The sequence below is a fragment of the Andrographis paniculata genome, unplaced genomic scaffold, assembly GCF_009805555.1.
Source record: "Andrographis paniculata isolate CXL003 unplaced genomic scaffold, ASM980555v1 Contig59END, whole genome shotgun sequence".
In the NCBI taxonomy this organism is placed as follows: domain Eukaryota; kingdom Viridiplantae; phylum Streptophyta; class Magnoliopsida; order Lamiales; family Acanthaceae; genus Andrographis; species Andrographis paniculata.
Window position 1 is genome coordinate 5,849,245 of NW_026137594.1, and position 144,179 is coordinate 5,993,423.

Below are 144,179 nucleotides of genomic sequence, written 5' to 3' on the forward strand. Positions count from 1 at the left end.
CAATCTTCTTATATGTAGGAAGGATAGTCTTCCAGACCAGGTCTCCTTCTTTGAATGTTCTGTAAAAAACTTTCTTTCCATAAATCTTAGCCCTAATTTCACCCTGCTTCACAATTTGATCAATTGCATTGAGTCGATTGATATCTAAATCTTACAACTGTTATAACATAATTTGTTGATATTCCTCAGTAAAATCATCCGTGGTAAAGTTTGTACGTCCAGATGAAACTTGAACTTCGGCTGGCAACAAAGCATCTTGTCCAAAGGTGAGTTGATATGGTGAAAACCCTGTGGCAGAATTTTTGTTATTCCTATGCGCCCATAAGGCTCGAGATAACAACAAATGTCATTTCCTTGGGTTTCCTTCAATCGTTTTCTTGATAATCCCAATAATGATCTTGTTAGCGGCTTCTGCCTGCCCATTAGCTTGGGGATAATAAGACGAAGAATGATTCAGATGAATACCAAACTCTGCCAAGAAGCTTAAAAACTTCTCCCTAGTAAAGACCGGACCTTGGTCGGTTGTTACTGAATGAGGAATACCATACCTATATATGATTTGATTCAACACAAAATCTATCACCTCCTTTTGATCCACATTTTTCAAAGCGATCGCCTCCACCCATTTGGTGAAATAATCTGTTGCAACAAGAATAAAACAATGATTTTTGGACGAGGGGGGATGAATTTTACCAATGATATCCATAGCCCAAGATTTAAAGGGCCATGGTTTTACCATAGTTTGTAACTCTGTGACTGGCAAGTGATTCAACTGCCCATGCCTCTGGCATTCTTGACAACCTTTGGCGAATTGTATACAATCCTAAAAAATCTTTGGCCAAAAGAAACCCAACCGATGAATAGCCCATCTCATATTCAAACCTGCCCGATGAGCTCCACAGATCCCACTGTGTACTTCTGTCATCATCTCCAAAGCCTGTTTGGACCCCAAAAATTTCAGTAGTAATCCCTCGAATGTCCTTTTATATAGTACCCCTTCTACCAATTGGAATCGCAAAGCTTTCAGTCGAATTCAAATCGGTACATTTGCTCCTGGATCTTGTAGATACATGACAAGTTCTGTCCTCCAGTCGGTTCCCGTCTTTGTCTCAGGGCTGACCTGCACATATATCTTTTGAGATTCCCTTGCAAGCTTTTTGAGCTAATTCATCCGCAAATTGATATTCCTTTCTAGGGATGAACTTAATTATCACTTCGGAGGTCTTTGATAGCAACCGACCTACCACATCCTTGTATCTGCGTAAATGGGGATAATTGCAAACATATTGTTTGTTTACTTGGTTAATTACCAACTGAGAATCCCCTTTTATGATAACCGACTAAACTTTCCTGGGTATTAAAGCATCCAATCCCAAGATTAAAGCCTCATATTCTGCTGAATTGTGGGTCATGGCTTCTAATTGCAACTGCAATTTGACCCTTTGACCGTCCGGTCCTTCCAACAGAACTCCTGCACCCGACCTGTCTCCTGAAGTAGAACCATTAAAAAATATTAACCAATTTCGGGTACTTATATAAGATATACACCCAGTCGGTTCCTGTTCACGACCCGAGAAGTCTGCCAAAAAATCTGCTATTGCTTGGCCTTTCACCGCCCTTAGAGGGGAATGATACAAATCGAAATGCGCTAATTTAATGGCCCACTTCATAAGTCTGCCCTGTATCGTCGGTCTCTGGCACTGGCTTTAACTTAGAGCACACACAGGGCTTTCCTGAAATGATTTCGGCTGCCATTTCTTCTGTTTGATTATAATCAAAGTCGTATGCTTCTGTTTCCATGCTTGCCATATGTTGAACTTTATTACGCCTGAAATTCTGATCCTTTTCTCTAAAAAGAGACTCTAAACGTCCAGCCTTGGAAGCAAGACTTGCCAGATCTTCCACATCATGAGCATTTAGCGCCTCTCTTAGGCGGCCATGCATATTTCTGACCACTAAATTGGTCATTTCTTTTTCATTGATTATAGTAGGACAACGGCCTTTCATCAAGCACACCCTTTCAATAAACTGTGAGGCTGACTCTTCTGGATATTGCTTCAATTCCAATAAATCGGTAAGAGAAACGGTTGGTAAAGGATTGAAGAATCTAGCATGGAACGCCATTTCCAATCCTTTCCAAGTTTGTATTTGCCCAGGTGGCAGGCTTACCAACCATGAGAAAGTTGTTCTGGTGAGAGATAACTCAAATAATTGCAGTTTATAAAAAGGATTATTTCCAACTTCCCCCAACTGTGCTGTAAAGCGACCCACATGCTCTATGGTGGAGGATCCATCTTCCCCTGAAAAATCATGAAAATCAGGTGGTCGATAATTCCTTGGCAGTGGATAGTCGTTAATGATCCTTTCGGAGAAAGGCCTTTAATAAGCAGGGCGGTTGGCCATCTGAGGATTCAGGCCGAAATGCACTCTCAAAACGTGCGCAATCTCTTCAGGATCTACACGAGGGTGTTGTTGATCAGGGATGAAGATGGGATCTTGTACATGTGCTCCTTGCCTCTCTTCCCTGACAACGTTTGGTTACAGATTGTCAACTCTTGGTCCCAAAGGAACATTATTAAGGAAAGTTAAAGGAGTCTTTCCCCTATCTGTTCGGTTGAACGTCGTAGCGTTTGGAAATGTACTGTCAACATATGATGGTCCTGCGCAATTGACTTGCATTCTTGATGGTGATATTCCTGGCGGAGTCTGAGTGGGTTGGAGGGTAACCCTTGACAAAGCTTGATCTAACATGTTCTACATGAGATTTTGCTACTCGCGCAACATGATGTTCTGTTGCTCGCGCAACATATTTTGCATCGCCGAAGTTTGCTGATTGTTCAATTGTTGAACATAAGACAACCAATCGGTAGGTGGTTGGGGAATCTCCCATGGATTTGGCATGACGGGTGGTGAAACATTTTCTCCCACCGGTACTGATGATGATTGAGGTTGTGAGCCTGCCATATTGATCTTTCTGATGATTCGGCCAGACCTCAGTCATACGAAATTCTCTGTTGATGTAGGATTAGCAATCTTGCCTTTCTCCCACTGGTCGCCAAATTGTTGATGTGTTTTTTCAACAATAAAAAGTAAAATCCGAAAATAGAAAATTATCTTCGAATTTGATATATTTAGCGTCTGAGATTAGGAATCTCTAAACACTATACGGTATAGAAAATAAACTGGAAAGTAAAATACTGGAAATTAAATGATGATCCCTGAATCACTGACTTTGTCGTCGTTTGAAGATTATTGAAGATCCTCTGTCAGTTGCAAATCTCAATCCATAAATACTCTTCAAAAACGGTACTGGAAACTGCCACCCGAACGGTTACAACGCCTCTTTTTCAACCGTCTGCTAACTCTTCTTCTGCTGACACGTGCCCTCAGCCGACCACACTATTACTCTCACTCGCTCTCAACAGTCTCCGACCTCCACAACAACCGACTTGCCTATCCAACCTTCCGACTCTTTGGACCGACCGCAAACCTTCCGCTATGTTGGTCCGACCATAAACGTTCCGACTTATTGGTCCAGCCGCAAACCTTCCGCCATGTTGGTCCGACCACAAACATTCCGACTTATTGGTCCAGCTGCAAACCTCCCGACTCGCAGACCACCCGACTTGTTGGCCCGACCACAGACCTTCAGACTTACACATCGTCCGACCTACTGACCAACCGACCTTCAGACCATCCAACTTGTAAACCGTCCGACTCGCAGACTTTCCGCCTCATGGACCACCCGACCTGCAGACCTCCCGACCTGTAAACTGTCTGACCTGCAGAATTTTCGACCCGTGGACTTTCCGATCTGCGGACCTTCCGACCTGCGGACTTTTCGACCCGCAGACCTTCCGACCTGTGGACCTTCCGACCTGTGGACCTTCCAACCTATGGACCTTCCGACTTGCGGACCTTCCGACCCGCTATTTCTTTAGAAATACGTTTATTTCACCCGATTTTTTTGAAACACCCCTCGATCAGTCCAACAAACCCAATTATAGGCCCATTTTTTCTTCTAACTTGGGCTTTTTAACCTAATTATAAATTTCATACGTAACAATATTCTTTAGCATTTCACCATCATCCATAGCATGTTTGATACGTAGAATCATGCGAACAACTGTCATACTTAGTTGTATATATACAAAGGCAACAAAAGTAAATATAGTACTAAAATATACTTTTAAAAAAAACGAAAACAAAAAAAATAAAAAAAATAAAAAAAAATAGAAAGTAACAATTTACCTTGTATCAAGAAGAATAATTTCACGCATGAGATAACTATTCTCCGATAAGTACCAATCATTCACGTAAACAATCAGTCCGAATACATCTGCACAACAATGTAAAAAAATAAATTATAAATTATAAATATAAGATTAGCATATTATTATCACTATATATATACGCTTATAGTTCAATATACCAATGAGTTGGTCTTCTCTATTCACATGACAATCTAATCCATTTAGAGGGACAATATTGTGGAATTCGCGCAGAAAATCTTCGTCGGAATCACGTGAATCTTCGATGATCACATTATAACACAATATTAGTTGGTAACTATGAGGTACTAATCTGTATATTTTATTTACTACTATCACTTGTGCGTTATGAATACTATAAATAGTCTCTTCTGTAAGACATGGACTGAAAGAAAATCATATCTAAATAAAACATATAACTTAGATTAAATACCTTCGTCTTCGAGATTAATCACATGCATATCATTTGATTTACCATCATTGACGTCACAGAATTTCACTGAATTACCTATAAATATACATAATATATGTAACTAATTTAAACAATATATATTCTTATTATATCAATAAAAATAAATAAATAAATAAACAATGTTAATATCGAATATAGTATGTACCATTTTGCCTATGATTTTATCGTTGCCAATTTAAACCACGGGTCATTCTTTGTGCCATTTTGGTTGGTGGTAGATCAAGGTAGAATGGAGTTTCATTCGTAATATTATAAGCAGTACAAATTGAACGAAATTCCAATTTGATGTATTGAATAACTGCCTTCAGCTCGGAATTTCTTCCCTTATTGTACTCCTTCATTCGCATATGCCTCCGGCATCTTAATCGAGCAAGTTTTTTTAAAACTTGATCGTTATCCATCTATTAAAAATAAAAATAAAAAGTTCGTAAAGATGAATATAAATATATTCATAAAATATATTTTGATTAAAAACGAAATAAATTGATATTAGTAATTTTTTAAGTTATATTATATATAGAAAAAAATTAATTTATTTAAAATAATCAAAGTAATATTAAATTAATAAAATGAAGAGAGTAATAATTTATAATATTTATCCACTCACATTCTCGTACATTTTAGCATCTGATTTAATTAATAAAATTTCATTTTAATAAATGTTAATGACTAACCATAAATTCAGTTCAATTTATACGGTTATTATTTATTTTAAAATCAAATACAGAATAAGACTGAATATTTATTTTTAATACTACAGATAGGTTAAGAAATGTCTTATATAAATACTATATGGTGGAATAAATTTTCGTAAAAAACAATCACAAAAATAAATTTTGTCATAATTTTCATATAAATAAAATAAATATATATGTTTATTTATTTATTTATTTTTTAAAAAAATATATGTAGCATAAAAATCCTCTAAAATAAAAAAATATATAAATATATTAGACAAAAGTAATAAAAATTAGACTATTTGATTATATTATATTATATTATATTATTGTACAATCGAAGTTAAAATTAATTATAAAAATTCAGCTAATTTTATAAAAATCTATTTTGACTATAAACAAAAATAAATTGATATTAGTAATTTTGTAAATTATATTATATAAAAAATTAATTTATTTAAATAATACCATGAAAAAAGTGATAGTAATTTAACCAATAAACTAATAATCAAACAAAGAGGTTTATGAAATATATTCTGTTATATGTCTTTTATAGTTAAATTCTATAATTACATTTAAATATATTATTCACAAATATTCTATCACAACTTTTAACAAAGATTATTTGCATAAGTAGATGAAAATATATATATATGTCCCTTCTTTGTAAGCAATAGTATTCATTAAAAATATTTTGCTAATTTTGTGAAATATATTTTATTTTTGGACAAAATAAATTAATATTAGTAAATTATACATTGAAAAAAGTAGTAATTGTTAAGCACAAAAAATAATAATAATAAATAATGGCAGTGGGATTCTGGACGGGTCTGGATATAAGTTAAATGACCCTGAAGTCGGGTGCAATCGGACAGATGCAAGGATCGGGAAGGAAGAAAGGTCGGGCGGAGTCTGAAAAAGGTGTACCCAAGTCGGGTAAACCGTAGATCGGGTGAAAGACGAAGTCGGGCAGACGCGAAGGTTTGTCAAGAGAAAGGTCGGGCAAGGAAGAGGTACGGACAGATACGGAGGTCTGTCCAGAGGACAGTCTGTCCTAAAGAGATAAGGCAAATAGAGCCGGTCGGTTGGTCCATGGTCGGGACCACATTTGGTTGGTCCATGGTCGGACCAATTAAAGTCGGTCAAAGACGGAGGGCGGCTGATGCGGAGGTCGGCCCAAATGATGTCGGGCGAAGAAGCAGGTCGGGCGAATGGCATTTCTGGGACGGTTTAAGGCGTGAGAGGTTTGGGGAGGTTGAAGGAAGTTGTAACACGTGTCAATTGAGGAGAATTTGATGGTCGGTTGACAGCGGTTGCTGTAACCGACCAAACGGCGGTTCAAACCGTTTTCTTCAAAGGCTATTTAAGGATTCAGATTTATTCTGAAAAGGCATCTTCAATCAACTTCAACAAAACAAAGTCAGATTTGGGGATCACCACTTTAAATTTCAGTCTTTTATTTTCCAGTTTATTTTCTGTACCATACAGTGTTTAGAGATTCCTAATCTCAGGCACTAATTAATCAAGTTTAAGGATATTTTCTATATCTTTGAATTTTACTTTATTTTTGTTGAAAAATTACATCAACAAATTGGCGACCACAGTGGGAGCAAGACAAAATTGCTCATTCCAATTCCGGCGATAATTTCAAACGTCTAAGATCCGGCCGTATCATCGGAAGGGTCCATATGGCAGGTTCACAACCTCAATCATCTTCGGCACCGGTGGGAGAATCCGTTCCACCACCTATTGTGCCAAATGCCGGGGAAATCCCACAACCACCAACTGATTGGTGGTCTTATGTTCAACAAATGAACAACCAGCACACTTTGGTTATGCAGAACATGTTGCGTGAGCAACAAACGAACATGTTGCGTGAACAACAAAATCTAATGCAAAACATGTTGGATCAGGCATTCTCCAGATTCACCCTGTATCCAAACATGCTTCCAGCCGTGTCACCTTCTCGTTTTCAGGCGACTTTCTCAGGATCAACGTTTGCAGAACCATCATATGTTGATAGTACATTTCCAAGCGTCACAACTTTCAACCGAACAGATATGGGGAAGATTCCTCTAACTTTCCCAGATAATGTTCCTTTGGGACCGAGGGTTGATAATACCCAGCCGAACGAGAGATTAGGAGGACAGACTCATAATCCCATTCCAACCGAACCAGCCTTCTCTAGAGAAGAAAGGTTGGAGGGACAGACTCATAATCCCATCCCAGCCGAACCAGCCTTCTCCAGAGAAGAAAGATTGGGAGGTCAGACTCACGATCACATTCCAGTGTTCGACCATATTCCACCCAGAGTAGATCCGGAGGATATTGCTCAAGTTCTGCGGGTGCATTTCGGAATGAATCCGCAAACGGTGAACAGGCCGGTTTATCAGAGGCCATTTCCAGAAAGGATCATTAACGATCATCCTCTCCCGAGAAATTATAGGCCACCAGACTTCTATTCTTTTTCGGGAGAAGACGGAGCCTCTACCATTGAGCATGTGGGTCGCTTCACGGCTCAATTGGGAGAAGTAGGCAACAATCCGTTTCACAAGTTACAATTGTTTGGGTTGTCGCTCACAAGAACAGCTTTTTCTTGGTATGCCAGTCTGCCGCCTGGACAGTTGCAAACTTGGGAAGATTTAGAGGCAGATTTTCATGCAAGGTTCTTTAATCCTCTGCCGACAGTCTCACTGATAGACCTTCTGGAGATCACGCAGATGCCGGAAGAGACCGGCTACCAATTCATAGAGAGGATGCGATTGATGAAGGGACGATGTCCTACGATGATCAATGAAAGCGAAATGACCAATTTGGTGGTCAGGAACATGCATACCAGACTTCGCGAGGCCCTGACAGCCCACGACTTTCAAGATCTGGCCAGTTTAGCATCCACGGCAAGAAGGTTAGAATCCTTTTTTACAGAAAATAATCATGACTTCCGTCAGGGGGGAGATGCTGAAGAGATGGTAGTGCAAGATCGATCAATGTGCAGACCACCACCAGTCCGCAATAAATGGAGGTCGGGTCCAACGTAGCCTCAGAAGATGGAGGTCGGATCTGAGGCTGATGTAGCCTCAGATGCTGACCTGCAAACTCCTAAAACATCACTGAAAGTGATGTTTAGGAGTCTTGAGGAGGAGGCTTATTGTTAAGCACAAAAAATAATAATAATAAATAATGGCAGTGGGATTCTGGATGGGTCTGGATATAAGTTAAATGACCCAGAAGTCGGGTGCAATCGGACAGATGCAAGGATCGGGAAGGAAGAAAGGTCGGGCGGAGTCTGAAAAAGGTGTACCCAAGTCGGGTAAACCGTAGATCGGGTGAAAGACGAAGTCGGGCAGACGCGAAGGTTTGTCAAGAGAAAGGTCGGGCAAGGAAGAGGTACGGACAGATACGGAGGTCTGTCCAGAGGACAGTCTGTCCTAAAGAGATAAGGCAAATAGAGCCGGTCGGTTGGTCCATGGTCGGGACCACATTTGGTTGGTCCATGGTCGGACCAATTAAAGTCGGTCAAAGACGGAGGGCGGCTGATGCGGAGGTCGGCCCAAATGATGTCGGGCGAAGAAGCAGGTCGGGCGAATGGCATTTCTGGGACGGTTTAAGGCGTGAGAGGTTTGGGGAGGTTGAAGGAAGTTGTAACACGTGTCAATTGAGGAGAATTTGATGGTCGGTTGACAGCGGTTGCTGTAACCGACCAAACGGCGGTTCAAACCGTTTTCTTCAAAGGCTATTTAAGGATTCAGATTTATTCTGAAAAGGCATCTTCAATCAACTTCAACAAAACAAAGTCAGATTTGGGGATCACCACTTTAAATTTCAGTCTTTTATTTTCCAGTTTATTTTCTGTACCATACAGTGTTTAGAGATTCCTAATCTCAGGCACTAATTAATCAAGTTTAAGGATATTTTCTATATCTTTGAATTTTACTTTATTTTTGTTGAAAAATTACATCAACAGTAATAATTTAACAAATAAACTAATAATTAATTTTTTAAACAAATTCTCCTTATAGAATTATATAGATTTTTTTATATTTGTCTTTTGTAATTAAATTCTATACTTATATTTAAATATATTAATCGCAAACATTTTATCACCACTTTCAAAAGCACAAATATTGCCAACATCAGAAGAAGAGGATGATGTCAATAAAAAATGTAAAACTATAAATATATTTCACGAAAAGAAAGAAAACTATTTTCAATCATCGTGTACTTATGATTAACGTCGATGGCACTGATTTATCCACTGATCAAGAGAATATGTAAATATAAATAATTGTAAAGACGTAAAAATATTAAAATAAAAAATAATAACAAAAAACCTTCGGTACAAAAATAATGTTCGGAACAGTACTCGTCAAATCTCAAATATCTCAAAAACCTTCATATGAACAAAATTAAGGACTATGATTATTGTCCAAATAGTCTAATAATCGAGTACTAATATAATCATAAATGTAAACCTTGAAGGTGAAATTATGTTCAAGCCTCTTCGTGAGAGTCAAGTGCTACATGAGAAAATAAACATATTAAATATAAAGATGTCAAAATACAAAATAAAGTAAACCAACTAAGAAAATATTTGAAATTATTAACAAGAGGGGATAATTTTAGATAAGAGAAGAAGAGAAGTGTCTAATGTTATGTAAAAGTATATACATGTTAAGATGTAGTGTCGTTCAAGTATAAAAGAAAAGTACGTGAGAATTAGAGTTTTTTTTTTTTTTTTTTTAAGTAAGAAAATGCAGAAGAAGAGAATAAGAGAAGATGAAGACAAAAGTACGGAAACATAAATGAAAGTGAAAAATTAAAATAAAATGTTTAAATAATATTGAATGCAAAGAAATACTTCATATGAATAAAATTAAGGACTATGATTATTTATCCAAATAGTCTAATAATCAAACACTAATATAATCATAAATGTAAACCTTTGGAAGATAAAATTATATTCAAGCCTCTTCGTGAGAGTCAAATCCTACCTGAGAAAATAAAAATATTAACTATAAAGATGTAGCATTATTCAAATATGAAATAAAAGTATGTGAGAATTAGAGTTTTTTTAAGTACAAAGAAGAGAATTGCAGAAGTATAGAAGATGAAGGCAGAGTAACGGAAACAAAATATGCAGGTGAAAAGTTAAAATAAGATGTTAAAATAATATTGAATGCAAAGAAAAACTCTGCAACTCCTTGTATTTAAAAAATTATAAAAAATAATTATTATAACTTTTCAATAAATAATTATTATTAAAAAAAAACCAATGCATCTTCAACATGAGACTTGTATTTTAAAAATAAAAATAAAATGTTCAATTTTTCAAAAAAAGTAATGATTATAGAAAAACTTATATCTTCTTTAACAATTTATCATTATTTTTATTTATATTTATAATGTATTGTTTAATTAATACATAATTTAATTTACTTGGTCTTTTGTATCTATATTAAAATATTTATAACAAAATAGATAATATAATTATTAGAATCAAATTATTATAAAAATGAATTAGAGATTAGAATAAAAAATAATTATTATAATTTTTTAATAAGTAAATTATTATAAAAAAAAAATTCTGTATTTTTAATATGAAACTTGTATTTTAAAAATAAAAATAAAGTGTTCAAACTTTTCAGAAAAAGTAATGATTATAGAAAAGTTTATATCTTCTTTAACAACTCTTCATTATTTTTATTTATATTTATAATGTATTATTTAATTAATACATAATTTAATTTACTACTCTTTTGTATCTATATTAAAATATTTATAACAAAATAGATAATATAATTATTAGAATCAAATTATGTAACGTAAACAAATTTAATATTATAAAAATATTTAAGTTAATATTATAATTTACATATTAATTTTTTTTTAATAGCTATATACAGAAAATTGAAACTCAATCTAACAGTTATTTACAGAAAATTGATACTCAATCTATTTTAATTAAATTCTTATTATAATTTTATATTTCGAAAAAAGAATATCTTTCTTCCGTACATCCACAATGGGACACCATTCATCCGCAGTTCTGCACAACAGGGTTGGACATCACAGTTTCAGATTAGAAAGGACAATGGCACATTTTAGCATAGCCACGTAAAGGCTCAAAGGAACGAAGAAAAAATTAAAGAAAAACAAACGATGAGAAGAGCAAAAAAAAATTGTATAAACTCAATTTTCTTACTTGTGTGGAAGTAGAGCAAGATTAAAAAAGAAAAAAAATAAAAAGAGTAATAAAATATAGATTTTAAAAACAGAGACTCTAGAAGAGCCAAAAAAAAAATTTTGTATAAACTTAATTTTTTTATATGTGTGAAAGTAGATTAAGATTAAAAAAAACAAAGAAAATAACAAAAATAAATCTTACCGTAACTCAGCAGAGCTTCAAAATTATGAGTGGTGGAGTGGCGCGCAGCAAGATATGGGTCGATGGCGGTGGAGCGATGGGGATCTACAAATATATGTTAAAGTGAATAAAAAAAGTTTTAAAAAACAGAACAAGAGAATAAAAAGTAAATAATTTTTACCAGTATTTTGAATGGGGAGGTGTGGGATGAGCGGTGGAGTACAATGTAGCTGGGGCGGATGGCAAAATCCGGAGACAAAGGACGAAGAAGATGGAGAGTTTTTGGGAGGGACAACCGTTGGTGAAAACAAATTAGGGTTTTTCAATTTTAAAATGAATTAGATTAAAAGTAGTTTTTTTATTTATAGTTAATATTAAAATGTTTTGTGTATATATCAGTTGCAATTCAGATAAATATTTAATTAAAAAAATTAAAACTCTTATAAATTAAACAAAATAGTCAATCAAATACTTTAATCAATCAAATTTTTTAAAAATAAAATAAAATTCAAAAACCCTAGAAATTTTTACTTTACACTTGTGGTGGAGATTACTGTAAATTAAAATATATATATAAGATTAGATTTTTAAAAATTTTTATAAAATAGATAATCTACAATAAAATATTTAAATAAAAATATTTAAATTAACTAAAATCTGAACTTATTAGAATTATATACTATTTCATTATTATTATTACATTTATTGTACAATCATTACTTTTATTTTCTCTTAATCTTGTAAATTTTTATTTTTATAATCTTTGATCAAATATATATACTAGTTAAATAATTATGTTATATATATGCAAAAAAAATCATATAAATAAAAGTAGGGAGGAGAGACAAATTATATTAATTTTTATTCTCTCTCCAATTTAAGAGAATTTGGAGGGGGTAAAATTTTATTAAAAATATAATTTATTTAAATTATACATTTATATTTTATTATATCCTTCAATTTTTTTAAATATTTATTTATTTTATTTTTTATTTTATTTTATGGAATATTAGTATATATATATTGAACATATATTTAAATTTTATAATTTAATATTTTAAAATATTTTTAATTAAATATTTAAATCAGTTTGATTATAATATATTTTTAAAAATTTTATATAAACTATAATCATAATTTAAAATAAAATATTTAAATAAATATATTTAAATTAATTAAATCTTAAATTATTATAATTATGTACCATTTCATTATTATTATTACATTTTTTGTACCATTAGTATTTTATTTTCTCCTAATCTCGTAAATTTTATCTTCAAAATATTTATCAAATATATATACTAGTTAAAATACTCTAATTATATATGCAAAAAAATTCAAATAAAATTATACAGTTTATTTCTCTTTTTATATTATAATCTATAAATTTATATATAGTTGATATGTATATATATAATATTTTTTTGCAATATTTTATAGAAGAATACTCATAATATTTCAATATTATTAGATTTATATATTTAATATAATATTATTTTTCAATACATTATAAGCTATACAATTTAAATGAAATTTTAATTCAATAATTTTTATGATTGTGATCTATCTATTAAAAATCAAATTGAATTTAATATAAACGCATACATTAATATAAAAAAATAAAAATTATAATATTATAAAAATATAAAATGAAAAATGGTAAGATTTTTTTCTAGTATAGTATTTGACATCTTTTACTACTTTAGAATAATTATTAAACCTTATTTGGAATTATCCCGTAACTAAACAAATTTGGCAGTTTCCTAATAATAAAGATGTTAAATACAAGATCAAGAAATAATAGTTCTAAAATAATAAAGATGTTAAATACAAGATCAAGAAATAGTTTCCTAATAAAAAATCCAGTAATAAAAAAAAAATAAAATATAGAAATAATGTGAATGATTAATACAAAATTCATATCCTAATTTAAATTCAGAATGTATTTTAAATTGAAAACCAAAATAAATTTGAATTGAATTCATATCTATCAGTCGGAGAAAGGAAGATTCTTGATGCCCATATAATCATCTCTATCATATTAATAGTTTCGCAGTCGAAAAAACTTTTCAAACAATGTACCAAAATTTTTAATAATAATAATAAAAATAAAAGAAAAGATATTGGAATAATAAATTAAGTCTTACGGAACCCCTTTATTAACTTAAATTTAAATATAATTTAAACTAAAAATAAGTCCCAACAATCCATATTAAGGTGAATCGAAATACATTTGAAAAAAATTATATTTATCAGCGAAAAAAATAAACTCTTGTGGTAGTTGTTATCTTATGTTACTAGCTTAAAACTAAAGTCATACACCTCTGCAATTTAAGGAACATACAAAAAAATTTGTGATTTTTTCACAACTTTAAAACATTACGTCCTTTTGTAAATTTTTCATTCAATTTATAATTCTTCATTAATATAACTTCCCATCGTATGTACTTGAATAACCCTGAACTTATTAGTAAAAAATTCATTATGTCTTGAATGCTCGATTCTTATGTTTTGCAATATTTAGAATGAGTTTATTGATTTTTGTTCCGAATGTGGAATGGAGAACAAAATAACAAGTTTAGTACTTCCATGAAAATATGTTCTAACACATTTTGGATTATGTAATTCTATCTTTCTAGTATTTACTTTAAAGTGTTGAGGTGCATCAAACATCATTATAAGAAGTAAGAAATGCACGAGTATATTGTAAAAGCCAAGTTCAGATAAACCTTTTCTTAATTGTTATTTTCAATTAGGCATCCAAGGCATACAAATTTTATTTTCCAATACTTTGATGCATGCAATTCATACCATTACTTATATTTTCTCAATGATTAGGTCTTGCAGTATTGAATTGTCCCATTCAAATGGCTTTAATATGTTCTTGTGGAAAAAGTGTTATGAAAATATCAAGAAGCAAAAATAATTCTAGTATCATGTACAAGATTATTACTGATAATATTTTGAAAATATTTTGTATTGTTTTAATTTTTGTACGAAAGACATCACAATATTTGATTAGTTAGTTTCGCTTGGTACGATCCAATAATCTATAGTTATGATTTGCTAATTGACAAATGACAGACACATTCTGAGACAAGCGGTAAGAGTCTCGCTTGTGCCCAAGACTAGCATAAAGAAATTATCACTGCTCAGGCGAGACTTTGTATAAATCTACTATGTGCAAACACTGGATAGTTGCAACCGCGTGTCAAATACCTGTTTATTGCAAAAAAATAGTAAAAAAGTTTTAGAATTTTTGCATGTACCGACACAAAATTATCTCGAAAATATATATATAAAGGAGAGAATGCAATTATTGAAATGGAGATTTTATTCCAATTGTTCGATATAAAAAAAATAATAAGTGCAAAGGCTATTTTTCCATATATAAATAATAATACTAATACTAATTTATAGTAGTAATGTATTTATTTGAGCGCCACTTTTTTATTTTTTTATAAGAATAATTAAAAAGTCCTATTTATGTGTACACTAATCTCTCGTTTCTGTAATGATGAACCATTTTGTTAGAATTGATATTATTTAATTATTTTTTATATGAGTAGATTTGTTGATATTTTAAATATTTTTAGCATTATTTCTCAATAAAATATATACAATATATATGATAGACAATAAAATTTTATATAATACAAATAAATAAGAAATATATTTTTATTTATTTACCATTAGCATTAGCTTTATAAAAAAATAAAATTTTAAAATAAAAAGATTTTGAGTGGATTTACGAGGTTAAAATTTAATTAAATTAATTTATATTTGTTAAATATATTTAAGGTAGACAAATTTCCTAAAAATAAAAATATTATAATTTTTTTTTAAAGAAAAATAAATGTTTGAACAAAATATATATATTTTTTTATTATCTTAATAAGAATCTAATAAAAATATAAATAAAAATATTTAAAAAATTACACTCCCTTCATGATGTTATATTATGATTCTTTAATAATATATTAATAAAATTAATTGATATATAATACAAATAATTTTTAAAATTAAGATAATTAGTTAATTTAATATAAATTAAAAAGAATTATAAATTTAAAATAAAATTAAAATATAAAATATTTTTTTAAAAATAAAAAATTATATATGAGAAAATAGAAAGTCTGATATCAAATATTTAGGCATTGTTTACGTAACACATTTTACTCATTTGATATTATTTATTTTAAAAAAATATATCATATCAAATATATTTTTTTTTTCCACAAAATATCTTAATTTTTTTTTTTTTCAAATTTTCAAAATTTCAAAAACCACCTAATATCTCCTATCTAAACAAAGCCTTCAAATCAAACAAAAATAGTGATGGAATAATGTGGACGGTAATATTTTGGAGCGAAGGAAAGAACGCAAAAATCCCTAGAATTGGAGTGGAGGACACTCACTCGGACTAGTGTGCGACTGCGACTTCTACTGTTCCCTCGGCCGGTGGTGGTGGTGGTGGTGGTGGTGCATACTAGGAAAGAGGGGTGGCGGTGAAGCGTGGTGGTGGATACCAGGCAGGGCAGGGCAGGGCAGGTAGGGACCTGGTAGAGGGATTGATAACCCCACCGCATACGTATGCATTGACGTGTGTATGCGTATGAGTATCTGTATCTGTATCTGCGCCACTCTCCTCCCTCCCTCTGTTTATCTCCTCCCCCTCCTCCTCCTCCTCCTCCTCCTCTCGGATAATATTTATATACAACCAACTCCCCCCCTTTCCATCTCTTATAGTAAGTAGTTGCTGATTGTAATAATTATTGCTTTAATTCTCACTGCTATTTGTTTGCTGGCATCTGTCCGCCTCCGCCCCGCCCCTTCTCGATTTATTTCTTTATATCTTCTTCAATCTCCTCACCCCCTCCTCGCTGCTACTTTCTTTTTGCAGATTATTGATTTACGCCGGCTCTGCGTTATGCTTTCAGGTACTTTTACCGATATATTTTGCAAGTTTTAGGCCTTTCCTCTTCTATCTCATTTTTCAATTTTTATATCTCCGTCGACTGTACTGTAATTTTTTGGGTGCTTATGTTGAGCGATTCCTACACCGCCGTCTGTCATGCTTCCTACCGTTTCTTTTGCTATTAACTTCAGTTGAATTGCTCTTCCTTCCTGCAAACTGCAAACTGCAGTCAATTGTTGCATGCAGTCAAAACATTGCCTCTTACAAATTCTTGAGACGGTTGTTCATTACTTGATTGGAGGAATACTAGTTATGTCCATCTGCTTTATGTGAATTATTGATTATCAGTGACCTAATTGCCAAGCGCTATTGTGTGGACAATCCTTTTGGGTGTGTTCGGTTGAGAGATTTGGACAAAATCTCACTATTCATCCAAAATTTTCCCCCCAAAAACATCAAATCAAACACCTATTTTTTATTTTTTATATTATACTAAAAATCAATTTTACATTTAAAACATCACATCATCACCTATTTATGTCACATCATACAACTATTCAAATTCAAAATTTTTACTATTCAAATCTCAACTCAAAATCCAAACCCCCAAACAAACACCAAGGACTCCCTTTTGAGTCTACCCAATTTTACCCACTTGATGCATTTTCTAACTCAAGTTTACACTCTAGTTGATACATAAGATCTCGGAAATGGTCATTGATGCACAAGTTCCTTCCTTGTACCAATTGCACCTCAGTGTTTTATATGTATTGAAGAGCCACAAGCTTTATATATTTTGCACAGATGTAATTTGTTTTCATTATCTTAGACATTTATTTGCAACTTGAACTATAGCAATTTTTTCTCCACTTCACTTTCATTTGATCTTGTATGTCCCAGAAGCAATCTCTCTGGCCGAGTAGCATATATCCTATTAGGGACTCCTGAGACATATTTGGGCTGGAAAATGGCAGCCAATCAGCGAAAGAAGCGTATTAATGCTTCCAGTTTTATTGCCTGCACTTCTCGTGAGCAGTATAAGTTAAATAGGAAAAAGTTTCAGTCTCAGCAGCATAAACTGAACATGAGACCTAATATCACTCTTGAATGGGACAAGAGTAAGAAATTAATTGTGTCCAAAAGGGATCAGATTGGTATTGCACAAAGGCACATCATTCCATTCACTGAGCCCTATTCTCATGGCCACAGCACATTGGCTGATGTCATTTCTGTACCTCAGGAGATATTTGATATAGAAAATCTCAAAGAAGTTCTCTCGTATGAGGTAACAGTTATTTGGTTATTCTGATATCGGTTGCTTTCTTAGACCATTTTCTTTATGAGATGCATCCTTTCTGACTGGCATTTTGACAGGTGTGGCAGGGATACTTGTCTGACAAGGAAAGAAACTTTCTTTGCCAGTTTGTACCTAAAGAACCTGATCCTGACAGAACTGTTAGAGATTTGCTTGCGGGAGATAACTTCCACTTTGGAAATCCATTTTTGAAATGGCAAGTGCTGCTATGCTTTCTTTTCTTTTGATATCACTGGATAGTTGAATGCTGCTTTGAAGAGATATCTGTCTGTTTATCAGTGTTCCATGATTTGAATGGCAGATGTTTTTATGTCTTTTGTTATTTCTGCCCATAACCCTGGAACCCTCCTCCCTTAAATTACATTTGTTAATTATTTTCTTAGTGGCTGCTATTTGTTTGACCCTCTTGTAATTGTTTAGGTGCACCGTATAGGTTTGTTAATGAGCTTTGACCTACTTTCCGGTGATCTGTGTATGCCAGCAGTTTTGCATCCAATCTAAGTCCTAGGCAACAGAGCCTGTTCTGTTTTAATAACTGTTCTTTCACTTATCGATATAGCTTTTCACGTTTTAGTTTTTCTTCGCACTTGTTTTCTTTTTTTTCCTCTTCATATTTCTTTACCTGGGGGGAATGGGGACTGCATTTTTTCCTTCATATTTCTTTACTCAAGGAGAATGGGGAATGAATTTTTCTGGAGTGGTCAATTCTATGTTGGTGATTATTATAGGTGTGTTTTTTACTGTGATTACGTTTCTTCAGGTTGTTTATTTAGCGAGCTTTTGAATTTGGTTTCATTCTAATTTGGGGAGGTATCAGATGCTAGGGAGCCAGAATGTATTTATGACAATGATTAGCACCGCATTGTGACTTTTCATGACAGTGATTGTGCTCTCCATCTTTTAATTTGTCAGATGGCTAAGAGTTTGGTGTCTTGTTTTACTAGTTTTCTTAGCGCTCTATTGTCACTTCTGCTTAGATGTTATGCATATTATTTATCTTTTGCTACACTTTTTTACTCTGTTAGTTATTCTCTTCCGATGGCGGCCTTCTGATTTCTTTTCTCCTTAACTACAGCGAGATTAGTGAAGGTATTGCAGTAGGAAATACTTCATATCATTGACCTTTACGCATTTTTCAGGATAGCCATTATCACGATCCTTTCACACGTCTTCCTTTATATTTATTTGCTTTGTTAAGATATTTTAGATATTCAATTTTAGATTTAGTAGATTTGTATCTAGATTTGAGTATATCGAGTCTGTTTTGTATTGCCTATATATGGACCCCTTATTTTGACGATTAATAAGACAATCTCATTATTCTCCCCCGAAATTTCTAACATGCTTTAATGACTTTGATGACTTCACATTGTTGAAATATATGTAAGATTTAGTTCACTCATCATAGATTGGAAAATTATGAAAAAAAAAATAAATATGCTTTTGCAGTAGAAATCTTCATCAGAATGGTTCACTGGATAAAACTTTGCTCATTGTTATATTTTTCCCAACACTAACCTTATTTTTCATTTTCTTATTTAGTTCTACTGGTACCTCTTTAATTATTTTATTTTAAAATTGGTTTCCCTACATTTTTGTTAGAAAGTGTTTTGTTTTCACTCAGCTGAGGAAATGAACTATTGTAACTGTAAGCATGCATTGACTTGATTTGGTTTCTATCTATGGACAGGGGTAAATCACTATGTAGCGGGAAGCTTCATCCTGATAATGTTCTTCTTGAGGGGCAGAAACTCAAAGCTGCCAAGAAGGCATACTACTTACATCTGCAAAAATATCATAATGAGTATGCATAGCACAGTTAACTTGTCTGTCTGTTCTATGATGAATACCTTTTTATCTGTTCTTGAAGTTGTTCTTACACAAACTTGTTTTGTGATTTTTTGCAAGTATAATCGAGATTTTGCAAATGTGGAAGACCAGCTGGCTTAGTTGTAACGATCCTGGAGTGGGAATTGAGCAGCATATGTGGAGGTTTTTTTCTGTATAAGCCCTTTTTTTGCTTTGGCGTGACATTTTGTTTATGGTGTCAGCACCATAATCTACAAACTTCTAAGTTTGGTTCTTTTTCTTTTAATTTATTTTTATTTATACACAGGGCTGAAGGCTTATGTGCTTCTTTTCTTCCCTTGTAATTTCTTGGGGAAATGTAAAATTTGGATGTGTAGAGAAATAGAGGGAAAATATTATTTCATTCCACAAATACATATATACAAAACTATTTAGAAATCTATCCTAACAAACTTAATCTAATTAAATCATGGATATGGATATGGATATGTATATGGATATGGATATAGATATAGATATAGATATAGATATAGATATAGATACGAAACTAACAAATCTAACACTTCTCTCAAGCTAGAGCGTACAAGTCATACGATCCAAGCTTCTTGCAGATAGACTTGGCTCTAGGACCTCTAAGAGCTTTTGTAAATATGTTTGCAAGTTGATCATCTGAGGACACATATTTAGTATCTATAGACCCAGGTAGCATTTTCTCTTTGATGAAGTGACAATCTATTAGGATATGCTTTGTTCGTTCATGAAATACCGGATTTGATGCAATGTGTAGTGCTGCCTAAGTATCACACCATAATTTCATCTTTGTCACATCACAAAACTTGAGTTCACAAAGTAATTGGTTAATCCAAAGAAGCTCACATGTAGCTAAGGCCATAGCGTGACATTCAACTCAGCACTAGAATGCGTAACCACATCTTGTTTCTTACTTTTCTAAGATATTAGATTACCTCCAACAAATACACAATAAGCAGAGGTAGAATGTCTATCGACTGGAAACCTTGTCCAATCAACATCTGAATATCCAACAACTTCGGAGTGATTATGATTTGTATAAAGTAAACCTTTTCCGGGAGACCCTTTAATATACCACAAAATACACATAAATGTCTTCTAGTCACATGGAGACTGCATAAATTGACTCACTACACTTCCGGCAAATGATATATCTGGTTGGGTGATAGTGAGGTAATTAAGCTTTCCAACCAGCCTATTTATATCGCAACATCAACATCAGTCAATGGCTCCCTTTGTCCAGGAAGCAACTTTGTATGTGATCCATAGAGGAATCCACAACTTTACATTCATTTATACCTGTTTCTTCCTCCAACATATCAAGAGCATACTTTCTTTGAGATAGGATAACACCATTCTTTGATTGAGCAATCTCAATTCCTAAGAAGTACCATAGTGGTCCCCAAGTCTTTGGTCTGAAAATATTTTTGTACATGTTCCTTAAACTTTGTAATACTATTTATATCATTTTCAGTGATGACGATGTCATCAACATAGACAATTAAGTAAACACATCGTTCTTCTAAAGAGCGCTTAAAAATACGGTATGATTAGATGAACATTGCGTCATACCAAATTCTTGGATAACAAGACTGAAGTGTCCAAACCATGCCCGTGGAGACTGTTTCAAGCTATAGAGGCGACATACAAGACCGGATTCTCTCTGAGCAACAAAACTAAGTGGTTCCTCCATATAAACCTCTTCTTGCGAAAAGACATTCTTAATATCAAGTTGATGGAGCCACCCACGCATTGCTGCCATAGAAAGAAAACTACGAACAAAAGACACTTTGGCAACTGGAGAAAAGGTTCCGTTATAGTTCTCTCCCTATACTTAAGTAAAGCCCTTTGCAACAAGTCAAGCTTTGAGTCGATTAATGTGACCATCAGGGCTAACCTTGACTGCATAAATCCATTGGCAAGCTACGGGTGTTTTTTCCAGTGGCAACGGAACCAACTCACAAGATTGTTATCATGCAAAGCAGATATTTCTTTCACCATGGCCTGACACCACCCTGAATGACCCAAAGCCTCACGCCAAGAGCGAAGAACAAAGATAGAGTCTAAAGCAGTCATAACACTACACATGGAAGGAGATAAACGGTGATAACTAAAAAAATTATAGACAGGGTTAAGATTGCGAGTGGACCGAGTATCTCGACGTAGATGACAGGTGACGGTGGAGTCGCAACCGAGGAAGATGACGGAACCGGAGATGAGTCATCAATGGGCGCATGTGATAGAGAAGTAGGTATGTTTTGACATTGCCATGTATGTCGACTATAGACCTGAAGTGGAGGCTTAGGAATGAGGGCCATTGGAATAGGAGTCACAAGTAGTGATGACAGAGTTGATGACTATGTGAAGTATGGTGATGACTCAAAGAATGTGACATCTGCACTAAAGTAATATCAACTAGTGAAAGGAGAATAACATCGATATTCTTTTTTTAATCTGAAAGTACCTAAGAAAAACACATTTGACACATTAGGCTGAAGACATGAGAATCTTATGACTTAGTGCAGTAGATGGAAATGATTAATAAGAAAGCATGCTGTAAGGATAGCATCAGACCAAAACTGAAACTGGATATTATAATGTAAAAGAAGGGTACAAGCTATTTCTACTTAATGACGATTGTTGCGCTCAGCCACCCCGTTTTGTTGTAGGGTGGAAGGGCAAGGCGACTGATGAATAATTCCTGAGAAGACCAAATGAGTGGGAAAAATACTCTATACTATTATCACTTCTTAAGACCTTAATAAGGTGTGGTATTGTGTATGAATTTTAGCACAAAAGTTTCTGAATATAATAAGTAATTTAGACATGTTTTTCAATAGATAAACCCAAGTACACCGACTGAAGTCATTAATAAAAGTAACAAAATATTGAAAACCTAGACTTGACTTAAAACGACAAGGACCTCAAATATTTGAGTGAACTAATGCAAAAGGTTCAGATGTACTATTATTGACGCGCTTTGGAAAAGTAATGCGATACTGTTTTCCAAGTCCACATGACTCACATGGTAATGAAGATATTGATGAGAACTAATCGTTGATGGAACATATCAAGAGACTCAACAAAGGCAGTTGCAAAAGTAGAAGATAGACAAGGAGACTTATTCGGGTAATATAGCCCATGAGACTTATGTCCGGTACCAATCGTCCGCCCGTGCAGCGGGCCTGAAGAACAAAGGAACTACTAGTCAATAAAATAGAACAATCTAAATATTTATTAAGTCGACTAACAAATATGAGGTTAAATGGACTTTTTGGTACGTAAAAAACGGACTCAATAGATAAATTAGGTGATAGACAAACCCTACCAATAGCTTGAGGATATGCTTTATCACCATTAGCCAGAGTGACATGTGTTAGTGAGTTTGACGGATGAAAAATATAAAACAAATAGGGATTACCAGATATATATGATCGGGAATCTAGAACCCAGGAGCCTCGTGTAGATTGAGAAATACCGATGAATGAGGTCTGTGCATTAGAAGAGGTGTCAGAACTAGTGAAGGAACACATCATAATCGGCACGACTTATAGTAATGGAGCTAAGGGATGAACATTCATTCAGCAATTGTATTTGTCGTAGGAGAAGAGAGTCCATGAAAATTATAGCAACATCCTTTAGTATGGCCATTCTTATGACAGTAGGTGTACCTCAAATGTAGACGTCTAGTACCAGTTGACTTAAAGAGTCTGCCATAAGAAGTAAGACACGAGGAAAAAAACAAAAGGGTCCAACAAAAAAATTTGGCGTTGGCAGCGGCGGTGACATGCTTAGGCCAGAAAATATAGAGCCTTATCTAAACCCTAATTGGCTACGTTACCATGTAGAGAAATAGAGAAAAAATATTATTTCATTTATAATAAAAGAGAAGGAAGAATACATATATATATATAGAGAGAGAGAAAGAGCTATTTAAAAATCTATCTAGAGAAATAGAGAAAAAATATTATATCATTCATAATAAAAGAGAAGGGAATAATACATATATATAGAGCTATTGATAGAGCACATAAACAAGCAATAGAAAACAATCGAACGGAACAACCAGCTATTAGGCTCCTTATTTCTTCAAATCAATAATAATGTCTTCAAACCCTAGCTGCCTCTTTAAATACTCCTACTAACTTATTAAAAATAAACTAGGTCCAACTAATAATAAAAGTCCAAGCCCAAGCCCAAATTCAATTATAATGTCTTAATTAGAAAGATAAGTAAATAAGTCTAAACCCACGAATAGCAGGTCTAAGCCTGTCCCTGTCGTCGATAGATGCCGAGGCTCCTCTTCTTCTTGCATCTCGATTCCTTGCCCATCTTGATGCTGCTCTCTAACAATTCCTTCCTTCTTCGTATTCACCTTGTCCTCAAGGTCAAAGTCTGGAAACTAATGCCGGAAATGAGCCACGCTCAACCAAGTCGCTTCATCGTCTGGTTGCCCCATCCATTTAATTAGAACTTCATCTTCACCGCGTTGGCCTACTCGCACATTTCGCCAAGCTAAAATAGAGTCGGGTTCGAAGGTTGGACTTACTGGAAACTCCAAGCTGTTTTGTAATTCTGACGCCACAGGATGCTCCCTTACCACACGTCGCAATTGAGATACATGGAATACTGGGTGAATCCGGTTAGATGGTGGTAAGGTAAGCTTGTATGTTGTCTGGTCCACCCTACCTTCTACTGCAAAAGGGCCGTAGAAGCGGGCAGCTAACTTGTGATATGGTCGTTGTGCTACGGATGTCTGTCGATGTGGCCGTACCTTCAGAAAAACATGATCGCCTATTGCGTACTCCACGGCCCTGCGTTGCTTGTTCGCATACTTGGTCATCCGCTGTTGGGCATGCTCTAGGTTTTTCTTAAGATGGTTGATCATCACATCTCGACTGCTTAACACCTCTGCCACCGTTGCCATTTGACACTCCTCCAGCAAGAATTGTCGAATGGTGCGCGGCTCTCTTCCATAGACTGCCTCAAATGGGGACATCCGGGCTGCTGTTTGGTAAGCGGTGTTGTACCAAAATTCTGCCCACGGCAGCCATCGCACCCATTGTTTTGGTTGTTCACAAGTGAAACAACGTAAATATGTCTCCACCACCCGGTTCAATACCTCTGTCTGGCCGTCTATTTCAATTGGGTTCCGGAGCGTGTAAATAGTTCATTCCAGAAGGCACTAACAAATAAAGGATCACGATCACTGACAATGGATCGTGGAATGCCATGCAGTCGTACAATCTCACGGAGAAATGCCTCTGCAATCATACGGCAGTCACCGGTGGTTTCAAGGCAACGAAATGTCCATACTTTGATAGTCTATCAACAACCACCATGATTGATGTGTATCCTCGTGACTTCGGAAAGCAAGTGATAAAATCCTTGGAAACATCCTCCCAAATTTGATTAGGTATCGGTAAGGGTTGTAGTAAACCCGCCGGAGACATACTCCTGTACACGCCGAAACATGCCTCTAAAATGTACATTCATAGCCAAACGTCTATATGTCTGCAATGCCCCTGTATGCCCATCTAAGGAAGTATCATGAAACTCATGTAAATGGCGAGGGATCCAGTGCGAATCTGCAGGTAGCACCAAACGCCCTTTAAAGAATAATCGACCACCTTGCACCTCATAACCCGGACGACTTTTTGGTTGTAATACTGCTTGCATAATGCCTTGGATATGGTCATCACGGCTCTGTTCTTCCAAGACATCTGTCAGTCCCACCCATTCCGGCCCATTTAATGCTGTCAGAGTTCCATCTTCATTTCTACGGGATAGAGCATCTGCGGCGGCATTAGAAATTCCTGTTTTATATTCGATTTCAAAGTTGTAACCCAATAGCTTCGCTACCCAAATTTGTTGTGAAGGCGTCACAATCCTTTGAGAAAGTAGATGCTTGAGGCTACGGTGGTGGTCAGTTTGAACCATAAATTTCCGCCCCACCAAGTAAGGATGCCAATGTTGCATTGCTAACACGAGACCCATCAATTCACGCTCATATGCAGATCTCGTTAGAGTTCGGTCGGCTAGCGATTTGCTGAAATAGGCAAGAGAGCGTCGATTATGCATCAAAACAACACCAATTCCTATGCCAAAAGCATCGTATTCGATCACAAAAGGACGATCAAACTGAGGCATGGCTAGTACGGGAGCTTCGGTCAAGGCCCGTTTAAGGTTAGTAAAAGCAATCTCGGCCTCTGGTGTCCATGCGAATAATGGAAAAGTTGTTTTCTTTAATAATGTAGTCAACGGTCAAGCTAGAATGCCATATCCTCGTACAAATCGTCGGTAATATCCAGTTACTCCCAAAAATCCCCGCACCTCACGGATCAAGCGGGGTCGGGGCCAGTCCACCACTGCACTCATCTTTATTGGATCCATGGCAACACCTTTTGTTGAAATAATATGGCCCAAGTACTCACCTTTACACTTCCGAATGAACATTTGGTCTTTTAGAATCTGCAAAACTTGCGTCAAACGCTCTCGATGTTCCTCCCACGTCTTGCAATATGTCGTCAAAGAAAACAATATGAATCTCCTCAAGAATGGCCTGAATAGGTCGTTCATTGTCGATTGAAATATAGCTGGTGCATTAGTCAATCCAAACGGCATCACTAGAAACTCATAGTGCCCGTTGTGGTCCGGAATGCAGTCTTGTGGATGTCACAAGCCTTCACCCTAATCTGATGGTACTCTGACCGCAAATCAATTTTCGAGAAAATGACCGCTCCTGCCAACTTGTCCAACATCTCCTGAACTACTGGTATAGGATATTTATCTGGAATCGTTACTTTATTTAGTTCTTTGTAATCAACACAAAAACGCCAACTTCCGTTTTTTTTTCTTAACTAGTAAAACCGGGAAGGAAAAGGGGTTTGAGTTTGGTCGAATAATTCCCGCCATTAGCATATCGCTCACCAATTTCTCAATCTCATCTTTCTGAATATGGCTATATCGGTATGGTCGAACCGATACCGGCTTTGATCCGGGGTTCAGCTCTATGCGATGGCCAGTTAGCCGTCTCGGTGGCAAACCTTGTGGCTCCTCAAATATCTCTGTAAATTGTTGTAGGATATCCTCGAGCTGTCCCGTTTTTGATTCTATGGCTCTCATAGGCTCATTTTCCAACACAAGCGACCAAAATTAAGTCCCATGAATTCGACTTAACATCTTCAAGCTTATTGGGCTGCGACAGAGAGCCGGGTCACCCTTCAACAACACTCGTTTCCCTTTCCGCTCAAATGACATCGTTAGGGCTTCCCAATTGGTTCGAACTTCGCCCAGCGTGGCCAATCAGGCTATGCCCAAAATAATATCGACCCCTCCAAGTGAAAATACAAAACTGTCGGTGGTTACCTCGCACTCGAATAAGGAGACCGTAATATCCCGGCACACTCCTGCAGACTCTTGCCTCCGCTATCCCCTAATTGAACTCCAAATTTTCCTGTACGGTCGGGTTGTAGTCGCAAGTCAGATACTAAGGAAGATGATATAAAGTTATGGCTAGCACCATTATCAATCAATACTGTCACTGTCCTTCCTTGCATAACCCCGAGTAGGCGCATAGTCCGCGGACTTGATAAACCCGCCATAGAGAAAACCGGTAAAGTACTCTCTTCTCTAAGTGCATCTGTTTGTTCTTCTGACCACTCTTCCTGTCCAGTGGGTTCGTAGTACTCATATTGTTGAAGGTCCAAGTCCTTTTCTCCCTCCTCAGCAATCATGAATCGCAGTTGTTTAAGGGGACATTCATGTCCCGGTGAATATGGTTTCTTGCAGCGAAAGCACAACCCTTTTGCCCTCGGATTAGCCAAATCTTGGGGTGATAGGCGAGTAAATCAGGCACGGCTCATCGATTGGCTGGTCGTCATTGGCTGTGCTGGTAGGGTTCGATCGGGAGGCTTGGAAATACTACCGGTGGATGCGGTGAGGCTCCCCCCTCTAAATGTCCTCGTTTTCGAGGGATTAGGTCGAGATATGAGGTTCGCGCGCGATGCCTGACTGTTGAAACTTCGGAATGCGCGGCCACTAGCCTGCACCTCGATATTATCTTCAATATCCCTAGCCAATTCCATGGCTGTATCGAGGTCCCCGGGTCTAAAAAGACGAAGTGAACTTCGGATAAAATCCTTTAAGCTCTTCATAAAGTATCCGAGGTAGTGTGCATCTGTCAAACCCGGAACTTGGCTAGCCAGTTGAACAAATAATGTTACATAATTGTCCACAGATCTTCTTGTTTAATATCTGCCAATCATTCGAAGGGACTCCCTTTAAAGCGTGTATCAAATCTCGCTACCAGCACTTGCGAAAATTCTTTCCATATCAGTCCCGGTTTGCGCGAGCGTAACCAGGTTGACCAGTATAATGCAGCATTTTCCATAGCCACCACTGCTGCAGGCACCTTCATCTCCGGACTTGTGTTATGAATTTCAAACTATTGATTCGCGCGGGCTAACCATCCTATCGGATCCGAACCATTAAAAGAATGGAAGTTGCATAGGGCCCGACTGCAATCGGGAGTCAACCGCCGGCTGTAGTGGCACCGCGGCCGTGGGCAGCCGTGTTGGTTGCAGAGGTGAGGGGGCGGCGATGTGCCTCCCTCCGTCGTCGCGCTATTCTCCCCATAGTGGCCTATCGCCGATTGCTGCGATCCAGAGGGTGTCAAAATCATTTTCGAGAATTCAGTGAGAGTCGCCATGATCTCACACAGTTGGATGTTAGTCGTCTTTCATATTCTCCTTCATCTCGGCTTGATCAACCTCAAGTTTGTCCAGTCGCTCTGCTGTAGATCGTGTTGTTGCCATGACAACGAGATCGGGATTCGGCAGGTCGGACCAATTGATAGAGCACATAAACAAGCAATAGAAAACAATCAAACGGAACAACCGTCTGCCCAAAAGCCACCAGGCTCCTTATTTCTTCAAATCAATAATAATGTATTCAAACCTTAGCTGCCTTTTTAAATACTCCTACTAACTTATTAAAAATAAACTAGGTCCAGCTAATAATAAAAGTCTAAGCCCAAATCCAATTATAATGTCTTAATCAGAAAGATAAGTAAATAAGTCTAAACCTGCGAATAGCAGGTCTAAGCCCGTCCTTGTCGTCGATACACCAATAATGGCCGAGGCTCCTCTTCCTCTTGCATCTCGATTCCTTGCCCATCTTGATGTTGCTCTCTAACAGCTATTTAAAAATCTTTCCAAACAAACTAAATCCAATTAAATCGTAGATATGAATATGAATATGAATATGGATATGGATATGGATATGGATATAGATATGAATAGAGATACGAATCTAACAGGATGAATGTCTCAATTGAGTAATTAAGCAGTGTCCAATAGGATGATCTCCGACGTTTTGAGATCCCTTGCAACTTATTTGTTTTATAACTTCCCATTCTTGCATTTTGTAAAACTAGCAGTTCATGATTGGTTTTTAGTGGCTTATTTGAGAGATATACCATCATAGCCCTACCATGTGTGTTTGTTGTATATGTTGCGGCTGTATCCAAATGCATATGCTTATGATAGAACCCGTATCAACAAAACCAAGCCATGTTTCTGAATGTCATATTCATCACCTCTGAGCTCTAGCCATGTGAATAATACTGCTCAGAACATTGCATTAGTGGTGTTTTATTTGCTGACATAATTATTAAATTCTCTATAAATGTTTGTTTACTTTGATGATCCGTATCTTGTCCAAGTCTAGGTGCATTGTGCTGTAATTTGCTTTCCTTGTTGTTGACTCGAGAAAATTATTCAAAATTGCTAATGCAGTACTTCTAGGAAGCACGCAGGACAAAGCATGCTCCCATCTGAAACTGGATCCTATGGTACTGAAGAGCACCTTGGTGCAACATCTGAGTCCTGTTCTTATATAGATTCTGAGGTGGTTTGTAGCAGTGACAGTCAGAAGCATGAAAATTCTCAAAGAAGGTGCTTTGTTCTAATTTTCTGTGATCTCTATCAATGTACCTTAGAAAGACTTCTATATATGTGATCATCTATGTATTTCTTGCTGGCTTAGGCTGTTGGGACAGTTCATTTCAGTTTGTTGAATTAAATGCTGAAGCTCTTAAAACTATGCCATGTTTTAATATGCAGAAAGTACTCATTCAGCAACAGAACTGATCGCTCCAATGAACTGAAGGGAACTTCCGTACTGAAAAAGGGGATAAAGATACGTAAGCGTAATATTCATAATGCTGATGGGACGGAATATATGTCCTATATTAAGGTGGTTTACACTGGGATTACTTTTATTTCACTTGTTGATCACTTAATTTTTAGGAAAGCTAGTTTATCTATCTTTTTTCGTTCACTTTAAGGACCTCGCCTATAATAAAGCCATCTGTTCCAGAGTAGCTCTCTATTTGTGTACTTGGAGTGTTTTCTTTTTTTTTTTTTCTGCAAAGTGGCCATTTTGTCAGCTTTTCATTTCGGAGGCTATTTTTGTTTTACTATTACAGCTAATGTTTACTGCATTAAGTTCTGCAGGTCAGCAAGGAACAGCATGAACTTGTTAAAAGCTGCATGAAGCATGCTGGTAATAATATTCAGCCAAAATCTCTAGACAGTGTTTTAGGTTGCATTGATAATCTGAACATACAACCGTTTGAACGATACGAGGAAGAAGTTAGAAATAAATTGCACAATCATTGGTTAGTTATTTCAATATTTTGGATTTGCAGTGAAACGGTGAAGCTTTGTTATGTCATGGACTTTTAATTATGTTGCAGGTTGAAATTGGCAAGAAAAGAGATTCCGAAAGGTTTTTCTAACTGGGAGAAAAGACAACTTCAGAGACAAGGAGTAATACGTTCCCTGCATGAAGAACTGACACAAAAGCCGGGGCACCAGTTGGTTTGATGTCATCCTTTCTTGTTCCATGTTGATTAAACTCATTACACTTTTATCCAGGGATTGAGGAAATGCATTTTTTTTTTTTTTTTCCAAAAAAAATATGTTGTTCTCTGTAGGTTTCTCTGGATGGGGGCAAACATGATTTTCATAATAACAAGCGGATGCGTTTCTCAGATGATATGGGTCAAGAAATTCTGTCTTCAAACACATTTGAGGTTTATCATCTGCCCCGGCTTCTTGATACATGAATATATCTGGTTTGAATTATTACATTGGAAGAGACCAATTTGTCATGGATTTCTCCGTTTCTGTTTTGGTGCTCAGTGTGTAGAGAAAGAGCTGACAGATGACTTACTTCAGGAACAGACTGGTAGTGAAGGGGAAGTTCATAAGATATTCACAGGAATGAAGGTTTGTATGATTGCTCCATTCTGTTCAGGCTTCTGGTATTGACTAATTTCATTGCCTCAATACTCTTTGAAATTGACTTTCCTGGTGTTCTCTGAATGATGATTAGGATGAAAAGGAAATCAAAACTGGCAATATATATGAGCAACAAATTCATCCCCAAACAAGAAACATGGAGGATGAGGATGACAATGTGCCCAGCCATGTGCTCTTTCAGGATCCCAATGGAAAGCCGAGTACTTCTCTTAATAACGACCCCAGGAGTACAATAGTAACACCACCTAATCCCAGTTTACGGAAGCATCAGCACCAGCACCAGCATCAACAGCCAATTAGCTCTTTTAATTGCAATCCTCACAGCAATTCCATGAAGATTGAATCCAATTGTGATAATACTTCTGCCAAAACAAATGGGGATCCTCCAATGTTATCACAGTACTCGGGGATTCTGAACAATGTGGATATTCCTGTTAACCAGGGGGTTCTACTGCCATCTGTGTGTGACGTTTGGCCAGTTCTGGATGTCCGTGGTTCCTATAATGAAGCCACTGCAGCTAATGCAGGTTATATGCCTTCCCAAGAGTTGGCAATTGGGCACCCACAGTTTCTGCAGGAGCGGTTTCTTGATCTTGAAAATAATAGTCGGGGTAAAGATGCTGGGAATGAGATGCTCCATCGACTCCCTGAGGACATCCCTTTCTTTAGTTCTTACTCTACTCAAGATCGAAATGAACTGCTGCAATCTTTTTTCAAGGGTCAGAGCAATAATATGTCATACCATCATCAACAAAAACAGGCTGGCTTAGATTTCCAGCCTGGTACTGATCTAATACTGGAGGAAGGTCCCTTTACTGAATTTAGGGATCAGCATCATCCATCCATACCACTGGATCCAAGGCAGAAGAGACCAACTGATGTGTATATAAATCAGAACATTCAGGAGACTGTGTATTCTGGAGGGCATTTTGCTGTTCCTCGGCAGGAGGAACTACCTGTTAATATTCATGATTGGGGAAGCGCCAGTGGCACTAAAGCAAGTATGGTGGCTCCATCCCAATCTCATGTGAGCAGCGGTGAGTTGAATTCAAACTGGTGTACAGGGGAGAATGGATGGTCCTCCTTTGAGATCGCTGTAGGAGTGGGCCATAACTTTGTCAGTGGAAGTAGCTCAGATCAGACTCTATTTAGTGTCATATCCGAATGCAATGAGCTACGGCCACAGGCCAGCAGTGAGTTGGTGGGGCCAGCTGAACTATTGGTGCAGGACGGAAACCACGGTGGGATTCCCTTGAGCAGAAATTTCTTACAACAGTCACCTAACCGACTTAACTACTTTGGCAGCCAAGATGCCATCAGTGCTGGTGTTAAGATGAATAATAACCTTGGATGGATTGGAATGCCACAGCAGAATTCTGGAATGCAGGGCTCTATTGGCAAGCCCTTTTTAAGATGGTGGAATAATCATCGCCAAGGGTAAAAGCAGACTACGGAAGTTGAGGAGGTAGGAGTCCATCCAGCTGCATAACTTGTGGTACACTATTTCCATACCTTGGCTTCTGAGTTTGTTGAGCCGGCAAGGGCGGACTGACCTGACCTACCTTGCAGGAGGGGAGAAGCTTGGAGCGGGTGGTGAGGGAGGGTGAAGAAGAGTTCAGTTGTTGCGCATATAAGTTAGAACTTAGAAGAAGAAGAAGAAGAGGGGTTGTGGATGGATGGAAGGCGTGCAGAGCTGTCTGTCCCTTTTAAATACACACACCTGGCTGGCAGGCTGGCTGGATTTATCCATCTATCTTGTAACCTTTTTTTTTTTTTTTTGTTGCTTTCCGAACGCAATGATGGTAACTTTTGTATTTTGTCTGCTTCCAATGGCTAGTGAGCGCTGTGCTGTGTTGTGCTGTGGGCGGTACATAATAGGGTGGAGGGAGAGAGGAGTGCAGTGGTGGGGTGTAATTGTGTAGCATTATTATTTATGATACATGATGAATAGCAATAGCAGTAGCAGCAGCAGGGAGGATGAAGAAGATTGGAATGGGTTCTGTAGAAGAGAGGTTTAAGTTCGTGTTGGTTGGAGGAACGAGGCACTGACAGCAGCGGGCATGCATTTTGTTAATAACAAGGCAAAATAGCAAAATTTTTCCCCGTGATTTTATGAATTTGCTGCTAAAATTCTAAAAAATTTACTTGTGCTTTTCAAAATATTGCACATTCTTCCCTCTTTTTAAATTTGACTAACAAGACAGTTATATCCTTATTTATATATTTTTTAATTTATTTCTCTTTCTTTTTCTCTTCTTTCTTCATTCTTCTTCTCTTCTTCATCTTCCTTTATTCCCCAAATTCTTCTTCACACATTTTTTTTCTCTATTTTTTTTTTTCATTCTTTCACTATCTTCTTTTTTTTTTCTTTTCCCTCAATTTTTTTTCCTTCTTCTTCATCTCCAATTCTTCTTCGAAAAATGAGGGGTTGGACACCAATTTTTTTTCCTTCTTCTTCATCTCCAATTCTTCTTCGAAAAATGAGGGGTTGGACACCAATTTTTTTTTCTCCAATTTTTTTTTTTTTTCCAATTTTCTTTTTTCTTTATTTTTTTCTCCAATTCTTTTAATTTTCTTTCTTCTTTATTTGTGTTTAGCGGATTTTAAATAAAAAAAATAAATTGAGACGAAATTCTAAAAATATGGATAAAAATAAGAAAGAAGAAGAGTAAGGAAGAAGAAGAACGAGGGAGAAGAAGAATAAGGAAGAAGTCATTAGGTATTTTAGTAATTTTATATAGAAATGTCACTTTATGGATCAAAAGTCGCATTTCAGGTGTGTGATATACAATTGCCGTTAAATCGTAACGGAAAACCACAAGTAAATTTTTTAGAGTTTTAGAACACGGGGGGTTTTAGCAATTTCGAAAAACCACATGAAATTTTTCGCTATTTTGCCTAATAACAAAAATGAAACACATTCTCCAGCAGTAATAGTAATAAATAGTAGATTAGGAGGAGATGATAAATAAGCAATGGGGAACCACCGGGTAGGAGTTACTTATCCATATCCACTAGACTATTATTATTATTATTATTATTATTATTAGATTTGGTTTGTTATGGATGGACATTGGGTCAAGGGAGGGAGGGATCATTCGAATCCCCCAAAGTAGTAGATGCCTTGCTTGCACTGCGAGAGAGAGAGAGAGAGAGAGAGAGAGAGAGAGAGTTGCCTAATTGATGAATGTGAATGGAGATAGATAGATCATAGATGCATGCCTGGAGGAGACGGACGGTTACTACTTTCTTATTCAATTCCAGCTGTTTCATTTTTCATCTATTAATATAATAGGAGAGGAGAGGACAGAGAAGAGGGATCAGTTATGAAATTGAGGGAGGACAGATGGATAGATAACAGCAAACGGATTATCATCTTATCTTATTACTCTCTCTTTATTACATTTTCATATAACTCCTAATATAGCAAGCAGGGCATCATCATCATCGTCGTCATCAATTATTATTGTTTGTATCTGTATCTGTCTACTGTCGTCACCTTATCATCAAATTCAGCAGCAGTGCGGGAAGAAGAAGAAGAATAATAATAATAATAATAATAATAAAAAGGTAATATTCGTAGTAATATTTGGTAATAGGTGTATAGTAATAGATATTCATCATCCCGCTCTCTGTGTGCGTATTTATTATTTATCTATAGTCTGTCTGAATTAATCAATGAATCGTTGGTTGGATCCGCAGGAGGAGCAGGCAGCTTAGCTTCTGTTTCTTCCTGATTGGATTGGATCGGATCTCGTATGATCGAGGGGTTACCGTCCTTGTACTTGTGTTGTGTGCTTGCCGCCCCCGCCCCCTCCTTATTTGTTGTTATTATCAGTACTGTACACTACCTCCCTCCTAATAAACGATACGACACGACAGATGCCCGCACAGGGAAAGGGAAAAAGAAAGGCGGAGGAGGACGGGGAGGAGGTGACGCCGATGGAGCAGAACACGAAGATGACGTCGGCGCCGAGGACAAACAAAGATGTCATCAGGATGGAGCGAGAATCTGTTATCCCAATCCTCAAGCCCAGGCTGATCGTGCACTTGGCTAACCTCATTGGTACTCTCTCTCTCTTTCTCTCTCTCCCCTTTAGCCCAAAGGATTCCTTCGGTCCTGCTCGCTCCCCAGCCTTGATTTTTCGCTCCACTTTCAACTAAGCTAATATCACACAATACAACAATCGCTTCCTTTCCTCAATTACGTCCAACTTGCCATCTCATCGTCCCCTTGACATTCTGCAGAGCATAGTTCTGATCGTGCTGACTTTTTGAAACTCTGCAAGCGAGTGGAGTACACAATTCGAGCTTGGTACATGCTGCACTTTGAGGACCTCATGGTAACCTCTTTCCCCTTTTTCAAATATATCTTATCATTTTATCTAAACTCCTCTCTAGTCTGGCTCTTATATACACCAATCTCTCCTCAAGCATAATATAATATATCGGATATGAATGTGGTTGCTTGCAGCAACTGTACTCGCTTTTTGATCCTGTCCATGGTACCCAAAAGTTGGAGCAGCAGAACTTGTCTTCAGATGAAGTTGATGTTCTTGAGCAAAACTTCTTGAAATACTTGTTTCAGGTAGTAATTTAACCCTATTTTGCTTTTCAGGAAAAAGCATATTCAACCATTACCCTATGTCCAGTTACTCCATTTCCGTTGAAACTTAGCGTATTCTTGTGTATCACCTCTTATTTATGTCACTACAGACACCCTCTAGGACACCAATTTGATTAGATTTACGTACTTCCAGCAGTTTGATTACTTTGAGCTTGTTGGACATTTAGGCTCTTGATCTACTGCATCTTGTGGTGGATGGCAGTTGTGTCGGCTCTCCTTTATTATTATTATTATTATTATCATTGATGAATTATACCCCTTATTGTGCAGGTTATGGAAAAAAGCAATTTTAAGATAGTAACTGATGAAGAGATCGATGTTGCTCATTCAGGACAGTATCTCCTCAATCTCCCCATTACAGTTGATAACTCAAAGGTACAGATTATCAATTTTTATGATAAGTACAGAGGCATACTTCTTGGCTTCTTTAATCATTCTTCTTTTTTGGTACATTTATTTTTGCTCAATGTAGCTTGATAAAAAACTTTTGAAGAGTTACTTTGATTCACATCCTCAAGAGAACCTCCCGGATTTTGCTGATAAGGTATCTTTATCACCTCTTTCTCCTGTTTCTGACTACTCACAAATGTGGAAATTCTATAAGACATGGTTTTTGGATAAGATTTTCAGATCACTTGCTTTCAAATACATCACTAAATCTGGAAATTGGCATGAAATCTCACAAAAATATAAGAGTATCATATATAGTGAATAATAGGTATGCGTGGCCTGCTAAATTAAACCCATTTATCCTAACACTGCAGTCATAAATAGCCATAATTCTTTCTTTCTTTTTTATTTTATTATTTTATTATTTATTTTTATTTTTATTTTTTATTTTTTATGATGACACATATAGCCATAATTCTTGCTGGAAATTATACTGGGTTACTTTAATAGAATTAAAGTTTTTTTTTTTTTTGATCGGGAAAGCATACATTATTTGAAAAGCAAAGGAGAATATTTAAATGAACTTACATATTTCAATGGAGGATGCACATATGAGCAGATTTTAAAGCATCCTTGTATGAACTGAAGTAACTTTATTAGCATTAAAGTAACCAAAGAAGTGTTACTTTAAAATTGTTTATGGAGTTTGAAATTGTGTTGACTGATAGTTTCTGTGCAATCTTTATTAACATACTCTAAGGTGATCTGTATAATATTGTTGAGACAAGGCAGACAAGAATGATCCAACTATTTGCATTTGTATATGGTTGACATGTTCAAATGCAGCATTGAAATTTCATCTTTAATTTCATGCATTATCATTTTCATTTTTATCCTCCCGGCGTAAAAAATGTCTTTCGTGCACACGAGATGTGTTTCTTATACTAAATAAAATGTGTGTACATTATTTGAAAAGCAAAGGAGACAATTAAAATGAACTTACATATTTCAATGGAGAATGAACATATGAGCAGATTTTAAAGCATCTTTGTGTGAACTAAATAGGTTATTTAGAAGGTTCATTTTGAATAAAATACCACATAATGTGATACAGGATTGTTTGGTTGATTCTGTAAAACTGTATAACCCCTATAAAAATACCACATGCTTTGAAAATTTGCATAATCATAAAGAATAAGTACTTACCTTGTTTCATTAGAATGATATGTATGGTTGTTTTTGCGGTATTTTAAAACATGATATTGAGCTGACTTTTACTCATATTTCTCCTTATTATTTTAGTATGTAATCTTTCGGCGCGGAATTGGCATTGATAAGACCACAGATTATTTTTTCATGGAGAAAGTCGATATGATCATTGCACGTTTCTGGGCATGGATTCTGAGAAAGACAAGGTGAGCGGCATGCGGTAAAACTTTGAGCTTGACAGAATGGATTGTTTATATCTTAATGATGGTCATTATCAGTCAACTGTTATTCTCTTGATTGCTGCTTCCTCGTCCACCCTGTGTAACTTTCCTCTGTTTTATGCAGAAATGTTACTTAGGCTTCAAATTCTAAGCCAGTAGTATGGTTTGAATTGCAGGTTGCAAAAGGTTTTCTCGAGGAGATCAGAACGGTCCAAGAAGGATCCCAAGAAAGATGACAGAATTAGCTCTGAAGAACATGGTGATGCATTATATGTTGAACGTATTCGTCTCGAGAACATGGAGCTCAGGTTTTATAGTGTTCTTCTGTTATTGTGGCACCAACCATCAATTACATTATTTTTATTTAGTGTTTACTCTGGCTTTCCCATTCCATCACATCAAGAAGTTTACTTTTCGTTGGAAACTTGAGTGGATCATGCACCAAGCAATCTACATCAGAACTAAATAAATCCTAGTGCATTCTGTCGGAATATTTTCAAATTGGTCAAAAACCAGGATCAAGGTTGCGACTTTATACCAGGATCAAGGTTGCGACTTTATTAAGTGTGTCACTTTGTCAAACATAATATCTATATTTCTTGTGGGTCTTTTTGTTTTCAGCTGTTATAATCTTGGTATTGATCTGTTTCATCTTATTAATGCCTTTAAACTTTCTCTGCTCCAGTGCCCGTAATCTGTCAAGTCGGATTACAATTCAAGAACCAACTTTTGATAGGATCATTGTTGTCTACAGGTAATTTGCCAACTTAATATCGTATAGTGTTGAGATTTCTGTTTCAATTTGTCTGGTTTTTTCCTTTAGTTTGGGTCTATATTTCCTTGTCTGTTGTCTTCCAGTCTCTTTTTGCTTGTGTGACTTGATGTAGTTTAAAAATTTACTGATGTACTTGTAATTCATGCTGATCTCATGCACCTGTATGTTCGAGAATATTAAATACACATTGCTTGGGAAATTTTCAACCATTCGTGGTGTGTGCAATTTGTTGGCTAGTTGTTCAGGTCCTGCTTTGTTAGTAATTAGTCACCAAACTTTATTTCTTCTTTTGCTAAATTTACTAAAGATTAATTGGAAATGTATACATGCAGGCGAGCAAGTCCTCAAAGGAAAGAGGAAAGAGGCATATATGTGAAACATTTCAGAAACATTCCTATGGCTGATATGGAAATTGTACTTGTAGGGTTCTTTCATCCCCAAAGAAGCCATTTCAATTTTCTTTTGATGCAGCTTCTGCAAAGTTTGTTTTCTTGTATTTATTAACCACATCTGGACTTTCCTTGTTCTTCTGACAGCCAGAAAAGAAAAATCCAAGTTTAACACCAATGGACTGGGTTAAATTTCTTATATCTGCAATAGTTGGACTGGTTCGTCAGCTTGTTTGCACTTGTAATATTTTGGTAAATTTTATTGGTAAATCTAATTTTAACACATCTATGTTCTGTTGGCTCTATCAGGTTGCTGTTATTGGATCAGTTGAAATGCCAAAAGCTGATCTCTGGGTCATGTTTGCAATACTGTCAACTGTGATTGGTTATTGTGCTAAGATTTACTTCACGTTAAGTATTTCTTCCTATGACATTTTATTATGATGCATCTAATTGTGGAACTTTTATGAGAAGCTCAATTTATGTGGAATTGCACTGTTCATAACAATACTTCTGGATAAACACTCTACATCAGATTTGATGTTACTGCATGCATGCAATAATGGATTTGACACTTTTGCTGTCACTGAAGTTTGTTAAGCTGCCAGGTTTCAACAAAATATGGCTACATACCAGAACCTAATCACACAATCAATGTACGACAAACAATTGGATAGTGGAAGGGGAACCCTTCTTCACTTGTGCGATGATGTAATTCAGCAAGAAGTAAGAAATTTTAGTAGTTTTTCTTTATATATGTTTTGGATTGTATTGGGAATAGGTAAAACTTGAATGGAAAATAGGTGTTGAATGTGATGCTTTAAATAGAAAATATATTTTTGATGTTATATTTTTAAAAAAAAGATAAGCCTTTTATCTGGGGTTTTTTATAGATGGAATTTTGTTATGATTAGTGCAAAAACAAAGTTGAAAACATAAATAAACAGAAGTACCCTTGTTCAAAATGCATCTTAGTTTCATAGGGGTTTGATGCAACTGTATATAATGCTATTAATCTTTGGTGAACAGTTTTTTTGTTTTTTTACTATTATTATTATTTGTAATGCTTTGAAATTGTTGTTTTGCTTTCTCTGAATTCAGTAGAGGTAGTTCAGATTCTAAAATAATTTAGTTGCCCTCTGAGCATGTATGGATATGCACTCCTAAAACCATGGATATTCTGAGTGTCTGTATGCGTGTAGTATAAATTAAAATTGCTAATAGATGTACCGGCAATTACTAATCATGCAAATATGCAGGTAAAGGAGGTAATCATTTCATTTTTTATATTGATGGAACAAGGGAAAGCTACTTTGGAGGTATGTAAAGCTGGTACATTACATGCTACCTTTTGCATTACTATTGAGCTTGACATGTTCATTGTGTATTTTCAATCTCAACATTCTGATGATGTGAAACAGGATCTTGACCAACAATGTGAAGAACTAATACTTGATGAGTTTGGTGAACGCTGCAATTTCGATGTTGATGATGCAGTACACAAATTGGAGAAATTAGGAATAGTTTGTCGGGTGAGTTTGGCTCAGCTTGTTTTGATTCATATTAGTAGTCCTCAGATATCTTTTTTGTGCTTATAAAACCTATTTATCATCAGATTTGATGTGTTTTGAAGGGAATCTTAAATATGATTTGAGATTATGGAATAAGTTCTACTTTCCACTTCATAGCACTTCCAAAGTGATTGTATTTGAGTAATTATTTCAGTATGACATTTTGAGCTTGTGTTGAAGTTTCTTGAATAATGACTTACCCTAGTCTGGTCACATATAGTAAGAATGGCCTACTTTTGACTTAAAAAAGAAAAAAGAAAGAAAAAAAAAAGAAAGAATATTGCTGAAATACCTAGTTTTTGATATTTAGGAATTTATTTTCAGGCTTCAGAACTGATTTGTTTGTAATCCTGATATTAGGATACAATTGGAAGGTATTATTGTGTTGGCCTAAAGCGTGCTAATGAGATCATTGGCACAACTACTGAAGAACTTGTCCTTAAAGCTAAACAAGGATCTGCTCCTGCTTGATTTGTCGTCAACATTTTGCAACTTTTGTCGTTTGCAGAAGAGGTGGGATTTGCTTTGTTTATCATAGGTAGGCTAGGTTCCTTCTCATGGTGTTGTGATGATGCATTGTCTTGTGCTTTCTGCTTGTTTAACAATTTAAAATCTGCTTTTGTTTGTTCTTTTTGTATCGAAGGAGTGGTTTAGTTGTAAGTGAATGGTTGACATTGTGATAGATATCTCAGTGTGGCTTGGTTGATAAATGAGGATGGGTTGGTTGACTTGGTAGAAAATCTGCATGTATAAATAAGGTTAGTCCATGTTAGGTTTGTTGCCATATTTCTATGATTTAACATAACAACTAACGCTTTTCTTTTTTCTTTTAATTTTCTTTTATTTTCAAAGGTAATGTACAACTTGTTGATGTTGCGGTTTGAGGTGGTATTGATGTCATTGGTGCGGTGTGCATAGCATAGTTGAATAGGTACCATACCAACTACTGGGCATTCTTTTATTTATTTATTTATTTATTTTTATAACGTGGAAAATCTGCAACTTCTATTTGAAAGAGTGCATTATGAGTAAATCTCCGCCGAACTTAATATCCGACAAATTAGTTCGGCAAGACAAGTTATACTATGCGAACTTGAAAGACGTGTCGGGAGTTTGAACTCATAATGTGCTGGGCATTTTTTCTGTCATTTGTCTTTTCCCTTGATGATTCCCTTTTTCAACTGCTTTGATTCCTTTGCTTGGTTATACATACATAAGCCACGGAGGACGTATTAGTTTTCTTTCCATCTTCTTTTCATACATACATAGCTGCACTGGCAAATGGCAATTCAAGCAAAGCAGGTTGCAACAATATCCCTATCCACACACATAGAAAAGTTTCATATATGTCATCAAAAAAAAAGAAGAAAAGTTTCATATATTCAATCTTATTTTATTATAATGTATTTTAAATGGAAATTATGCAATTTACCCTGTACCACATCCCTAAACTCTTTAAAAGGAATCAAATTCCATCTCTTTACAATGTGTCCAATCCAAACTTCATACTTCAATATATATATATGATGGATGGTTGAAAGAATGATACAATAACAAAAAGGGACTAGTAAGGTTTTATAGGCACATTAATTGACAAGTTTTTAAGGATATGAAAAAATAAAAAATAAAATAATCCAACTGTAGTTTATACAATTGTCAAACAGTTGGAGGGGGATAAGTGTTTTTAGTATGGTGGTAAAAACAATATAAGGCAAGGCACACAGAGACTGAGTGTGTCATTTAGAAGCCATAAAAAGCTTGCTTCCCAGGGTCACAACTGGAGTTCCTTCTCCCATGATTGTTGTGAGGCTCATTTCTTTCTCAAGAATCCGATCCAGTTCAGTTACCACATAGGTCATGGCGGGGCGCCTCTCACTGGACGGGTTGACGCAGTGCACTATCAGCTCTATCAACTCATCCATTCCTTCCCTTGTATAACTATTGCCCAATCTCTTATCGATTATAGAAGATATGCTGCCAGAATCCTCAAGGTTTTGCACCTGCAAAGAAGAACAAACAACATCGTAACAATATTAATTGAATAATGTCTTCTATTACTACCAACCATATTCTTTTCTTTAGCAAAGGAAAGGGCTTTGAGGTTCATTTGATTTACCCATTCTATTGGATTCTGATGATCTGAAGACAGCAAGGCTCTTGCTTCCTGCCCACTAGCTAACTCCAAGAGAAATATCCCAAAACTGTAAACATCACTTTTGTCTGAAAATCGTCTGAATTCACTGACCCTACACAAGCACAGCACAGCACAAACAAACATGATTAATAACACCTAGCAGCCAAGATGTAATTAATGTAAGCAAACTAACAACTGGCATGCGTATTATTATTATTATTATTACTCTGGAGCAAGGAAAGTCTCATCTCCTGCCACTTGAGAAGATGAACCTGCAAAATCAAATCTTCCAAGAAAATTGCGCAACCCAGCATCTGCAACTTTAGCTATGAAATTCTCATCTACAAGAACATTTGCTGTTTTGAAATCCTTGTGTATCAACCTAGGAGTGAGGGAGTGGAGATGAGCTAAACCTGCACATAAGAAGATAAAAAAAGCATGGTAGAGAAGATACCATAAAAGCAATTAATTACCATGCAATATGTGAAAGATCAAACTAGCAGAGACCAATATCAGGTCCAGCGGGAATTTACACAAGTATCAAGCTGTCATCTTCTGTATAATGTTAGTATTGGCAACATATAAGAAGATAAACTAATACCAGGAAAGCCAAAAATGCTCACTGATGTTTCAGAGGATCACCTTTAGCTGCCCCAAGAGCTATTGAAAGCCTGTGCTTGAATTCAAGCTTTTCCTGTGAAACCTGACCTGCACCTGAGATTAGGAAATGAAATAGGATACATATTGCTCACAAAGGACGAGGAGGAAGAAATAATGGAGGAAAACTCATTACCATACAAGTGAAAAGAAACACTTCCATTAGGAATGTACTCATAGACAAGAATCTGTACATCATTTTCCTGGCAACAACCTAAAAGTGTGACCAGATTTCGGTGTTGAATAGATGAAAGATACCGGACCTGATAAGAAAACCAGCCAAACTCAGTCTTTCATCAAGCCATTACTTATTTATTTGTTGCAGCCAATGCACGCAGCAATTTTTCTAGAAAGGGGGCATGGGGGCTCGATTAATGAGTCAGTGATGGAAACACATAGGAACTTGATGTTACAAACTGTAAAACAAGAACAAAGAGAAAATGAGAAGAAAGGAAGGAAGGAAGGAGAATAATTATGTCTTCTTAAAACAAGCACAGAAATGAGTGAATAGATGTGTTAAAAGCACAAACAATACAATACAATACAATACAATACAATACATGATGATGGAGAATTGAATTGAGATTCGGTAGGTGAGTACCTCATCAAGAAAGTCCTGAGAGGGGTTGCCAGGTCGTTTTTTAATTGCTACCAGCATCCCATCATGAAGCAATCCTTTGTACACCTCCCCAAATTTTCCTTGCCCTATCAAACTCTTGTCGCTGAAATTTTTTGTGGCTAATGACAGTTCATTCATCTCAAATCTCCTGGCATCCCGGACAGTAAATTCAATCCTCCCAACTGCACCACAACATTCAATTCAATGCTCTCACCGTCAGTCAGTCATATGCACTATGCAGCGGGACTGGACTGGACTGGCACTGCCACAGCGCATGAACAGTTAGTTACCTTGAACAGATGGATCAGAGGAACCTGTCTCCGATGTTCGAGAAACGTTCCTACCGTGAAAAGAGCGACGACACCAGATCACTAATATAATCATCCCCACCAATGCCACGGCTCCTCCTGCAGCACCTCCTAAAATTGCTGCAAGAGTCGTCGCCATTTGTTTGTGGACTGGGATCCACCGCACCTCACCTCAGCTACAGGTTTGTTTTGTTTTGTTTGTGGATGTGAAAAGGGCTGAATATCACGCGACGACGCATGGACCATGGAACAGAAACTTCATTCAGATTATGCACAAATCTAGTTTAAAAAAAAAAAAAAAAGGAGAAAAAGAGAGAGGATCAGGATGCGGGGGTGAGGATAATGAGGACTGGAACGAACCGACCAAAAGATCAATAAGAACAGAACAGAACATATAAAGGGAAGATCGCATCCGAACCCACCCAGTGTTTGGGAGAAGAAGAGATCCAGTGGGTCTGGCACCAAAACATTTTCAGATCGGGGCATCCCCATTCCAGCATTGATGGATGGGATCTAATAGGTAGTTGTACTTCTTCTGCAATTGGAAGGAGAGAGGCGGCCGGGGAGCCACTTGTCTTCAACAGCTCATCGTTGGACTTGGACCGACCGCACAGCACAGCACAGCACAGCAAGCAAGCAATCATGAAGTGAAGCTCATAGCTAGAGCCTACAAACAAACAGAAAAGTTGATTCTCAATGGTCTTTGTATTTGTATTGATGATTTTGGCGGTGAATGAAGAAGAAGAGTAGAGGGAGGTCACATACATACATACATACATACACACACAGGGCTTGCTGGCTGGCTGAGAATTACTTATTGAGTATATCTATATCAGAGCTTGGACTGGCAGTGGCAGTGGCAGGCAGAGGCGATATGCAGCATCCTTATTTGGTTCATCAGTCGTTTATTTATGTCATCTGGCCATGTGTGAGGGTCTTCCGTCTGTAAACTAACTAATCATCAGATCAGTGACAGGAGAGGAGAGGAGGAGGAGGAGACGTGGCCTTGCCTTGTTGGTGGCAAAGATAACGCGCCGGCAAAAGGATCTATAACTCCCCACCAAATCCCTTCCTTGCCTTGCCTTGTGTACAGAAGAAGGAGAAGAAATAAAGAAAGAAGGAAAGAAAGAAAAGAATTATCAATCAAGGAAATGTGGTAATACAAGTGAAGCGAAAGAGATGTGATGTGATGTGCTGTGCTGTGCTGCGGAGGGGAAGGGGAAGGGGAAGGGGGGCTCCTCTGTTATGTTTGGATTCCAGAAAAGAATAGTATAATACAATACTCTACTACTACAAACTACAAAGGAAAGGAAAGGAAGGAGATTTGATGAGAGGCTGCTAGAGAGAGACACAGACAGACTCGTGAGAGGAGGAGAGATTCGTCCCAACTGGCTGGCATCGGCATCGGCATCAACTACTACAATCAATATTTATTATACATGGATGAGAGAAAAAAGGGATGCCTCCTCAGGGCCTACACTACCTGTTGAATATGTATACAACAAACAACTCAATTAATTAATTGATTAATTACAATTAATTATTCTTACATGACACGACATGACATGACATGACATGACATGACATCTCAAAATTATACAGTAATGGTAATAACAATCATGAGATGAGATGAGTATGGTATGGATGGAAAATGCCCCGGTCTCTTGTTGCTTTTAGAGAACAAAAACCATAACATACACATATTGTTATTATTATTATTATTATTATTATCGAGTAGGAGGTGGGTGAAGTGGGTTGGGTCGTGGTTCATTCATTACAACTTCAGCTCTGCATAACATTTTCCCTTCCCCGCCAATCCTCCTCTGATTGTGTTCTGCTCTGCATTATGCAAACCAACATCAACAACGAACCTGCAATCAGTCCAGCCACAACTCGGCCTTCGCCCTTGCCCCGACCTGCCACCAGTGTATGACATTTCTCCTAATAATCATTATGTTTTACAAATCAATTATCAGTGTCGTACTGCTAGGCTAGGCTGGGCTGGTTGTTGATATATACATATATGTTATATTATATTATGTACACTACTGCTCCGTTCAATACAACGTCAAATGTGTATGTATGACAACAGCGGCAGACAATAAGAATAAATAACAAATCTCTTTATTAGTAACGGATACAAACATGTATGTAGTTGCATCATCATCATCATCATCATCATCATCATCATCATCGTCCACTTGTAAAAGGGGTTTGTCATTCGAAGCTAAGCATTAAGTAGTTAGTACTCATGCAGGCGGATAAATCAGCTACAAAATTCCAATCCTCCAACAAACACACACCTTCATCAACTTAATTGAATAAATGTATAAATCCCTCCCTCCCTCCCTTTTGATTTGAATCCTCCTCTATTGACAAAATTGAGATTACCTTCCACTTGCTTGGGAGGGAACGTTGGGTGGGGTGGGGTGGGGTCGGGGGGGTGCTAGTGGTAATAAACAACTTTCATTCAACAGCAGTGTGTTGTCATATTTATTTATTATGCTACTAGACTGACTATGCACAGAGCGAGCTTGCCAAGATGCCTGCCTGCTTGCTAATTGCTGCATTAGATTAGTGTTTTGTTTTAAATAGGAAAATATACCAAATCAAGTTAACTGTGAGATATTCCTATGGTTATCAGCAAATTCCCTAAGTAAGCGCTTGAGGAAGCGTCCTCCTTTCCCTTGCATATAACCACGCCCATGCCCATGATCCTCGCCTTCTCCACATTGCTGCCTGCTCCTAAGATAATCTGATGCTGCATCAACCAGAGCCTTCACCCATATGGGCACTAGAGATTCAACTTCACCATCTTTTAGATATTCCGCAGGCAGCATCCACAACTGAAACACCTCCGAAAATGTCATTTTTATATATACGTACAGCACTATTGGAAATTCAAATAGGAATATTTCAGACAGCTGCAACTTCATTTGATTAAAATTTATTCTAAAAACATCAACACCTCTCACCTGCTGTTACTTGAGCACAACCTCCTATCAAGTTCATATTTTTATTTAAGCAATTCAAGGCAGAATGAGATAAATCTCCATGTTTAATCCAATCAACAATTGAAATTCAGCAATGCCCAGAAGTTCAAGAGAACCATCAGAATATTCTAAACATCATGCATAAGCTTTCAATAGCATTGATTTATAAGATTGGCCATAGCTTCCGTCTATCTGTTCTGTTCTTTCAAATATAAGAACAAGATTGATTTCTTCCCTCCACATATGGTTTCACCACAACATAGGTGCCACCTTAGGCTTAGCCACATTGAAATAAGCAAAGTAAATTCAGTTTGGCTGAATTCCGGAAAAGGAATAGAAGGGGAAAAAAAAAAAAAAAAACTCACAGAAATGGCTAAATAAGACCCCAACACAACTATACTAGCCCATTACTTAAATCTATAATGGCCATAGCACTTGAGAGGGTATATTTGTTTTAAAAAAATAAAAAGGGTTAAATTACTACACGGGAATTTAGAAAGCTGACATGATTTACAGGTTGGAACTTTATAATTCAGTGCATAAACCTCAATGGGGCTGATATTTTGAATTTTTTTGATCAATAAAGTAAAAAAAATGAGACTTTCCTTCGAAACTTTTTATCCGAGAAAGTACAAGAAGACTTTGATTGATGTTTTAGAATTGTGAGACAGCAGTTTAATGATAGACTTTAATGCCTGTAGAGTAATTGAGATGAAGATTGTAGACTCTTCAAAAGTATTTTCACTAAAAGATGTTCGACTGAAAACTAAATAATTTCTAAATTTCTAACGTGAAAACTGCTTGATAAACTGCTGCGCCTTTTCAAGTTGTCCAAATTTAATTTTTACTGGTTTTCGACAACTCAAGTTTCCCAAAGAGAAAGTAGCATGACAAATCAAAGATTTAGATTTCGAAGTTTGCCAACCCCAACACAGATAAACGGATAGAACACTGACTCAAAGATAGTCTGAAAGCAGCATTGCAGGTTGACAACACTTCCTTGTTTATAATCAGCTGTAATACATAAGTAATGGAGCAAGGGGGAAAGGGAGAGAGAGACTTACAGCAGAGTAAAGCCATCTCTGTAAAATTTCCCAGGAGATGAAAACTTTCCAATTTGTTCTTTCACTTAAACTGCATATTGCGGCCAACTGTTGGAGGATAGTAGCAGACTTTTGAACCTGCAATAAAGTAACAACAATTACACATAGAAACTAAGTAAAAATTTTATTCATGCCAAATATTCAATAGATCAATTATGTTGATCCTAGCAATGCACTGTTACAATGTAAGCCCTTGTTTTAATTTACAGATTATGGAAAAATGAGGCAAAACCTCTCATTCATCATTCCAGAAAGGCCCCACCACTCCCACTTCCACTCCCAACCTTACTCCCACTCCCATTCCCACTCCTGAGGGAGAAAATTCACAAGCTTTGATCCTTCACAAAAATTCCTTTATCACGTCAGGACCTCATATTTCTGATTTGGTGATGCCTCAAGAAACTTGTCTATTCACTCAGATCTTTTGATATGCTTGTAGAAATCCTTCAGCTTACACTCAAGAAGTTTTATTTCGTACACTATATCGACTTTCAATGTTGAACATGCCAAATGCTTCTATTTTGTGTATGTTAAAAGGACATCTCACCTAAAAGTATAAGTTGATAAAGAAATGCATCATTATCTACTAAAGTCTTCCAATACGCCCCCTCACATGCATGCGGGATTCACCTCACACAACCCTTGCCATGGACGATTTTTTTCCCCCACAAAGGGTGGCAGTGGGACTCAAACACAGAAGCTTTTGCTCTAATACTATATTGAATTACCATCTTATCTAGTTAATCTTTAGGCAACTAGGATTGACTATTCCAGAGTATATAGGCAAGCTTTTGTTCATAAAGGCTGAACTTAATTATGTTTTGCCTCTGGAGGGGAATGACAACTGCTGAAGAGCTTGCTCAGCACTAGACATTCTTTATGGTCTTTCCTCTTGTTGGCCTTGGTCCTGATCTGAGCCCGGTTCGTGATCAACTTCTTTTTAGCTTGACAGTTATAACCCTTAATGATGCTTATTCTCATCTCTTACGTGTGTCATTTGTTGCTCATCCTATTATTACTTATGGTGACAAGTCTGGCTACAGTGTCTTCACTTGTGCGTGGTGATTTTGGTTCTCGTGAGAGTTCTCGTCTCTTACAAGGGTCATTTATTGCTCATTGCAAAAGATGGGGCCATACATGTGACAAATGTTTCACGCTATATGGCCGGCCACCTTAGGCTATTATTGCGCAAGCTGAAACTCCTCTTTTGTTAGCCAATTCTGTCACTTTAACTGGTTCAGACTATGAGTACAATCTTACCAAGCTTCGAAGCAATTGTCGCCTTCATCAATTGCCTCTATCGCTGCTCACACTGGTATATCTCTTGGACCATGGGTCTTTGATTCTTGATAATCCAAAACTATTTTTTGAATTTTACAAATCTATTTCATTACACAATGTTACTTTGGAAGATGGTTTTCAAAGTTTTTGTTACGGTTGTCACTGATGTTCAACCATTATCATGTGTACCCTTAACTCTACTCTATTTGTTCCTCATCGTCCATTTAATCTTGCTTTTGTGAGTTAACTAACTAGGATCGCAACACAGAGAGGAAAATTGGCAAAGAACTTGAGGTACTCGTTCTTTTCGTAATCCACATCCTATTTACATTTTTTAAAATTTTCATCATTTGTCTCCCACTTACTATACCTATTTGTCACACTTATCCATCTCTCTTCTTAAATTTTTTCGTGAGGCACTTTCTCATCCAGGTTGGCGACATGCAATAGTGCAAGGTCGGCAACATGCAATAGTGGATGAAATGACTGCTTTATATGCTAACAGTACTTGAGACTTAGTACTTTTGCCTTTGGGCAAGTTCTTTGTGGTCTACCGATGGGCCTATGTTGTTGAGGTTGATCTAGATGGTCAAGTTGCTCGCCTTAAGGCCCTTTTAGTGGCTAGAGGCTTCACACAAGTCTTTGGTGAGGATTATATTGAAATGTTCTCGTATGTTGGCAAGATGTCTTCGATGTCTCTTTTTTGCTTAGGTTGTTATACACTCTTGGCCTCTTCATCAGCTCGATATTTAGAATGCATTTCTTCATGGAAAACTTTAAGACAAAAATTTTATGAAGCAACCTCCTGGATTTGTTACTAAAGGGGGGTCTAGCCTCATTTACAAACTATGTAATTCGCTATACAATTTGAGAAAATCTCCGCGTGCTTGGTTTGGTCGATTCAACAATGTTTTACATGACTTTGGCATAATCGAAGTGCATTAGGCCATTCCGTCTTTTATAAATACACATCAAATTGGCAAGTGTTTATACCTTCTTGTGTATGTTGATGATACCGAAAATAATCAAGAAGCGGTCACCCAGTTAAACTTATACATATTTCATCATTTTCAAACTAAAGATATGGGACCATTGAAGTATGTCCTTGGTATTGAAATTGCTAAATCACATGATGGTATTGTCCTATCATAATGGAAGTACGCATTGGATATTTTTGAAGAAATTGGTTTATTTGACTGCAAGCCAATAGATCTCCAACGGATCCATATTGGAAGCTTCTTCTAGGTCATGGGAGCCATTAATTGACGCGGGAAGATATCGAAGAATGGTTGGTAAGCTTAACTATTTCACATTTACTCGACTTAATATCTCATTTGTTGTGAGTGTTGTAAGTCACTTTCTTCAGTCTCCATGCAATACTCACTGAGATGCTGCAATTCAAATTTCGAAGTACATAAAAAGGTCTATTGATAGATAATTATTATACACTAGTCAAGGTCACACATAAATAATTGGCTTCTCAAATCTTGTTTAGGCATGATGCCCATTTAGTAGGCATTCTACTTCAAGGTAGTGATATTGTGGGAGATAATCTTGTTTCATGGAAAAGTAAGAAACATAATGTTGTTGCTCGATCAAATGCAGAGGTAGAATACCGAGCTATAGCATTAGTAACATGTGAACTTATTTAGATAAAACAGCTTCATCATGAACTCATGATAACGGAGGTTTTAGAGATGAAAGTCTTTTGTGACAATCAAACTTCATTTGCATATTGCATCTAATCCTGTATTTCATGAGGACAAAACATATAGAAATTGATTGAATTCATTTTGGTTCAAGAAGGATGTTTATCCGGATGCATTGCTACCCATCATGTTGTTTGAATAACCAACTTGCAGATATTTTTACTAAATCTCTTAGAGGCCCTTGAATTAAATTTCTATGCGACAAACTTGGATCATACGATTTGTATTTGTTGGAAAATTTGCTGTTTCCTTGTACAACTAGATATTCCATGATTCTTGGAATAAAATAGAGCATGATCCTATAATTCATGAAATAAGATTTAAGATAGTTTCTTTTTATGTTTACTAGGAACTTTTGTATATCAATCTTCCTATCCTTGTATGTAAAATGACACCATTTTTGAGAACTAAGATAAAGGATAGATTCAGAGTAGCTCTTTCTTGGGAACTGTTCTTGATTCTCCTAAGCTTTCTCTCCTCCGTTCGGCCAACCTTAATTGTTGGGTTTTCTGGACTATTTCTCAAAGTTCATTAGTCTTAATCACCGGAGGTTACACAATCTGGGGAGGAAATCCGAGTCCAACATGACAGTGAACTTCAAGGCATTCAGTCTGCTTATAAACTAAATGGAAAAAAACTACCTCAAATGGTCTCAACTCGTCCAAGCGATATTGAAAGGAAAATGGAAAAATTAGTCATTTTATTGGACAGGACCAAAGACGGAAGATCCCAAATTTAAATCATGGGATGATGAAGACTCTATCATAATGGCTCGGTTATGGAATTCTATGATCACATAAATCAGCGATACTTTGGTTAAAGATTATTCTTGAAGACCTAAAAATTAAGTAGAAGGGCCTATGAGACTCTACAGCAACAAGTCTGCAAACAACATAGCGTACAATCCGGTGGAACATGACCGGACAAAACATATTGAGATTGACAAACATTCTATCAAAGAGAACCTGGACAATGGATTGATTTGCATGCCTTATGTGTCAACAACCGGTCAACGAGCAAATATTTTAACAAAATGATTGAATAGCTCAATGTTTCAAACTATTGTATCCAAGCTGGAAATGGAAAATACCTATTCAGCAGCTTGAGGGGGAGGGTGGAGATATATGTGAATCAATTTATTATAGGAAACAAATATCTTGTTTCCTTTGTACAGCTAGATATTCATGATTCATGGGATAAGATAGAGGATGATCCCATGATTAGTGGAATAAGATATAGGATAATTTCCTTTTATGTTTACTAGGAAATTTAGTATATGTCTTCCTATCCTTGCATGTAAAATGACACAGAATTTTATAGAATTATTTTCTTCTTCATTTGATTTTTCTGTTCAATATCTGAGAGGGAGTGTTAGATATGTTAGATATATTGGGTTTGTTTGTCCAACCATTTTTTTCTCAATATGATTCCTAATGTATATATTCTATCATATTACAAAAAGTCAACATTCAACATAAAATATTAACTTTTTGTATTACCAACATGGTTCTCTGTACCTCGCATCGAAGAAATATCTTAAACAAAAACACAACAAACAAACCCATTGTATATATAGGTCATTTTTGTATTTAGAATGGTATAGGGACCTTAATATTTTAGGCATTTTTTGTATGTATATATAAGTTTTTCTCTTGTAATTACAGATTAAGGGGAAATAATACCAAACTCACTTGTCTACATAAGTTGGATATTTTGATGCCAACTAGGCAGGATCACTATCTAGTAAATAGTTCGCATCTAGATATTGTATTTTTGTTGGTGGCAATCTTGTATCATTGAAACGTATAATATCATATATCTATTAATTCAAAACAACACTAATTTACATATAATGTAAGTACATAAATCTAGTCTGCTTTGGGCTAGGCCCATAATTAGACCCAACTAAATATATTTACATAATACATATATTTAACAAATCTAACAGCCCCCTTCAAATTGGAGCATAAATGTTGAAGATGCCCAGCTTGTCAGAAAGGTATTGGAGTCGAGGGCTAGGCAAAGCCTTGGTCAGTAGATCGCCAAGTTGGTCTCCTGTTTTGACATGACTTGTAATTACCACTCTTTGTTGAATATTCTCTAAATGAAACGACAGTCAATTTCAATATGTTTAGTCCGCTCATGGAACACAGGATTTGATGCTATGTGAAGGGTTGCTTGATTATCATACCATAATCGTGTTGAAGTCCATATTTGGATTCCCAACTCTATCAAGAACTAACCAATCCAAATAATCTCACAGAATGCGGCATGGCTTAATACTCTGATGCAACACTAAATATGGATACCATAGTCTTTTGTTGCTTTTCCAAGAAACTAGGTTGCCGGCCACAATTAAACAAATACACAATATCCAGATGTTACCTACGATCAACTTTGGAGTCTGAGTAACCACACTAACGGGATAGGCTATGCTGGTTGGGTTACTGTTAGAATCATATCCGTATCTATATCTATATCCATATCTTAGTTAGAATAAATTTTCTTATTTGTTATATATACATGTACTCTTCCCTTTTCTTTTTTTGGAATAATATAACTTTATTTTTCCTCTATTTCTCTATATGGTATCAGATCCAACTAGGGTTTAGGTAAAACTAGAGATTAGTTTCCAATCGCCGCCGCTTCCTCTCAAACCCTAAATATACTAAAACCCTAGTTTTTTCTTCTACTTCAATCTGAGTTATTTTTAAACACGCGCCTCACCGGTGCATTTCTCTCCTCAAAACACCTCGGGTAGTGTTGCTTTCCTCCGCAGCCGCGTATTAGACACACGCGCCGCCGCTGCCGCCACGCGCTGCCAACCAAAACCCTAGTTTTTTCTTCTACTTCAATCTGAGTTATTTTTAGACACGCGCCTCACCGGTGCATTCCTCTCCTCAAAACACCTCGGGTAGTGTTGCTTTCCTCCGCAGCCGCGGGTGAGACACACGCGCCGCCGCCGTCGCCGCCGCCACGCGCCGCCAACTGTCGACAGGAGTTTCTCTCGGAGAGCTTTTTTGGTGCTGTTTCTATGGCTGATCCATTTAAAATTCAAAATTTTCAACCTCTTACTACCGATAAATTACGAGATGCATCTAATTATAAGTTATAGGCGGCATCTATACGACTTTGGTTTAAATGACAAGGGCAATCTGACCACCTTGCAAAGAGAGAGTTAGAAATTAAAGAACTTGATGCCCAATTATGTGCCTGACTCTGGAGTTCCTTGGATTCAACCATACTTCCCACGTATCAGTCATTTGAGACATGCTATGAAGTTTGGAATAAGGCTACTTCCATTTAGCAATAATATTCAGCGCTACTATGATGTAGTCTCCAGTCTCCTTTTACTTAAAGATCACACGCTTGATCTCCCACTTATGCGAGTAAACTGAAGCTATTTGACAAAAGTTTCGTTACCTAATTTCTACCGGATTTGCAAATCCAGAGGCTGCTTGGGATAAATTCTTTGCCGTATTAGCGCTTGTTTACCTTAGCCTGAACTTGATAATGTTCGAGACCAGACACTATGAGGTGCCACCGTACCCATGTTGGATGATTGTTTTGTTCAACTAGTACGACTCTCATCTAGCAACAACACTCTTGTGGCTACTCCATCTACTAATACTCATGATAGTTCCTCAGCTTTGGTGTCTCAAAATCCTAGCTCTGGTAATCGTGATAAAAATCGTAGTGGGCGAAGAAGTCAAGATCGTAGTGGACGTTGTCCAAAATATAGTTATTGTCACAAGATGGGCCATGCACAAGAACGTTGCTTCAAATTACATGGACAACCCCCTCGCTCAACAAATGTTGTTATTACTGATTTGCCTGAAAATTCATCTGACAATATTACCTTACGTGGAGTAGATTATGCTGCATTCCTTCATTATCAAGCATCTTGACAGTCATCCTCCATCAGTACTACTAACTCACCTGATACCCATGCAACTGATCATGAATCTGGTAATCCCTCCTTATTTTCTACCTTTCATCCATCAAATTGACTAACTCATGTTACTCTTGCTAATGGTTTGATAAAGCTTACCCTCAAGCTATTGATAGAGCCTGCCCGTCACCTAATTTCCTCTTCATTCTGTTTTTTATGTCACTCAAAGTCCATTTAATCTCATATCCATTAGTTGTTTCACTAGAGATCTAGATTGTTAAATCTTACTAACTAGTGATTCTCTTGTTATTCAGGATCGCAGCACGGGGCGGACGATTGGTACTGGACGTGAGTCTCATGAGCTATATTACCTAAATGAGTTCCCTCGCAATACCTTTACCATTGCTATATCATCTATTGAGTCTCCCGAATTGTTCCATCAACGATTAGGTCATCCTAATCTGTCTAAATTAAAGTGTTTTTTTTTTTTTTTTTCTTATTTTTCGTAATGTTCACTACCATGTGAGTCATGCGAGCTTGGGAAGCAGTCTCGTACTTCCTTTCCCAAGCACGTCGATAATCGAGCATCTAAGCCCTTTGCACTGGTTCACTCTGATATTTAAGGGCCTTGTCATACTACTTCAACATTTGGTTTTCAATATTTTGTAACGTTTATTGATGATTTTTCTCGATGTATTAGGGTTTATTAAATAAAAAATCGATATGAATAACTCTATATTCAAAAAGCTTTGTGCTGAAATTTGTACACAATTTCATACATCTATCAAGGTATTACTCATCAGACATCGCGTCCTTCCACTCCCCAACAAAATGGAGTGGCTGAGTACAAAAAACGTCATCTAATAGAGACAGCTCGCACTCTCCTCATACATTATAGTGTCCCATTTCATTTTTGGGCTGATTCTATTCTTACAACATGTTTCCTCATCAATCGTCTTTCATTTGCTATTTTAGAACATAAGATTCCCATAACATGTCTTCAGCCTAATGTGTCCCTGTACCCTTTACCTCTCCGTGTATTTGGTTGTAGGTACTTTGTTCATGATCTTTCCCCTGGATTGGACAAATTACGTCCTCGATCCATCAAATATGTTTTCCTTAGGTACTCTCGAGTTCAAAAAGGATATAGATATTATTCTCCTCTCACTTGTCGATATTACCTTAGTGCAAATGTTACGTCTTTGAGTCATCACCATACTTTACAGTGTCATCATCTCCATCCTCAATACCCGTGAGTCTCCTCTTCTAGTTGTCTCCATTCCTAAGCCTCAATTTCAAGTCTATAGTCCTCATACATAGCAGCGTCAGAACATACCTATTCAACCATCAGATGCGCCTATTGATGACTCATTTCCGGTTCCATCACCTTCTCCGGTTGCGACTCCTTAGTCACCTGTCGTCCCACATTGAGGTACACGTAGAGCTGTTAACGAGCCAAGCCAAGTCAATTTTTAAGTGTTCGTTAACGTTCGCGAACAAGATTTGTGTTCGTTCTTTAAGCTTTCGAGCTCGGCTCGTTAAGAATTTGTTGTTGTTTGAGCCCGTGTTCGTGTTCGGCTCGTTTAAGCTCGATTAAGTTCATTCAAGTTCGTTTGTCTCACTTTTTTTTAATTTATATATAAATTAAAAAAATTAAATTATTTTATTTATATATTTTAAATTAATATTTTATTTATTTATAAATTATAATTTTATATGTATATCTAATATTTATAATAAATATATTATTTAAACGAACGTTTGCGAACAAAACTCGAGCTCGTTCGTTAATCAAACGAGCCTATTTATGTTGTTCGGCTCGGTTCGTTAACGTTTGCGAACGAGCTTTAATCGAGCCACATCGAACCGAACCGAGCCAAGTTCACGAACGACTCGGTTCATTTAACAGCTCTAGGTACACGGTCCACTTGTAATCCGAATCCTATTTATAATTTTCTTAATTATCACCGTTTATCTCCTTTCATGTGCAGTATTGTGACTGCTTTATACTCTATCACAGTTCCTCGCTCTTGCCGCGAGGCTTTGGGTCATTCAGAGTGGTATTAGGCTATAATGGAGGAAATATCTGCTTTGCATGCTAACAATACTTGAAAGTTGGTTCCGTTACCGCCAAGAAAGACACCCGTAGCTTGCCGATGGGTTTGTGCCGTCAAAGTTGGATCTGATGGTCGCATTGATCGACTTAAAGCTCGACTTGTTACAAAGGGCTTTACTCAAGTGTATGGAGGGGATTATACAGAAACCTTCTCTCCCGTTGCCAAAATGTGTTACGTTCGTCTTTTTTCTTTCGATGGCAGCAAAGCGTGGATTGCTATTTCATCAGCTTGACATTGAAAATGCCTTTTTGCATGGTGAGCTTAAAGCAGAGGTATATATGGAGCAGCCTCTTGGTTTTGTTGCTCAGGGGGAACCTGGTTTTGTATGTCGCCTTCGTCGTTCACTCTATGGCTTGAAACAGTCTCCACGGGCATGGTTTGGACGTTTCAGTCTTGCTATTAAATAATTTGGTATGACACAATGTTCGTCTGATCATATCGTATTCTTCAAGCATAATTTAGAAGGGCGATGCGTTTACTGAATTATTTTATATTAATGATATTGTCATCACTGGAGATGATATGGATGGTATTACAAAGTTAAAGGAGCATTTACACAATCATTTCCAGACCAAAGATTTGGGACCACTACGGTACTTCTTAGGAATTGAGATTGCCCAATCAAAGAATGATGTTATCCTATCTCAGAGAAAGTATGTTGTTGACATATTAGAAGAAACAAGTATGAATTAATGTAAGGTTATGGATTCCCCTATCGATCCAAATGCAAAATTGCTTCTAGGACAAGGGGAGCCATTGACTCATATTGATGCCGGACGATATGAAAGGCTGGTTGGTAAACTTAATTATCTCACTATCACCCGACCAAATATATCATTTGCAGTAAGTGTAGTGAGTAAATTCATGCAGTCTCCATGTGACTCTCATTGGAAGACACTTATGCGTATTTTGCGGTATATTAGAGTCTCTCGGAAAAAGGATTACTTTATACTAATCATGATCATTATGAAATCATTGGATATTCGGATGCTGATTGGGCCTTGTCTCCAATCGATAAACGTTCTATCTCTGGTTATTGCGTGTTTATTGGAGGCAATTTGATATTTTGGAAAAGTAAGAAACAAGATGTAGTTGCGCGCTCTAGTGCTGAGGCTGAATATCGTGCTATTGCTTTAGCTACATGTGAGTTTCTCTGGATTAAACAATTACTTTGTGAACTCAAATTCTGTGATGTGACAAAGAAGAAGTTATGGTGTGATAACCAAACAACACTACACATTGCATTAAATCCAATATTTCATGAACGAATGAAGTATATCGAAATAGATTGTCACTTCATCGAAGAGAGTATTATCTGGATAATAGATACTAAATATGTGCCTTCAGATGATCAACTTGCAGACATATTTACGAAAGCTCTGAGAGATCCTAGATCCCAATCTATCTGCAACAAGCTTGGATTGTATGATTTGTACGCTCCAGCTTGAGGTGGAGTGTTAGAATCATATCCATATCTTATCCATATCCATAATTTAGTTAGTTAGGATAGATTTTCTAATTTGCTATATATATATATATATATATATATGTACTTTCCCGTTTTCTTTTTTTGGAATAGTATATTTATTTTCCCTTTATTTCTCTACCGTTACAATGAGATAATTTAATTTGCCTACTAGTCTTTTATCTCTTTCAGGCTCCCCAAAAGGTGTCCCTTCAGTTGTAAATATTTGGTTTGGTGTCATAGGGACACTGGATTATTTAGCTATGATCGCTCCCGTTTCAATCAACAAAGCAAGAACATATTTTCATTGAGAGAAAAATATTGTTCTTTCTAAACACCTCGATCCCTAAAAAATATTGTAGCTTACCAAGATCTTTAGTCTAAAATTGTGAGTGGATGGATTCCAATAAAGTTAAGATCCCACTCGTACCACTACCGGTGATAATGTCATCCACATATACTACAACAAGGGTAATTCCAAAATTCATACGACAACAAAATAGAGAATGATCAAATTTGCTCTTCATCATCCCAAACATCTCAACCGTGTAGATGGAGTAGTCTTATAGAGTGTGAGCCTGAGACCTAGTTGACGAAGTTGGAGGTATGAGACCTAAGTATAAATCAACCAATCATCGTCTGAAATGGAAGTAGGAGCACTAGAATCTAAGGGAAAACTAGTAGATTCAAAGAAGGCTACATCCAAAGAAACAAGATAGTGGTTGAGATTCGGACAATAACACTAATAACCCTTCTGAACACGAGAATACCCAACAAAAAAAACACTTGAGGGAATTGGGATCGAGTTTAAAATATGTGGCGGAACATCCCGAACGTAGCATAAACACCCAAAGACTCTAGAAGGGAGAGGAAATAAAGGCTGTGACAAAAACAAAGTTTGATAAGGTATTTCACCTCCCAGAATGGATGATGACAGACAATTAATCAGGAAACAAGGTGTAGAGACAACATCCACCCAAAATATCTTAGGAACCTTCATTTGGAACAATAAAGCGCGAGCAATCTCAAGGAGATGTCAGTTCTTGCATCAACTATCCCATTTTGAGAAGGTGTATCAGTACACAAAGGCTGGTGAAGTATACCATGCTAATACATAAATTGATTAAATTGTTCAAGGAAGTATTCTTTTGCACTATCACTATGTAGACAACGAACTTGAACATTGAACTGAGTTTGAATTTCAACACAAAAGATAGAAAAGTGAGAGAAGACTTCAGAACGAGATTTCATAAAAATATATATGTCATTCAAGAAAAATCATCCACAAAAGTAACAAAATACCGAAAGCTCGGTTTTGACACTACAGGAGAAGGACCCCAAACATCATAATGAACTAATTCAAAAGGATTACTTGACCTTTTACTAGACCGGGGAACAAACGCTAGCCGATGGGCTTAGCAAACTGACATAACTCGCAATCTAAAGACTTACCATGATAAAATTAAGGGTGTAACTATTTCAACAAGGACGGGGAGGGATGACCAAGTCGGCAGTGAACTTCAAAGAGAGTGTGGGTACCCAGAACATACAACACGAGAATCATACTCAATATATGTAGGATATCAAAGATATAGAGCCCTTCTAACACGTGTTATTCACCAATAATCTTCCTCGTCACAAGGTCCTATAACAATCAATGATCGGGAAAGAATGAGACATAACTGTTTAAGGCTTAAGTTAGTTTGTTAATAGAGATGAAATTGAACGCAAGGCCAGGGATAAGTAACACACAATGCAACCGGAAAGATGGTGTAGGATTAGCGTAACTTGGGCATTAGATCTATCCATAAGGTTAACAGATGAATGGCAAGAAGAAATAGAGGATAAAAGGCTCGGGTTACCTGTCATGTGGTCAGTTGCTCCAGTGTCAATGACCAATTTGGAAGAAGAGAAAATGAGACACTTATCTTCTCTTCATTATCTGATTCAGTTGTTGTGTTGATTGACTGAGATGACTTCACCAAGTTGTCTTGGGACATAGTAAGCCGAACATACTCATTGGCAAGATTAGTAACAATGTGAGACTTGCTGTCAGATGTAATCACAATTGTTGTATGAACATTTTGATTCCGATTCTTCAACTAGAATATCTTAGTATGTTCAGGCCATGACAATAATATCAAATGATCCCCCCACTAGTGGAAGTACCACGAGTATCCGATGCCTCTAACTTGACGAGACAGTGTCATCACACTAGCTAACCAATGCATGTACAAGAGTAGAAAAAAAAGAGTGCACATTATCAAAGCGAGAGTGTAGACCGGCCAAAAACTCATCGCCGCCATTTGTTCTCTTTGTTATTGATGAACATGTAAATCAGGGCTAAACGGCCAACATATTTAACTTCTCATAAGTTCTTTTGAAACTCATGAAATATGCCTGAAGTAACTGATCTTTCTGTTCGGCTCGATAAAAACTCTGATAAACATTGTAGATACGCGAAACATTTCCGTCCTCAGAATATAAAAAGCCTAAGTTATCTAACAACTCTTTAACAGTATCACAGGAGTAATTAAACTCACTATACTTGAATTCTTGATTTGGAGGAATAATATGGAATCATCTCTCAACCAATCATCATAACGAGAGTCTGTAGCTAATGGTGGGTCCCTATCTAGATGACAAGGTTCACGTAACACGCGATTAGGTGTGGGACAGCAGTGGATGGAGGGCAGCTGTAGAGATGGCGTCGACTTCAGCAATTCCAACGAAAAACACTGATGAGATCAACCTCCAAACGTCCGATCCCTAAACCCTAGTATAATCGCTTTGATACCATGTAATATTGTATATTCTTATCAATTCAAAACAAAACTAATTTACATATAAATAAAAGTACATAAATCTAGTCTACATTGGACAACTACTTTAGACTAGGCCCCTAATATACAATTAGACCCAATTAAATATATTTACATATATTTAACAGTATCTAACAAAAAGTAAGCAGCAAAGCATCCTTACATGACCTAATGCTAAAGCTAAAGACCAAGGCTAGGGTTTGGCATATGTGAGATAATTTGGATTGAGCATATACTTTCAATACTCAAGTTTGTCAATATTTATAAAATGAAATTATTTCATGATAATCAAGCTGCAAAGCATATTGCTTATAGTATAGTATTTCATGAGTGAACAACACAACTGAGATTGGTATCTTTCTACTGATCAATTTGCCACTGTCCTCACTAAATTTCTTACAGGTCCTCGTATAAGGTGTTTATGTGAAAAGACTAGAATTTATATGCTCCAATTTGAGAGGGAGTGTTAGATAGTATTATGAATTAGGCAATACATAACTGAGCCCATCGAGCTTAATATATACACACACACATATATATTTATATGTACATACTTTGCCATGTTTGTAATCAATTGAAAATAGTAAATTCACGGTGACCATTATTTAACTATGAATAGCTTAATTTTACTAAAACTTTATAATGTTCAAATTCATCTTTATTATATTTTTTAGCAACATAAAATGTGTTTCTTGTTCAACGCACAAGGTCTGACACCTATTAGGAAACAGCATTCCCTCATTTTCTTCATAAAAAATGGGCCATGGAGCTAGAAGATGACAATCTAGCAAAGAATAGTCACCTTAAGATATTTCAAATTGGTAGACAGCTGCTACACCTTGTTTAGAAAGACTAATGACTTATAGAAAGCACACAGATAAAAGCAAAGTTCCTTACTAACATCTAGTAAAAAGGCCAGACAGCCTTCACTTGCTTAGCTAGATGAATTGTTTCTATACTACCCACAGGATAACTTCAGGCATGTTGCCAAATGGAAGGGGTATCAATACTCCTAAGATAAATAAGATAGCGCTAGAGAAGTTTTTACTCACGATGTATCATGCCTAAAGTGTTAGAAATTGAGTATTTACCCTTGACATTGCCGAGACACCAAGAAGTGCGTACACTAGATTGGAAATAATGCCCTCACCACAATGAGAGATGACCCTTATCACCACATCCTGGACAGATTCAGAGGTAGAAGCCTCAGGTTCCAATAGAAGTGAAAGGCCAATCTCCAAAAAGCCTGAAAAGCTCATGGAAGAATTAGGTATGTGATATGTATTGTTTGATGCATTTAAACAAATGAAAGACTGGTGGATAGGAAGCTACACCAAAACAATCAATCTTCCTTATACAACTAATTTAGCTTTCAAACAGCAAAATACCCGAGTTACAAGTTCTGATACATGATGTAATCATATAGAAAATTTAAATGATACTCCTTCCGTCCCAACTCTAAGTACTCTTTTTACTATTTTCATCCGTAGACAAAAAGGTATTCATTTCCTATTTTAATAAAAGTAATCATACATTAATACTAAAGTACCCTTAACTTTTATCTAACTTACAAACATACTATTACACATACAATTAATTTATACATAAAGTCAGAACGGAAAAAATATCAAAACTTCTTACACAATTCCACTAACCAATAAAATATTATTACTTCTTACCGTACTAAGAGACTATTCACTCATACCATGTAATCTATAATTTCACAAAGAATTCATATATACCTTTAAAAAATAATAATAAAAAATAAATTAAAACTAAAGAAAGAAATAAAAAGAAGCCTTACAGATCATATAGGACATTGCTGATAAAGCTGCACCGCGATGTAATGCTGTACAACATATTCCAGCTTTCTGCAATGATACTTCAAGAAGGGGACCAGAGGCAGCTAATACCTCCTGAAATGCATATCAGTAGGAATTATGGTGGATATTATCAGAACATAAAGTAAATTGAAAAAGAGTTCGGGCAGGTAGCTATGCATTTCTGAGGAAACTTCAATGACCTCTAGTAAAATATTTACTTATTTTAAAGTTTGTAATCAGCAGATACAAAGATGTAAGAAACATGACATAGGCACCTTTGGACAACTGCACACATAAGCATATGTGAAATTTGTGTACGCCTCGACCAAGTCAGGCTCTTGATCACATACATAAGACGAAGTAAGAGCCATTACTGATGTTGAGTGAGTAAATCTTTCGAATGCACTAATGAATAGAGGTCCAAATTTTCCCATGCTACCAAATTCTTCAACAATCACAGAAGCTGGAAAAAATTAATGATAATGAGATTCAAAAAGCATAGAAAAGATGAGGCAACACCCAAAACCACAAAGCAACAGAACCTAGCTGAAAAAGGAAGTTATAAAGAACCTGAGAACACTCTAAAAGGGCACACTACAGAACTAACGTATATTTCTTATTCCAACTGACGGATGCCAAAGTAGCAAGCATCTAACTAATATATTAATAAAATTTGACATTACTGGTTAATTATGCATTATCATGTATAGATAACTCATAAACTGTAATTAGATTTTATTAACCTTCACTATTATTCATATTTAGGCACATGACAAGATTTTCATCACATGTCACCTGCTCTTATGTAGCATTCATGACTTTGGAATGACATGAAATTGCTTGTAATAGATTCCAAAACCTTTGGCAATCGTTCTTGGAAGTTCTGACCTGAAAATAAACTTAACAGATAGTCAGATACTATAGAGTGTACTTCTTACTTTGAAATATTAATATAGACACAAAAATTTATACAACAGGACATTGTAACGTTGATGATAAACAAAAGATTCATTCTATAGAATGAACTGCTGAACCAATACCATTTTCTCCCCACATTTTTCCACATCTGTGCATTATGTTACATCGTGAAACCTAGCATATGAAATTTTATCACGCATGAATAGTCATGAACATAAAAATTTGATAGTTTTTGAGTTTTGCCTGGGTTTTTGAAGTTAGTACCTACCTCATCTCAGGTATAAACAGTTAAGTTATTTAACTTTTAGTATCTTAAAGACAACCTTAATATTTCTCTATGCTCTTTACCCCTCCATAATATTCAGTAAGAGGTATCATTTTATCTTTCACAATTTCACATTCTTATCATCAACATGAGAACTAGAGGTAAGCTATTAACATAACACTATACCTATCTATTTGATATGATAGCATGCAATATAAGTAACTTAATGATAACTATCTGGTCATCTGTCATCAGTCATCATTGTATCGAGCCCACATCACAGATTTCAACTGGTCAACTAGTCCAAAATAAAATATATGAAAACAGTGAAACCTGATGCCTGGACTGCAAGTGTAAGAGTCCTGCAAGCAGCTACAGACAAGCTCGAATTTGCAATGTGACTGGACAGAAGGAGCTGCTCAAGCATTGGCCACAACACTTCAAGCAAAGAAACTATAGATTCCTCTGGTCCCATTACAGTAGAACAATGTGTTGCAAGACAATTAAGTACAGTTCCAATCCTGAAATAAAACAAGTGATTTAGCTACAAGATGTTGATATTTGAGATGTTTTAAAATATATTTAGAAGAAATATATTATATTTATGGTAGTTGTCTTATTTAGGGTGTGTTTGTTTGGGGGTTTGGATTTTGAGTTGGGATTTGAATAGTAAAAATTTTGAATTTGAATAGTCGTATGATGTGATATAAATAGGTGTTGATGTGATATTTTGAATGTAAAATTGATTCTTAGTATAATATAAAAAATGAAAAATAGGTGTTTGATTTGATATTTTTTGGGTGAAAACATGGGATGAATAGTGGAAATCTAATCCAATCCCCCAAACAAATGCACCCTTAAGAGATTCGTAGAATTCTTACCTTATTTAGATGATTTGTATATTACTATAAATATGTACGTATTCTTACGAATGATATAAAGAATTTCAATTTCATATTCTAACAAGATGTAATGCGAGGTCTCGACAATATATGAAAAGCATCAATGGATGAAGGAAAGCAGAAAAAAGAAAGTGAATGTTTGTATCACTGGATCTTTAACTCTTATACATGAAATCACTAAATTCAAATATTAAAGCATGAAACCAGCATGACAAACAAACCAACAGGCAAAGACAAATATATAGCTTGCCTATGCCATGCCATTCATTCTGTTGTAATTAAGTAGATGCCATCTTGTAAATAACGTCAAACTTAAACTGATCTTTTCCATCTTCACTATCAAAGCAAATTTTGGTTATTGCAGTCACAAAATTAAATGTTTTTTAATTAAAAACCAAAAAAAAAAACAAACAGACAAAAAATCATAACATAAACAAATTCTGAAATGCAAAACAGGATACATCTCGTAAGACCATGGTTGTCACGGCGCCCTTTTGCGGCGCGGCGCTAGGGGACCACCATACCACCATGGCGACGTGGCGCCCACCATGGCGACAAAATAGCAAACGCGGCGTACTATGTATAAAATTAAATAGATATATATATTTTTATAAATATCATAAATCCGTAAAAATAATACATTATCAACTTCCTATTAATCTTCAAAGTTTCATATGCCTTCAATCATAAAAAGAAATATAATACCATAAAAAATATAATTTCAATCATCAAACAAAACAAAATACTATCTATGAATCTCTAAACCGCCAATTTTATCATCTCAAATTTCAACAATCAAAGAGCTCAAGTCCACCACTACCACTAAGAATATCTTCCAAATCATCATCATCATCAATGTCATCATCTAACGATACATCTTCATCGTTTAATTCTTGCTCCATCAATGCCAAAGTTGACGCTTTCTTAGGACGTCTAGAGTATAATTGTATTGATGAACCCGATGTATCTCCGATATTTCCCCTTCTAGGAATATTGCGGCGTTCAAGATTGGCCGATGCACCTATAGCTTCATCAACATGACTCCATGTAAAATCCTCTCCCGAATGAACTACATCATTGGTGTCTAGAATCCACTAATTATCCCATTCAAATTCCTCAACACCAAAGAATTTTAGTTTTTTCCTTCATCGCGCTTCTTTTGAAATCTATTCGTAATTTTTCGATTGTATTGAACGAAAACTAAATCGTTCAATCTCTTATACTCCAATCTATTTCGTTTTTCCGTGTGAATCTAAAAAAAATAAATTATAATATATTAGTATATGACTACGATAGCAATAATGCTTAATATATTATTTATATAAATAATTAAATACTTACAAATTCGAATGAGCTCCAATTGTGTTCACACTGGGAGGACGAACAACAAAGACTAATTATACGGAAGGCAAATGATTGAAGCTCGAAATGAAGGCCTCCAATAATGCTTCTGACCCTCTCATTCAGTGTTCTAATAATCCTTTATGCCACTCCGTTCTGCTGAGGAGTGCTTGGGACAGTCTTGATCATCCGGATCCCGTGTTCAGCACAATACTCGGTGAACTCTGTGCTGATGTATTCATCTCCATTATCCAATTTCAAGCACTTCACCTTCAGGTTAGTTTCTAGTTCAACAGCAGTCTTCCATTCTTAAAAGTATTGAAAACTTCATACTTCTTTTTAAGAAAATAGACCCATACCTTTCGTGTTGAATCATCGATGAACGTTACATAATAGTTTGATCCACCAAAGGAAGAGACTAGTGCTGGTCCATAAACATCAGAGTGAACCAATTCCAACTTCTGAGCTTTCAGTGTCTGCTCCGTCTTTACAAAAGAATCTTTCTTTTTCTTGCCAAGCACACAGGACTCACAAAACTCGGAATCCACCTTCTTTAGATCTGGAAGCTTTACTCTTGCGACAAGCATCTTCATTCATTTTATGCTCATGTGGCCAAGTCGTTGGTGCCATAAAACAAACGGACTTTGCTTCCTGGTTATTGCATTTGCTTCATTTTCAGAGACATCGACCATGTATAGAGTACCTCTCTTCTTGCTCCGGGCAATTACGAGATTGCCTTTGACGATTATCCATTGCCCTCCTCCAAACATGACGTTATATCTCTCATCATCCAGCTGCCCAATGGAGACGAGCATTTTCTTAAGATTAGGGATTACCCTAACGTCATTCAACGTCCAGATCGTGTCCGAAGGAGTCTTTAGATCTATGTCACCCATCCCTGTGATGTCAAGAGAGTCGTTATTAGCCAAACGAACTTTACCAAAGTTACTTGTCTGTAGATTCTTCATCTTCTTCGTGCTAAAAGTAGCACGGAATGATGCACTAGAATCCATAATCCACGACTTAGTTGAATTCTCAACACATGAAATGAGTGCATCGTCTGAGCTGTCTGTAGCGGCATTCACCTTCTTTTGCTCTGGCGGTTTTGAGCATTGATTTCTAAAGTGCCCATACTCTTTGCAATTCCAACATTGAATGTCTTTCCTTGGCTTTGACTAACCCCTCCTTCTGGAATTTGATCGTCCTCTTCCATTCTCCTTTTCTTTCCGTGCTCAACAGGGCGTTTTAAATTTCACCATCGTATATCCTCTCCAATGATGCCATCAAAAGTGAGTTTAGAGTTTCCTGCTGAACTACTGACGTCTATGACTATTCCTGACCAACTTTCAGGTAATGAGGATAACAAGAGCAAAGCCTGAACTTCATCATCAAATTTAATATTCACCGACAACAACCGGGATATTATAGTATTGAATTCGTTTATATGCGATGTAACAGACCCACCTTCTTTCATTCTCGTATTCACTAATTGTCTTTTTATAAATACCTTGTTGGAAGCAGATGGCTTCTCGTACATGTTTGTCAACGTCCTCATCAACCTATATACGGTAGTCTTCTTTAGAATGGTAAGTCCAACGTTTTTGGCTAGCGTAGATCTGATAACTGACAAGGCTTTCTTGTTAAGGATTGTCCATTCATCATCGCTCATCTTCTCTGCTTGTCTTCCTGTCAAAGGCAAATCCAGATCCTTCTGGCAAAGCAAATCCTCGACTTGCACCTTTCACCAACCGAAATCTTTTCCGTCGAACTTATCAATCTTGGTCTTTCCGTCCTCAGACATGATTTAATCATGCAAATACGAATTCTGCAATTTGCGGGATGCGTCGGACGGATCTGCAGCGTGCTGTCGGCGATCAGGGCTGTCGAGTAGACTGGGCGACGCTGCTGCGGGATATGACGCACTGACGGGGCTGACAGCTGACGGGTCTGACGGCTGATATGGCTGACGCTGCTCTGACACAGTTCTACCCTGCTCCAATTGCGGTGTGTTTTGCTGTTCTTGAACAAGTGTGACTCTAGTGAACAACCTCGCTTTGATACCACTTGTTATGATTAATTTTTACACGCACACAAATAAGAAAGTAGAACACAAAGAATTACGTGGTTCGGCCGATTAGGGTTATCGACCTACGTCCACGGGGGCAACCAGAAAAAGCTTTTCTTATTACTGTGAGGCAGCTATATCTTTTACAAGTACAAGAGGGGGTATTTATAGACTAGGTTTAAGGTTAATAACAATTGGGCCCAAACTCCTAAAGAAGCCTAAACTTAACAGAATACCAATGAACAAGTACCTGAGGGCTTCTCAAGACGGTTGATTAAAGACCTTAACCTCTCAATTTCCTCCTGATTAAGGCCACACAGCTCTTCACTTTGTGGTACAGTAGCGACATGTACTCGTCCAACATGGTTTAGGGGCCCTTTATTCCTTGATTGGTCTCCCCTTTATTCCACTCTCGGCTTGAGGGCTTTCCATGAAGCTTCCAACATTTCTCTCGAGTATGCCAAGGTTTTTTGCAATAAGTACAAGACAACTCGTCGCGTCTGTAACTTAGGTTGAATACTCATTGTTTCAAGGGCTACTATTTTTTCTGGGTCCAAGGCTGTTTTGGTATCATTAGCCACCATAGCTACGCTATCAACACTTTATGGTTCTAACATCACAAACCTCCTACTTTCTTCTCCTCGAATAAGTGCTACAACTTCATTGAGGTTTGGAAGTTCCTGTTTACCAAGGATCTGGACTCTCACTTGATCAAATTCTGGATTTAGACCACATAGAAAATTATAAAACCCTGTCTTTCTCAAGAAATTCCTTTAGAACTGCTGCATCTGCGGAGCACTTGGTGTTTATTACCCTGTAATGGTCAAGTTCCTGCCACAATGATTTTAATTGATTGGCATACTCAGTTACAATTTTCGTCCCTTGTTTTGCAGCCATCGTTTTCATCTTGACTTTATACATCTGAGCCGCATCTTTAGACTTGGAATAGGTTTCTTGAATAGCATCCCAAACATCCTTGGCACTATTCAAGAACATGCAAGTATCGCTGATTTCAAGGATCATAGAATTCCATAACCAAGCCATTATCATAGAGCCTTCTTCATCCCATGCTTCAAATTTGGGATCTTTAATGAGATGACTAATTTTTCCTTTTCCTTTCAATGTTGCTTGGACGAGTTGAGACCATTTGAGGTAGTTCTTTCCATTTAGTCTATAAGCAAACTGGATGCCTTGAAGTTCGCCGGCATGTTGGACTCGGATTTCCTCCCCGGACTGTGCAGTCTTTGGTTGGTCGGACATATTATAACTTGCAGCCTCCGGTGATTAGGACTAATAAACTTTGAGAAATAGTCCAAAAAACTCAGCAATTAAGGCTGGTCGAATGGAGGAAAGAAACCTTAGCAAAATCAAGAACAGTTCCCAAGAAAGAGCTGCTCTGATACCATCTCAGATTTTGAATAGAACAATCAAATGAAGAAGAAAAATAATTCTCTCAAAAAGTTATGTCACCTTACATACAAGGATAGGAAGACTTATATACAAAAAAATCTAATAAAAATAGAAGGAAAATATCCTAAATCTTATCCCATGAATTATGGGATCATCCTCTACCTTATCCCATGAATCATGGGATCTCCAACTGCATAAAGGAAACAAGATATTTGTTTCCTAAAATAACTGATTCACATATTTTTCCGCATCTATATCTCATTTTGATTGTTACCTCCTTACATATTTGATAATGTAAAACTAGACTACATCTTGTACGGCCAACTTAGTGTGTTACAGCTGCATAACCAAACTTTTCCCTAGTTGCACAGATAGTCATTCTCTCAAACTTACAGTACAATATTTGGGCAATCGCCATAAAAATCAATAACTTATTAATTCAAGAATATACAATCTATACATGTTATCCAATGTAGTAGATAAAAATAAATCAATGGATAATGAATAAATAGCATTAAGGTTTTCTGATATACTGTGACCTGGCAACATTTGTGATATCGCAAGGCAATTGGTAAAATTTCAATTTCTAAATAATATTATAGTAACAAGAGAAAGTTCATTAAAATATACTCCCCTGTCCCAAACTTTTGCCACTACTGTCCCAAAATTTTTGCAACTTTACTTTCTTTATACTAAGGTTTTTTTCCCTCTTTTACCCTTATAAATATAATTTATAAAATCATTCTAAACAAAAATAATGCTAAAATGGTAAAAAACTACCAAAATTAACTACCTAAAAACCGTGTCAAAAGCAGACATTGCAAAAAAGTTATGGGGCAGAGTGAGTACAAACTAATATTGTCTATGCTAACAATGTAAATGATGAATGAATGATAAAAACATGATAATAAAAGGCAATGTCAATACTGGATTTCTTCACCCAACCTATTTTTTTGGTGGCACGATTTTTCCATAAATATCATAAAAAATACAATATATACATATTAACACAATATATGTAATATGTATATATTCTATTAACACAAAAAAATCAACAATTCAATACAAAATATTATTTTTTATATTCTCGACATGATTACCCATACCTAACATAAAAAAAAAACACATTCATCTAAAAACACAAAGTGAACACAATGATTAATATGACTGGCTGACACCGGGAATTGAACCATTAAAGTAAGCATCCAATATCAGCCTTCTATTCAACATCAATTGTTACTTAATTATCAAATGCTCGAATCTTGTCAAGGATCCCATGTCATATGGCAAGACATTCCATTTTTCATCAAACAGTTATACATTGACAATGAAAAATTCTACGCAGTACAAGAATCCAGCCAAAAATATAACAAAGGCCAACATGATTGCATTGTATAGGTCTAGTAAGATATTTTGGGAGTTTACAAGACCATTGGAAGCAATTAGCAAATTAAAACAGTATCAGATTGAAAAAAAAAAACCAACAAAAAGAAAAAAAAAAAAAAAATTCCCCCAGTTTTTCCTTGCACAACTCATAGCCTCTTGTGAAAAAGTAATATCTATTACATTTTATCTTATATTCAATGATATCCGTAACATAACAATATAATGTCAAGTTCTTAAATAAAATGATTAAAGATGTGCAAATATATAATTTAATGAATGTTAATCATTATTGACATTTGACTAGAAAATAATAGTAGTAAATTATTGTAATTGAAAATGAAAACATGATATTGTTCGAAGGATACAGATCATTACAAACTTTTTAAATAAAAAAGAGGTTTATAAAATATCTGATTTGAACTATATACTCTGTAATATTATTTCAAATTAAAAATAATTATCAATACAAATTTAATAATGTCATGATTATAATTAGTTGTTACAATAATATAATATCTTACAAAACACCTCACCATTTCATACACACTTTTAATCCTATTTAACTAAATACTCGAATAATTTATTTTAAAAACAAAACATCATAAGACATGAGGCTCGCAAAACCTCTAAAAGAAACTATTCCAAATAGGATCCTAGTGCTTTGGAAACAAAAGGATCCACTCAATACAGGTATACTGAACAAATCAAAGCACTTGTTGTTTGGTTTTCGTAATTCACTTTCTAGACCTTTGTAACTATAGTTATGTTCACTCTAATAAATCTCCTTATTGCAAAATAAATAAACAAATAAATAACACACACATGGCGCTGGAAAAATGGCTTAAAGTGAATAAACTTTTTATAAGTGAGAGGTAAGCTAAGCTTAATAAATTATTCACGCAACACTCCCATGACTAATATATGTTAAGCTAGGGAACAATAGAAGGAATACAGTTCACCAAGGAACACACAAAGGTACAAACCTATGTAGCCCTCTTCTTGCAGCATCAATTGATTCACTATGTGTAGATGGGCTTTGCCTCAAAGTATGCCTCAGGTCTTCTTCAACCTGAAATGATTTTGGAACTCCTTAGTGAATTAGAATTTGCAGAGCAAAGTTAAGAGAGGTTGTTCAATAATTCTTTGACTAATTTAAGGTGGTTGCTTTCTGGGAGAAGGGATGGGGGAGAGGATCTTAAGACAGCATTGTCAGAAAGAGACACACTTCAGGAAAGAGTGCTGGGACAAACTTATATATATTTGTACATTTTTTCTTTAAAGTTTGAATTATTGCAATGATTGAGAGAATCATTAGATACATGAAGCCAAAGAAGGAAACAGTAGGAAAGAGTGACAAACTAAAGCCAGACAGATATAGGTACTACATACTCCCAAGGAGAAAATATTAATTTTATATACATCTACACATTTGGTTGCATTGTCCAAGGTCAGTTGGGAGAATGGATCCTCAAGAGATAGTCCTGCTGAAGAATCCTCCCAACATTTAGCAACTCCAACAATGCACATCCCGCTAAACAAGGAAGATAGGGACTGTAATTTGACCATGGCTCTTTTATCAATTCAATAATTGCAACACAAATAATAGCCTTACAGAACTAAGAGTCATAATCCAAAGGATTACCATTCAGCACCATGCAATATAAGGGGTCATGAAAATTGAGAAACTTGAAGTACAATTGGAATTTAATATTAAAATTATGGATGCATCCAGTGGTGTCAGAAGCATTTGTAAGTTATCAAGAACTGTAAAGACAGTATTCAGAATCAGCACTGCATCTTTCGGGAATCTACCTTTCCCAGCAATCAAATTGACTTGAAAAGTGTTACTCCATACAGAAATGTGAAACATTCCCAGAAAATCAAATTCTTTCAAGAAAATCCACTGGTTCCAAAAACAATGCAGTGGCACTGGCAAGACATTAGTTCTAAGTTCATGTATCTCTGCCTCATGATGGGAATGCATGAAGAGGATCTTTTAAAACATTTACTCCAACCATTCTAGTGTTACAAAAGTTAACGCGCCTTAAATCACAAGTGCTTAGCAAAATTCATGCAACCAAACTGTTGAAAGTTCCAAGCCTACATTGGAGCTCCAATTTCTTCATACCACTCCTCAACCTCACAAAATTCATAAGGTTCAACACCAAAACCTAAATAAATGAGCAAATATTGGGTACAGTATTGTGCATGTACTAGAATCATATAACATCTCACCAAATACATTGCTACATCTCAGCTCACATAAATAGATCTTCATATACATCTCTTCCCAATAACAGAACATACCTTTTATATAACAACTTCCAAAAGCACCTTTAACCAGGATTTAGCACAAACCCTACAAACATTTTGCCTGCATTGTATGCAATGATAGCAAAACTGCTAGATTGGTTCATTTGATCTTTTTTTTTTTTTTTTTGTTGGGAAAGAAAGAAAGTTATTTAATATAAGAGATAGAATGGTTAAAACCAAAGGAGCAAAGGGGCTAAATAGTCAATATGGGAGCAAAATCATAGGCCAAAAAACTGGTCTAGAATTACAACCAAACTAGAAGAATTTTGTTTCCTATTGCTCAACATCTTGTGGTGGAAGGTAATGTAGGGGAATTTGAAGATGTTAAGGCTATAAGAAAATAGAAGGGGGAACCAAAGACAAGTAGAACGAGCGGTAGAAAAAAAAATCCTTCTCTATCACATTAAATCTTGAAGAATTGATAACTTACAAATGGAATGAGCACCCTAATATATACACCTAGCTAAAGAGGGAACTAATGTATATCTAAATTGTCAAAGAGTAGTTGAGTTGTAAGCTCTGTAAATATGTTAGGAAAATCAATTTGTAACCCCTTAAATTGAGGGAATTAGTCAATCCCTTTAATTGAGTGAATTAGTTAGTTTGTTTCCAATCTTTTCCTTCTCGTTGTAATCTTATATTTGTTTCTATCTTTTCTTTCTCCTTGTAATCTTCTATTTAAGACCGTTTACTATCAATTCAAATAAATGTGGAAATACATAATCTTTTTTCTCTCATCTCTAATTTCCCACATGGTATCAAAGCTCTAGTATTTTCTTTCTAGGTTTCGTAGTCTTCTTCTAGCAATCTTCATTGCTGTATTTATGTTCCAACTTTTATTAATGTGAATTTCTCTTCTTCACCAAGTCATGTCTGAAACCACCATCTCCAACAATTTCAACCCCTCCGAAGAATCCAATTTTGTTCAGATAATTTGAGAATTGCAGCCTGAGGAAAATCCAACAATAAAGGAGTTCAGCAATGAAAAATTGAGAAGTTGAGAAGCTTGTTGGGGTCTCTTGAGAAGCCTATTGGAGCATGTTCAATGGCTCTTTCACGTAAACCTGTTTGCATAAGTGTCTTAGACAAATTATATACCGACTCTTGGATCATGGACTCCGGTGCTATAGACCATATGATCCTCACATCTCAACTCTTCCACACCTATACCTCATGGCCAAGTAAGAGAAAATTTGTCGTGGCCAATGGCTCCTTAGCCACTGTTGCAGGGATTGGAGATTAACATACCACACCTAGCTTTATCCTTAAAAACGTTCTCCATGTACCCAAACTGTCAACAAGTCTTGTGTCCATTCAAAAGTTGACTCGTGACCTCAAATCCTATGCAGTTTTTTGTTCTTCTTATTGTGTTTTTAAGGTCTAGGACTCGGGGAGGACGATTGGACTTGCTAAGGAAATGAACAGTCTTTACCACCTTGAACCATCCAAAAAACTTGTCTTCTTTCCTTAGTTCTTCGAATAAAAATGTCATTTGGCTATATCACCTACGTCTTGGTCATCCCTCTTGAAGGTTTTAAAAATAATGTTTCCTCATTTGTTCCAAAGATCAGATATTTATGAGTTCCATCGCGACATCTGTGAATTGGCAAAACATACCCGTGCATCTTTCCCTATTAGCAATAAAAGAAGTATTCATCCTTATCATTTGATTCATAGTGACATATGGGGCTCTTCCACTATACCTAATGTTTCTAGGGCTCGTTGGTTTGTGTCCTTAATTGATGATTGAACTCGAGTTACATGGCTCTTTATTCTTAAACAAAAATCTGATGTTAGCACTGTTATACCTAATTTTTATTCAATTGTTCAAAATCAATTTTGGGTCAAAATAAAAAGCTTTGAAAATCAATTTGGGGTCAAAATAAAAAGCTTTAGGACTGACAATGCTAGAGATTATTTCAATCAGATTCTATCACCTTACTTTCAATCATAGGGGATTATCCATGATTCATCATGTGTGGACACACCTCAACAAAATGGGTGGATGAAAGAAAAAATGGGCATTTACTCAACACCACCCGAGCCTTACTGTTTCAAGGGACTGTTCCTAAGTCCTATTGGGGAGAAGCCGTTCTTACTACCACATGTATGATAAATAGACTTCCTTCGCATGTGTTAAGAAACAAAAGCCCCGTAGAGGTCCTTCATAGCTTATACCCTCACTTCAGAACTTCAAATGGCCTTATTCCTAGGATATTTAGATGTCCACAAACAACATAGAGGGAAACATTACCCTAGAGCCATCAAATGTGTTTTTCACGGTTACTTTCCACTCAAAAGGAATACAAGTGTTACAACCCCTTGACTAGAAAATTTTACATTTCTACATATGTCACTTCCATAGAAAATAAACCATCTTTTTATGTGGAAGATAGTACTTGTGAGTCCTTCGAACCACTTAGAACCCTTGACCTTCCGCATGTGCTAGCCCGTGTTCTGCATGTGCCAGCCCATGTTTTTGAACCTGAATCCTCAGCGTCCTTAGAGCCAAACTCTCCTCATGTTCCATCTGAACCCGAGTCCTCTAAACCAGTCACATTTGAGTCAACCGACCCTGTCACTGAACCCATACCACCTCCTTCTCAAACCAGCATCACTCAAAATTTCCCAAAATTTCCTCAGGTGTATTCAAGGAGAAAGGGTGCTCCTGACACAAGTCCAAGAATTCAATCCAAATTCTGGGAATGAAACCACGGTAAGATCAGACCCACCTTTACACACACAATTTGTTGAACAATCCACTGATTCAACAAATATTCTGGATCTTCCCATTGCTATTAGAAAATGAACCAAGGAACCAGAGAATGCACTAAACGACCACTTTATCCACAGTCTCACCATGTCTGTCTTAAGCGCCTATCACCGGCCCAAAAAGGATTCATTATGAGTTTGAACACCATTGTCATCCCTAACAATGTGTCTTAAGGCATTATCAAAAATAGAATGGAAGGATGCTATGAAAGAAGAGATGAGTGCATTCGAAAAGAAAAAAAACATGGGAGATCGTTGATAAACCGAGGGAAAAAAGTATTGTTGATTGCAAGTGAATTTTTACATGAAGTACAAGGCTGATGGATCCCTTGAAAGCTTTTAAAGCAAGGTTAGTAGCAAAAGGGTACACTCAAACTTATAGGGTGGACTATCAAGAAACTTTTGCACCAGTTGCAAAAATAAACACGGTAAGAATTTTGTTATCATTGGTTCCTCACTTTAATTGGCAACTGCTACACTATGATGTTAAGAATGCATTCCTCCATAGGGACTTAAATGAGGAAATTTACATGAACATCCCACCGGGATTTGAAGGGGACACGGGTAACAAGGTGTGCAAGCCCAAAAAAGCCTTTTATGGGTTAAAAAAATCTCTTAAAGCATGGTTTGGCAGATTTGCAGAAGTCATGAAGAAATCTGGGTACAAACAAAGCCGTGACCACACTCTTTTTATTAAGAATTCAACTATAGGGGGAATGAGTGATCTTTTAGTCTATGTGGACGACATCATAGTGACTGGAAATGATGAGAAAGCGAAGCATGAATTAAAGCTGAGACTAATGAAAGAATTTGAAATAAAGAAACTAGGGAGATTTAAGTACTTCCTCGGTATTGAGGTGGCACATTCTAGACAAGGGATCTTCATATCTCAAAAGTAAGTGATTGACTTATTTGCAGAAACAGGGAAGATTGGGTGTAAACCAATCTCTAATCCAATAGATCCAAACTATAAATTGAGAGAAGCTAAAGAAAAACCAACTGTAGATAAAAGCATGTACCAAAGGTTGGTTGGCAGACTCATATACCTTGCTCAAACTGGACCAGACATAGCATATTCTGTAAGTATGATCAGTCAATTCATGCATGATCTAAGAGAACCTCACATTCAGGTCGCTTATTACTTGAAAGGCAATCCAGGGAAATGAATCTTGTTCAAAAAGAGTGATATTTTTACTCTTGAAGCCTACACCGATGATGACTATGCCGGCCCCCTAGTTAATAGAAGGTCAACCACAGGGTATTGTACTTTTCTTGGAGGTAACCCAGTGACATGGAGGAGCGAGAAACAGAATGCAGTGGCAAGGTCATCTGCGGAATCAGAATTTAGGGCTATTGCTCAAGGATTATGTGAATTAATTTGGATGAGGATCATTTTGGATGATTAAGAGTTAAATGGGAAGGTACTACGAAGCTTTAATGTGACAACAAGTCAGCTATTAATATAGCTCATAATCCTATACAACATGATAGAACAAAGCATATTGAAAGTGATAGACATTTCATCAAAGAAAAACTGGATAAAGGGTTAGTATATATGTCCTATGGTCCATCAGAGAGACAATTAGCCGATTATCTAACAAAAGGTCTGAACAGTTCGAGTTTTCATGATATTGTATCCAGGCTGGGAATAAAAGACATATATTCCTCAGCTTAAGGAGGAGGGTCAGAGAGTAGCTGAGTTGTAAGCTCTGTAAATATGTTAGGAGAATCAATTTGTAATCCCTTAAATTGAGGGAATTAGTTAATTTGTTTCCTTTTTTTTCTCCTTGTAATCTTCTGTTTAAGACCATGTATTATCAATTCAAATAAATGTGGAAATAAATAATTTTTTTCTCTATCTCTAATTTCCCACACATATGCATATCTATGTACTTGCAGTCTTACAACCACTACTGTTGCTATCTTGCCCAGACCTTGTTGTTGTCACCATTTTTCCGTTAATGCCCCCTCCCCTTTTCCCACCATCACCACTATGCCGCATCGTCAACCACGCAATTGCACAAACTCTTTAATCGATTTCATGACCTCTTGTACAAACTCAAGTTGGTCTTCAATACCACATTGAGTTTAAGGAGACATGTTGTGAGATATATTTACATATTTTGTAATTATAGTGCTAGTCTTATTTAGGAGATTCATAGTATCCTAAACTTGATTTGTGATACCCCAAAGTTAAGTTGAATTTAAGTGGATCGATCAGACTACTCATGTCGACCATATCTACATTCTCTTTCAGGAGCCCACTTGAAAGAACTTACAAGATGAGTAACCTCTGGGAAGTATCCCAAGGTGTGTGCATGTAAGAACAAAGCACCAGTCTACGATCCTAAAGCATATGTCTGGCTTGTGTGACTAACGGCCGGGGTGTTACATGATTAGTATTGGAAAACTATATAATATGTAATTAGGGGTGCATTTCTCTATTAGCTTAATTTTTTAGTCATTTAATATAGTATAGAATTTAGAGCCAAGTTCAAAGGAATTAGTTGGTGGATCGATCTGGGTTGGTTATGGGATGCCTTAGCCCTCGTTGACATAGTGATTGGGAATCAGAACTTGCATTTGATGTTTTGTCGAAAGTCTTCCTGACAATGTGGTGGCCGGATGGACACCACATCCCAACAATTGTGGTCAAGTAGCAGATCTCTTTGATGATAAAGGCGATGCAAAATGTTTGGCGGATCAAATGGAATTAGCAAGTCTCTTTGATGATAAGGGCGATGCAAAATGTTTGACGGATCAAATAGAATATCCGTGGAGGAGAGGATCCAATATTTGGTCCTTGGTTTGAGAAGAGGATTTGTTAGGGAAAAAAACAAAATCTAGTCCCCCATAGGACAAATAAAGTAAAGAATAATTGGTTATAAGTTAAAATCTAGTCCACATAATATGAGGTCTTTTGAAAAAGTCTAAAAGAAAATCCGTGCCGGTTTAGCCCAAAACAGACAATATCATACTAGTGTAAAGTTAATTCGTATCATTTCAGAGTAGGAGTTAGATTAAGCTTTTAGCTGAGATAGTCATTTAATAATTAGAATATTTGTATTTTGCTATAATTATGCATTATCTTTATGAATGAATGAAAAAATTACTCTTATAAAACTAAAAAGAACTAGTGTGAAAACTATTGGTGGATATTCACCCTGAATCTCTCCAATAACAATAAAGGCAATTTCAGCCAAGTACATGCAGAATCTTAGCGATCAGATATAAAAGAGTCTTCCTAAATAAGAACTGTTTCGGTTATAACAGGTGCTAGATCTAGATGGCTCAAATCAGAGAAGAATGAAAAACGTTAACAAAATAAGCTGTTAAAAATTTTCACCTTGAAGCTCACTCAGCAACAATAAAGGCAACATCAGCCAAGGTACATGCAGAATCATAGAGGTCATATATACAAGAAGTATCCAGACATAAAACTAAATGCAGACCTGTGTACCAGGGTTTGTAGGAATACGTTGGAATTTGGCATCTCACTACATTACGTCATTGCTTGTTGAATTTGCATACAAAATATTGTATTTTCGCTCATTTTGAAAAAAAAAAAAAAAAAACTCATAAGTCATTTAAAGATTCATCAAGTTTTAAATTATTTACGATATTCAATAAAGTTGAAGTACAATATCAAAAATCAATTGAGTAATACAATCACGAAGGCTTATCACAGAATTACAAACAAATATCTAGGGGTAAAATATTTGTAAAAACCGATAGTGCATTTAAGGAAAACATCAAGTCATTAAGTGAAAACTCAGGCCCGTGGGGCATTCTCTATGATTGCCTTTATAAAAGGAAAATTTACAAGGCAGGCATACCAGTTCTTGAATGGCTTTATAAGAAGGACAAAGCAATCTGACAAAAAGGTCCTTCATCAACTTTGTTTCAGGTATGCAGCAAAACACCAGAGTGATGGCACCAACTACTTCATCCTCATCTTCTAAGGCCAGTTTCCTCTTTTCCAACCCCTAACAGACATTTCTGTATAGTTACTACACAATAAACATGCATGTGTTCAGGTCAAGGAGAAGATGTTTTGTGGTGGACTTATTACTACCTAAGAGTACATGATTTACACACCCTAGATGTGCATGTCAGTATTATGTGTGCTACAAATATGCCTTCAGTATTTTCAAGAATCAAAATCTATTCACCTTTTTTATTACATTTACAAATTTATACTATCTGCCTTCTTTATCTGTAATAGCTCAAGGACTAAAATATAAATCCGTCCGAAAACAAAATAGTGCAATTGTCAAGTATCTCACAACCGAAATCTTATTTCCTGTCTCCAGACCAGAATCACAATAATACACCTATATGGGTTATTAATCCATTATGTGTATACATATGTATATATATATATAAAGATAAATGATAAACTCCATGAATGCTGACCTCGGCAATCCAAATTAAGATTTCCAAAGTGGAAGGCTCATTCACCATGGCAGCAGCTTCTTCACAGAATTTGCGAAATGCTAGAGCACAAGCACTCGAACAAAATGGTTGAGAAATCCCAGAACCCAAAAATAATCTGCAAATAGTAGGTAAAACACTAACTTCTATTACAAATTAAATAAGAGATGAGGGCTGAATTGATAAAATATAGCATGGTAGAGTGTCAGTAAAAAGGTTTCAGAACCAGATAGATTCCTCCTCTTACAGACTGACATGAATTCGTGCTAGTGCAAATTAATACAATGCTATGCAACATATATTTACATCAACTGTCTTGTGTTGATTGGAGAAGCTGACATCCACTTAGCATATGAGCCAACAACTTCTGAAAGGGATTTATATACCTGGGAAGAATAGCATGAGAGAGTAAAGATTGTCAGATGCCATGATATTGTTGCTATACACGTTTGATGCTCTTTCAAGACAGAAATTTTTCCTTTCTTCCAGGTCAGTAATGACTTAAAAACGGAGAATGATAATTGTCAGCCTCGGGAAGGGATGACCAGCCCCCCGCCCCCCCTCTCACATTAATATATATACATATATATGTATGTATGTGTGTATGTATATACTACATACATATATATGTGTGTATACATATACTGCATGTGTATATACACTGTATGTGAGTGGGGCGTGGGGAGCTGGGAGGGGAGGGGGGCTGATGATCCCCTCCTGTCAGCCTCTTCTGTCTTTTGAACTCACAATACTACTAATATGAATTAAAAAAAAATAAAAAATAAAAAAAATAAAAAAATAAAAAAAAAAAACTTTTAGATGAGCAGAATGCATACAAGGCACATAAATCCCCTTTTGTCGGCAGAGGCCTTGCTGGACAAAATCACCACCAACTGCATAACAATGGAAATATCAAAAGGATGTCCCTCCTTGACAACAACCTCAGCAACCTAAAAGAAGCCCGTATTCAAAAATTTTAATAACAAGTAAACATACCAATTGTAAATAATCACATAAAGGTCAGATTTCAGCTACCACAAAATTGACATGATAATAGCAAAAATATTAAGGGGTAAAAAATCAACATGGCATTTATCTAATATACAAACCGCATTTATGATGAATAACTTTGCTTCAATCTCTCTCCAAGAAATATCCATGCTGGACGGGATCCAACTTCCAATAAAGATCTAATGTGTCAGTTTTACAAAAAAATAATTAATTAATTAATTAATGATAACAACTTAATTAAATTAAAAAATCAACCATGATAAAAATATCAATTCAGACATACATTTTGCTCACAGTTACAACATAACTAGATGGACATAGGCATACCTCCAATACATAAGTATTAGAGCAACTCATAAAAAACTATACGACATATCACCAACTATTGAGCAATTAGACTGTCATAGATGAGTGTTATGGACCCGGCACATAATATTAAAAATCAGCCACCTTAATTCTTTCGATATGGTTCGATGGTTTCCTGTGCCCATATTTAGTAAATAAAGCAATTCATAACTCCATTATCTCAACTCCATGAATCAACAAATGAAATAGCAATAAAACACTGCAAGCTAAAACACTGCCCATATTAGAAAATTAAAATTGAAAAAATAAAAACAAAAACCCAGCAAGCTAATAACTTTTTCTTATTAAATAATGAACATATCCACATCTCTCATCTTAAAATCCATGTCTCACATCCCTCTCTTACACTGCAAGCTTTTATTAGAAAATTAAAAATGATAAAATAAAAATAAAAACAAAAACAAAAACCCAGCAAGCTAATAACTTTTTCTTATTAAATAATGAACATATCCACATCTCTCATCTTAAAATCCATGTCTCACATCCCTCTCTTTCAAGAGAATTTGAAAGGACTAAGAAATCAAGAATTGATTGTTGCAGCTTGGATGGCAATTTATATTCGAGATTATCTACGTTTAGAATGCTGCCCTAACCAATAAAGAATGGTCTCATGATTTCCTATTATGAACTTAGGTTCTGGTTAGAGATTTGGAGAGGTGACAATCTTGTCATTTTCATTTGCTTGATGGACAAACAATTCCTGTTGCGTGATACCTTAAGATGTATAGCAAGCTGCATGATATGCTTCTGCAAATGGGGAGATATTAAAATGTTGGTAATCAGACTCGTTCTTTTCTGTTCTCATTTTTCTTTTTCCTTTAGTTTGCTCATACAGAAGGTAAAATTGAACCCAACATATATATGATATGTTCTCAGAAGAAACCAAACATGTTTCAATACAAGGCCTCAAGGTTATGACCAACCCTGGTAAACAAACCACACAAAAAGTGGGTGAAAACTAGGACACAGAACATATAGCTTTTAGCACTGAAAGATATTATCTGGAAATCATGAAGCTGCTCAACTTGTAAAATCTAAAGTCTCTCAAAAAAGCAAGCTCAACACTAGGGTTGTAAATTAATCAAATAATTTGGTTTGATTCGATATTCAATTCGAAATGTTGATATTCATGTTCAAAATTCTATAATTCGAATTCGAATAAAGATATTTGATTTGATTTGAATATGAATCAAATACAAATATGAAATTTTAATATTCGAGTCGGTAATAATATATATGTATACACGTAAGTGTAAAATAGTATAGTATACATATAAATGTATTTTTCAAAATAAATAAATCAGACTAAATTTATTTATAATATTATTTTTAGAATTTTATATAAATAAATATATAACATATTAACATAATTAAAACTACAACTATTCGATGATATTTAGTAAAAAAAAATTGTCAATTTGAAAAAAAAAAACTAATAATAGATACGTGTACTTTTTTTATCAAGGTATTTAATATTGTTGTTGAATTCTTTAGTTACAAAATTTCAAATCGAATGGGGTACGACAAAAAAACGAATCAAATCTTGGATCGAAGATTTGAATAATACTGTTAAAACTATATACGAATATTATTTTAAAATTTGAAACAAATAGAATAATCTAATATTTCACGAATCGAATCGAATATGCAATATTGGCTTCGATTAGATTCGTTTACCACCCTACTCAACACAGTGGGGCTACATTCAACACATAAAGTATTGAAAATCTCCCCCGCATTGTCTTTTATCATATCCCGAGAACTGCACAATGAGTTGACAAGTCATTTGCCAAGTGCATTGGAAGAGGAGAAATAGATAATCCAAAATTCTTCCTATATCTCATCTGACTAGTTTCTTCACAGTTTTCGGGAAAGTAGAATAGATACATAAAGCATCAGGAAAACAGCCAGATGCAGGGTGGGGACAACTATTGTAATACCCCGTAAAAATACTCGCCGGAAGTTTGCCGAAACTTGCGGACTTCGACGCCGGAGTCGGACAATATTATTTTAGGCCTAATTTATTTTGAGCTTTTGGTGTAAGAAATTAAGGAATTGGCTGTAAATTAGGAATAAAATTGAGTTTGGGGTAAAATAAATAATAAACTAGATTTAGTTTATCAGTATTTCTTAATTTAGGTATCTTTATCCATAATTTGTTAAATATATCATATCTACAGTGTGGATTTGAAGTGTATCCATAGTTTGTTAAGATATAACGTATCCAAGTTAGAGTGCCAAGTATTTTATGTTAATAAAGTATAAAATAAAATAAAAGAAAAAGAAAAAAAACTGAGGCAGCACAGCAGAACGCACGCTGCCAGCCAACCCCCTTCTTCCTTAGAGTCCTTTTTCTCCAAAACTCTTCCTTTTGGTCTATTTTCTTAAGGTAAGTAGGAATAATTTTAGATAGACTGATATGTTCTAATCCCTAGACCCCTCTATTGATATCTTTTTCAATATTCTTGTCAAATGGGTTTGCCCTAAAAGTGTTAGGTTTTGCCAATTTCTTCTAGAAAGTTGATTATAATGCTTATGTGAAGATTATTATTGGATTTTAAATTGAAAATCGTGGAATTTATGTGATGGATTTGAAACCCTAGTTTTGCCCTAACCTAGTTATGGTTTTTGGAAAAAGATTTACGAATATATTTAAATATTATATTTTTGGAGTTAGACCATGCCTATTGTGATTAAAATATTTTTCGAATGTTTATTTGGCGAAATAAAGTGAGATTATAACGAACTTCTTGGGTCTATTATCCTACTTTTGGATGGTTGAATGTTGACAATTGGAATATCTTGAGTTTAAAACACTCTTTTTGAAATTTGCCTAAAAGCATGTTGACTATTTGGTCAAATTGATAATTGAAACTACCCGTCGAGTCCGATCAACTCGTCGATTGTTTGGATGATAAGGCATAGCCTTCCACCTCTGTGTCTTGCAAACACGTGAGGGTATATCGGTATTTTAGGATAACTAGCTAACCTTGAACTAGATCCCGAATGGGCTAGGTCGAGGGATCGAGATGACGGGTTCCCTTTTTGGGTGATTCCGAAGTGCCCATCATTCACGATGAAAAGGTCTTTAGACCGTCATCCGTAATGGAGGGATGGATTGCGTACAATCCCCTCTTGGTATGTTATATTGGAGACTAGAGGGTTGTGGGCCGTATGGCGCCCCTCGCAAACTAATAATAAATTGATTTACGTGTACTTTGGGTTTCGAACCCTTATGTATACATTGTGGAGTTTCCTTTGAGGGTCATGACCCTATGCTTGTTATGTGAAACTATGTGACGTGTCATATGAAGTAATAAGGTTGGAAAACCGGGTCAAGCCGGCCCTGATTAAGACCTAGTGGAGTTTTCTTCGTGATGTGCTCATCACTATTATTTGAGAATAAAAATGAGATATAAGGGAAGCGCTAAAAGACTCGTGTGTGTGAGTTATCCTTATGTGATATGTGTCGTCTTATTCAAGCTATCTTCTTCAAATGATTTTGTGGCATTATATCGTATTAATTTATCTTCGATTAATTGCGTTTACTCAACCGTTGTGTTGACCCTCTTCTTACAACATTTTTGTAGGTGATCATGTTTTTGTTATACCTAAATGATGCATCCACGTCATATGATCCATCGGGGGAACTATAACTACTTTATCTTCTAAAATATTTTTTAAATCCATTATTAATGATTAATAACTAATGCCTTTTGAACTATTTCCAACTTATGTTTTTGACTCGAATATTATTTATTTAAATGATAAACCGGTGTGCTTTAATTCTAAATCTCTAAATAGTTATTTTGTAATGGTTATTTTAGCCTTAGCGCCACAACGTAGGGCTAGTTGGTTAATGAACGAGCCTTACGGTGTGGCTTGGCGGTGACGTTCCGGTTTGAGCCGACCGGGGTGTTACAACTATAGCCAAATAATGTCCTATCTCTCATCTGGTTAGCTTTCTAGCAGCCATTATTTATATATTCTTCTATCAGTTAAAATGCTTCCCCTATTACAATAATAATAATACTAACAACAACAATAATAATAATTGAAATCCAATAAAATTTCAATTGCCCAAGTAAGTTGTGATCATCACCTTTTGGATAAACAATGCCGCTCCTAGAAGCTGGCAAATTTCAACCAGAAGTTCCACTAAGTTCATTCTAAACTGATCAAGGCCAGCAGGCACCTCAAGGTTTCCTGAATTGTCATTATACGTGGAATCATCAACCTGCAGCAGCAACAGGGTTGATATTAAAATGCATAGTGGGAAAATTTACAAAGGAACATATACTTTTTACAACTTTTTCTACTTTTCTTATCAAAAAAGGCAAAAAGTACGCATCAGATTAAAACGCGTGCCCAAACCAAATGAGCATATTTTTACATGAAGGGGGAGTATTATTTAGTTATACCTACTCCAACTTAACATTCTTATTTTAGTTACTCTCATAGTTTGTGCCTATTCACATTTAGTTACTGAACATTTAAATCTGCAGAGCCATCAATGGTCTTATAGCTGTACTACAACATTTTCCTTTCAATAGTAGAATAAATTGAGTAATATAGTAAAAATGATCCCTTATCCATTTATTCCAACATATTGGAATATACATCTTTAAAAACTAATTTTTCTCATCTAGGATAGATATTGAATACTTAAAAACTCAGGCCATTAGTTCTTACTCAACAATTTGCACACTGCCGCATATCATCTCTGAAGTACCACCCCAAATACTCTATTTTGCACCATGTATGAAAAAATCTTTCATTCTTAATGTCTCCTAACAAGCTTCTTGTTTAGAATTTATTCTTCTAATTGCATGCATATACTATACATATAGCTTTGATTTAGGCGGAGCTTTATATACCTATATAGTAATTTTTATCAATAACTAAGGTTGTGTTCTTATATCAAACTTCACCCAATTTCCACTATTCATTAAATTTTTCCCTCAAAACATCAAATCAAACATCTATTTTTTATTTTTTATATTATACTAAAGATCAATTTTACATTCAAAACATCACATCAATACCTATTTATACCACATCATACAACTATTCAAATTCAAAATTTTTACTATTTAAATCTTAAACCAAAATCCAAACCCCCCAAACAAACACACCCGAAGTAGTAAAGAAATGGTAATCCAGAGAAAAGGTATCCAGAGCTTTATATACCTATTCATTTGTGTATGCTCAAAAGACAAGGTAATCCAGAGAAGTTTTATTAAATTTTGGAAGAGGCCAAAAGCATAATCTCATTCCAGGACAAACTACAAATTTAAACAATTCCTGGCAAATACTTGAATCGCATAAACTTCCTCTGTCTGATTGTGGGTTTTCAAACTGGACTTTACTATTCACTAAATTTTTTCCCCAAAAATTATCAAATCAAACTCCGGGAATTCAAAAAGTTTTTGTGCGACAAATTAATAAATATCTTTTTTTGTTATACAAAAAATAAATTTTATATTCAAAACATCACATCAATATCTTTTTAATATTATATTAAACAACTATTTCAATTTTTATTATTCAAAACTCCAAACCCACAAACAAACAACCAAAGTAAATCTATCTCCATTTTTATCTTCGGAAAAGTCAATCTCATAAAGCAGAAGTATTCATTTAAACATATTGCAAAGTTATAATATCAAATTGTTATACTTCACCCAAATTTTTGGAGGAACAGTGTAGAAGCACAAAAGATCCAAATATACAATGATTAATGAGCTAAAGCGAAGGGCTCAAATGCGCAATTCTTAGCGTGCTTTGGAAAGAAAGTACAACATTACTTCCCAATTTCACATGAGTCATATGGTAAAGAAGACTGTGGTTAAACTAGGCAGTAGCAAGGATAGAAGAAAGGCAATGGCGCTCAGTAAGGTGATGTAGTCTATGAGACTCACATTTGGTACCAATTGCTTGCCACATGTTGCGATCCTTCATAAAAATGACTTATGACTTAATAGGATAGAATCATTCAGAGTTTTAGTAAGTTGACTAACATATATAAAATTAGATACACTTTGAAGAACATAAATAAAGACTCGAGAGGTCAACCAAGAGACAGATAGGCATCACCGATGGCTTAAGAATATGATTTAGTGCACCATTATCAAGGGTAGCATGAGTCAACGAGCTTAATGGATTAAAGGTGGAATATAACGAGGGATTACTGTATACATAGTCAGTGGTACCGGAATAAATAACCGACAGGCCAAAAGGAAAAAATGACTATGAAATAGCAATAATGGAAGCATAGGCATCGGATGAGATGGCAGGGCTAGTGAGGGCTGACTACTAGGATAACTGGAACTAAAGAAACATAGCATAATTGGCACAACTTTGAGCGACAGTCAAATAAAGAACAATCAGTCGCATTAGCAGCAACCACATTTGTTGTACAAGGACGTCCATGTAGGCTATAACAATGTTCGAACTTGTGATGGTAACTGCACTCTAGACGGTGTCTAGTGCGGGCACAACACTCACGTTCCCAATGACCCGTAATAAGATTACCAGAACCAAGATTCTGAGAGACTAAAGCGGCGCTATCAGTCGGAGCAACAACATATTGAGTAGCCTCAGTAGTACTGCTACTAGAAGATAAGCGCACGAGAGAAACAAAGAACATCATCAAGTGTAAGAATAGTAGAACCCTTAGGTATCTTATAACAAACATTATCAAGCCTAGGCCTAAGATAAACAAGAGGCAGCACAGCAAAAAACTTGTCCCATACCTTTGGGTCTGTACGTCTAGTAGAAATAAGAGAATGAAGTTCCTACTGAACAAATTCTAAGTTACTTTATAGGCATTAAAATAAAATAAAATAAAATGACGTTTATGGTGGACAAGACTGGAAACAGCATAATAGCACCGAATATAATTGTTATAAATCAAGGCAGTCTTGCTCCAAATTTCTTGTCACATTTCAAATCATTGGTGTATAAAAGTACAGTTAGGTCCAAAAGTCCCCAAACAAAGCACATAATTGAAGTACAGTTAGGTCCAAAAGTCCCCAAACAAAGCACATAATTGAACATCAACTTTAGACTACTCTAAAGGAATCTCTCTTGCAATTTTTAATTCCAATTTAATTGGATGATCAAACTCCCATTGACCTTTGAATCAAAGACATATAAATGTATCACATGACCTATAATTGGATAAACCCTATATTTTATTAGTAATAGCTCGGTAAATAGGTGATTTCGATGAGTCAGCCGTAGACACAATCACTAAGATATTTCAAAAGAAGCACGTGCGACACACATGAATCTGGCGGGAAGTTACGACATCAATCGACATGTCTTAACATTAGAATTGTTCCGGCGTAGTGTCTAAACACGGCAGCGGAAATGGGCTAGAAATTGCCCGAAATGGAAAAATATGGTTATTCAGTGGTACATGGTAGCACATGCGGCAGCGGGATGAAAATCGATGATTCATGGAAGAAGACGCCGATGGACAAGGACCCAAAATCTGGTGTCAGTTGGGCCATAGAGCCGTCCATATGGGTGCTAGAGAAAAATTAGTGTTCCTAAGCAATGGCGGGGATCCTTTGTTGCGGTAGTAGCAGCTCCATTAATGGCAGCGGCAAGGTGAGTTAAACCCTAGAAAAAAGAAGGCTCTAATACTATGTAAATTTACTCTATATCAGGTAAATTGATATTTTCTATTCCCAGTGAGTTAGAATTTCATTCTAAGGAGTAACATAAGTAAATATAGATAGCCTAAATGGACCTAGGTCTAAAACTAATTATTAGTAAATGGGACTAATCTATGTGCTATTGTAGGAACAGAAAAGTTAAATATACGGTACGTATATAAAATCATATCATATCTAAACCAAACAAGGAAACAATATATGTTGTAGAAGTTGAGTAAATCCAATTATAAGACTCCAAGAACTGCAAACAATGTTTTGGTAATACTTCATATATCTTCCAAATAGTCAATTCTTGCACAAGAATTCACAAATTCAGCCAGGAAAATTTCCTACATCAAAATGAGTTAAATAACTTAAGCTAAAAGATAGTAAATCTTTTTCTTCAAAAAAAAAATGGCTTTTAGCAATCTTGCATTTATTCCTTGACTTGTCCCACAATGACACAAAAAGAATAAAGTAACGTAAGTTCAATCCTTGCATGACAAACAACTAAAAGAATTGGAAGGTTTCACAAAAGGCACACTAAAATGTAAAAAGATGATACTACTGAGTACTGACAAATACTTAAAAATCTGCACTGCAGTATCAACAAATTTGGAAATATAAGGATAATAAATCTCTATTGAAAATACACATAGAAATTGCTATAATAGTCACAGCCCCAATCCAATAGTAAAAATGTGACCTGAACTCGTAATATAAGAGCCTCAACCAATGCTGAGAAAATAGGAATAAAATATTTTTCCAAATTCTTCCTATCATCAATACTGTCAGCTTGAAGCCCATGAATGTACCCAGCAATGCTAGACCTTGTATAGATAAATCGAAAAGGAGATTTTGTAAGTAACAGATGAATAGCAACAAACTGACTTTTATACTTCCCTTCATGTAACTGAAAGCAAAAAACATCACATAAGGTACCAAAAATGCAAGGTCGAGTCAGCAATCTTCCAATCTTCACTTGGAAATGCCACACAACTGCCAACATATAAAATATGCACGAAATCAATGAATTTCGACCCAAACTTTTAATTCTTTATAAATAAAATCTTTATTTATTTTAATTTGTGGTAAAGGCATCTTCACAATTGCACTTCTATTACAAAAGTGACAAGCATTCACCTCAAGAGAGCATCTGCCAGTGCTAGAGCTTCAATGTTTGCATCCACAATGAGAAAAGGTGCCTAGAAAACAAGGGAAATATAATTGCACAGTACAATTGTAAACTGAAATAAATTAAACAAATAAATTGTTTCGTGATAAGAAATGCAAAATGATGTTAAGCAATGCACACGAACCATTATACATTTATACTTACTGCTTGGCCAATTTCTGACATCAACCATGCAAGTCCCTCTACCACTGCCTCGTCTCTGCTTTTAAGAGCTGGGAAAAGAAGTGCTTCTTTCAGAAACCCAATTCGGGATAGTAAAACCTGAGGCAGTCCCTACGAAAGAGAAACCAAAATAGGAGTAATTTTATCTGAACAAATTAGATAGGAAGGTTTGAAACTGTGTCAATCCATATTAAAGAAGAGAAAGAAGACGAAGAAGAATTCCCAGCGCATTCCCAGGGACATTGTGTATGGGTATAGACCCAAATGATTCTTAACATGTCTGCTTAATTTATCAGAAAAGATTAAACTGAAAATTGGATATCCATGAGTAATAAAATTGGGATTAGAAATTCACGTATAAGAACCAAACAAGGTCAGCTGAACAGTAGCCTACCTCTTGTCGACCTACAAGCTCAACAAGAACTTCCACAGCCAGATCAAAAGTAGATGCAACCTATCACTTGAAAGTAGTGAAGTCATTAAAAGTTGTCACTCTGGGAAATTGTTAAGCTCTTAAAGAGAAAAGGCAAGACCTGCAAAGAACTAAAAATAAAGTCAAAAAGAGGATGAGCAGACAATGATCCTGGAGGAACCTCCAATAAGCACCCAGCTCGAACCTAAACAAAAATAAAATCTGCAGTAAGAATTATGTGCTCAAAATTAAGACCAAAGATAAAAGTGAAAGTAAAACAAACATTGAAGCATAATACATGCTGGTGTGTTTGTTTGGGGGTTTGGATTTTTTGTTGGAATTTGAATAGTAAAAATTTTGAATTGAAATAGTTTCATAATATGATATAAATGGGTGTTAATTTAAACTTTTAAATGTAACATTGATTTTTAGTATAATATAAAAAATACTAAATAGATATTTGATAAAAGAACACGCCCGCAATTGAATATCAAAGATTTAGGGAAGAAACTAACATATAGTTTTCATAACCACTTAACATCTAACAATGAACTATTGGTGAATCACAAATTACGACAATTAAGGCTGCATATATATTAAGGAATATTTTGAGTCTATTAATAATAATCTTAGTGAGAGGAAAAATATTTTCCTACTTTGGGGACACACTTGCTTGCTAAATCCTCTGGCTTCATTCCCGAGAGAGGCTTCTTTTTGTTTCATTTTTCTTTTCCCTTTTTTTTTTTTTTTTTTTTTGAGGAGGGGGCGGGGGTAGAAATATTTTATTAATGGAAAAGAGATTGGAGAGATCATTAGGCTACAGCCATAGAGAAAGCTTAAACATTTCCCCTAGCACACCCGCTTGCAAAGGAGTATGATACAGGAAGTGACCCCTCCTAGGTTAAATACCTCACATCAGTTCACACTTAAAAACTGAAAGAAAAACGCTTTATCAATCATTTCCATAATCCTTCCTGTGAATCACATTCTAGGTCCTATTTCAAGAATTTACCCAGATTCCAGAGTTATAGCCAATACGTAGCCATGAGTATATATGTTCCTTTTTGATAAAACCAGAAGACTTAATTAACGGTGAAGAGCCTAACTATTCTTCCTAGGTTGCACAACAAATGGCACCAAAAATAGTTGAACTAGTCTTACCCAACTTAGCAAGCAACGCAATATTTTTCTGCTCTTCTCATGGGTTTGTACACTACTTCCAAAGAACTCAAATTGCTGCATTAGAAACTCAAATACCATAGGAGTATGTCCAAGAAGCTGCATTAGCAAATTAGCATTTGGTGTGAATCAACGTAAACTTCCAGGATCAAAACAGCAAAAGTCTTAGCAGTGTTTGTATGAATGAAAACGTAAAACCTCTTGCTCATACTCAAGGCGCTGTGCAGAATCTACACCATGATCACTACTTTGGTCCTCAATAATTTCTGGTAACACCGTCAGCACCTCTAGAACTACTGTATTTCCATTATCTTGGTTACGTAAATTCTGCAAACTGTAGAAGAGCTTCTCGATAGGTCGTCCATGCTCTACAGCATGAAGTACAAGCGTAGAGAGTGCAAGACAGATTTGGGTTAACAGCTGCTTTGTGTGAACAAAGAAGGAACAAAATATTCAGCAACAATTTATAAAAACAGAAATTTGATGGCAGGGTGGCCAACGCAACTAAGAAAAATTAAATGCTCCTAAGAAATGACTCACCTGAGGAGGACCTGTGCTAAATCTTTTGGCGGCTACGAGAAGGGCTTGTAGGAGAGCATCCTTTGCTCCCAGATGAAGGGCATGTCCTTCGTTTTGGATCTGAGATTAGATAGAACAGAAATAATATTCACACAAACAGAATAATGTTATAGGACATAGGAAAAAGTCCGGAGTTTAAAATGACTGTAGCAAATCAGTTAAAAAATACAAAGATATGTGCTATCGACCAAACCCATTCGCAACACGATAGAACGTTCGCAACACGATAGAACGAGATAGTCGTCGTTTGGAATTAAATTAAGTAATAGAAATAACTGAGGGGAAATTAAAGTACTAAAGGGAGTGACACCGTGAATGAGAGTGTCTGTCTACCTTTCGCCTGAGAATCTGGGCGGCAAAAAACTCGACCTCGTAATCGGAATGGAAAAGGGGATGATGGTTGGAGGTGAGAAGGGAAGTGGCGATGTCCCAAGCAGCATCGGTCTGCTGGAACTGGACGAGCCACTGATTGGCAGCGATGCGGTTGCAAGATTGAGAATCGTGATTGAGGACGTGGACGGCCTGGGCAACCTTGATGTGGAGCTCCATAAATGGATTTATGGTTTTTATGTCCGGATTAAGATTGGGATGGGATGACGCCCAGGGAGGAGGGAACACCACGCACGCAGCGACGCCTGTACTTCACACTTTGTTTCTTCAAGGAAGGCCGCCCATTACCGAACCGTAGGTTGCCCAGACAGATTTCATCGGATGGTTGGAAGGCGCCCAGGTGTTGAGATCTGAGGAAGGATTGGGTGATACTGAGGATTGATTGGGTGAGAAGACTAAGAGAGACAGAGACAGAGACCGAGACCGGACAGAGGCAGTGCGATCCTCTGAGGGCAAGAGATACTCTGTATAAAGTTAACTCAGCTTATCGAGTTTTAACCACTTATTTTGTAACAAGTATTCTCACTTATTGTTATATAATAATAATTAAATAATATAATATTGGTAATTTTATATAATATACAATAGGGGTAATTGAATTTAAATACTTCTGAAGTTAAAAACATTTAGTTTCAGTCCCTTCTCATTTTGCACTTACATTGCACTCCATATTTTTTCTTTTCAATTGTACTTAATTCCATAGTGCTCATTTTACCCTTAAATTTTCTATATAATATAAGAAATATTATATTTACTTCTGTTATTTTTATATAAACTTACATTATTCAATTACGTACTCTAAAATTATCCCGCTATACGAAGAATAAGTCAGAGTTATGTACCTATATTTTTTATTTATGTACTCAAATTAGTTATAGACTACTAAATTTAAAAGAAAAAAATAAAATCCTAATATATAATACCATCCGAATCGTTGCTTTCACATTTCTTCCAAACTCTTCCCGTCATACGTTTTCTCTCGCCGTCGAAGTTCCCTCCAAAGAAATCGTCGCTGATCCTCTCCACAGGAATTTATTTTGCCATCAGAAGTCTCTATGGAGGGTATTTACCGTTTTGATACAACAGACTACATCAGTGGAATAATGTGGCAATAAAGTTGGGGCAGAATTGCCAAAGGACTCGTCAATTGTGCATGGTGTTATTGCGCGACTTGACCGAAAAAGAAAAAAAAGACCCGCAATTCATTTTTTCTCCAGGATTAAAACAAAAGAAATGGGGAGCAACAAAGCAAAGAGAAGATAAAAGCAAAAACGATGATCAAACAATCAAGGTTGGTGAAACATTCATACGTTAAAATTTTGTGTGCTTTGATTAACATATTTTGTACGTCTATTATTTTTTCATGTACCTTAGTTTCTAGCTGGTAATTTTTATCGGAACAAATGATATGCCTGGATATACAATGTGTGTGCTTCGATTGGCAATTTATGTAACTGTAGATTGGTGATGGTGAAATTGGCCACAAACAGACCTTTGTTGCCGATTCTTCGAAGTGGGAATTGTATCGAAGGTCTACTAATTACTGTGGAAGTGGATGCATTTCCAAAGAGGAGACAAAAATGATAGGCAACTTTCTTGCAAAATTTTGATATACAGTAGATACTAGCTTGTGCTCTATATGTATAATTTTCAAATATGTTAAACACTCTAACAGGTTGGTGTTTGTAGGGCGACTGTATGGAACCATGGACTAGTATACGTAACGTCTGAATCAGTGATCGATCTGTTATTTGACGATGCTATCCGTGGTGAGATTATGGATGCGTACTTACAATGGCTCCGCAGTCAAGAATTTAGGCACCAACATGGGGTGATAACGCGATATGGTTTCATTTGTCGACTGTGGCCTCATGGTATGCATGTATGCTAAGAGCTATGCTCTAAATGATACCAACCGTTATCCACTGGGTGGCTGGGCAGCCGAATTCGACGATGTTAAGGCCTATAGGGCAAAAATTGTTGCACGCATTTTATCAGGGGGCCCCGGAGGACCTATTTAGTACTTGTTGAATGATTGGGGTGTGAATTGTAATGGTCGGATTGATGAATAGCTTAGATTTGTGGCCAATCAGGGGTACCTAGCGTTGATGTTATATTTTGACGTAGACTTTGCAAGCAAAACAATCCAGTTTAATCTAACACATGTTATTTTAAGAGGTTGCTTATATGTACTTGTATTTTGGTCTGATATACGTTTTTATACATGATATGTGATCCAAACTTCTTAATATATACCAAGGTTTGTAACTCACACACCCATGTTTAGGTGTCGACATACCCCTAGGACCAAACCATATGCCCTCAGTGATGATATTTGTGCCTTCATATCAGTAATTTATATACCTCTGAACTAATAGAATGTACTCGTTCAAAGGAATATGTTCGCTAACTACTTTTAAATGTAAATGACATATGTTGAGAAGTGTTGTACTTATCAAAATTTTCTAAAAGCACCGGTGTACTCACCAAATTATTATGAAAGCGCCGTTAGACCGATGGCATAAAACAATAGATGATCAATACATTTCCTACAGCGTGGGGAATTCCAATATATCTTACGACTAATATTTTCTATCCCTTATACTCTATTTGCTCTTGTCGGGTGTTTTTTCTTACTCTTAGATATGCTTGAACAAACATTCACAATATAAAGAATATATTAGATCATTAGTTATACACTGACTTCATTTAGATCCTTACCATAAGTCACCTTAACTTATGTAATTTCATAAGTGACATTATTCCACCATTGCATATATAGATAGGTTTTTTCGTATATCGTCTCGAAAGTATCCCCTGTTGCATACTCACTGCCCAAAAAGTGGGTATGACGTAATACACTCATAATTGTTTGATCCAATAATAATCATTGGCAAATTATGGCCATGTAACTTGAATACCCATGTTCACATTACTTGCACACGAATATGAATACTTCCATTGGCAAAGATGCATCCAATTAATACTACTATGTATACCCATATATTAATGGATATACTTCCAAAATGACATAAAATACTCGTATAGCCATTGTAAAAGCTCCGTCAAATATATTTAATACCTACTGACAATTCACTGTTAGTAACTATTGTCTTTGGTATATTTTATACAAATATAATAATATTGTAGGTACTTTCAATATGAGTTCACGCACTCCTGAAACGGATTGGTCTGAATTAATTTAAAATGATACATACCCCGATATATTAGTTGTGTACAACGAGAAATATAATGGAATACCATCTAATTTCAAAATCCATCAACAGTGGTCACGTACGTAGATCATCGTTCAATTTACAATCTTTCAAAAACAAAAAAGAGATTTCAACCATAACTAGAAATACCTAAGGTAAAGCCTCCTTGCAACTTCGTCGATTATGTCCTAGGTGATCGCAACGACCACATTTTTTAGATTGTTTCACCTGTTGTGATTCAAACCGTCTTTTCTTTGGCCGGCCAAGTTGGACAACGATTCGGCTATATTCAACGATTCGGTTTTATTGTTATTTATTATCTCCAAACGAGTCTCTTGGAATAGATAATTCACCCAACACTAGTGCTGCAATTGTGCAATGAAGTTTTGGACAAGTGGCATGGCCTCCACAATATACGTTATATGCTGCTCAAAATTCTTCTATAGGGGGCATAACCGACTTTGTTGAAAATGGCCATCCATCATTTGTTGTTGTGCATCGGATATCTCTGCATTACCTATATGAAATGTAATTACCTCGTTGTACATATCATAGTATATAACATATATATTTTACATATACCTGAGTGCAAAAGTTGTCCACTAGATGCCGGAGACAGTATGTGTGGTGGGCTCCGAAAAATACTACAAGATTGAACTTTAGAAATTTCAAGTGTCTATAAAAAAAAGTGCATTATTTTAAATTATCGACCATCAACGTGAAGAACATACTTTAAACTCCCACAAAACCATTCCCAATTTTAATCATTTTCGGAAAACCGCAGCATAGCTACAAGATTTTAACATTACCTAATACAAGCACATAAAATAAATACCAAAGTTCATAGATGATTAGTCATAGTATATACCAACAAAACCAAGGTATTTTCAAACAAATGCATCATATGATATCAAACAACATGAGTATAAAAGTAATAAACGTAGGTATACTATACTGGGAAATGGAACCCGTGCAAATGTCCACGGATACTAGCAAAAAATCGTAACAGCCTTCACAAAACTTGTTTCCTATGTATACCGTCCTAACGAAAGGTTATAATGAAACTCAATTAGCAACTACTACGACTATAATCTCAAACAAGGCAACAATCACCGAAGTAATAGTAAAATACTTACCGAAATCGATCGCGAACCCTAACGACACATTCGTAATCAATCAACAAAATTATTGCAACAAAAGAACATCGCACATTGAGGACTCGAACCTTCCCCTTATCTGTTTCTCTCTTGCGCGAAAGAAACCTAAAATTTGGGATTTGCATTCGAAACCCATCATACATATTCACCATTGATCACAGACTCCTCCGTGCGAACGAAATCGAACAATGTAGACAATCTTTCTTCTTCGCGTGAATGAAATCAAAGGATGGACATAATTTCCTTCATTCATGCGAAAAAAAAACTAAAAAATAGAGCGACAAAATTGAAATTAATAAAATAAATTTTTGGTTGAAATAAGGGCAAAATTGGAAACAAAAAGATGGTGGGGAGTTAATGGTAGGAATTTTAATAAAGGGGGGAGTGCAGAGTCTATCAACATTATCTAGGGACTGAATTTAAATGTGAAAATAGAGGTAGGGAGTTTATTCCAATTGCCCGTATATAATATATGTATATGTATGCATGGTGTAAGTATATATTATTACATATATAAATATATAAGGCACTATGTATAGATATAGATATGTATTAGTCTAATTAATGCCGAGAGAGATTTGTAAATGTGGAGAATTGATTTCATCCAAGTACATATATATAGGTTTTTTCAACCAATCACAAACATACAAACATTCACACCTAGTCTAAGTGTCTTGCTAACAAAATGCTATATATTGTATTTGTGTATAACACTCTCCATTTGGATGTTTTAAACAAAGAATGTGCCTCGTTAAAATGTTACTATGAAAAAACCCTGAGGGAAAAAAATCATAGTGAAGGAAAAAGAGTACAACATTCTTGTATTAATATGTTCCCCGTGTTTTCGACTTTATTTGATGTCTTTCAGCCGACGCATTCTAATTTCTTATATCAATTTGTTGAATGTTTCAGTCGGTAGCGTCTTTGTGAATAAATATGCAAAATTTTCAAATGATCGAATTTGTTGCACATTAATTTCACCACTCTTTTGAAGATCATGAGTGAAAAAGAATTTCGGAGATATGTGTCTTGTTCGATCGTCTTTAATAAATTCTCCTTTTAATTGAGCTATGCAAGTTGCATTATCTTCAAATAATATTGTAGGAGGTCATATATCATCGGTAATCAAGCCACAATTTTTCTGAATATCGTGAGTCATAGACCTCAACCAAACGCATTCACGACTAGCTTCGTGAATTGCTAAAACCTCAGCATGGTTTGAAGAAGTAGTTGTTATCGTCTGTTTAGCAGATCTCCAAAAGATTGTTGTTCCATTGAAAGTAAATAAATAGCCAGTTTGAGATTTTGCTTTATGTGGATCAAACATATAACCAGCATCAGCATAACCAATTAATTCATTACGAAATTCACTCGAATAAAATCAACCGACGTCATGAGTCCCCTGAAGATAACGAAAAATGTGTTTGATACCAGTCCAATGACGCTTTGTGAGGGATGCGCTAAACCTGACTAGTAGATTTATTGAAAAAGATATATCTAACCTGGTACAATTTGCAAGGTACATTAGTGCGCCAATAGCACTGAGATATGGTATCTCGGGGCCAAGTATTTCTTCACTTTCTCCTTTTGGCATAAATGGATCTTTACTGGGATCAAGGGATCTGACCACCATTGGTGTACTCAGAGAGTGAGATTTATTCATATAAAATTATTTTAATACATTTTGGGTATATGTGGATTGATGAATAAATATCTCATTATTAACATGATCCACTTGTAATCCCAGACAATATTTTTTCTTTCCAAAGTCTTTGATCTCAAATTATTTATTTAGATATTCAACTGCAATTTGGATCTCTTCTGGAGTTTCAATTAAATTGAGATCAACATATATTGCAATAATGACAAATTTTGATATATTTTTCTTTATAAAGATGCATGGGCATATTGGATCATTAGTATAATCTTCTTTTATTAAACATTCACTGAGACGGTTATACCACATTCGCCCTGATTGTTTAAGTCCTTACACTTTTTCAATTTGATGGAATATGATTCCCTCGGGTTTAATTCGTATGCTTCAGACATATTGAATTCCTCTGGAACTTTCATATAAATATCAGTGTCCAAGGAGCCATAAAGATATGCAGTAACTACGTCTAAAAGACACATATTGAGTTTTTCTCGCGCTGCTAGACTCACAAGGTATCTAAATATTATTCCATAAAAAACTGGAGAGTATGTTTCATCAAAATTTACTCCAGGTCTTTGTGAGAATCCCTGAGCCACAAGACGAGCTTTATATCTCACAATTTCATTATGTTCATTTATTTTTGTACAAACACCCATTTGTATCCAACTGGTTTTATACCATCTGGTGTTTGCACAATTGGTCCGAAGACCTCCATTTTGTTTTATGAGTCAAGCTCTGATTGAATCGCATTTTTCCATTTTGGCCAGTCATTTCTTTGCCGACAGTCATGAACCAATTTGACTCGGGATCCTCATTTTCTTCCATGGTATCAAGTGTTAAATTGTGTGCGAAGATAGTATCAATAATTGCCTCTTTACGGTTCTAACATTTTCTTGAAATAACGTAGTTGATTGAGTTTTTAATAATCTCATCATGTTCATCGTGCTCTTCTAGAGCAATTATTTCAGGGTTGAATTTCTCATTAGATTGAGGTTTATCAATGTCATTCATGATATTTTCATGATTATCATCATTCCTTACTATTGTCTTTCGAGGATGTTTGTGTAACACCCTGGCCGGCTCAAACCGGAACGTCACCGCCACGCCACACCGGAAGGCTCGTTCATCAATCAACGAGTCCTATGTTGTGGCGCTAAGGCTTAAATAATAAATACCAACAACTAATAGGAACTTAGAATTAAAGCGCACTAGTTTATCAATTAAGTAAATAAAGTTCAATTTAAAAACATAAATTGGAAATAGTTCAAATTGCATTAGTCTTTAAACACAATTAATGAGTTTCAAAACATTTTAGACAGTAAGGTAGTTCTCATTTCCCCCGATGGATCATATAACGTGAATGCATCACTTAGGCATAACGGAAGCATGATCACCTACAAAAAGAATCGTAAGAAGGGGGTCAACACAACGGTTGAGTAAGCGCAATTAATTGAAGATAAATTAATACGATATAATGCCACAAAATCATTTGAAGAAGATAGTCGAATAAAATGTCATGTATCACATAAGGGGAACTCACACACACGAGTCTTTTAGCGCCTCCCTTATACTTCCTTTTCATTCTCAAATAATAGCGATGAGCACATCACGAAGAAAACTCCACTAGGCCTTAATCAGGGCCGGCTCGACCCGGTTTTCCAACCTTATTACTTCGTATGACACGTCACATAATTTCACATAACAAACATAGGGTCATAACCCTCAAAGGAAACTCCACAATGTGTACATAAGGGTTCGAAATCCAAAGTACACGTAAATCAATTTATTATTAGTTGGCGAGGGGCGCCATACGGCCCACAACCCTCTAGTCTCCAATATAACATACCAAGAGGGGATTGTTCGCAATCCAACCCTCCATCACGGATGACGGTCTAAAGACCTTTCCATCGTGAATGACGGGCACCTCGGAATCACCCAAAAAGGGAACCCGCCATCTCGATCCCTCGACCTAGCCCATTCGGGATCTAGTTCAAGGTTAGCTAGTTATCCTAAAATACCGGTATACCCTCACGTGTTTGCAAGGCACAGAGGTGGAAGGCTATGCCTTATCATCCAAACAATCGACGAGTTGATCGGACTCGACGGGTAGTTTCAATTACCAATTTGACCAAATACTCAACATGCTCTTAGGCAAATTTCAAAAAGAGTGTCTTAAACTCAAAATATTCCAATTGTCAACATTTAACCATGCAAAGTAGGATATTAGACCCAACAATTTCATCATAAACACACTTTATTTCGCCAAGTAAACATTCGAAAAATATTTCAATCACAATAGGCATGGTCTAATCCCAAAAATCATAATATTTAAATATAATCGTAAATCTTTTTCCAAAAACCATAACTAGGTTAGGGCAAAACTAGGGTTTCAAACCCATCCCATAAATTTTATGCTTTTCAATTTAAAATCCAATAACAATCTTCACATAAACATTATAATCAAGTTTCTAGAAGAAATTGGCAAAACCTAACACTTTTGGGGCAAACCCATTTGACAAGAATATTGAAAAAGATATCAATAGAAGGGGTTTAGGGATTAGAACATACGAATCTACCTAAGATTAATCTCACTTACCTCAATAGAAAAGACCAAAAAGAAGAATTTTGGAGAAGAAGAACTCCAAGGGAGAGTAGGGGACTGGCGGCGGCGCTGGCGGGCGTGCTGGCTGCTGCTGCTCATTTTTATTTTTATTTTTATTCTTTTATTTAACATAACATACTTAGTCCTTTATTAATATTTTATTCTACTTTTGCCCAAACTCAATTTTTAATTCTAATTTAAACCCAACTCTTCAATTAATTACACTAAAAGACCAAAATAAATTATGCCCAAAATGAAATTTGTTCGACTCCGGCAAACTTCCGGCGATTATTTTACGGGGTATTACAGTTTGTCTTTGGAACCAAGTGGTCTACCGCACTTTAAACGTGTCGCTGATTCATTAGCACTTGCAATTTGTCAATTGGGGACAATTATTTTAGCTGGAGCATTAGTAGCTTGAATATATGATCAAGTGACTTTAATTGAGTCATTGAATGCATCCGGTAACTGATTTGCAATATTTTGCAAATGTATAATGCATTGAAATTTTAATGCAGACTGCTTTTTACGAGGATCACAAAAATTCAATGGGATTTTCCAATTAATATCCCTTTTCGATTCATTTCTGTCTCCCCCTAATGTCGAAAAATATGATTTATCAAAATGAAAATTTGCAAATCTTGCAGCGAATAAATCACCCGTCATAGGTTCAAGATATTTTATAATTGACGGTGATTCATATCCTACATAAATATCCAATCTACGTTGAGGACCTATTTTTGTACGTTTGGGGGGTGGAATAGGAACATAAACAACACACCTAAAAATAAGTAGATGAGATATATTCGGCTCGTGACCAAATACTAATTGCATTGTGAAATAGCTATGATAGCTTGTCGGCCTCATTCTTATAAGTGTTCCTGCATGTAACATTGCATGCCCCCAAGTTGAAACGGGCAACATAGACCTCATCAGTAATAGTCTAAAAATCAATTGCAATATTTTAATAAGTGATTCTGCCAGGCCATTTTGTGTATGAACATGAGCAACTGGGTGCTCTACATTAATTAATATCGATATACAATAATCATCAAATGCATCCGATGTATGTTCACCAACATTATCCAGACATATAGTCTTAATGGGATTATCAGGAAATTGTGCCCGTAATTTAATAATTTGGGCAAGCAATCTCGAAAATGCCATATTGCGAGTAGATAATAAACAGACATGTGACTATCTGGTAGATGCATCAATAAGCATCATAAAATATTTAAATGGCCCACATGGTGGGTCTATTGGTCCACATATATCCCCGTGTATTCTTTCAAAAAATGTAGTGATTCAATACCTACTTTAGCTGACGATGGCTTGGTTATCAATTTTTCCAGAGTGTAGGCAACACAGGTTAACTTATTTGAGTTTAACACTTTTTGACCTTTTAATGAATGGCCATGCGAATTCTCAATTATTCGCCTCATCATTATAATGCCAAGATGCCCAAGACGATCATGTCATATTTGAAAATCGGCAGTCTTTTGATCTACCGTGAGGTATGTTTCAACAACACCTAATCTGGCATAATATAAGCCAGTAGAGAGTGAGGGTAATCTCTCAATGATGCATATCCTTTTATCAATGATATTGGTGATCAATAAAAATTCACCATCGGTATCACTCATAGTTTCAATGTGATAACCATTTTTCCAAATGTCATGAAAACTCAGTAAATTTCTTCGAGTTTTAGTGGCCAACAGTGCATATTGTATCACAATTTTCGTCCCCGCGGGGAGAAATATAATGGCTTCTTCAGAGCCTTCAATTAATTTTGCACTACCACTTATTGTATTGACATTCATTCTTTCCCTTTTCAAATGAGAGAAATATTTTTCGTGTTTTAATATAGTATGTGTCGTTGCAATGTCAATGAAACACATATTTGCATCATTTTGTTTGGCATCCATTTAACCTTCAAATATAAATAACGTAGTATTAATAAAAGTAAATATAAATATTACAAAATATATTATAGAAGGGTAATATGCGATAATTTAAATATTATAAAATATAAAACATAATATAAAATGACATAGTATGTCTGTTGATGACTAAAAATGTGTTGTGTGTTTACACAATTCACAGGGAATTTATATTCGAAAATCAGTGAGTGGAAGTTTATAGAAAACGATGAGATATAGTAATTTTTGTGGTTGTAGACCCTGAGTAGTTATCACAATTATTTATACTCTTTTTACTGGTGAGTTTTCAGGTCGAACACAAGGATTTTAAGTCATGAATTTCAACGGTGAAAATCTTGAAGAAGCGATGAAAACTGCAGGAAGGGATCCGCTTATAGCGGATCCAAAAGATAGGCTAAAGAAAGCAGTAAGTAAAGCAGTAAAAGTGAAGTGAGCGGAAGCGAGTGAAGCGAGGGCGGAAGATGAAGTGCCAGCGGTGACCAGATGAACGGGACATGAGCGGAAGTGGGGACCAGATGAACGGGACATGGATGAATGACGGTTACCGAGTGAACAAAACATGAGCAAACAGCACATTATATGTATATGTATTTATATATATATGGGCGAAAAAGAGTGGAGGAGAGATGTTCTGTCTGAACTGTGCGTTACTAAATGGATAGATTTCCCTGGAGGCAATGAGCGAGCGATGCAAGTGTGTTATCGGAAATATATGTATTTTACGAAAGCGATGAGAAGGAAGTTATGTAATTATATAAACTGAATATAAAGAATTCATAACACTGGAATTTTTTACCTTAAGGGATTTACTACAAGACTTCAATGACACCCAGATTCAAGACATTATAAGAAAGAAACCCTACTGTCACTAGGAATCTCTGCGACCTAATAGACCACCGCCTATGCCCCGTTAATTTTCCAAAAATCTGCCTTATTAGTGGCTTTACCCTTCTGTTACCTCTTTTTAATCAAAATTGAATTCAGAACACCAGTTAAGCATGTCGACAAGGCTCCCGCGTACTTAACTATATTGAACTACCTTGAGACCGCTTTTGACGCATAACAAGGCTCAAATAATCAATTCTTCTCTAGCTCTAAACCAGTGAAATAAAACTCTCTAAATTCAAACTTTATATAAGTGTGTAAAAAAATGTGGAAGAAAATGAGGGTGAAGAATCGAATGATATTTCATTATCTAGTACGAAAGCAGGAAAAGACTAGAGCTACAAGGCTGTAAACGAAAGTAGTAATCTAATCTAAAAAAACTGTAAAGACTTGGCTAAGGGAGGAGGGAAACCCCTACTCCCTTGGCCATTCCTGTGGAGAACTCCCTTACAGAGTTGGAGCTCTCGGAGACAGGAAGACAGCTTGCTTGCGAAAAGTAATTGCTAAGAGTATTTAAAATCGAAGTATCGATCCTTATTCATAAAGATATCTGGCCCTATTTATAGCAGGTGGGACGGGGCGGTTGCAATCGGTTGCTGGGCGGTTCCAACCGCTAGGCACTTAGGCGGTTTCTGGTAGTTATTCTGTTGAAGCAGTTGCTGGCCATAACTCCCAGGGTGCTCGCTTTGATTGCATTGAACTCTAAGGGCTCAGATCTTCGTCCCTTGCCGGAGAGCTGGAGGGCATCAGCGCAGCTAGGCTCGCTTGTGCTGGCTGGAAATAAAATGGTTGTACCACTGCAGTTGGAACACTTAGTTGGAATCTGGTGATAATCTGCAGCGGTGGGTGTCTGGGCTGTCGCTTGCAAGCGGGAGAGGCTGTCGCTTGCGGGTGGTGAAGGCTGTCGCTTGCCTCTCATGCCTTAGTATTTCTCAGGACGTATTCTAGGCGCTTGCGAGCGGAGGTGGCTGTCGCTTGTGGCGTCTGCCTTAGTATTTCTCAGGACGTATTCTGGGCGCTTGCGAGCGGAGGTGGCTGTCGCTTGTGGCGTCTGCCTTAGCTTTTCTGGCACCAGACTACCGCTTAAAAAGGGCAAAAATCGTTAATAATCTCAACAACGAATTCTGGATCATGCTAAGCAATATAGATCAATAATGTATGCCATTAATGAGTCATTGTGATGGTTTTTATACAGAAATTCAAGTAATACACAATTTCGTCAAGCTAAGAATATGCTTATATTTGGAGTCATCATCTGTCACCAGAGATTTGCTAGATCTACGACAAAATCCGTTATATCAAGATGGGTTGTGTCGTAATCCAGAAGATCATCATCAGGGTCGTCATCGTTATCAACGTGATTAGTCTCAACCTTTTCCCCCATTTTCTGCAGTGAGGCTTGATAAAAATGGGCTAGCTGTTTGGTTGTTCTGCAGGTATTGACCCAATGGCCTTCAATGCCACACCGATTACCAATGTCGATTTTCCTTTTTCGTTGTTTAGCCTTTTCGGTTATATCCTCATATTGGGGTTTACTCTGCTTCATGTTAATGTCAAAACTGCGGTGATTGTAAGGGGTATATCGACCGCGTTGACTTTCATGACCGCGACCACATCCACGGCCTCTACCACGTCCTCGGCCTCGTTCAGAAAATGTCACATTCGCTTCAGGGAATGGACTGGAACCAGTGGGCCGGGACTGATGATTTTTCATCAGTAACTTATTATTTTGCTCAGCTAATAAAAGACATGCTATGAGCTGTGAGTATTTTTGAAAAAAATTTTCACAATATTGTTGTTGCAGCACAACATTAGAAACATGAAAGGTAGAGAAAGTCTTCTCCAATTTATCATTCTCAGTAACAATTTCTCCGCAGAGTTTCAACTGAGGTGTAATCTGATTAATAGCAGAGTTGCACTCTATAATAGTTTTAAAATCCTGCAACCGCAGGTTAAGCCAATTATGTCGGGCTTTCGGGAGAGTGATATATTTCAAGTGCCCAAATCTCTCCCTCAATTCATTCCACAAATCAAGTGGATCTTTCAGCGTCAAATATTCGAACTGTAAAGGAATGTCCAGATGGTGACGAATGAAAATAATAGCCTTAGTCCGATCTTGGCTTGTAGTTGCATTTTCACTAGCAATTGTATGAACAAGACACATAGGAACCAAATACATTTCTACATTCAAGGACCAAGTCAGAAAATTATTGTCGGTAAAAGACAGAGGTTTAAAAGAAAATTTTGCATGATTTTCCATAGTTTAGAAAATAGATAATATAAAAACTTAACAAAAATAAAACAGACAAGAGCCATATAACGTGTTATATAATAATAATAATATAATATAATATTGGTAAGTATATATAATATATAATATATGTATATGGATGTATGCTGTAAGTATATATTATCATATATATTTATACATATAAGGCACTATGTATACATATATATTAGATATGATATGTACTAGTGCAATTAATGCAAGAGAGAAGGAGCGGGAGAGATTTGTAAATGTGGAGAATTGATTTCATCCAAGTACATCGTGGTATACATATATCTATAGGTTTTTTCAACCAATCACAAACATCCACACCTAGTCTAAGTCTCTGTCAACAAAATGCTACGTATTGCATTTGTGTACAACACTTATTTAATTTTTTTAAAAAATAAAAAAATAATTAATTTAACTGAAATTACAATATGCACCCCTCTTTTTCATTTCTCTCACCCCTTCTAAATATTTTTATACCAAATTATTTTTGTTTTCAGCGATACCATTCAAGTTCTATTTTTCTCGCGATACCAATGGCAGCTAAACATCTTTGTCGAAGATGCCCGCTCTGTTCCGATAAGATAGAATTTTGTTGTTCATTTTTTTCTCTTATTATATTTTATTAGATTTAACCTAATACACACTTCATTATGATTTCATAATCGACAACATAGTTTCTTTCCGCTTCGGTATGTTTTACTCTTTTTTCTTTTTTTTTTTTTGTATTTTTGTTGTTGTGTGGATGTGTTGGATTTTGATTAAATTTTGTGTTGTAGTGTGTTTCGGTAACATTTGGCATATTATTAAATATTTGAATGGTTTACTTCTGATTCGTATTTTCAAATATTTACAATTAAATTGGACATTTTTTATGGTAAATTATTTGCTTTTATAAATGATTTTTGCTAAATTTTTAATGAGATCGACGAGGTCCATGCTTTAGACATGAATAAGTAATGAAGATGTTTTCTGATTTTTTTAAATAATGTTTGTTTGAATTTTTAAATTACAGGTAATGGAGATTGATGATTTAGGCATGAATAAATCTCTGTCTTCACGTAGATTAGACTTTACGAATATAGAAAATGATGATGAGTCGTATAAGCATATATTTCTCCTGAAGAAATGCCTCAAATTGAATACGAGTTTGACAATGAAGAAGACACTTATCAGTTTTACTTAGCTTATCCTAGAAAAAAAGGTTTTGATTTGAAAAGATACAAAGTGCAAAAAGATCGAGTAGGAAAGATAAAATTAAGAATGTTTTCATGTAGTGGCGAAGGTGCAAGGGGATAAAATAAAAGAAATGTCAATGTAAGAGCTCAATGGGCAAAAACAAGATCAAAGTGCACGGAAATGATGAGAATTCGATTGAAAGATAATAAAAACTACGATGTATTTGAGTTTATTTATGAACATACTCATTAGCTTACTAGTCCTCAAAAGACTCATTTTGATCCATCGCAGAGGAGGATAGATGAGGTCCATGCTGCTCATATTGATATAGTCGAACACGTGGAACTTGCTCCAAAAGTCTTACATGATTGTTTATTTTTTTTTTGGTTGAGCCCAAATAGGCTGCCTACGTACCCCAAGTGGGGGATCAAGGCATATGTAGTTCTCCAAGTACAAGCAATATAGTCAATACAAGTAATCAACCAGCTAAGAGCCTAAGTCTAGCCTAAGTAAGCAATCCCTAAAACTATCAGACTAGAAGACTACCAACGGAACTACAAGTACAAACTACATCAAATGAAATCCATCGCCCAATCATATATGCCTATGGGGGGCAAACACACTCGATGAAAGCGAAAACTCGGTCGACCCTCGACATCTTAGTAAGAGACCTCGGATCCAAGGAGGGATGTCCTCTGGCTCTAAAATCCAAACACCCAAAAAGGAAACAATTGTGTTTACTAGCGCATCTGCCACCAGGTTTCCCTCGCGGTAGATATGGGAGATCCGCCAAGTGATACCACAGAGCTATACTCGCAATAGACTAAGGCACATCTGAAGGGCCCAGTGCCCGGATGGTGATGAAATCAATGCCATACTGCACGTCGAGTTAGTTTCAATCCATAGGGGGAAGAAACCACGCTCCACTGCTAAAACCACACCTCTACATATCGTCTTCAATTCTGTCAAAGTATTTGTTATGTGTTGAATTGGCGACTGATATGCCAACATAATCGCTCTGAAGTTGTCTCATATGACACCGGCGGCTCCCGCCGGTCCCAGGTTTCCAAGCGATGCACCATCCGTATTCAACTTGAACCATCCCGGGGATGAAGCCTCCCACCGCACAAGTGATGGCGGTCGATGGGTCGGCGGAGGGTATCAAAATCCGAGATTCTCCGCAATATGTAGATCACCCTCCCAATATCTCCGGTTAAGAGCACCGGCATTCCATAACACCTGCAAATGAGAATGTACACGCTATATTATCTTGTTGGGTGAGAAAGGAATATCTCGGCGCTTTGTGTCATTTCCGTCGGTCCATAAGAACCCCATAATCAATAAGGGGATAAAGGCCCAGATGCTCCCCGAATGAGTTGACGAAAGCCGCCAAGAGGATAGCATAAGGTGTGGCACCCTCGTGTCCGGAAAAGTAACCCGAAAGAGCGTCGAAAAGTGACTCCAAACTCTCATAGCCGCCGCCAATTCGAATAATAGATGTGCTATCATCTCATCGGCATGACAACACTGACATCTCGATACGATGTAAACTCCATAGTGTCAAAGTATCTCATCCACTAGTATGTTCAGCAAAATAAATGCCACAAGAAAGCCAACATAATAGGAGTAAGAATATGTGACCATAGAGCCTCTGAAAGCCAACTTTCGAATGCCTACGTCTCTACAAAGGTCCCATGCCAAAAATGTAGTGAACAACCCGGATGTCGAGGGCTTCCAAGTCATCCGATCCATAGACTGACGGTCAACAGGGACCTCCAAGATCCGACAAAGAGGCTCGTAATCGATCATAATCCCAAGTAACATCCCTCAGTATATCCCGAACAAGACAAGCTGGCGGCCTCCTATCACAATAGGCCGAAAGGGGCTGCTCCCTGCACTAAGTATCATACCAGAAGAAACAGTCACCCTGACCTAAACTCCAATAAATCCGTGATTGCACCTCATCGCGGACTTCACACAATCTCTTCTAAACCAGACTTTCATAGCTCTGAAATGGGGCATCTCCTGGGAAAGTGGTGCAAACGTACTTGTGCTTCATCGCACGAGCCCACAAGAAAGTACCATCCCTAAGCCTCCACCAAAGCTTATATGAAAACACCTCAACCATATCCAATAATCTCCTAACACCTAATCCCCCTTTCTTCACCGGTCTCATCGCCTCCGCCCAGGAGATCTAATGATGCCGCCGATGGCCCTGATATGAGCCCCAAAAGAACCTCGCCATTAATTGCTCCACAGAATAAAGAACCGCTTGCGGCGGCTGGAGAACCTATAGTAAATACAATAGTATGGAGAAAAGAGTGCTCTATATCAATTGGAGACGACCTCCATGTGAAAGAACGACATAATCCCATCTCCCTAAGTGTCTCCGCAGCTTGCCAATAAGCCCTTCATATAAAATATTCCTCCAATTACCAACATAGAGTGATGCACCAAGGTAAGTAATTGGGAGCTCGGCCTCCCCAAAACCCGTGGCCTCTTGAATCCGATCACGCACCTCCTCCGGGCATCGTCGGCTAAAGACCACTTGATTCTTTTGACAGTTCACCTTTTGCCCGGTAATCCGCGCATAATTATCCAAGAATACCATGAAATAGTCAATCTCTGAGCTCCTAGCATTAGCAAATATCAACACATCGTCCGCATATGCCAAATGTGACAAGTGAAATCCCCTACGGCACCGATAATGAAGATTTGAGTGTCTTCCGAATAAGCGCTCGAGTCCCCGTGAAAGTCAATCTACCACCGTAATAGATAGGGTTGGTGAAAGCAGATCTCCTTTCCGAACCCCATGCGAGGACTTAAAGAATCTGCCAATATCTCCATTAATCAACACCGAATGCCATGCGGATTCCACACATCCCATTACTAGCTCAACAAATCTCTCCGAAAATCCAAATCGGATGAGCACATGCCTAAAAAACCTCCAAGAGACCCGATCGTATGCTTTATCTAAGTCTAATTTCATCAAGACATTATGCGAAGCCCTCCTAATGTTTAAATCATGCACCATCTCCGACGCCGAAAGTATGTTATCGGCAATTGCATGCCTTTTAACGAACCCGCTTTGGTGCGAGGACAAGAGCCTAAGGAAAAAAGGTCCCAATCGAACCGTAAGCAACTTCATAATGATTTTATTGCTTATATTACATAGGCTGATTGGCCTATAATCTGACCACGAAACCGGCCCCTCATTCTTTAGGATCAAGACAATTGTTGTCGCCGAGTTGAATTTTGGGAGAGGAGTCCCCGAGAAGAAATCCAGCACCGTTGAATGGAGATCCGGGCCTACAATATCCCAACAATGTCGATAAAATGCCGCCCAAGAAGCCAAAGTAAATGGAGGTGAGAAACACTTGAGGGGTGCTAGAATATTTGCAAGGGATGCAAAGTAGAAACCCAAATTCCTCATATTCCATTCATGTTTATGAAGATGATATGATTAAAAATATATTTTGGGTAAAATTGCTCATAACTTCCTTGTGGTTTTGAAATTCAACATAAAATCTCATTGTACTTTAAACATTGCATAGCACCCTCTTATACTTTAAAAAATGTTGCATGAAACCTCATCACCATGAAAACTCTATTGTGTGATGAAAAGATGATTTCCTATCTATATGTTTTGCATGATGGGAGGGGTTCATGCAATATTGTTGGGTTGACGGGAGAATGAGAGCAGATTATGTTGATTTTGGAGACGTAGTTTCTTTCAACACTATTTTAGAAAGTTTAGGCAAAACCATCCGTTGGTCTTATTTATCGGTGTTAATCACCACAAACAAATAATAGTTTTTGGTGCAACACTTTTATACGACGAGACTATTCCCACATTTAAGTGGTTGTTTGACATATTCGCTAGCACTAGTATGGAAAAAACATACTACCATTTTGACCGATTAAGATCAAGTAATGGCAAATGCGTTGGCTTCGAGGTGTGCTGAGACCCATCACAGGTTTTCTATAAGGAATAAATAGTTCCATACATTTAAGTTTAAATTTAATAACATTTAGCTGTTTTTTTTGTAAATATTTTATTCATAATTTTTATATTTTTAGGTTTTTTATTTGGCATATTTATCAAAAGACAAAATAACGTAAAACCCTCATGTGGTTTCACGAAGTTGCTGAAAACCTCCTATGGTTCTAAAACTTCAAAAGACCTATTTGTGGTTTATACAACATTGCACACTTGCCCCCTTCCAATGGATGCTATCAGTGGACCATTTTTCCCCTTAGTGTAATTTGTAGTTAGGAACTAAGGAAAACTATAGGACACTCTTCTCGTGATTTCACTCATACCCACATTGGCACATTGTTCTATCGCACAATCCCGATCGCAGTGGCCTATCACCCGATGCCGCCACCGCCACCCGCAGTGAATAGAATTTGTTTGATGCCGATTTGTTTTGATGGGGTAGAGACTATAATGAGAAAATGGACGTGTGGAGCACCGAAGTAATTTTGTACATAATGTTGGCCGGAGTGCCGCCGTTTATCAGAGACAGATCAGCGGAGACCTTTGAGTTGGTGCTACGGATGAATTTGCAGTTTCCAACCAAGTTATTCCAGTTAGTATCACCACAGACCAAGGATCTGTTAAGGAAGATGATTTTTCGAGATTTATCTAGAAGATTTTCCGAAGAGCAAGTCGTGAGTAAGGATTAATCCCCTTTCATATTCCTCAATTCATATTTACATCAGTCAATTCTTAACAATATACGGTTTCTGATGCTTAACCCCCTTTCACATTCTTCAATTTATATTTACAACACTCAATTCTCAAAAATTAATGGTTTATGATGCTTAATCCTCAATTCATATTTACAACACTCAATTCTGAACAATTAAAAGTTTTTTAATGCTTAGTCCCCATTTATAATCTCAATTCATATTTACAGCACTCAATTCTCATAGATTTATGGTTTTTGATCCAAATTCCAAAAATTAATTTTAATCTTGTAATTTCAGAACATTCATGGTTCATAAATCGAGGAGAGACGTCAATGGATGATGTAACCTAAAAACTTATGATTTTTCTACTCATGTGGGTAGAGCTGAGTCACCATAGCCAGCCAATTTGCAAAAATGGAGGAAGAAACATAGGAATTAGAACTGGAAGTCTATAAGTGCAGTTGCTTTACTCTTTATCCCCCTTCCTATGGTTTCTCTGCACATTAGATATATATGGGAGAAGATGAAAAATCACAATTCTCAGTTGATGTTACTAAGTTATGTGTGCCTTCATTATTTTGAATATCTGTTGAGAATATGATCTACCTGTCGCTGTTTGTTTTATTCCTTGAATTGAATATATCCTGAATTCTGAACCTACACAATCGAGTGAGGGTAATATGTTGTGGAAGAACTTAGCCGTATTGGATTTTGGGTGAGGATAAGACATTATGAAATAAAAGAAGGTGAAGAAGAGAAAAGTGCTTATAATAAAATCAGAGGGTCATTTTAGTAATTTCACATACAAATTTATCACTTTCTGGACCAAAATTTGCATTTGAGGCGCGTAATATATACTCTCTGTTAAGTCCTAACGGAGGGGGGGGTTTCCTGCAATATTTTATAAATCACAAGTAGGTTTTTTGGAGATTTAGAACCAGAAGGAGTTTTCAACAACTTTGTGAAACTACGTAGGGATTTTATGCTATTTTGTCTTATCAAAATGCTGCCATACATTTGGGTGAAGCCTTTGTTGAGTATAAAACCTTTGCATATGATTTTGGGAGATGTGTTTATGATTTTGATGAAGAGGATGAGTTTTTGCATGAATTAGATGAAATGCTAGTGAGATATGATATGGTGGAAAATATCCGGTGGTTAAAATTATTCAAAGTGAAAGAAAATTGGGCTTTGGTATACGGTCGTCCATTCTTTTGTGATGATATTACGAAGACACAACACAGTGAAAGTATTAATAGTGTCGTTAAAAGATATGACGGTTTGAAGAATAACTTGCGGGTACTTTTGAAAAGTTTGAAAATCTGATTGAATCTCTACGATATGCAAAATTACAGGCCGATTTCAAAGCAAGTACCAGTGCAACTATACTCCCAATGCCAACTCATCTCCTAAGACATGCCACAAGTGTGTATACCCCATAAGTTCTTAAAATATTCCAGTAGAAATTGGAGAAATCGTATGATTATGTATGAGCTGTTACTAGAATACATGAAATCATTAAAGAATATCAAGTTAGTTATCTCGAGAGTTTAAGCTACCATTTTGTCAAATACGATTCATCAGATGGGACAGTTATATATAGCTGCAAGAAATTTGATTTTTTTGGGATATTATGCTCTAATGGACTGAAAATCCTCACGAAAAATGATATTTTGAAAATCCTGGATCAATATATAATGAAAAGGTGGACAAAAGATATGATGATAGGTGTTTTACATAGTGGAATGCATGGCGAGGACCATGGTAGGGATGACCCAAATAAAGAGTTAAGCTTTCGCTATAAAAATTTGAGTATGTTATTCAACAAACTGGAAAGGCTAGCTTCATAAAGTAAGGAATCTTATGAATTTCCTAAAGATACACTATTGAGGACTACTAAAATAGTGAGTGAACAATTACAAAGCTGAAAAGAGGAGTGTGAGGGATAATCTATGAAGGGGGTTGCTAACATTGGTATGAACAAAGAAGACAATATTTGTTTAAAATTTAGGGAAAATTGCAAAAAATGCCCCGTATGTAGGTCCAATTATAATTTTCAGGCATTTTGTTTTTCACTTTCGCATTTTAGGACAATTTGTGTAATCTGTGCATGATTTTTACCCTTCGGCGTCGGAAAAACGCATGTGAATATCACGTGCGCCTATGTGGCATTGCCGGTGCAAACATAGACTTCGTCAGTGGTGTGTTGTCGCCTGTGTGGACATCGGAGGAGTGACGTGGAATTTTGATTTATTTAAAAAATATAAAAAAAACAAAAAAAATTAATTTGGCCCGATTGGACCAAATTGAAATTTAAACTCTAGATCCACGATAGACAATCCCACTGCCTCATTCTTCCACCCATTGAATCGATTTTCTTTCTCTCAAAAATCAAAATCACTCATCGCAATTTTGTATCGAACCAATAATTTCATCCATCAAACACATCTACCCGCGTCCACCGTTGACCTCCGTCACATGCCGTTTCCGCCATCGTCTTTCAGTGCATTGATGGAAAATTCCCAACAAATTTCAAGTGTATTAAAATTTTGAATTTTTTTAAAAAAATTTTAGAATGATTTTTTTTTTAATGGTGATATTCCGCTCCAGTCATGGAGTTTAGAACAAGTTTTTTTCTCAAATTTTGTACAGTTTTAGTAGTTTAGAATGAGTTTTTATTTCTAAGATTTTGTGTATTTAAACATATGAACAAGCGAAGGTGGGATCTCGTCGTCGGCACCTTTGGACTTAGAGTGCCACTGCACAGTGAAAGTTGTAATGTACACTTCATGGACGGTGGATAATCCTGGAAGAATATTCAATTGTTGTTCGAAAACGAAGGTATCGTGTTTTGTGAACCATTGTAATTTCGATATTACACACACTCATCATTGTTCATTCATCATACATGTAGAGAGAAACACGATCAGGGTGTGGATATTTTCGGTAGGAAGATCCGCCAATGTGCAGTCGAGCGAAAGCTATAATCCTGGGCTTATTGAAGAAATTGAATGATCATGATGCTGAAATTAAGCTACTGAAGCAACAAGTTTCAAAGATGAACGATCAGGATGCTGAAATCATGTCACTAAAACAAGAAATTAGAAAAGTTAAATCAAAATTGACGATTGTTGTATGTTGTCTTCTTGCTGTTGTTTTATACATGTGGTTGAAGTAAAAAAAATAAAGATTGTACCGTGTTACTGTAGGATGTTTGCATTTGCAAGTTGTAGTAGTAAATTTGTTAGCATTACATGGGAAATAACATTGCAAATATTATTCCGAGCAACATTACATATCATGATACACAAAATAAGTTCTAACAGTGGTCCTATGTACAAAACATGGTTACCAGTTTCGATATAGCTTAACTTCAGACAACGTAATCACATTATAAGACATGATGCACAAAAGACAAAAAGACATCTCAAAAATTCATATCAATCCGGCACAATCAATCCACCATCAATGATAGAAGACAAAGCACCCATAATACCATTACCACACACAACTTCTAAAATGCATCAACTTAATTTTTTAATTGCATGAGTTGTGGTTGAGCCCCTTCGTAAACCATGTCGCTTCTCAAAATCCCTGCTTTGTTGGACGAGCTTTGATAGTTTCTGTTGACGGACGTACGCTGGAAGCTCGTAGAAGGAAATGCCTTCGTATTGGTCCAGGTTCGAAGCAATGGGTGCTCATGAAATTTTCAATTGCTCGAACATTAATGGTGGTTTACGAGCTGCATTTTCAACTTGTCCTTTTTGCTTCTTCTCCTGCGGCCGTACCAAAATTATGAACCCATTGAGGTTACATAATAAAATAAAACATGCTTGTGAAAGATATATCACCTATCGCACATCTGTTTGTTGGTTTACATCCGAAGGTAATTGGATCTCTTTACCTTTGTTTCTTGTTTGTCGAAGAAAAAAGAAAGTTTGATATGAAGGAGATAGAAATACAAGAGCGTTATAGTATAATAAATAGATAAAACTCACGCTTCGTCGTGGTGGTAGTGTAGTGAGCTTTACTCGATGAGGTTCTGCATTGCATTTTGGGGAAGGCTGTAGAGGCACAAAACTAAAACGTCAAATAATGTATTAAGATGGAATAAGCCGTCGACAATATAGTTTAGATGTACCATAGGTGTTTCTATCACGGTTGTTGGGAGACAATTTTCAACTGGACGTTGTTCAATCAGGGTTGTTGGGGGATCTGGTTCAACGGAAACTTGTTCTTTACTTCCCGATGTATTAGGTGCCCTAACATTTCTTGTCTAAGTCACCGAAACAGAAAATATGAGTGCTCCTGAAAGCAAATTTTACAAGAATTTTGGAGATATAAAGCTGCATACACTACGCTGTAAAGGTAGCATTGGTTGTCTTTTTCGTTTCGGTTGTGTAATTTGATCAACCCTTCTACACGCAACATTGGCAGTGGATTCTTGTGTTGCTGGGTCGATTTGTTCCTCAGTCACACCCTAGGATAGTTTAATTGTATTGGATAAACATCCACACAGTGTTAATAGAAAACCACACAATGCAGTGTTAGAACCAAACCGTAGTATTTTCCTTACTGGAGCACTTTCGTGGACCGAAGTTTGTCCGCATTGTTCTTCAGTTGCGGGCAAATGTTCTGCACTGGTTGCTCCCTCGTCCATAGTTTCTCCATCTTCCATAGTTGTATCCTACATATTAACACACAGGTCAAAAAAAAGTAACACGTATTATATTATATAAACTTATAAAAATCTATATACAAACCTTATGTTGTGGGTTCAGGGATGGGCAGTGGGTTGCATTATGGCTAGCAACACCACAACAACCACATTTAATGGTGGTTTGCCTTCTTTTCAACCTCGACGTTCCCTCTTTTATCTTAGGATTTTTCCAAGGCTCATCAGAATCACATTTTTGTTGTTTCTTTGGCCTCCCAATGCGTCTCCTAATAGTGGGTGGCTTCGGAGGAGGGTAATTTGTGGGTTCCCAAAACACCTCACTACTTACGGCTTTGATTGAATAGGCACACACTCGCTTATATGTTTCCACATGATACACACTGCTCACATAGTCTATGGTATCCCCCTTGATTTCTAATTGCCGAGATAGCATGATTACATGGGATCCCACTCAATTGCGACCTCCTACACGAACACGTCCTGTCGGCCAAGTCCACACTGTGTTGTCTTCCATCAGCGCAAGATATCTGATAATGCTTGTCATCTGACTTGATCGGAATACAATTTGCCACATTTGCTCTATTCCTTCGAACAACCTTCATTGCCTTCGGGCAAATCACCAAGTCCCCACATTTTCTGCCAGCGTGATCTCTATTAGCTTGCAATCGCTTCATAAGGTACACTTGAATCTCTTCAAAAATAGATAAAATATGCTTGTCTCGGGCCTCGGATATGACACTATTAAAACTCTCACACAAGTTATTAACAAGCAGGTCACACTTAGAAAATAGCTTAAAGTGTGACCTGCTCCATTCCTCAGCAGACTTTGCTCGAAGCCATTCCCACGCCTTTTCGTCCAACTCATTTACCTCATCCATCTTCTGTTTAAATTCACCAACAATGGGGGCCCTTACTGCCTTCCATAAGGCATTCTTCAAGGCTGTCCCTTTGAAGCAAGTGGTCAAAAAGTTATTATGTAAGTGCCATACATAACATCGGTGTTCTTTCCCAGGGAATACATCCAACAATGCTTGCACAAGTTCTTTATGTTTATCGGACATAAAACAACCTTCCCATTCAGACGTTATTTCCAAATCCCTCTTCAATAATGCTAGGAACCAAGTCCATATATCCTGAGTCTCATTGCCGCTGATGCAAAGGCTATCGGAAAAATTCAATTGTTTGGATTCAAACCAACAACAGACAACAAGACTCTCCCATAAACAGTCCAAGATGACATCCATCAATGTCAATAAAAGGCCTACAGCCTTCCTTGAAACCCCTTTTCAGCGCATCGAGGCAAATATACATTTTGTCAAATGTGGAGTTATCCCCATCCACCTCGGTCCCTAACACAGCAGTTGTCCCAGGATTAGATTGCAGTAGTGCGTGGGTATAATCCCAAATTCTAGCATACTGATGTGTGGCATCCCCTTCCAACTCTTTCAAAGCTCTTTATTTGGCCCTATAGGCGATATCCTTTGACACATTTACTCGTAATTCGTTGATAACATCCACTCTGAATCCTTTCATTGTTCTTTTCGGGTCGGATTTGAACTTATTTGCATACTTATCGCTCAACCACTTCGTTTTCATATTGGACAGGTTGAACTTCTCCTCACAAGTATGCTCTCCTTGGTACACTGAGATCTCAAATCCAATTCCATCATCCATCACACGTGCATGAATTTTCCAGCTACAACTGATGTCACCACAAATAGCATACACTCTTTTCGGGTCAACTTTTGTGAACTTTATTTGCCTCCAATTGACAACAGCGTAGGAGTTCACATCTTTCAACTCATTCATGCTTTAAAAGGCCATACCAATTTCAAACTTTGGTGAAAACAGATCAACTTCTTGGAATGTGGGAAAAGGTTTATCCTTTAAGCCACCGTCGTCTGATTCTACCAATTCTGCAAGTTCATTATCAGTCTCCAACATATCATCTTCTGTCTCATGCTCGGCATCCCCCTCAAATGCACTATCTCTCCTTTCATCCATATGCTTTTCTCCGCTCCTTCCAAATCACCGATAATCTCCTCGGATACATCATTCACATTATCATCAAATAAAAAAGCATCCTCCTCATCAGTATCTGAACCCATGAAAAATTCACTGCCAGATTCAGAAGCCTCACCTACTTGTATGCCCTCACCCTCTCCTACCTTATCAACTTCAATTCCTTCTGTCACCTTACCAGATAATTCCTCAAAAATCCCATCCATAAATTCATCGAACAGATCATCATTGCACTAATCCAGTTCTGATTCAGTATAATACTCTACATCAGACTCGAACTCACCATCTGCATCTATCACTTCTCCTATATCCACAAACACATCTAATTCACCAACTTTTCCACCTATGTCTTCCGATCCTATTTTCCTAAGGGATTGATCATCTACTACCAATCTAAAGCCCTCATCTCTATATATGTAGAAATCCAACTTACCGGTGCTCGATACCACACAAGTAAAAGCATATCTAAGTAGGCTTAAGAAAATTTACCTCGATTGGTTCAAAAGATGTCTTCTTGCCCCCCATGTATTTTGGGTTGGGAGTCAAATATAATTTTTCCCTATAGAATAGAGTTATTGTTGCTTTGCTAGGGGGTGGTGGTCCAACACCTAAGATTCAGAGCGAAAAAGAACTGTCAAGCATCAAATTGGGTCCACAATAGCTAAGTAATTAATTCATAAAAATGAGAACACAACTGGAACACGACAAAAATAATCACATCTTATGCGATTAATTACAGGTAGAACGGAACACAAACCCACATACTTTTTTTTTTATTCGACAAAAAAAATATCAAACCCTAAGCACAGAGAGAAAACCATACCTAATTTGTAGTCATCGCCCTACCCTAGTTCCAAAACAATATAGTTTTTTCGCAGCGATTCCACCCCACTCGCCCACGAGGTGGAGTATTTGTGCGTCGCGCTGTGCGGTTCAACGTCGGCGGTGGAAACAAAGGTGGGCCAACGGTGGAATCAACACGGAGGTGCGGGAGATCGATGTTAGGGAGGAGATTAAACTAGGGCTCTGTTTACGGGTACAAATCAAAGGGAATGGGATTGTCTCTCGTGGATCTAGGGTTCAAATTTCAATTTGATCCAATCGGGCCAAATTGAAATTTTTTATTTTTTATTTATATTTTTTAAATAAATTAAAATTCCATGTCACTCCTCCGACATCCACGCAAGCGACAACACACCACCGACAAAGTCCATGTTTGCACCGATAATGCCACATAGGCACACATGATAGTCACGTGTATTTTCCAGGCGCCGGAGGGTAAAAATCTTGCCCGAAGAACACATATTGTCCTAAAATGCGAAAGTGAAAAAAAAAAAGTCTGAAAATGATAATTGGACCTACATACAGGGTATATTTTTGCAATTTTCCCTAAAATTTATATAAAAAAAAAAACAAGGCAAAGATACGTTTGGATAAAAGACCAAAAAGTGGATTGAAAAGAAATAAGGTAAGGAAAAAAAATCAATCCGAAGTTCGAGGACATAAATGCTTAGCTAGGACTCAAGGTATGGACTTATTACTACATTGTAAATTTTTTTATTTATTCAAAAGTTTTAAAATAAATTTATTTACTATGCAGTCAAGTATTAATGAGTTCTATCTAGTACCTAGTAGCATTGCAACAATGCATCACAGCCTTACCAAGTCCCTCGAGAGCAAGTTGTTTTGGAAAGAAAATTATATATTTTTATTTATAATAGTTCTGAATTTATTTAGTTTTGTTTCTCCCCATTTTAGATCACAATATTAGTCCAATATCAAACATACAATCTTATTACCACAATGAGAGCAAGTTGTTTTGGAAAAAAAATTATATATTTTTATTTATAATAGTTTTGAATTTATTTAGTTTTGTTTCTCCCCATTTTAGATCACAATATTAGTCCAATATCAAACATACAATCTTATTACCACAATGAGCCGAATTATTCTATGAAATTTACCGAGTTACTTGAGGTATTTTCTTTGTGATGATATGTGTTTCCATTTAAATGAATTACTTTACTATTTTTTGTTTAAATTTTTTATCTTTCATATATTTAGGTTCGATAATTGCGTATTGGTGGTAAAAGCAGTGATTATCATAATCTCTAAAGTGTTGAGAGTTTGCCACAAGAAAGTTGGGTGGCAGTTGCGGTGGAAGGATTTTCATTTTAATTAACTTTATATGTAATATTGTAAATTGTAATGGTTGATGTGGTGAAACAATGTATGTATGTAAACTTCAATTGAGAAAAGAAGGAGAATGGGGAGAGCAAGTAGTGAGTAGACTTTGAGAATTGAAAACTTATTGAACTTTGGTGTTAAACAACATTGTATTGTAAATTTGCAGTTGGGATATGTATGTATGTATATTTTATCCAACATAATATTAGAAGAAGATGTTCCTTGCTTGCTTTCTGAGAGTTTATAATTAATTGGATATGTTTTATTTTAATGATATGTAGTAGTAGTTATAGTAGGCAATGAATATGTATGTATGCATGCATTACTTTAATGATATGTAGTAGTAGGGAATTAATATATATGTATGCATGCATGCTTTATTGTTGGATCATAGATATAACAAGGATCTAACAAATTCACAAGAGACGGATAACAAGATGTATCATATCTCCAGGATTTTTATTTTCTATTTGAAATTTGTCTACTTGAATCAAGGAAGCTGCCAAAAGTATTTCATGATGATCCATATAGATGATTTTGATAAAAATATAAATACAAATAACATAAATAGTTGTACTGTGAGGATAAGATTTACGTCTTTTAACTTTGTAAATTTAAACTCTTGTCCTATGAAAGGCATTCATTTTTATGATTTAAATCTCATGCTAATACTCTCATAATAAAAAATAGGTTGCACGAATTCATGGATAATATATATAACATAACAAACAAGTTTCACCAAGTTCATTCAAAATTACAAACGCCACCCGCTATCGAATATAACATGTCAAGTCTAAATACATACATACAAAAATATAGATACACAAAATTGCATATTGAAAAACAATATTCTAGCAACAAAAAAAATAAATAAAAAATAACCAACAAAAATATTATCAATTTTCTTTGGAGCTTCACTTCAATGTTCTTTACTTCTTTTTTGAATTCTTTCTTCACTTCATTCTTCGATTCATTCAATTCGTTCTCTAGTTTTTTCACCTTATTTATTAACTTCCATATGTCTATATGATTGTCTTCCCACTTGAAATAATTACATTCATCAATGGTGTATCTAAATTTGAACAACAGGAAAATGTTCTCCCAGAATTGAGTTTTGTACATGAAATTCACTTTTTTACCGGCGAGCCACATGAACAAAGCTAGTCTGAGTTCACAGAGGAGGTAGATGGGTGCGTCATACAGTAAAATTACAAGTACATTAGTTTATGTACATGAGTCCGAAAACTTAAAACCAACAAACTAATGTCATAGTTAGACATTAAAAAGAAAAATTGTCGATGAAATCAACTTAACATATTTAGAAATAAATCATAAGTCAACATATCAAATAAACTAAAACATATCTATCAAAAAGCTTGCATGAGAAACTAAAAACAACATTTTTATAAGAAACAGTAGGCTTACTGAATGATCAAATAACCTATTTTGTATTGGGGTTTGATTAAATATTTTCTACTATGCCTATAATAAATTGACCCATCATGAAATAAAATACTAGTTTTGTCTTCTAATAAAAATATCGTAGGAAAAACTGACCTTCCAACAAGGGTTACAAGATACTGATCCAATTCTATACGATAATTGCTCAAATAAGCATTCACAACACATGTCATTCAGTAATAAGTTCAACAGTATTATCATGTCAAGTAGAAACTGTCCACATATGGTTCACAGGAACCATACAAGTGGCCCGGTCAATAAATATAAGAATAAGATCTATTGAGTTTGGATAAATGTAAAATAGATAAATTTCCAGTCCCGTAAGGGATGGCCTGGTGGTGTGGGAATAGACTCGTGACCGTGAGGTTATGGGTTCAAACTCCAACGCCTCTAGGTCTTGCCTGTCACACATGGTTCACCTAGTGTGACTTGTCTTGTCGGGTCTAGTTTGTAGGCTATTACGGCCAGAGGTTTATCCGGTGCGCACATCTTCATTACTTATTCTTGCTTAAAGCATGGACCTTGTCTATCTCATTAAAAATTTAGGAAACATTATTTAAAGAAAAAAAAAAACAAATAATTTACCATAAAAATCTCCAATTTAATTATAAAAAATTTTGAAAATATGAATTAGAAGTAAACAATTCAAACAATTGTTAATATGCCAAACGTACAAAAACACACTACAACAAAACATTTAATCAAACCCCAATACATCCACACAACAACAAAAAAACATTTAATCAAACCCCAATACATCCACACAACAACAAAAAAACATTTAATCAAACCCCAATACATCCACACAACAACAACAAAAATGTAGAAAAAGAAAGGAAATAAACATACAGAAACAAAAAGAAACTTCGTCGGCTGCGAAGTCGGAATGGGAAGTGTATTAGGTTAAACCTAATAAAAAATAAGAGAAAAAGAAAATCAATGAACAACAAAATTGTAATTTGACCAGAACAGAGCATGCGTCTTTGGCGGAGGTGTTCACCAGTCGTCGGTGTCGCAAGAAAAATAGGACTGAAATGGTATTGCGGGAGAGAGAAATAATTTTGGACATAAGTGTTAACAAAAGGGAGAGAAAATAGAAGATAGGAGGACATATTGTAATTCTAATTAAATTAATTATTTTTTTATTTAAAAAATATTAAACAAGTGAAAACACATGTTACTAAATAAATGATTTTAAGGATTAGCTTTAAACTGAAGATCTCATAGGTTCTCTCACTACAAAAAAATTGGCTTTTTGTAGTGGTATATTGTCCATAAAAAAAAGTTCATCACAAAAAGAAGTTTTTGTTACGAAATTTGTCTAGATAAAAAGTTTCTATTATTGGTCAATCTTTTTATGTATTTGTTTCGGTACTTTATCTGTAATAATAACATTTGACACAAGATATCGTCCTATATATATTTGTTACGCAATTTAAACCGTAACAAAAAAAATAAATATTATAATTATATATAGAAGAAAATATATATATACAATTATTTTAAAATTTAAAAATATTATTATTTATTTCGGTGATATATCTGTAACAATCACATATAGAGACGAAGTATAGTCCTATATATTTTTTTTTATAATTTAAATCTTAACAAAAAAATTAATATTATAATTAAAATTTAAAAAAATCTACATAAAATATTTTTAGAATTAAAAAAATATATATATATTTTATTTAAAAAATTTATCCATATTAAGATATGTATTTGTTGTACAGTTCAAACCATAACAAAACTAATACTATTATATTTATAAATAAAAATAAAAAAAAATTATAATACTGTATTTTAAAGTTAAAAAAAATGCAAACACCTGCCCCTCTACAAAATATACAAACCCTGCGGCACCGTCCTTCACCCCTTCTTCTTCCTTCTCTTTCTTTTTTATTTTTTTATTTTTCCATTTCTTCTCCACTCCATTGTTGTTTCGAAGGGACAACCATTGGGCGCCGGCCGCCCTGTTCGGGGGCAACAGAGACTCTGAGTCGCAGTACATCTCTGCTCTGTCAAGAGGATTGAGGGACATTCGCCGTGTAGCTCCGCCCCTGCGGCGGACGGTAGCAATTTCCCCGTGAGCGGGCACCGGCGACAACGGAAAGTATGGTGGTTAGCATGGAAGGTGTAGCAGCAACGGTAATCTTCTAGTTAACAATTTTGAGATTGTACGATTTCTTCATTCTATTGTTTTTGTTTTTTTATTTGAGGCAATTTTATTTGTAGGTTTTTTGCGCCGCTGCGCTGTTTTATTATGATTCATTTTTGTTTAGTCTTTAGCCACAGAGATTGTTGATTATTTTGCTAAAAGTTGTGTTTAGGGCGTGTCGGTTAATCCATAGGGTTGGTTTTGTGTTTTGTTTGAAGAGAAGATATCTAAGGTTTGAATTATGTTAATTTCATTGTCTTGAGAGTTCATAATGACACTAAACTCACGCCTAACATAATATTATATTAATCTATTTTATTTATTCTTCTTACTATTCATATGTGTATATATATCACAATAATCTCTACTCAGGATTAGACACCGATGAATAGGTTTATCATTGCTAAATCAATTACAACCTGAGACCAAGCAAGCAAGCTTAGCATGTGGTTTGAACAGAACATTAAGTCCTGTCCATTGATGCATCCAACCTACCCCATCTACCTTTTCCTTTCTTGACCACACTACACTTTGTACTCTACTCTACTCTATTCTAGTGAGAGTGAGAGGAAATTGTGGAAGCAGGTGGCAATTATATCTACATTTATGTGTATTGTATTGTAGCATGTTAAAGTGGAAACTTACTGCTTACTGCTATACAACAAAACATACACTAGAAAACTAAAGGAGAGCGATCAGTATCACTTTGAATTCAAATTCATCATAGCTATGGAGAAATTCTTTCTTTACTTTATCAATAAATTTGTAGAGTAGATATACATATATAGATCATAATAGATGATGGACATGTATATATAAATATATATATATTCCACCACCAGCAGCTATTATCTAATTATTTGGTTGTATATACATATATTTAGTAGCTTAGCTTAGCTTAGGGTTGAAGAAGAACGAGAGAGAGAGAGAGATGGAATTTGGTGAGTGAGTGAATATACAGTCAAGGAACCACTTCTGTAAAACAACTACTTAGACGGCCTTGTTTTATAAGTGCACTATGGATAGATCAAGTTCAATGCTATATAGTGGTGCTAACTTGGTACGCTATGAGGCAAGACTATTGCGTGCTTTGTGGACAATTAGAGTTTAAATAGTTTGACGAAGATTTGTGTTTGCAGGTAAATTTGTTATATTTGAACAAGTTGTTTACTTGGACCTGCTCAAGATGCAACGGTTTGATTGAGGGCAAGTATTAGACACTTTATATGACACCTAATAATGCTACACATATTCCTACTCATGGTACAAATAATTAAAACTATCTTGATTTCTAGAACTTTGAAATCATTGAGCTGGTTGTGATGTGAAGCACTGCCTACAGGTTTGGTCAAGTGTTATTAACTTCTCCTATTTCTTTTTCTTTTGAATCTATTTAAAAAAAATTCCGAAGAATATTTTCCTCTCACTCAATCTCTTTCATAGATTATAATGTAGTGTGAGCTTTTTGTTCGATGCAGGCATTTGTTGGCTTTGCTGCAGATCTTAATGCCACTGTGATTGCATTCAAAGGAACTAATGAAAAAAGGTTCAATCAATCAATGGTACTTGAGTGCTTCATCACCGATCTATATGATTACCTGCATATATTACTTTGTTTCACTTTGATACAAACATCAATATTGATTTCATATGTTATGCTCCTATGGACTACAAACTACTTTGAATAATCTCTTCAAAAAAATTTTTATTAGAACACACCTAATTTGGTAAAAAAATAAATAAAGTTCCCAAGAAAAAATGGATGTAAAGATTTAATTTATCACAATAAATAAAACTTATGATAAGACAATTATGTCATTTAAAATATAAAAATTCAAATCATTCAATTAATGTGCAAAACAAAGTGGATTTGAAAAATATAAATTATAAATAATTTTATCAACCAAACATATGATATAATTCCAAATCCTAAATGCAATTAATACTATCACATATAAATTATCACATATAAATTTTATTGTAAAATCTCAATCTCATAAAAAAAAATACGTGAACCAAACAGACCCTTATTATTATTATTACTCTTTCTCAATCATCCAAAGTTCCCATTTTCTATTTTTTTACTATAAAAAAATTATTTTTACTCAATTTTCTTGAATTCATGTCCAATCAAATATGCATAATGAAGAAAGTATTACTATTATGATTAATATTACAACTATTTTTAAAAATCAAATGATATCCTGCTCCATGCCTTTCTTATACAAAGTGAAATATATTATACTTTACGACTCTCCACGCCTCCTACGCCTCCTCACTTAAATAATACATATACACTCTCTGTGTGTATATATAGTAACAAATATATATATATATATACACATGCATACATTATACGTGTGATTCTTTGGGAGTTTGGATATTTTATTCGGATTTGAATAATTAAAATTTTAAATTGAAAAATTAGTATGACGTGATATAAATAGGTATTGATTTGGTATTTTGAGTGTAAAATTAATTTTTTGAATAATAAAAAATATAAATAAATATTAAATTTGATATTTTGAAGAGAAATTTTTTAATAAATAATAAAAATTTTGATAAAATTACACACTTTATATATGATATATTATTTATATATAAACATTGTGTATATATACTGTTGGATTATACTGTAAAGCAAACTTTTAGTACGCTTTTGTATTATTCAATTTCCTTATTAACTGGAATAAATAAAATAAATTGTTATTTCACATTGTGTTGCTTTTATTTATGTTTTATATATATTAGCATGTCCACTTATTTAATATTGTAGACAACATGGTGTGTGGAGATCACACAGAAGATCTTGTTGTCAGTTCTTTATTAAATATAAATGGGTTTCACAACTGAGATGGTTATGGACAAAACCATCGGTTTAAGTTGTAGTGTAAACTTGGAATTAGTTTGTCTTGACTATTAGTTTACACTAATGTGCTGCGTCACATTGAAAGGATCACAGTTGAGATATGTTCTTCTATTCTGACATTGAAGAACCAAAATCTCGGTAACTCTGTTAATTCTTAACCTTAGATGAAATAAATTAAATATATGGAATAAATGTTCGTTGCTTTAATTTACCATAAGTGAGAATCCTTAGTGATTCAATATGCTTCGTATTTTGGGCAACTACATTATTCGCATAGTAATTAATTTATTATCATTAAGGCACCATGTCCTGGACATCCAGGTTGATGACATCCCCTTAAGGAACTCAATAAGGATTATTGTATAAACCCTGCAGGTGGATTTAATCCGTACAATAATAAGTTTTGAGTGGTATCACTCAAGGAATTAAAAGATATTAATTAATTAAATTGTCAGAAGATTTAATTAATTAATGGATGTGGAACATCTTAAACATGGGGAATTAATTAAGTTTAATAGAAGCCCAGATTCAATTTGGGTTGGGCTGGGAGTGCAATATTAATTCTTTAATGGAATGAATTAATATTTTATGATTCGAATTATATTCAGGGCTGAATATAGAGATTTGGATCTATAAGGGAGCCCGAGCCCAACACCTTCTAAAGATCCCCGGTCTGGCCCAATTACCTGTTGGGAGACTTATTAATATGCGGTCTTTGTCAAACCCTAGTGACGTTTTTTTTTTTCAAAAAAAAAAGGAGGCGAAAACCACAGGTGCAAGCCGTCGGCTCTAGGGTTTCACGAAGAGCAAAATTCGTCTCCCTCCGTTTGATAGATCGCCGCCCATCCGGTGTTCGAGCGGGGTTCGGGAACAGTCTGGAAGGTCTCTAGCGGAATTAACCTGTTCGTGATTGCTGTTGGTGGTTCCAAAAAGGGTACATCTCTAGTTCATTCTTATAGGAGCATGCTTAGGATCGTTTAATACCATGTATGTACGCGTTGGCATCCAACAACGATCCGTGGGAATGAACAGCCCTCACAGGCGTGTTCCTACAATTGGTATCAGAGCAAGGTTTCGTGGATTGTTGGCTCTGCCAGAAAACGTGTAGTTGGTATTGTCTTTAACGTTTTCGCATGTAATGTATGGAATGAATGTTTTTTTTTTTTTTTTTTTTTTTTTGTGCGTGTATGTTGTTTCCCTTCGCAGCCCTTTTGGTTTTGTTGTAATCGTTTTTCCCACCAGATAATAAGTGTGGGTAGATAGGCGGTTTTGTATATAGATCCATGTATGTAGGGCTTTTCATGTTGTTTTGAGTTATACTGCGTAATTCTGAAAATGACATGAAAAAGGAGGCGATTTGGAAGCAGTTCGCATAAGCAGAACAGCCACGAACGCAGTGGGGCAGCGAAGCAGAGGTGGCGCTGGAGGTAAGGGCGGACATGAGGCTTGTAGTGACGGCCAAGAAACAATTTTTGGTGATGGAAATTAGGTTTTCGGCTTTTGGGCCGAAAATCTAGGGTTTCCGTCGGCTGAAACTGTTTTGGCCATAACTTTTGCCTCGGTTGTCCGTTTTCAGCCCATGATACCTTTTCGGAAACGGGAGGACGAGATCTACACGAATTACGGCTATGCCGTAACGGCGAATGCCGCAGCCAAACTCGATCGTCTTCACGAAGTTTTCGCGACTTCTTCCCGAGGCGGCCCGGTTCCAGTTTTTCCATCGCGTGAGAGGCCGATGTCTAGCATCTGTCCGCGCCCCTTTTAATCCTGTAATAGTTGTCTTAGGCTATTGGTTAGGGTTTTAAGGGCTGCGTGGGTATGCTTTTAATTTTCTGCCTTTTATTGCTTTGTGGATGTATTTAAATTAATGCTTGCCAAAGTATTATGTGATATGCATGATTATGTGACAGGCATGATTTAAATTTACAAGCATGTTAGGAATCATGTACTAGATTTGCAGAATTAATTTTCTAGAAGCATGCTAGGGCTTACGTGATTTGCATGTTAGGAGCATGCTAGGAATTTAATTATTCTATGCATGCTGTCAAAACCTTAAAGTTTAAATGACTAAGTATTTAAGTTGAATTATTATTAATTCATGGGCCTCCATAATTGATCTTTAAGTAAAGTGTTTGTTATACGCGGGATCCATGGGGTCTCCTCCCTAACGGATATTAACATGCACAAGTTTACTAGATAAGATTTCAATTAAAGTGATTTAATTTTAAGTAAAGTGTGTGGCATACGTGGGATCCATGGGGTCTCCTCCCTAACGGATATGTCACTCATAAGTTTACTAGATAAATTAATTTGTGATAACTGTAGGAGATTATTTGCATTAAATATGACTGCCCTTCGGTTGCATATTAACTGTAAATAGTTGTCCTTGGCGTTAAATTATGGTCATTACTTAGATGTGGATTTTAAATATAACCCCCCAACGGGGTCCCTGTTTTAATTCACATGGCCAGTTCTAAAGTATCGGCAATTAATTTCATTCGTCATAAGGATAAGTTGATGAGATAATGAAATTATAGGCTAGCTGCCTGTTTGGTGAATGCATGTGTAAACGTCCGTCATAACATGGCTTGCATGTGCGATTTACTGAGCTGTCGTGATATGTATAATCTCGTGGTTTTTGAGGTTTTCCCATGATTTTATGCTTATGTGTTAATGTGAATTACTGCTTACGTGTTTGCATGTTTCTGTTTGTTTATTTCAGTTATCAAAATGTCGTTCAATCCACTTATGACTGTTCTCAATCAAAACAAACTCGTTGGTCCGAATTATTTGGACTGGAAACGAAATCTGGACATTGTCCTTGCTGCGGATGACTATAAATTCGTCCTAAGCACCCCTGCTCCAGCAGACTTAACTGAGGAATCCACTGAAGAGGAAAGGGAGGCTCATCGGAAGTGGCATAGGGCTGATCAAATGAGCCGTTGCTACATATTGGCGTCAATAACCAATATGTTGCAATTGCAGGTTGAAAAGTTGCCTACTGCTGCTGACATGATGTTGAGCCTCAAGGAGCTCTTTGGTGAGTCAGATAGGGCTGCTCGATTTGAGGCAATGAGGAAGATTATGACTTCCTTCATGCCAGAGGGAACTTCTGTGCGTGAGCATATTCTCAAGATGATGGAAAATCTGAATGAGATAGAGCTGCTCGGGGGTCAAATCGATGCTGACACCAAGATCGATATGATCCTGCACTCACTCCCTAAGTCCTACGAGAATTTCCGTCTCAACACAATCCTGACCAAGAAGGACTATACTTTAGCCGAGCTTCTTGTGGATTTGGTTGCAGCGGAGGGACTCATGGGTAGGACTCCACAGGCGCTGTTTTCTGCGCAGTCTGGACCTTCTTCGTCGAAAGGCGGGAAGAAGAAAAAGCCTGCCAAGAAAAAGGGTGCTGCAAATAGTGGGAGCAAGTCGGTCGCGCCTTCTGGTGGCGTGAAGAAGCCAAAGGGGAAGTGCTTTAAATGCAGCAAGACAGGACATTGGAAAGATGATTGTCCCCTTCTGAAGGGCAAAGATGGTACGTCTTCTACTTTGCTTGTTGAAACATGTTTCGCGGCTAGTTCTACCAGTATTTGGGTAGTAGATACAGGAGCCACTGATCATGTTTGTTGTACAATGCAGGGGTTCCTGCCACCAAGGCAGCTGAGTGAGGGCGAGATTATCATAAGCTTGGGAGATGCAACCAGAGTGGCAGCGGTTGCAGTGGGAGATGTGCATTTATCTTTTTCTGATTCAGTTTTAGTTTTAAAGAACGTTTTGTATGTGCCAAGTTTTAGAAAGAATTTAATTTCAGTTTCGAAACTTTTTGTGGATGGATATTCAGTTGTTTTTAATAAAAGCGTTTTTATTATGAGAAACAAAGTTGTTATCTGTTCTGGCACATTGGAAAACAATCTTTATACTATTACTAGTGCGCATCAAACTGAAACCAATACTCAAGTTCATGCATCTTCATCATTAAAAAGAAAACAATCTTCTAAATCGAATCAAACATATCTTTGGCACCTTAGATTGGGTCATGTCAACCTTAGGAGGATCCAAAGACTAGTGAGCAGTGGTTTCTTGGACTCTCTCCAAGTGGAACCATTCTCAGTCTGCGAGTCCTGCTTGGAAGGCAAGATGACCTCCAGGCCTTTTAAGGCCAAGGGAAATAGGGCTAATGAAGTGTTAGAATTGATTCACTCTGATGTATGTGGGCCTATGTCAATTCAAGCTAGGGGTGGTTTTGAGTATTTTGTGACTTTCACAGATGACTACTCAAAATATGGATACATTTACTTGATGCGCCGCAAGTCTGAATGCTTTGACAAGTTCAGAGAATTCAAGGCAGAAGCGGAGAACCGTCAAGGTAAAAGTATCAAGTCATTACGGTCTGATCGTGGTGGCGAATACCTTAGCGCTGAATTTAGGCAATATTTGTTAGAGAATGGGATTAAATCCCAGTTGACTGCGCCTGGTACTCCGCAACAGAATGGCGTGGCAGAGAGGAGGAATAGGACTCTTTTAGAAATGGTGAGGTCAATGATGAGTTATGCTTCTCTACCCATCTCGTTTTGGGGATATGCCTTGGAAACAGCAGCGTACATCCTGAATTATGTGCCTTCCAAATCAGTTCCTGAAACCCCAATAGAATTGTGGTCCGGGCGAAAGCCCAGCATGAACCACATTCGGATTTGGGGCTGTCCAGCACACGTGTTGGACAAGGAAGCTGATAAGTTGGCATCTAGGACGGAAGTACGGCTATTTGTAGGATACCCTAAAGGAACACGAGGGGGTTGTTTTTATAGTCCTAAAGACCAGAAGGTAGTGGTGAGCACCAATGCCAGGTTTTTAGAAGAAGACTATATGCATGAGCATAAGACCCCAAGTGAAATTATTCTTTACGAATTAAGGGGAGACAATCAAGTACCAAGTGTACAAGAAGATATACCACAACAAACTGCACAGCGTGTTGACCCTTATGTCACCACACATGATTTGCCTCGGCGTAGTGGGAGGGTAACTCGATTACCCAGTCGTTTCTTGTTAGTGGGAGAGTCCTCGGATTCAGTCCCCAGTGATGAACAAGAACCTGATCCCTGTACCTATAAAGAGGCAATCCAAGATGTTGATGCAGATTCTTGGCATAAGGCCATGGATTCAGAAATAGAATCCATGCATGCTATGGAGGTCTATGACCTCAAAGACCTTCCCAAAGGCAAGAAAGCCATTGGGAGCAAATGGGTCTTTAGGCGTAAGAGAGGACCTGACGGGAAGGTTACTACCTTCAAGGCACGGTTGGTTGCAAAAGGTTTTACCCAGAAAGAGGGCATCGATTATGATGAAACCTTTTCACCAGTAGCCATGCTAAAGTCAATCCGGATACTCTTATCCATAGCAAGTCACATGGACTATGAGGTTTGGCAAATGGATGTCAAGACAGCATTCCTTAACGGGAATCTGGATGAGGACATCTATATGCAGCAACCTGAGGGTTATGTGAAGAAAGGCCAAGAGCATCAAGTCTGGAAGCTAAAGAAGTCTCTTTATGGACTTAAACAAGCTTCCAGATCTTGGAATATTCGCTTTGATGAGGTGATCAAATCCTTTGGATTTGAGCAATGTCCAAGTGAAAGTTGTGTGTACAAGAGGTGCGACGGAAACGTAGTGGTATTCTTGATACTATACGTAGATGATATTCTTCTCATTGGAAACAATGTCAAGATATTATTAGACGTAAAGGTATGGCTTTCTGAACAGTTTCAAATGAAGGACATGGGAGATGCATCGTACATTCTTGGTATGAAGGTCACTCGTGATCGGAAGAAAAGAATGTTGTGCTTATCTCAAGCCGCCTACATTGATACTGTGCTTGCCCGTTTCAGCATGCAGAACTCCAAGAAAGGATTCTTACCTTTCAGACATGGAGTTGCTCTATCTCAGGATATGTGTCCTAAAACACAAAAGGAGATAGATGAGATGGCTAACATTCCTTATGCTTCGGCTGTAGGAAGTCTCATGTATGCCATGCTGTGCACGAGGCCTGATATCTGCTATGCTGTTGGCATGGTAGCTAGGTATCAGTCCAAACCTGGTCAAGGACACTGGATTGCGGTAAAACATATTCTCAAGTATCTGAAAAGAACTCGAGATTATAGTTTGGTTTACCAGTCTGACAATCTAGTTCCTTTGGGTTACACTGATTCAGATTTTCAAGGCGATCGAGATGAGAGAAAGTCAACCTCGGGTTATGCGTTTACCTTGGGAGGCGGAGCTATTTCATGGAGAAGCGTAAAGCAGAAATGCATCGCAGATTCTACCATGGAAGCCGAGTATGTTGCTGCTTCTGAAGCAGCAAAAGAGGCTGTATGGCTCAGGAGCTTCTTGTATGACTTAGGGGTGTCTGAGAGTATGCCTGAGCGTGTAATCATTTATTGTGATAACGCTGGTGCAGTGGCAAACTCAAAAGAACCTAGAGCTCATAAAGCAAGTAAACACATAGAAAGGAAGTACCACATCATACGAGACATCGTAAAGCGAGGAGACATAGCTGTCACTAAGATTGCATCGTTGGACAACTTGGCAGATCCCTTCACGAAGACTTTACCCATTAAGGTTTTCGAGAAACACGTAGAGGGCCTTGGTTTACGATACATTGCAGCTAGACTTTAGTATAAGTGGGAGAGCTTGTTTTTGCATTGTATACTAAAAGTTTAGCTTTAGTATAAGTGGGAGATTGTTGGATTATACTGTAAAGCAAACTTTTAGTACGCTTTTGTATTATTCAATTTCCTTAGTAACTGGAATAAATAAAATAAATTGTTATTTCACATTGTGTTGCTTTTATTTATGTTTTATATATATTAGCATGTCCACTTATTTAATATTGTAGACAACATGGTGTGTGGAGATCACACAGAAGATCTTGTTGTCAGTTCTTTATTAAATATAAATGGGTTTCACAACTGAGATGGTTATGGACAAAACCATCGGTTTAAGTTGTAGTGTAAACTTGGAATTAGTTTGTCTTGACTATTAGTTTACACTAATGTGCTGCGTCACATTGAAAGGATCACAGTTGAGATATGTTCTTCTATTCTGACATTGAAGAACCAAAATCTCGGTAACTCTGTTAATTCTTAACCTTAGATGAAATAAATTAAATATATGGAATAAATGTTCGTTGCTTTAATTTACCATAAGTGAGAATCCTTAGTGATTCAATATGCTTCGTATTTTGGGCAACTACATTATTCGCATAGTAATTAATTTATTATCATTAAGGCACCATGTCCTGGACATCCAGGTTGATGACATCCCCTTAAGGAACTCAATAAGGATTATTGTATAAACCCTGCAGGTGGATTTAATCCGTACAATAATAAGTTTTGAGTGGTATCACTCAAGGAATTAAAAGATATTAATTAATTAAATTGTCAGAAGATTTAATTAATTAATGGATGTGGAACATCTTAAACATGGGGAATTAATTAAGTTTAATAGAAGCCCAGATTCAATTTGGGTTGGGCTGGGAGTGCAATATTAATTCTTTAATGGAATGAATTAATATTTTATGATTCGAATTATATTCAGGGCTGAATATAGAGATTTGGATCTATAAGGGAGCCCGAGCCCAACACCTTCTAAAGATCCCCGGTCTGGCCCAATTACCTGTTGGGAGACTTATTAATATGCGGTCTTTGTCAAACCCTAGTGACGTTACAGGTGCAAGCCGTCGGCTCTAGGGTTTCACGAAGAGCAAAATTCGTCTCCCTCCGTTTGATAGATCGCCGCCCATCCGGTGTTCGAGCGGGGTTCGGGAACAGTCTGGAAGGTCTCTAGCGGAATCAACCTGTTCGTGATTGCTGTTGGTGGTTCCAAAAAGGGTACATCTCTAGTTCATTCTTATAGGAGCATGCTTAGGATCGTTTAATACCATGTATGTACGCGTTGGCATCCAACAACGATCCGTGGGAATGAACAGCCCTCACAGGCGTGTTCCTACATATACATGTGTATAAGAGGGGGCTAGAGGGTTGGGCAGAAAGGAGCTAACGATCTCATCCCTTTATAAACAAATACGATCCATCCGCGCCATCATTCCAAGCCAGTCCCAATTCCAATCCAAATGTGTTCCAATCCGACCATATGGTGACTTCCATATAAACAATAAAATATTAAAGAAATGATAGCAAAAAGAATTGAACAGAAAATTAATTATTCTGTTTGATAAAATAAAATTTTGAACTAAATAATATAAATATATGCACAGTCATTTGAATGAATCTATCCAAAAAGGACTTGAAATTGATCACAAAAAAATAACATCCTAAGAGATGGTTTCAATGAAATAAGAATAAATGAAAAATGTCAATAATGTAGATGTATATATAAATATTGTAAATATATATTTCATTTTACTCACACCACACGCACACACCCAACATAAATTTGCCACTAACTCAAGCACACGTGATGTGTGTTAATATTTAGAGAGAGAAAGATTGTGGAGAGTAATGTAAAATAAATAGTTGGATTGACTTGTTTTCCTTTCAATGTGTATATTACCTTTTTATTCACCCATACTAGGGCTGGTTCGGTACAATATATCAGAACTTATGCCGTATATCATATACCGTATTGAAATTTTTGGTATAGTAATTTACAATACCATTACCAAACTGAGAAATCAGTATATCAATTTTTCGGTATATCAAAAATTCAATATGACTTATATATTATACCCTACCGTACCGATTATTCAGTATGCCAAACTATCTGTACATGTTGGACATGGGTCCAAAAACACCTGAATGAGAAGGAGACTTAAAGACAAAAGTGAAGGCAGAGCTCATTGGCCACGGAGCCGCTCAACAGCAAGAAGCTTCAAGCCTCAGAGCCAAAGAGTGCTGCCTCCATAGAGCAGAAGGCAACAACTTCCAGTGAATTGTGGTGCTTCCACAGGGCCGAAAGCAGTAGCCTCAATGGACCTTAGGACCACAACTCCTTGGACTATGGCGCCTCCATCCCGGAACAATGTTTCCATAAGGTTAGAAATTGCTGCCTCCATTCGGTTGAAAACAACTACCTTCGTCGAACTGCGGTGCTTCCATAAAGCAGAGGAAGGTTGCCTCCACAAGATAAAAAGCAACAGCTTCCACAGATCATGGGATAACTACCTCCGTTGGCCCTGGGTTAATAATTTCGTACTGAAAATTAGTGGAAGGCTTATGCACTTTCTAACTTTATTCAAAAAGCTCAATGGAACAAGTCAACATGAGGAAAACCGAAGATTCCATTTAACTTGAGGATGTTGGGGACACATTCCTGTGGACCGGCTAGGAGTACGATGGAAACAAGTCGGAGTAAGCGGCATATCTGGTCCAGAGGCAATGGAAGAAGTTCAGAGCAAGTGGAACCCGGTCCAGAGGCAATAGAAGCGGTTGAGAACTGATGGAAGGAGGTTACCAGGTTGTTAGGAGCTGATGGAAGGAAGTTAATAGGGAACTGATGGAAGGAGGTTACTAGGCAGTTGAAGGTAGTGGAAAGAGGTTACCAGGCAGTTGGAGGTAGTAGTGAGAGGTTACCAGGTGGTTGAGAGAGGTGGAGGAATAATTAGAACTGCCCATTTTAGTGGGAATAGGTGGTTATTCTATCTTAGGATTAAAACTAGGAAAAAACACATCACACACGCACAAGAAGATGAACTCGTATTTTTCTCTATTTTCTTTTCATGTTTTAGTTTCATTTTATGCATTTTAATTCGAATTACATGCTTTTTTATTCGCTTTCCAGTAGATTTATCCGAGTTTTAGTAGATGTTAGTTTAAATCCATCGAAATTGATCATTTAGGCTCGAAGCCGTGCAGGCTCCACCGAAGGAACCGCCCAAAATCCGACGACGGACAGGCTCTTTGGAGTACTTCTGGAACCCACACCGACAAATCAACAAACGGTCTTGGAACCTCCGAATTTTAGGATCCAACAATTGGCCACGCCTGGTGGGACCAAAGTCGCATTTTTCGAAGAGTGATGTCGAGGTTGACATGGAATTTCTTTGTACCGCCTGAAAAAAGCTATAGAACTATTTCAGAAGATCCAATGCTTCAGGCCTTAGGGCCAGAGCATGCAAAATCAGGCTAGAACTAACAGCCTGCAGGAAGCTGCAAGCAACATCCTGCGGAGGGTTGGTACCACCACTTTGCGGAAGGCTGGTTCCAACAACCTGCGGATGGAAGGCTGGAAACATCCTGCAGAGGGCTGGAACCACCAGCCTGCGGAAGGCTGGAACCACCAGTTTGCGAAAAGATGGAACCAACAGCATGTGGATGGCTGGAGCCAATAGCCTGTGGAAGGCTGACAACAGTCTGCGAAGCGCTGGAGCCAACAGGCTGTGGAGGGCTAGAACCCTTTGGCCATTGGAAATTTGAATAGCAGTGCTGAGCCTCCAGGAGGGGCTAGCAAATTTGCAGCATTTGGCATGATCCCGCCAGGGCGATTAAGCGGACAACCTATATGGAATGCGCCAACACCACCATAGGGATGTCACGATCCGAGCGTGGCTAATCTCCAATGGAAGAGGATAATCGAAATACAGGGGCAAGGAGGGTAGGCCGCAGAGGTGCAGCTGCCAACCTTCCATCAGCAGGCAGCCGGAGGACAGCCGCTGACACCAAATTAACATGAGGCCAAGCCTCTTAATGGACGTTAATGTCATCGCCGATTTCATAAGGAGAGCATTTTCAAAAAGAAGGTTTAAAAAGAAGCCTAGTGCCACTTTGAGCGCGGAAAATTCACCTCCAACGAAAAAGAAGCTGTGGAGGCAGAGACTCCAAATGAAGTGGAGACTCCATTCCAAAAGGAGTCTGCGGAGGCAGATGTTCCATAAGCCATGTAAGCTCCAGAGGTTGTAGAGACAGAGACTCCAGAGGCTGTGGAGGCTCCAGTTGAAAAGAAGTCTGCAAAGGCAGAGGTTCTAGAAGCCATGGAAGCTCCAGAGCTTGTGGAGGCAGAGATTCCAGAGGTTGTGGAGGCTCCAATAGAAAAGGAGTCTGTGGAGACAGAGGTTCCAGAAGCCATGGAAACTCCAAAGGCTGTGGAGGCTCTAGTTGAAAAGGAGTCTACGAATACAGAGGTTCCAGAAGCCATGGAAGCTCCAGAGCTTATGGAGGCAGAGACTCCAAAGGCTGTGGAGGCTCCAGTTGAAAAGGAGTCTGCGGAGGCAGAGGTTCCAGAAGCCATGGAAGCTCCAGAGCTTGTGGAGGCAGGGACTCCAGAGGTTGTGCAGGCTCCAGTCGAAAAGTAACAAACAACAATTTGAATGTGACGCCAGATTGTCAGTAGTAGCATCCTAGTAGTAACAAAGGCTTTTGTGCTACTACTGACAATCCCTCTGTAGAAAAAGCCTTTTGTGCTAAGAAAACACATAATAAGCTAAAAAGAAAAAAGTATCACCAGGTTGGAATGGCTATGGAAAAAGGGGAATGGAGAACGTCATGGCGGCGGTATGGTAGGTGATGAATGGTGCGGCTGGAACAGCGGCCGACGGCGGCGGCGGCTACAACTTATATTTCGGTATATACCGAAATTTTTTTGATAGTTCGGCATATACCGAAAAAATTGAAAATACGTACCGTTACCGTACCGAAATTTATGGTATACAAAAAATTTGTTATTCTTGGTATGATATATACGGTATTTCATTATATTTTCCCACCCCTAACCCATACATGTATATTTAAGCATAAAGTGGTGATTGAATGGTGTAGAAGCATTGAGATCTCGTAGATGTGTGCAATATGTAATATGTTTGTAGGTGTTAGTGTATCATAATAATCTCCTTTGGATGCTTTTATACAAAAAATATGTCTCACTAAAACCTTACTATGAAAAAATAATGTGGGAAAAATTCAAATGAAGAAAAAAGAGAATTATGTAAAAATGTGTTTTGTCTGATCTCCTTTAATATATCTCTCTTTAGTTAAGTGATACAAGTTGCATTATCTTAGAATAATATTATATGAGGTAATATATTATCAAAAATAAATTCAATATTTTTCTGAATATAGTGAGTCATCAACTCAACCAAATGCATCCACGACTAGCTTCGTGAATTGCTAAAACCTCGACATCGTTTGTTTAACATATTACCAAGAAATGTTGTTCATCACAAGTACACAAATAACAAGTTTGATAGTTTGCTTTATGTTGATCAGACAGATAACTATCATCAATATAACCAATTAATTAATTTCGAAATTCACTTGAATAAAAAATTCCGAGGTCATATATCCCCTAAAGATAGTAACAAATATGTTTAATACTATTCCAATAGTGCTTTGTGGGGGGATGCGCTAAACCTTGCTAGTAAATTTACTGAAAAAGATACATCTTGTCTAGTGTAATTTGTAAGATACATTAGTACATCAATAACACTAAGATAACGTACTTCAGGGTCAAATATTTCTTCATTGTTTTTTTCTTAGCCTAAATAGATCTTACTATGATCAAAAGATTTAACCATCATTGGTGTACTCAGATAATTAGATTTATCCATCCAAAATTATTTTAATACTTTTATATATTTTACTTGTAATCCCAGATAATATTTTAGTTTTCTAAAATTTTTGATATCAAATTCTTTTTTTAGATATTCATCTTCGATTTGGATCTTCTCAGGAGTTCCAATTAAGTTGAGATGTCAACATATATTGCAATATTGACATAATTTGATTTGTTTTTTTTTTTTTTGTATAAAAATACATTGGATCATTAGTATAACTTTCTTTCATTAAGCATCTATTGGGACAGTTATACCACATTCTTTCTTATTGCTTAAGTTCATACAATGACTTGTTCAATTTGATGGAATATAATTCTTGTGGGTTTGATTTGCATGCTTTAGGAATATCCCTCAGGAACTTTCATATAAATATTGGTATTTAAGATATGCAGTAACTATGTCTAAAAAATACGTGTCGAGCTTTTCTTGCACTGCTAGGCTCACAAGATATCTAAATATTATTTCATCGACAACTAGACATTATGTTTCATCAAAATCTACTCAAGGTTTTTGTGAGAATCTCTGAGATACATGACGAGCTTTATATTTCACAATTTTATTTACTTCATTTCTTTTGCATAAAAATACTCATTTATATCCCACTAATTTTATATCATTTGGTGTTTGAGCAATTGGTCCAAAGACATCTTTTTTGTCTAATGATTCAAGCACTGATTGAATTGTATTTTTCTATTTTGGTCAGTCGTTTATTTGCTAATATTCATGAATCAATTTTGGCTCTAGATTCTAATTTTATTCTATTATATTCAGTTCTAGATTGTATGCAAAGATATTATCAATTATTGTCTCTTTATGGTTACATCATTTTCTTAAAATAACATAGTTGATTGAGTTTTCTATAATCACATCATGTTCTTCAAGATTTTACTCTTTTGGAGAAAGGCCAAGGATCATGTGCTGATAAAAATATTTCAGCATTGATGCTGAATGCCTTAAGAAAATTAACATTTAATATGTATTATTAATTTATATTATTAATATATATATTGTAATTAATTTTAAACAGTCAGCATAGGTGCTGAATATTTTTATTCAGCACCTGATCGGCATCGTTGGAGAAATTATTTTAAGGATGACTTTCTCATGGGGTTTATCAATGCCAATCCTGATATTTTCTTGATTATCATCATTTATTTTTTTTTTCAAAAATATTTGTCTTTGGAACCGAGTGTTCTACCATATTTTAAGCGTGTACCTGATTTATTAGTACTTGTAATTTATCCATCAGGGATAATTATTTTAGCCAAAGCATTAACAACTTGGACGTAAAATCAAGTGACTTTTCTTGAGTCATTGAATACATCTGGTAACTAATTTGCAATATTTTGAAAATGTATAATGCGTTGAACTTCTAGTTCACATTGTTTTGTACGAGGATCTAAAAAATTCAATGGAATTTTCAATTTAATATCTCTTTTCGCTTCATTTTTATCTCTATAATATCGAAAAATATGATTCATCAAAATAACAATTTGAAAATTTTGTAGTGAACAAATCACCCGTCATATGTTTAAGATTTTTTAAAAATTGACAACAATTCAAAGCCGATATAAATACTCAATCTACGTTGAGGACTCATTTTTGTACATTTATGGATGAAATAAAAAGATAAATAATACACCTAAAAATATATGTAGGAGAGAAATATTTTGTTTATGACCAGACACTAATTCCATAAGGGAATAACTATGATAGTTTGTGGACTTTATTCTTATAAGTTAACCTACATGTAAGATTGCGTATCCCCAAATTGAAGCGAGCAACGTAGACATCATCAGTAATGGTATAGAAATCAATTACAATATTTTAGTAAGTGATTCTGCAATGCCATTTTATGTATGGACATGAACAACTGGATGCTCTACATTAATTTCAATCGACATTCAATAATTATCAAATATATTCGGGAAATATTCATCGGCATTATTCATGGGTATAGTATTAATTTGATTATCGAGAAATTTTTCCCGTAATTTAATAATTTAGGCAATCAATCTTGCAAGTGTCATATTGTGAGTAAATAATAAACAAATATGCGACTATATAGTGAATGCATCAATAAGTACTATAAAATATTTGAATGAGCCATATGGTGGGTCTATTGGTGCACATATATCTTCGTGTATTATTTCTAAAAATATAGGTGATTCAATACTTACTTTAGCTATTATGGTCTGATTATCAATTTTTCTTGAGTCCAGACAACATAAGTTAACTCATTTGAATTTAACACTTTCTGACCTTTTAATGAATGGTCATGCGAATTCTCAATTATTCACCTTATCATTATACAGTTAGGATGCTTAAGGCGATCATGCTATACTTGAAAATTGGTAGTCTTTTGGTTTACTATGAGGTGTATTTTAACAACACCTAATTTGACATAATATAAACTAATAGAAGGTGAAGGTAATGTCTTGATGATGTATTTCTTTTCGTCAACAATATTGGTTATCAATAAAAAATCACCATTGGATACACTTATAATTTCAATGTGATAACTATTTGTTGAATGTCATAAAGCTCAGTAAATTTTTTGGAGCTTTACTGGCCAACAATGCATGTTG

At 36.3% G+C, this 144,179-nt stretch overlaps 7 protein-coding genes and 1 long non-coding RNA gene across 26 annotated transcripts in view; 4 read left to right on the forward strand and 4 right to left on the reverse strand.

Moving 5' to 3' along the window:
- The first annotated feature begins 16,147 nt into the window (after positions 1 to 16,147).
- On the forward strand, positions 16,148 to 33,190 carry LOC127257816 (uncharacterized). 5 transcript variants are annotated; one of them, XM_051284286.1, is made up of 14 exons: positions 16,233 to 16,532; positions 16,688 to 16,724; positions 17,603 to 17,987; positions 18,077 to 18,213; positions 19,708 to 19,821; positions 19,926 to 20,009; positions 29,654 to 29,812; positions 29,981 to 30,113; positions 30,374 to 30,537; positions 30,616 to 30,739; positions 30,856 to 30,954; positions 31,064 to 31,150; positions 31,257 to 32,648; positions 32,753 to 33,190. In XM_051284286.1, the coding sequence occupies exons 3-13, from the start codon at positions 17,670 to 17,672 to the stop codon at positions 32,622 to 32,624; spliced, it is 2,787 nt and encodes a 928-aa protein (XP_051140243.1). In that variant the 5' UTR covers positions 16,233 to 16,532; positions 16,688 to 16,724; positions 17,603 to 17,669; the 3' UTR covers positions 32,625 to 32,648; positions 32,753 to 33,190. The 5 variants fall into 5 exon arrangements, with proteins under 5 accessions (XP_051140242.1, XP_051140245.1, XP_051140243.1 ...); XM_051284285.1 differs by having other exon boundaries at positions 16,148 to 16,335; positions 31,257 to 33,190; XM_051284288.1 differs by having other exon boundaries at positions 16,148 to 16,335; positions 17,606 to 17,987; positions 31,257 to 33,190.
- Positions 33,191 to 34,358: 1,168 nt separating this feature from the next.
- Positions 34,359 to 41,105, forward strand: LOC127257819 (uncharacterized). 5 transcript variants are annotated; one of them, XM_051284293.1, is made up of 16 exons: positions 34,359 to 34,753; positions 35,066 to 35,249; positions 35,432 to 35,526; positions 35,658 to 35,771; positions 36,081 to 36,185; positions 36,283 to 36,354; positions 37,503 to 37,615; positions 37,807 to 37,938; positions 38,316 to 38,384; positions 38,738 to 38,825; positions 38,942 to 39,013; positions 39,104 to 39,204; positions 39,403 to 39,520; positions 40,054 to 40,113; positions 40,216 to 40,326; positions 40,726 to 41,105. In XM_051284293.1, exons 2-16 carry the CDS (start codon positions 35,066 to 35,068, stop codon positions 40,834 to 40,836), a joined length of 1,545 nt encoding a protein of 514 aa, XP_051140250.1. In that variant the 5' UTR covers positions 34,359 to 34,753; the 3' UTR covers positions 40,837 to 41,105. The 5 variants fall into 5 exon arrangements, 2 of the variants coding, with proteins under 2 accessions (XP_051140250.1, XP_051140249.1); XM_051284292.1 differs by having other exon boundaries at positions 34,361 to 34,753; positions 34,886 to 35,249; XR_007840129.1 differs by lacking the exon at positions 34,359 to 34,753 and having other exon boundaries at positions 34,796 to 35,249; positions 40,726 to 40,903; positions 41,009 to 41,105.
- Positions 41,106 to 41,896: 791 nt separating this feature from the next.
- Positions 41,897 to 45,500, reverse strand: LOC127257821 (proline-rich receptor-like protein kinase PERK1). 8 transcript variants are annotated; one of them, XM_051284301.1, is made up of 9 exons: positions 44,849 to 45,500; positions 44,506 to 44,750; positions 44,120 to 44,362; positions 43,758 to 44,037; positions 43,293 to 43,419; positions 43,142 to 43,213; positions 42,726 to 42,912; positions 42,482 to 42,611; positions 41,897 to 42,365 (listed from the first exon to the last, which is right to left on the reverse strand). In XM_051284301.1, exons 4-9 carry the CDS (start codon positions 43,911 to 43,913, stop codon positions 42,102 to 42,104), a joined length of 936 nt encoding a protein of 311 aa, XP_051140258.1. In that variant the 5' UTR covers positions 43,914 to 44,037; positions 44,120 to 44,362; positions 44,506 to 44,750; positions 44,849 to 45,500; the 3' UTR covers positions 41,897 to 42,101. The 8 variants fall into 8 exon arrangements, with proteins under 8 accessions (XP_051140258.1, XP_051140257.1, XP_051140256.1 ...); XM_051284300.1 differs by having other exon boundaries at positions 43,142 to 43,207; positions 43,758 to 43,957; positions 44,066 to 44,362; XM_051284299.1 differs by having other exon boundaries at positions 43,758 to 43,957; positions 44,066 to 44,299; positions 44,849 to 45,499.
- Positions 45,501 to 46,191: 691 nt separating this feature from the next.
- Positions 46,192 to 94,507, reverse strand: LOC127257818 (transportin MOS14). 4 transcript variants are annotated; one of them, XM_051284290.1, is made up of 24 exons: positions 93,996 to 94,505; positions 93,624 to 93,722; positions 93,282 to 93,503; positions 93,066 to 93,182; positions 92,026 to 92,109; positions 91,887 to 91,946; positions 91,475 to 91,603; positions 91,279 to 91,340; positions 91,078 to 91,134; positions 90,842 to 90,965; positions 86,574 to 86,708; positions 82,204 to 82,284; positions 81,931 to 81,987; positions 81,401 to 81,480; positions 81,077 to 81,212; positions 80,497 to 80,646; positions 72,559 to 72,644; positions 64,805 to 64,992; positions 64,084 to 64,176; positions 63,564 to 63,751; positions 63,270 to 63,381; positions 62,557 to 62,711; positions 48,141 to 48,257; positions 46,192 to 46,929 (listed from the first exon to the last, which is right to left on the reverse strand). In XM_051284290.1, exons 1-24 carry the CDS (start codon positions 94,209 to 94,211, stop codon positions 46,693 to 46,695), a joined length of 2,985 nt encoding a protein of 994 aa, XP_051140247.1. In that variant the 5' UTR covers positions 94,212 to 94,505; the 3' UTR covers positions 46,192 to 46,692. The 4 variants fall into 4 exon arrangements, 3 of the variants coding, with proteins under 3 accessions (XP_051140247.1, XP_051140246.1, XP_051140248.1); XM_051284289.1 differs by having other exon boundaries at positions 81,931 to 82,044; XR_007840128.1 differs by lacking the exon at positions 46,192 to 46,929 and having other exon boundaries at positions 48,193 to 48,257; positions 62,557 to 62,646; positions 81,931 to 82,044; positions 93,996 to 94,507.
- Positions 94,508 to 106,763: 12,256 nt separating this feature from the next.
- Positions 106,764 to 107,219, reverse strand: LOC127258486 (uncharacterized). The gene has a single exon (XM_051285336.1). The coding sequence runs from the start codon at positions 107,217 to 107,219 to the stop codon at positions 106,764 to 106,766; it is 456 nt and encodes a 151-aa protein (XP_051141293.1).
- A 9,464-nt stretch (positions 107,220 to 116,683) lies between these two features.
- Positions 116,684 to 120,548, reverse strand: LOC127258487 (uncharacterized). The gene is made up of 6 exons (XM_051285337.1): positions 118,418 to 120,548; positions 118,231 to 118,341; positions 118,009 to 118,134; positions 117,796 to 117,930; positions 117,653 to 117,718; positions 116,684 to 116,728 (listed from the first exon to the last, which is right to left on the reverse strand). The coding sequence occupies exons 1-6, from the start codon at positions 118,763 to 118,765 to the stop codon at positions 116,684 to 116,686; spliced, it is 831 nt and encodes a 276-aa protein (XP_051141294.1). The 5' UTR covers positions 118,766 to 120,548.
- A 5,322-nt stretch (positions 120,549 to 125,870) lies between these two features.
- Positions 125,871 to 127,758, forward strand: LOC127258529 (uncharacterized). Its single transcript, XR_007840317.1, has 3 exons — positions 125,871 to 126,150; positions 127,300 to 127,502; positions 127,639 to 127,758. It is a non-coding gene; the product is annotated as an uncharacterized LOC127258529 (long non-coding RNA).
- A 12,255-nt stretch (positions 127,759 to 140,013) lies between these two features.
- Positions 140,014 to 144,179, forward strand: part of LOC127258488 (uncharacterized) — an 11,917-nt gene continuing 7,751 nt past the window's right edge. Inside the window, exon 1 of the mRNA XM_051285338.1 lies at positions 140,014 to 140,330. Within this exon, the coding sequence (XP_051141295.1) occupies positions 140,014 to 140,330 (317 nt within the window). The remainder of the gene's footprint in view (positions 140,331 to 144,179) is intronic.

Excerpts from the sequence above, each read along its gene's own strand:
- LOC127257816 (XM_051284285.1), top strand. The coding sequence starts at position 17,670 with ATGGCAGCCAATCAGCGAAAGAAGCGTATTAATGCTTCCAGTTTTATT. Across the intron at positions 19,822-19,925 it reads CTGCAAAAATATCATAATGA|TATAATCGAGATTTTGCAAA; the intron begins GTATGCATAGCA and ends ATTTTTTGCAAG. Across the intron at positions 20,010-29,653 it reads ATTGAGCAGCATATGTGGAG|TACTTCTAGGAAGCACGCAG; the intron begins GTTTTTTTCTGT and ends TTGCTAATGCAG.
- LOC127257819 (XM_051284293.1), top strand. The coding sequence starts at position 35,066 with ATGCCCGCACAGGGAAAGGGAAAAAGAAAGGCGGAGGAGGACGGGGAG. Across the intron at positions 37,616-37,806 it reads TGGATTCTGAGAAAGACAAG|GTTGCAAAAGGTTTTCTCGA; the intron begins GTGAGCGGCATG and ends TTTGAATTGCAG. Across the intron at positions 38,385-38,737 it reads AGGATCATTGTTGTCTACAG|GCGAGCAAGTCCTCAAAGGA; the intron begins GTAATTTGCCAA and ends GTATACATGCAG.
- LOC127257821 (XM_051284299.1), bottom strand. The coding sequence starts at position 44,222 with ATGGCGACGACTCTTGCAGCAATTTTAGGAGGTGCTGCAGGAGGAGCC. Across the intron at positions 43,420-43,757 it reads CTCAGGACTTTCTTGATGAG|GTCCGGTATCTTTCATCTAT; the intron begins GTACTCACCTAC and ends TTTTCTTATCAG. Across the intron at positions 42,913-43,141 it reads AGCTCTTGGGGCAGCTAAAG|GTTTAGCTCATCTCCACTCC; the intron begins GTGATCCTCTGA and ends TCTTATGTGCAG.
- LOC127257818 (XM_051284289.1), bottom strand. The coding sequence starts at position 94,211 with ATGGAGCTCCACATCAAGGTTGCCCAGGCCGTCCACGTCCTCAATCAC. Across the intron at positions 72,645-80,496 it reads ATAAAGCCATTCAAGAACTG|GTTGAAGAAGACCTGAGGCA; the intron begins GTATGCCTGCCT and ends AAATCATTTCAG. Across the intron at positions 46,930-48,140 it reads AGAGATGGCTTTACTCTGCT|TTGTGGATGCTGCCTGCGGA; the intron begins GTAAGTCTCTCT and ends GAGGTGTTTCAG.
- LOC127258486 (XM_051285336.1), bottom strand. The coding sequence starts at position 107,219 with ATGAAAAATCATCAGTCCCGGCCCACTGGTTCCAGTCCATTCCCTGAA.
- LOC127258487 (XM_051285337.1), bottom strand. The coding sequence starts at position 118,765 with ATGCTATCTCGGCAATTAGAAATCAAGGGGGATACCATAGACTATGTG. Across the intron at positions 118,135-118,230 it reads CGGTCCACGAAAGTGCTCCA|GGTGTGACTGAGGAACAAAT; the intron begins GTAAGGAAAATA and ends AAACTATCCTAG. Across the intron at positions 117,931-118,008 it reads TGCTACCTTTACAGCGTAGT|ACAAGAAATGTTAGGGCACC; the intron begins GTATGCAGCTTT and ends TCGGTGACTTAG.